The 136,898-nt window shown below is 41.3% G+C and overlaps 2 protein-coding genes and 1 pseudogene across 5 annotated transcripts; 1 reads left to right on the forward strand and 2 right to left on the reverse strand.

The window, feature by feature from the left end:
- Positions 1–26,891: 26,891 nt before the first annotated feature.
- Positions 26,892–81,141, forward strand: LOC105006671 (integrin alpha-4). 4 transcript variants are annotated; one of them, XM_010865310.3, is made up of 29 exons: positions 26,892–27,135; positions 27,270–27,385; positions 30,257–30,360; positions 38,846–38,966; positions 39,161–39,216; positions 39,334–39,463; positions 47,552–47,637; positions 47,798–47,860; positions 48,221–48,358; positions 48,668–48,815; positions 49,029–49,123; positions 50,215–50,305; positions 51,040–51,085; positions 51,187–51,341; positions 53,231–53,391; positions 54,313–54,465; positions 63,255–63,331; positions 66,514–66,664; positions 66,832–66,924; positions 67,253–67,329; positions 68,087–68,176; positions 68,409–68,490; positions 68,666–68,773; positions 72,640–73,020; positions 73,273–73,398; positions 73,939–74,034; positions 74,178–74,297; positions 80,794–80,859; positions 81,029–81,141. In XM_010865310.3, the coding sequence occupies exons 1-29, from the start codon at positions 26,969–26,971 to the stop codon at positions 81,032–81,034; spliced, it is 3,303 nt and encodes a 1,100-aa protein (XP_010863612.2). In that variant the 5' UTR covers positions 26,892–26,968; the 3' UTR covers positions 81,035–81,141. The 4 variants fall into 4 exon arrangements, with proteins under 4 accessions (XP_010863612.2, XP_019899947.1, XP_019899948.1 ...); XM_020044388.2 differs by having other exon boundaries at positions 80,794–81,141; XM_020044389.1 differs by lacking the exons at positions 72,640–73,020; positions 73,273–73,398; positions 73,939–74,034; ... (1 more) ...; positions 80,794–80,859; positions 81,029–81,141 and adding an exon at positions 70,601–70,970.
- Positions 81,142–110,890: 29,749 nt separating this feature from the next.
- Positions 110,891–112,655, reverse strand: LOC109615325 (annotated as a pseudogene).
- An 8,247-nt stretch (positions 112,656–120,902) lies between these two features.
- Positions 120,903–122,779, reverse strand: LOC105006670 (neurogenic differentiation factor 1). Its single transcript, XM_010865309.2, has 2 exons — positions 122,649–122,779; positions 120,903–122,169 (listed from the first exon to the last, which is right to left on the reverse strand). Exon 2 carries the CDS (start codon positions 122,146–122,148, stop codon positions 121,126–121,128), a length of 1,023 nt encoding a protein of 340 aa, XP_010863611.1. The 5' UTR covers positions 122,149–122,169; positions 122,649–122,779; the 3' UTR covers positions 120,903–121,125.
- Positions 122,780–136,898: the final 14,119 nt, after the last annotated feature.

The following is a 136,898-nucleotide window of genomic DNA, read 5'->3' on the forward strand; positions in this document are numbered from 1 at the left end:
GTTGAATGCATAGCAGCGAACATTGACATTTTGTTTCCAGATTACATCATCAAGATGCAGCATATATAATGAAAATAGTGGTGCCAAAACCGAGCCTTGAGGACCACCAAAATGTACCTTTGATTAGTCAGAGGAAAGGCCATCCTCACATATGAACTGATATCTTTCTGATAAATACAAACCCGATTCCAAAAAAGTTGGGACACTGTACAATTGTGAATAAAAACAGAATGCAATAATGTGGAAGTTTCAAATTTCTATATTTTATTCAGAATACAACATAGATGACATATCAAATGTTTAAACTGAGAAAATGTATCACTTTAAGGGAAAAATAAATGGATTTAAAATTTCATGGCATCAACACATCTCAAAAAAGTTCGGACAAGACCATGTTTACCACTGTGTGGCATCATCTCTTCTTTTTATAACAGACTGCAAACGTCCGGGGACTGAGGAGACAAGTTGCTCAAGTTTATGAACAGGAATGTTGTCCCATTCTTGTCTAATACAGGCTTCTAGTTGCTCAAATGTCTTAGGTCTTCTTTGTCGCACCTTCCTCTTTATGATGCGCCAAATGTTTTCTATGGGTGAAAGATCTGGACTGCAGGCTGGCCATTTCAGTACCCGGATCCTTCTTCTATGCAGCCATGACATTGTAATTGATGCAGTATGTGGTCTGGCATTGTCATGTTGGAAAATGCAAGGTTGTCTGGATGGGAGCATATGTTGTTCTAGAACTTGTATATAACTGTCAGCATTGATGGTGCCTTTCCAGATGCGTACTCATGCGTACACGCACTCATGCAACCCCATACCATCAGAGATGCAGGCTTCTGAACTGAGCGCTGATAAAACTTGGGTTGTCCTTGTCCTCTTTAGTCCGGATGACATGGCATCCCAGTTTTCCAAAATGAACTTCAAATTTTGATTTGTCTGACCACAGAACACTTTTCCACTTTGCCACAGTCCATTTTAAATGATCCTTGGCCCAGAGAAAATGTACACTGGCTTGAAGGATGAAAACTTAGACTAGTCATGCAGAGCCATTTAATGTTTGAACAATCAACCTAAAAGGCAAGAAGAAACATCTGTGTGTTTTATCTTATTACATTGCTTTGTTGCAGCATTTTCAGAGTTGCAGTGTTTCTTTAATCATTAACATAATTTTTGTCCTGCACCTGATGAGTTGCACGTTTACACATTTCTACTTTCAGAGGTGAGGGCCCACTGGAAGCTGTGGTCTGCATGGTGGCAGAGGACCAGTTAGTTATTAAGCATATGTCAATCTTCCCAGAAGCTCAACATCTGGGGCTGTATTCATAAAACATTTTATCTTACCAATAGGAAATGGGCATGAGAAACTTAACACAACACAGATGTGCTGACTAACTCTGAACAAAGGAACATAGATAGGACATGTTGCCTGTTACTGATGGGCCCCACACATCCTGTCCATACCTCCTGCTAGGAGTTGCCCATGTGACTGACATAGACTATATGGATAGGTCCATTGACCATAGGTTGGAACATACCATACAAGGGTCTGTTGTAGGATAAACCATCATAGACTCATGCTGAATAAAGATGGCTCTCCCCTGACTTCCAGTTGCATTAAACCACTAAGAGGCCTCCTAAACAGCAGTAAAAGTTGTTTTAGATTCCGTCACTCACAGTTGAAGAGTACCTATGATAAAAATTACAGAATTCTACATGCTTTGTAAGTGGGAAAACCTGCAAAATCGGCAGTGTATCAAATACTTGTTCTCCCCACTGTGTGTGTTGATCAAACCAAGAATGTTTACAAAATATGCTCATTAAAGACATATACGTTACATACATATATTGCCATATATTAATTTTCCGTATGGGTAGCTCTACTGTGATCATAATACCCCTGCGATTAAGGCGATACCTAAAAGCTCAGTCTCTTTAAATGTTCCTAAAATGTTAAGCTGATTACGAGGCGGATTCCCGGCAGCAGCCATTTTATGATTGTTTGCAATTTGGTCTTAGTGACTTAGGAGTCCCTTTGACTATCCTTAACTTTTCACAGATTTAGGAGGTGGTTTTAGTGCTAAAACACTTTTTGAAGTACGCAGACCAACAATATAGGAGTCCTAAAATGGACTGAAGCAATTTTTGGCCTTCAGATGTTTTGTTAATACGGGTGTAGAGCCGTGGTAAGCAGCAAAGGATGCTACAGAGAAAAATACTATACTGACAATTTTACAAATTTTCACTTAATATTTTGCCACGCATTGCGTACAAAAAAGTAAAATTCAGGTTGGCCGCACTTGGCCATCACATTTCCATCATTGATTTATACAATTCTTTGGAGGAAAATCAAGTGAAAACAACCCAAATACATTTTACAAAGAAGTCCATGTGGAAAGTGGCGAAAGGCCTAGTCCTGGTGATCTATTGGATGCCGCCTTGGCCAATAAATTAAAGGGTATATAAACAATCTTAGGTGAGATAAGTGCCATAATACAACATTGGAGAAAAGATCTGCAGCTTCCGCATTCACTCCTGTCATCATGGCCAATAAGTCACATCTGGCATGTGAGGCTCCTGCGCAACGGATTGTGTTGGAAATCTTACTTCGCTGACCCTGGGAAACTAGGTGGTAAATGAACTTTTAATGGCATCAAATACAGCTTTTGCATCCGTCTTACTGCTTTTTGACATTAATGCGGCCTTTGACACCATTGATCACTCCCTTCTTAGAAAAGATTGGAAACCTGTGTCGGGATAGGCAAACCTGTTCTTGCCTGGAGTAGATCCTACAAACCCGATTCCAAAAAAGTTGGGACACTATACAAATTGTGAGTAAAAAAGGAATGGAATAATCTCATAAACTTATATTTAATTCACAATAGCATATACACTCACCTAAAGGATTATTAAGAACACCATACTAATACTGTGTTTGACCCCCTTTCGCCTTCAGAACTGCCTTAATTCTACATGGCATTGATTCAACAAAGTGCTGAAAGCACTCTTTAGAAATGTTGGCCCATATTGATTGATGGAGATTTGTGGGATGCACACCCAGGGCACGAAGCTCCCGTTCCACCACATCCCAAAGATGCTCTATTGGGTTGAGATCTGGTGACTGTGGGGGCCATTTCAGTACAGTGAACTCATTGTCATGTTCAAGAAACCAATTTGAAATGATTCAAGCTTTGTGACATGGTGCATTATCCTGCTGGAAGTAGCCATCAGAGGATGGGTACATGGTGGTCATAAAGGGATGGACATGGTCAGAAACAATGCTCAGGTAGGCCGTGGCATTTAAACAATGCCCAATTGGCACTAGGGGGCCTAAAGGGTGCCAAGAAAACATCCCCCACACCATTACACCACCACCACCAGCCTGCACAGTGGTAACAAGGCATGATGGATCCATGTTCACATTCTGTTTACGCCAAATTCTGATTCTACCATCTGAATGTCTCAACAGAAATCGAGACTCATCAGACCAGGCAACATTCTTCAACTGTCCAATTTTGGTGAGCTCGTGCAAATTGTAGCCACTTTTTCCTATTTGTAGTGGAGATCCCAGTAACTGAGCAGATTGTGAAATATTCAGACTGGCCCGTCTGGCACCAACAACCAAGCCACGCTCAAAATTGCTTAAATCACCTTTCTTTCCCATTCTGACATTCAGTTTGGAGTTCAGGATATTGTCTTGACCAGGACCACACACCTAAATGCATTGAAGCAACTGCCATGTGATTGGTTGATTAGATAATTGCATTAATGAGAAATTGAACAGGTGTTCCTAATAATTAGGTGAGTGTATATAGTAGGCATTAGTGAGCAAATGCTTGCACAGAATATAGACGTATAGCCACAGTGACAAGAGTCCTGGCTGGTTGCGCATAGCCTGAAATAATCTTCAACACTCCATTTTAAAATCTTCCATTAAGTAATTTATCACATTGAGAAAAGCTTTCAGTACTTACATAGCCAGTTCTTGAGTATGGATCCTTCAGTGATGGGAATAGTGTTACAATTCCCAAAGCACAACAAATTTTAGTTTCTTTGGAAGGGACACAGCTTTGAAAAGAACATGTGGGAGGAGTTACAACATATTAACTTCTTCAATTAAATTACAGAAATGTAACTTCAATTTAAAGGAGCAGTTCACGCAAACATGAACATTTGCTGATAATTTACTCACCCTCAGGCCTAAAATTTTTTTAGGAGTATATTTACTTGCATTGTTTAAAGGAGGCATGAAATAAAATCCTAAAAATCTTAAATTCTGTTTTAATGAAGAATGAAGAAAGGGTGAGTAATTGATCTTGATTGATTTAGGGTGAACCATTCCTTTAACTGTGGCTTACCCTTCTTTGTCAGTTATGTATGGAGCCATAAGCGATTGCTAATCAATGTCACATGTAGCAGGCTACTGGCGTGCCTGTTTCTAACAAAACTGTAAGAAACAGTCTCCATGATGGAATGAGTCTCCATGATGGTGCCAATGGCAGACCTGACAATCCTTGTGTTCTTTGGCAAAAGCCAATCGAGCTGCACAGAGCTGGGCTGTGAGCACAGGTCCCACTAGAGGACATCCGGCCCTCTTGCCACCCTCATGGAGTCCATTTCTGACAGTTCTGTCTGAAATAGGCACACCAGTAAGCCATTGGAGGTCATTTTAGGGCTCTGGCAGTTTAGCTCCTATTTCTCCTCATACAAATGAGCAGATACTGGTCCTGCTGCTGGGTTGATGCCCTTCAACAGCCCTTTCCAGCCTTCCTCATGTAACGGCTCGTCTTCTGGTATCTCCTCCATTCTCTTGAGACTGTACTGGGAAACACAAAACCTTTTTGCAACGACATGTATGGATGTTCCATCCTAGAGCAGCTGGACTATCTGTGCAACCTGAATTGCTTATGCTTCCTAACTGGACAGATTGATATCCCTGAAGTTTACTTGACTCTATGTTATACTGTGATGAATACATGTTCCCTTAATTTTGTTAAGCAGTGTATTTAATATAATCAAATTATACTATTTATAAAATTCTAAAATATTAACAAAACTTACTTTGTAAATTTTGCACTATAGTGATGCACACTCCACTTATCAATTATTTTGAATTTGGCTATATTGCTTAAGGACATTTTCCCAAAACTTAAAATTCTTAAATGGAAAAAACCTTCAATAACTTACTATCGTATTGTTTCATACCCAAGAGCTATGGCAGAGAGAAATATTTTCAGCATATAGCGACTTAAAATGCAGCATTTACCTCACATAATGCTATCCTGCAGCTTTGAAATACTCTGAACTGGAAATGTGGACTACTTCATGGAAGACATTGTATGTAAATGAGCAACATTCCAATCTGTGTTCCACAAACAAATAACAGATTTGGACTGACATGAAAGTCCAAATATGTGTGTAAAGTATTCCTTTAATGAATTTAATCAAGTGTGCTAGGTTAGTATTTGTATATCCCAGATACAACACTTGCCTGAATCTTGGTCAACAACTCTCCAAAGTATATCATGTGATCTCTCCTCCAACAGGTCAGTGAATACATCCTCATCTACTTCCACACCAGTGTCATCTTGTAAAATTAGATTTTTCTCATGGATTGAAAATTTCTTCTTGACTTTTTGGTGGAAAAGAGAGTTTTTACTCCACATCCAGCCAATACAGTCCATTACAGCAACAATAACTACTTTAGCTAAAAGTGTTAAAGATTCAATTGAAGAACATACTCAATTGAAGAACATGCTCTGTCAATTTTAACCAATTTCTTCTTTCCTCCATATACTGCTTTGAAGAGAAACCCTCAAATTTCAACTAAACTTTTGAAAAGTTTTAAGGTTTAAGTAATATGTTTCACGTGGTACCCTCAGGACTTTTTCCACGAGAAAATATCATTTTGTTTGATTCTCGTTTGCTGTGAAAACAGCAGTCCATTTAGTACACTTCAGTTTAAAAAAAATAAGCGACACGTGTCACTACAAAATAGAAAATGCAGCTGGTTCGAGATGTGTTTGAACGTTGAACTTTAAATTTTCAGGACGCTTTCTGTGAAAATGAATACCTGTTCTCACGTTGCGCTTTCAGTGGGAAAAGGTTGAGTCTTCGGCTAAAAGACAGTGAAAGACTGCGGTGCCATGCTAGCTACGTAGTGTTTAAATACATTAACAAAATTGAGATGACTAAACTATTGTAGCGACCTTGGTAGGGCCGCTACTCGCCCCTCCAAACGGGATATATCTATTTGGAGCAGTGGGTAGTGTGCCCACCTTGGGAGCCGAAGGTCGCAGGTTTGAGACACTGCCCTGCCAGACGCTACACTATATCATTCGGAAATACTGGTTAATTAAATGAATACACCGTAAATGTTATTATTTATTAACCTTAATTAGGTTAAACTAACAAATCTAAGGATATTTTGCATACTCTACGTTTGCAGTCCACGTGCAACATATTTTGAGCCAGAAATCTCTATAATACTGTTCATACATTTACATTATATAATTAATGAAAAATACCATACCATACCATCTTCTTCCGCTTATCCGGGGCCGGGTCGCAGGGGCAGCAGTCTAAGCAGGGATGCCCAGACTTCCCTCTCCCCAGACACTTCCTCTAGCTCTTCCGGGGGGACACCGAGGCGTTCCCAGGCCAGCCGGGAGACATAGTCCCTCCAGCGTGTCCTAGGTCTTCCCCGGGGTCTCCTCCCGGTGGGACGGGACCGGAACACCTTCCCAGGAAGGCGTTCCGGAGGCATCCGAAAAAGATGCCCAAGCCACCTCAGCTGACCCCTCTCGATGTGGAGGAGCAGCGGCTCTACTCTGAGCTCCTCCCGGGTGACCGAGCTTCTCACCCTATCTCTAAGGGATCGCCCGGCCACCCTGCGGAGAAAGCTCATTTCGGCCGCCTGTATCCGGGATCTTGTCCTTTCGGTCATGACCCAAAGCTCATGACCATAGGTGAGAGTAGGAACGTAGATTGACCGGTAAATCGAGAGCTTCGCCTTGCGGCTCAGCTCTTTCTTTCACCACGACAGACCGATACATCGACTGCATTACTGCAGAAGCTGCACCGATCCGTCTGTCAATCTCCCGTTCCATCCTTCCCTCACTTGTGAACAAGACCCCTAGATACTTAAACTCCTCCACTTGAGGCAGGCACTCTCCACCAACCTGAAGTGGGCAAGCCACCCTTTTCCGACTGAGGACCATGGCCTTGGATTTGGAGGTACTGATTTTCATCCCCACCGCTTCACACTCGGCTGCAAACCGTCCCAGCGCATGCTGAAGGTCCTGGTTAGAAGGGGCCAACACGACAACATCATCTGCAAAGAGCAGAGACGAAATTGTGTGGTCCCCAAACCTGACACCCTCCGGCCCCTGGCTGCGCCTAGACATTCTGTCCATAAAAATTACGAACAGAACCGGTGACAAAGCCAGTGATAATGAAAAATATAATTGTATATATACGTATTATGTGATGTTTGAAGCAAATCCATGTGTCAATTCACATACGATTACCTGAGATACACATGGTGCTCAAATGAATTGGCTCACAATCTGGGCTGCCACTTTGCAATATTAAAACTATTTTCAAAATATCATTATAAATCAAATATTTTCTTACCTATCACACAATTCTTTAAAAGACCATACAAACGTACCATTGAAATGGACACTAATCTCTTCAGTCGATTTTCGACAGGATTGTGGGAAATACACTTAAACGCTTAACACTGAAAAATAACTATCTTAATTGACGCAATTTTACATGTCCTGAAAAAGAAAGAAACTACTGGTGTACTGAACAACAGACGTGGGACAGGTCGGCCAAGGAAAACAACAGTGCTTGATGACAGAAATATTATGAGAGCTGTGAAGAAAACCCCTAAAACATCAGTAAGTGACATCACAAACGACCTCCGCAGTGCAGGGGTGAAGGTACTGTTTGAAGAAAACTCAGAGAGCACAAATATAGAGGCCACACCACAAGATGCAAACCACTCATCGGCAGTAAGAATCGGAAGGCCAGATTTAAATTTGCAAAGAAGTACAGCGATGAGCCGCAAAAGTTATGGACAGATGAGACCAAGATTAATCTCTACCAAAGTGATGGAAAGGCCAAAATGTGGAGAAAGAAAGGAACTGCTTATGGTCCGAAGCATACAACTCATCTGTGAAGCATGGTGGAGGTAATGTCATGTCTTGGGCATGCATGGCTGCTTCTGGAACAGGCTCATACATTTTTATTGATGATGTAACTGATGAGGGTAGCAGCAGAATGAATTCAGAAGTGTACAGAAACATTTTGTCTGCCAATTTATGAGGAAATACATTGAAACTAATCGGGAGGAAGTTTATCATGCAGCAGGACAATGACCCAAAGCACACTGCCAACACAACAAAGGACTTCATAAAAGTGGAAGTTTTTAGACTGGCCAAGCCAATCACCTGACCTTTACCCAATAGAGCATGCATGTCACCTCCTTAAAAGGAGACTGAAGGGAGGCACACCTCGAAACAAACAAGAACTGAAAGAAGCTGCGGTAAAAGCCTGGAATAGCATCACAAATGAAGAATGCAACAGTTTGGTGATGTCAATGGGACGCAGGCTTGAGGCAGTTATTGCAAGCAAGGGTTATGTCACCAAATATTAAATGTTATTTACTTTAAGATTATTTGTTCCAATACTTTTGCTCACCTAAAAATGCTGTGGTCTAATACCAACAGTGATAAGTCCTAAGTTGCTTAACACATCTAGATGTGAATACCAGGAAATAAAAGCTGAAATTCTGAGCTCTTGTCTCATACTTATCTTTTGATCTTAAACCCAAATGTCTTCAGTGAACAACAAAAACAAAGGAATTTACCTTGCTGTTCCAATATTTTTGTAGGGGACTGTAAAAAAGAAACAGGCAATACAATGATACAACACAAAGGAGAAGGCCTAATTGACTAAAGGCCTTTATAAAAGGGCTGGTTGAGGATTCACATCAATAAGTTTGACATTATATTGCAAAGTTCCATAAAAAACAGATATGTCATCTCTATCACAACCTCCCACAAACAAATGTCTTGTATGATCAAAGTCAGTTGCCCAAATCTTGCTCTAAACCTGTTGTTCAAGGTTTGCATAACTGAAACTTGTTTAACTGAAAAACTTGTGTGACCTCACCCGTTCTGGTGCAAATTACGTAGGCGTGAAAATTTTTTTTGCTGTGATGAATATGACTGAAAACTGGATTCTCATATTTTTGAGGTCTCTGCACAGACAGGAGAGGGCCAGTAGAGTGACGGAGTGGCCTGGACAGGAGAGGGCGGCGGAGCGGCAGGGACAGGAGAGGGCACCACTGCAGTCGGGACAGGAGGGAGCGGTGCGGGACGAGGCGGCGGCTCCATGGCAGAGAGGGAGCCGCGGCAGAAGAGGGCGCCGCGGGACTAGGCGGCAGCTTCAGGGCAGCGCTGGCTGCGGCTCCAGGGCAGCATGGGGCGCAGGCTGCGGCTGGCACCGGACGAAGAGGAGGCGCTGGCTGCTTTGCCTCTGGGATGGCCGCCACTGGTGCCTCAGGGACCTGGGAAGATGGTAGTCCCCGGCGAGAACTGGTACGGTGTGTCGTGAAAACCGGGTCAGTTCTCACTGCTTCCTGTGTCCTGGAGAAGCTCTAAGAGCTCCACCAGTGGCGGGGCGTACTCCCCTTCCTGAAGGTCCGTCCGAAGGATGGTCTCAGCTAGCAGGGACTCCCCTTCGGACTCTGTCCAGGTCCCCCTCAGGCACCTCCTTAGCCACCCCTAAAAAATTCCTGGGGAGACCTCTGGATGTCTGGAGGGCGAGGTGAAGAGGTGGGCCGTGGACCCTGGTTTGGGGATCAGGCCAGCGCATTGGTACCCCCCTCGACCATGGGGAAGGCCGGGGCCAGCTGGCACAGGATAGGGTCCCACATGAGCAGCCCCTCCGTATCGTCCTCATCGAACTCGTTGTACTCCGCCTCCGAGTCATCCGACAAGAGGGAGTCCGATCCCCAGTCCCCCTCCCAGGTATACTCCCCTCTTGTCAGTGACATCGGAGGGGAGTTGCTGAAATAAGCACGGAGATGCCGAGCTTCCTCATCCGGCGTCTCCGGCTTCTCCCACTGCCACAGGCACGTATCCCTGTGACCATGGCGGAGTGTGTTTACACACCTGCGGGTTCCCTGAATTTCTGGGTGAGTCATTCTGTCACGATTAGCGTAGTGGTGGAGAGTAAGGAAAGAGTCGTCTAATGGTTAGGAGTCATCATTCAGGTCATGGAGTCATGGTTCAGGTAATCATCCAATCAGTTCCTCATTGAGTAATTTTTGTCCTGAATTTAACAGACACTGGAATGGAATGGCTTCCTTACATGTAGAGATGCTGATTAAAGAAAAAATAGGTGTGGTCTCTTAATTATTTCCAGAGCTGTATATATATTTTTGTGCTATTGGTCTCAGTCTACATATCTTCCTTGAACTGACCAAAATATTGAGGGGACATTGTCTTTATGATGACAAAGTTGGTCTCACATATTGGTACCCCAATAACTAGAGAAAGTGAAATAGTACTTGATATTAATGAACACACAAGCCAATTATATCATGAAGCTATCAATGCATTTTGCTTACACTAAAGCTGCATAAATAAAACACTAACAAGCCTAACAAACATATTGCACAGGCCTCTAGTTACAGCATTATTCTATTGATCATCAGTGTTTACAGTCACTTACTTCAGTTGCTTGGCCTGTGGTTCTTCTTACAGTCAGGGAAAGCTGCAACGATAAATGAGAATGCATATTAAGGATTTCAAAGTTTGTTAAAATATGACTACAAAATTGTGTACTTCTTCGAATCTGCTTAGCAGATTTTCCATGTCAAATTGGCCTTGCGCTGTAAATTAATATTTTAATGTTCCACTCGGTAGCCTAGTACACATTACAGCAATAAAGTACACAACGGAAATACTTTGAAAACATGATGATTACTGCATGCTTGGTCACACCTTGAATAGACAAACTCGACTTGAGAATTCATTTCTGTCCCAGCAAGTGAAGCACTTCTTCCACTGAGCTCAGCCTGGCTGGGGAAAAAACAGCCAATCAATCAAGCTAGCTACAGTAGTAGTTGACTTATAGTACTGTAGCTTGTTATCGGTAGTTGGCTTGCTCTACAGAGTTAATGTTTTTCGATGATAACTACCAAAGTGATTTTAGCTAATTTGTCAGATAGAAAAGATAGCTATCTGCTTTGTGAAGAAGTTAAATAAGCTTAACTGAGCACTCCAGAAATTATGTCAGCTTAACGAGCTAGGCAAATGTTTGTTAAGTAGTCATACAGTAGTGTTAACTAGCTGCAGTAGCTAGTTAGACAGGTACGTTACGGTATATTGTGTAGGCTACACGACTAAATAAGAAAATTAGTAGATACATTTTGGAGGGAGTAACCAACAATTATAAAAACAATGTTTAATTTTAATTTGGCTAAATCTAAATCTGAATATATAAAATTAACACATATGCAATATTATTTAAGGAATATTCAATTATCAAGATACATTTTAGAATAAGATGGGAACATTATTTAATAAAGGATTAACACTAGGACTGCCAAATGGCTACAGGAATTGGTGTTTGAGTTTGTAATTAAAATAAAACTGCCATTTTGAAAGCTACACCCTCTTCATTCCATGACTTTTCCTAAATAGGCGCATATTACACTGTTCCAATGTCAGAATTCTAAATACACAAAAGGAAAACTATTTAGACTATTTACCTGTTTTTTTTTACCCTGTTTTCCAACTTAATTGCCAATAGCCAACTGCACTTAGCCTTGCTACCCAAATGGTACCATGGCGCTAATCACCCCTCACTGAATGCATGGCGTCAATCAGATGAATGATAGAGTCTTGGTTGAATTTGAATGAACTTACAAATGAAATGAAAGATTTCCATGACCATTCAACAACTAGGCTACTATTGAAACATAATACAAATGATATAGGCTACTTGACAATTTAACACACTTAATGTATCACACTTAACAATTTTTCAGTAGGAGATTCAACATTCTTGTGTAGGCTAATTCATCAAATGTAAATCTAAGGATGCCTTCTGCTCTTCCTTAAGGGAATTCCTGACCGGTGTGTCTGTAAGAATTTCAGTGTTTCTCCTTTTTCTGGTCTTAGTTGTCTTTCGGGGCCCTGGTTTTGGGAATGGCCTCACCAAAATAGGCGAAAAGGTCTCAATGATCAAGGAAGATGTTCCAGCAGCAGGCTTGGCGGAAGCAATGGAAGGTGGCCCAGTGACAGATGCAGTGGAAGTGGTGGAAAAAGGCCCAGTCGTAGGTACGTTTAAGGCGATGTAGGGTTTCCCATAGATGATGCAGTGGCAGAGACAGTGAAGCTGGACCTGTGACTAATTTCTCAGGATTGTGTGGACGGTCAGTGACGCAGGATGGTGCAAAATCAACATAGCTGAAAATATCCCTGTTGAAGGGCCAAATGCCTGTGCACCTGAAGCCATCCTGGACATTTGATGGCGTGGCAGCCATCCCTTACACCATTACAATTGCTGGTATAGGTGTATGCTGCACTGAGATCTAATAGAACCAGTTATTGTTATTTTATCGGAACCAGTATTCAGCCATATATCATGTAATACTTTTATCAGAGCCGTTTCAGTACTGTGGTGAGGTCGGAAGCCTGACTAAAATTTTTCTATGAGACTACTTGAGATTTGATACAGATCTATAGTTGTTCAAAATACAGTAGATGCATCCAGTGTTCTCTTTTTTAATAGGGGCTTAATGGCAGCTGTTTTTCGAGACATTGGGAAAATTCCTGATTGCAAATCGCTATTAACTATTTGCTGTAGGTCCATTGTTATAGAGTTAAAAAAAAAAAATTCTGATGCCTGTGTGTCGAGACACCATGTGGAATCTTTAAAAAGTCTAACAGTTTTTTTGATGAATTGTATTAAATTGAGACATAACCAAGTTATGTCTTGGTGGTCGTACAGTGTCATTGTTAGACTTAAGTAATTACAACCATTGTTATTATCAAAATGAACTTTTTAGTATAAAACGGGAAACTACAATAGTTTATTTAACGTTATTCACACGTCATCATATTTATTTTCTACTGAAATTGAACGTTTGTAGGAATGCATGATTATTGAAAATATACTATAACTTTTGGTTTGGTAACTTCCAGTGTCAAGAACGGATGCAGCAGGCAGAGGACCGAAAGTTTGACATTTTTTAAGCGAAGTATGTTTTGTAAGAGACTTTTGCCGCTAGGGGGCCTTCCAATTCCTTGATTGAAATGAAAGACATCTGGAACAACATAACAGAAGGCGAGTTTAATATGAACAAGCCTTTATTTTGCTGGTTGTATACATCCAGACTGGCCCCTTCTCTCAGTCACAGGGGGAAGGATTTTGTTAGCAGAAATTAACAGTGAGGTAAATAGTCAGAAGGTGATGATGGAGATACTCACCTGAGATGTGAATCAGAGACCATAAAACTGAATGTATGAGACTGATCACTGAAGATACAATTGCAAAGAACAGTGTGAAAGCCTCTATGATTACTGTCTTCTGGATAACTAGAAATGGAGAAGACGCAGTAAATAAGATAGTAACTGTTTTCTAAAGCTTATCTTAGTGTTGCCATTCAGTAAGAAGAAAACAATGTGTCATATGTCGGTAGAGCATCAGAGTAATTAACTGCGTGTGGATCTTGAGTTAAATAAATTCTACCTGCTCTGCAACTGAGAAAATACCTCTGCTTCTCCTGAGTCGTATTGTGGGAGAATAAGTGGATCAACTTCGCCAACAAGACATTTTTGCGAGAATCATTTTAATACAGAGGATCGTGACCCACGTTAGAAGAGGACCAGAGGCAAATGCAATTCCATCAAGTTACCCAGTTCAACCCATGGAGACAAGACAGATTGTATGTAATACTTCTGATTGGTATGTTATAACACACAAAGTACACATTGCCTCTGGGCAACTTGTTCACTGTCCCGGGTGAATATCAAAGATGAAATAGGTAACTTGCTTTCTAGCTAGCAAATACTAACTTTCATATACTGTGTATAAACGTACTCTTTCCGAATGAACAATCGATACAATCATGAACAAAACTGACCGGTAAACACAGGAAGTACTTGAAATGAGAATTATATCACGAAAACGTTAACTTTATTTCAAGGAATACAACATCGTCATGTTCTTTGAGGTAAACAACACCACTTGTCTAAGTTTGCTGAGTTTTTTTATAGTTTGCTATGCAGCTTGCAATGCCGCTTTGCGATACGTACGGTTTCCATTCATGAATTTGTATGATGCTAATAACACCAATTACTGACTGAAACAATAATGGATTGTTTTAAAAAATGTATATCTGCCTGAAGAACCAACCATAATATGATTTCTTGGTGAACTATCCCTTTAATGGGTGTGTTTTCCCCTCTGAAAATGAAAACAAAAACAAGTGAAAATGTAATGCGTAATTGAGGGAACCATAAAAAAAAAAGACGTGTAATACAGTGAATGTGTCTTATAGTTAATTTAATATTAATAAATTTGAAACTTACCTTCCACTTCCAACAGCCAGTCTCTCCAGAAACAGGAGGTTCTCCATTGCTCTGCTGTTACTTCTGAGTAGGGAGAGCTTTGGAGTGAACAGAGATGGCCACAAGAGGTTTCTCCACAAACATGTCTTTGAAGAGACTTGGGTGCATTTTTAGGTGTGACAGAAGTCCCAGACACTTCAGACCCTCTCTGAATCTAGAGAAAGTATCACTTACATACAATGGATTAACTAATCTTGATTTACCTGAGGTGATGAGAGCCTTTTTTTATCCTTACTGCTCAAGAGGCTCCCGCAGCCTACTGTTACAGAACCAGGGACAGTGTGGCGGACTCCACCAGGGCATCCCTGTCCTCAAAAGTCTGAATGTATCTCATGGAACTCAAAATAAGAAGTTAGTCATCCAAGTGCGGCCTCCATGACTGTTTCCTGTGCCTCGTCTGCAGTTTGGGCTGTCTGGATCTTAGATTATTCAAAAACAGTTTAAGACAGAACTCGTGAAACACTGTTATACAGTGTAGTATCAGTAGCACATATAATATGCAAATGCACAATTATATGTATAAATAAACATTTAAAGAACATCTGTAGCCCTAACATTACCATCTGCAGACTTTCTCTGAAGTCATAAGTCATCTTTAACTGTGTTTAATGTGCTTTTTTGGCAAATGAATTACACCCAAAATATGCGTGTATGGAAGTGGAGAGAGTATTTGATAGTCTAACGATTTTGCAGGTTTTCCTACTTACAAAGCATGTAGAGGGCTGTAATTTTTATCATAGGTTCACTTCAACTGTGAGAGACAGAAAATCCAGAAAATCACATTGGTATGATTTTTAAATAATTAATTTGCATTTATTAGCATGACATACGTATTTGATCACCTACCAACCAGTAAGAATTATGGCTCTCACAGACCTGCTAGTTTTTCTTTAAGAAGCACACCTGTTCTCCACTCATTACCTGTATTAACTGCACCTGTTTGAAACTCTTTACCTGTATAAAAGACACCTGTCCACACACTCAATCAAACAGACTCCAACCTCTCCACAATGGCCAAGGCCAGAGAGCGGTGAAAGGACATCAGGGATACAATTGTAGCCCTGCACAAGGCTGGGATGGGCCCCGTCTGAAGTTTGCCAATGACCATCTGGATGATCCAGAGGACGAATGGGAGAAGGTCATGTAGTCTGATGAGACAAAAATAGAGCTTTTTGGACTAAACTCCACTCGCCGTGTTTGGAGGAAGAAGAAGGATGAGTACAAACCCAAGAACACCATCCCAACCGTGAAGCATGGAGGTGGAAAAATCATTCTTTGGGGATGCTTTTCTGCAAAGGGGACAGGACGACTGCACCGTATTGAGGGGAGGATGGATGGGGCCATGTATCGCAAGATCTTGGCCAACAACCTCCTTCCCTCAGTAAGAGCATTGAAGATGGGTCGTGGCTGGGTCTTCCAGCATGACAACGACCCGATACACACAGCCAGGGTAACTAAGGAGTGGCTCCATAAGAAGCATCTCAAGGTCCTGGAGTGGCCTAGCCAGTCTCCAGACCTGAACCCAATAGAAAATCTTTGGGGGGAGCTGAAAGTCTGTATTGCCCAGCGACAGCCCCGAAACCTGAAGGATCTGGAGAAGGTCTGTATGGAGGAGTGGACCAAAATCCCTGCTGCAGTGTGTGCAAACCTGGTCAAGAACTACAGGAAACATATGATCTCTGTAATTGCAAACAAAGGTTTCTGTACCAAATATTAAGTTCTGCTTTTCTGATGTATCAAATACTTATGTCATGCAATAAAATGCTAATGAATTACTTAAAATCATACAATGTGATTTTCGGGATTTTTGTTTTAGACCCCGTCACTCACAGTTGAAGAGTACCTATGATAAAAATGAGACTTCTACATGCTTTGTAAGTGGGAAAACCTGCAAAATTATTCCATACATTCCAAGGGGCTTCAAAGTTTCTTTTTGTCATTACCCTTAATCGCTGCTTGCAGCTATATTTTTTATACACATTTCTAAAGCATGTGCCACCAATGTTCAACAAGGAACGGATCTTGGAAGGTTGTGAAACAATTATCCTCCACTGCCACCAAATTCCTGTATTGTAACCTACCTGGAGTGTCCAGAAGTACAAGGTCATGTGCTCAGAGAAGGCTGAAAGAAGACCACCACTGAATAAGATTCCCACATTGAAGCATATAGATTGGGCAAAGAACTAACTGAAGACAGTTTTTTTCAAAGGTTTTATGGATAGTTGAAATGAGAGTGAATCTTGACGGACCAGATGGATGGGCCTGTGGCCATCACTAATGGACACAGGGCACTGGTATGGGCTGCTATCATTAAGGAGGGGTATTGGTATGGGCTGCTATCATTTAGGATGAAGTGTGCCCTTTTTGGGTTGAAGATGGACTGAAACTCAACTCCCATACCTACTGCCAGTTTCTGGAACATACTTTCTTCAAGCAGTGGTACAGGAAGAAGTACTCAGCATTCAAGAAAGCCATGTTCTTAATGCAGGACAATGCTCCATCACATGCATCCAAGTACTCCACTGCTTGGCTAGCAAGCAAGGGCCTCAAAGATGCCCGAATAATGACCTGACTTAAATCCTATTGAGAACTTGTGGACCCTTCTCAAATGTGAGATTTACAGTCAGGGAAGACAACACACCTCTTTGAACAGCATTTGGGAGGCTGTGGTTGCTTGTGGTTGCTGCTTCAACAAATGCTGATCATGAACAGATCAAGAAACTGACAGACTACATGGATGGAAGGCTCATGGCAGTTATTGAAAAGAAGGGTGGCTATATTTCGGGCACTGAATATATTTGAAAGGCCAGACAATTTATTTAATTTTCATTTTGTGTTACTTATTTGTTGCACTCAAATTGAGAATAAACAAGTGAGTTGGAGAATTTATATTTGTAATTTAGTTGCCTAAAAATTGTGCACACTAATTGTTGCTCATATAATTGTCACACTTATGTATTCCCCTGAGAAAGATCAAAATGAATTTTTCCTTTGTTAAACAGGTTTGAGGTTCAATTATATTTTGGATTGACTGAGAGCATTGTGTATGTTCAACAATAAAATAAATCTTGAAGAATATGTTTTGCCTAATAATTGTGCATGTAGTGTACTATGTCCTTGGTACAGGAAAGTCTAGAGAAGCAGGAAAGTCTAGAGCCAACATTAGCATTAATGACCGGTGTGGCCCTGGTACTGTGGTAAAGCACCAGTGGAAATGCGGTCTGTTGGAAAAAGGGACCTCTTCATCGAACACACTTCCACTCTTCCTCAACAGAAGTTTCTTATTACAGTACACATTCTCATGTAGGTGTTGGTTTTGACCTGGTGGGTCAGTGCAGATTGTAAAGCTGTGGAGATGGTGTACTCTGTAGATCTGTTTGATCAGTAGGGGCAAACTGGTAGGGATCTAGTTTTGGGGAAAGGATTTACACTAGTCTAGAACCGCTAGGCCTTTTAGACCCCCAGTATCCAAAGATAGCTTTGTTAGTATTCAATAGTCTAAAAAATAATGAATTACAGGATTTGTATGTTTTAAATGTCCAATTAATTTGAAGAATACAATAATTAGTTTTTATTTCAGGTCTTAATGATAGGTACATGAAAAAAACAATAACTTCTACAATAACACACACAAGCATTTTAATTTATTAGGCTCTAAAGACAAATTACATTAACATACACCACAAACATTCTTCAGAGTAAATCCAATATTGTTGTTTCGTTTTTTATTTTAATGATGTTCACAGGAGGTGCTAAGGGGTTGCTATTTTGATGCATGGATCGTGTTGACATTAATGACTTTGATGAGCGCTGACATGAGCTGTCCAGCTTTCTTAAAACTCAATGCCACAACTGTTGCTACTTCTATTGGAGAAAACAAAAGGAGATTTCACAAAAATATCTAGGCCTAATACTCAAGGAGTCATAGACAAATCAGCACCACTGACAGAAAATGCAGTTAAACAGCTTAAGTGGTTTTAAGAGCCTGCATTCAAATTGATCCCTGTATAATCTATTCCATTAAGAAAATTGTGAATGAATGTTATATATCTCAGGAATTATGCAATAACCCATGTGGAGTTTATTTTGGCTTTATGTCAAAATTTTAAATACATTTCGTTGAATAAAAGTCTGATAGTCATAATTGACTTCCTTTAGTTTTTGCTACTCTGTATAATGCTCGAATGATTGAACAACATAATAGCATAGGGAGTACAGACTTTACATAAAGTATACATTTTCAACAACAGATAACTAAATACACACCATTTATCGGCGGCCAAGAAATATAAGTGCTCAGGATTTTACCTATAGCTTGTATGAAATAAAATAGTAAATGTATTTAATTATTAAGTTAAACAAACAAAAAAACTTAAGCCACAAATAGACAAAATATATATAATTTCAGTGTGCTACATTGCAAATAAAGTGCTTTGAAATATTAAGCGCTCTGCATTTAACCAACTAATACAATGCACAAACAAAGAAAGGGTAATTTATTATATAAGCCAGTTCTTTTCCAAGTTGTTTTATTCATAGGACAATGCGCCTGTTTGTGGTTCACAGCGAATGCATTTATTATTTTCTGGGTATGCAAGGCTTTTGTTCTTTTGGAGTTGATGGCCAGCAAGGAAGTTGCGGTTCCGCGCAACTCCTGTACGTTTTCAAGTGCTCGATGTGATCAATAACAGAGTTCAATGAATCATGAGAGACAATTGTTTTTATTCAGAATTGTGAGAAACCCGACTTTTGTTGACCTGAGAATTTAAATACTGTGGAAACTGTGCTTAGGTGGGTGCAACCATTCAGATGAGTAAACCTACATTTGTTAAATAATGCAACATTAAAAAAAATTATTGCGAGATGCTGCTGTCATATTTTTCATCATTACACCTCTTCATCCTATTTTTTTTAGCCAAGGCTCTTATCTTTTATCTGGGAGTTGTAACAATATTGGACAGAGGCCGGTGATGGTTCCAACTGCAGAGTGTAAAGTGTAGTTTTATTTAAACAGCAGAAGGAGCGGGCATGAAATCGTGGTCGTTGGACAGGCTTGGGTCATAAATTCCGGACATCCAAAATGTCTATCAAAATTTAAACCCAGTTTGCTTAAAGTGAAAAGGGCCGAGGCTCGCTTCAGAGAAAAAAATACCATGTGATGGCGGACGTCACAGATTGCGGAACATGTTTGTTTTAAAAGACAAGACGCTTTCCAACTAATAGGGCGTTTCAAGCCTTTTCAGCAAGCATGGTCATTGTAGGTGAACGGAGCCAAACTAAACCGCTTTTCCGAAAAGGAAGAAAAGCATTTGCCTCGTCTTAAGCAATATGGGGTAGATTGTGGGTATTGCGTTTAAGTGTGATTAACCTTCAAATTACAAGGACTGTAATTGAACAAAAACATTCCATGCTTCATTTACAATATTGAAAGTATAGTAGGCCTATGCAATATAGACTTTTGTAAGACATTGAATTATTAAAGAAATCACACAGAATTGAAACTAATGAAATTCACAAGCAGGTGAATGTCAAAACATTTCTGCTTCACATCATTCATTAAAAGCTGTTTGGTTAAATAATAGTTTTTCTTTGTCTTTACTAATGATAACTGAGATGATACTTGTTTTTAAACCAACACCTGATACTTGTTGATGGAGTTTAAATTCTAAAATGGTAAATTGACTAATGAACGAATAGGGTATAGATATGTGTTTAAGGTCTACATTGAGTGTCCTTTGGATTACTTATTGTACCTTGATTTTAGTGACATCAAAATCTGTTTTGTGTTGACATCACCATTCTTAGGTGTTTTCTTAATTTCCATCCTAATGTTGAGTTGCTGTGTAGATATGCCAAGCTCATTTTTACAAACTGTAACAATATTAGATGGGTAGGACACTAAATCTAAAATCTTCAGTTAACGGAGGATATCAGCTAAGTTGAAAGAATAACATATCTTGCTACAGACAGTCTGAGGACAATGTCATAAACAATCATAAACAATCAATTTGGCCTTTATTTATGGCCTACCATAAGTGGGTAAAGCCATGGGCTCCAGGAAGGGGGGCAAACCTCCTGGGATGGCCCCTACCATTGTTCCCATCAAATCAGGGCAGCCATTACTAAGAGTTAAATTTGTGTTCAGACTGGTCTCACCTTTGGTCATTTCTTTAACATGAGCTTTTTCAGTTTTGGCATAATCAAACATAAAATTAAAGCTCAATATATTTTCTTCTCAGTAGCTTTAATGTTGAAATGAATGGTATAGAAACCAAATGAAGTGTGGGTAGAGACCAAAAGTAATCCCCCATTGTTTATCATAGAACAATCTTAATGTCAGTAGAACCACAGAAGTGGTGAAAATATGCATAAAGGTAATGATTTAGGGTTTGGGTGACAGCCACTATTGAAGTAAGAAATGTATCAAAGTTTGTACATTTCCCAAAACTTTAGGTCGTTAATTAAGACAATGTTTGTGTTTGTCATGAGGTAGGTTGACCACTGACCTGTGAAAATGCTACATGCTCTGGATATGCTAATACAATCCCCAAGGTGGTTGCAGCAGGTAAACCACAGTAACATTGGCTGGAGATTTTTCTCCTACAATTTAGCTGAGCAGTTTATCCCTTAGTGGGGAAACAAGGCATGTGTGAAGAAACTACAGGAGTTTATGAACACATGGTAGCCAATTTGGCAGACTTGTGTGAAGGTACTCAGGTAAAGTCAAATGTGGGAGCTGTTTAGATATGAAAGACAAATGTTAACAGGTTAGATGGTTTATAAATCTTTTGCACAATGACCTGACTGGCACATTGATGTCTTCTATGGTGTTTTTGAATGTTTGTTTTTAACATTTTCACTTTGTTTTGATTAATATACAGCTCTGGAAGAAATTAAGAGACTACTGCAACTTATTATTTCCTTTCCAAAAATGTCTGAATGGAAGGTTTTGAGTGAGGAACGGAAGGGTTAAGATTAAGAGAGCACTGCAAATTGAACGCTTCTGTTCCTCACTCAAAACTTTTTGAAAGGATAGAAAAAGGTGCAGTGGCCTCTTAATTTCTTTCCGGAGCTGTACAGTATGCAACTCCTTATCGCATGAATTCTACATCCATCCCTATTACCAATTCTTTATTTTTCATGTCCATCTTGAGATGATGGCCAGTGCGGGTTCAGGATGGCATCTCCTGTGGCCATATTTGTCATTGTTCTCCTTTCACTCATGGTGTCATTTTCCATTGACTTAATTAAGTGAAAGCAGGGGGGATGTATGATAATTGATTATGATTGGAAGTTGAGCTTAGGGGTCAAAGCTAATCAAATTTGTACTTATAAGGAGTGACATGAAAAATTATTGTTTTCCTATTTACATAGTTATAACGGAGCATTGACATCTGTTATGTTTCACATCTCTCATTCACAGGATGTTTTTGATTGGTTTATTTGGAAATTATTTTGTTTGATGTAAGGTTCCACTGCTAGTTGCTATTGGGCATTAATATAGGACAAGGAATCAAACATCAACCAAGCCTGTTCTGGATGGAAAAGGAAATTTGACAGAGACTATATGGAAACTTGTCTGAATAGGGTGTATGTTTCACTCTGACGTTGGAACTTCAGAGATCCACAAGTTTTCAGGACGGATCTATTGTCTTCATTGTTGGAAGTTGATGATACATCATGTTACCGCCTGGATACAGACAACTGAGTGTGTGAGTACAAATCCAAGAAGGATTTCTACAATCACCCTGGTCGAATCTGTTTCAAATCATCCTGACCACTCACATGGCAAAACGATGCCAGTGTCAGATCACTTGGCTTCACACTCCATTTGTAGATGAATCATTGACAGCGAGATGAGAATCCACATGAGTACTGAAGGACTCCACATACTACAGGTCAGAGTACCACGGGCCAGTTGACTGGACAAGTCGCATGGTGCCAACACAGTGGAAGACACTGTTGTGGTGTTTTGAATTAGTGAAGTGTTGGAAACTCACTATTCCACTGCACACCTACACTGACTTGTAAGGACAACCAGGCAATTTGCTGGGTCCACATCACACTGACTGCAATAACTGATGTTGGAACTTTACATCACTGATACAAGACAAAGACTGGAGACAAGAACTACAGGACACTTGATTGGAAACTAACTTCATTCTTTACAATCTAAGATTTTCCTAAATTAACTGATGTGGTGATTTCATATGTATGAAGGTTTGTTTCTCGCAAGACAGGTGGGAAACTCAGTACGATGACAATCCCAGTATTGGACTTTGACGTATTTTGTGATGATGCTTAATGACTGACATAATGACGGCTATCATGGTATGTTTCGATAATGAATCCTTCCCTATTAAAGTTAGAATTGTTCCCTATTAAAGGTAGAATTTTTCCCTATTTAAAAGTAGAATCTTTCACAGGTTAAGGATATGCAACAGGATATGCATGATATTGTCGCATGAATCTGTTTTATTTTTTATTGTTCAATGGACTTTGGGGGAATGTTTATTCATGATGTTATGTTGAGTCAGATTTTCTGCTGAACACTAATAGTAGCCTGTTGATGTCAATGTTTCTTGACCCTTTGAGGTGGGGGGGTCGATGACTGTCATAAATTGAGTTGTGTGTCAGAGTGGGGTGTGTCAATTGTCTTGTTTACATTCATTTTCATTTGAGGAACAATAAGACCTCATTGGTCAGATACTGTCTGGAAGGCAAAGCTCTCGATATACAATTTTCGTTCCTACCCTCACCTATGGTCATGACCGAAAGAACTAGATCGCAAGTACAAGTGGCTGAAATGGGTTTTCTCAGAACGGTGGCTGGCTTCTCCCTTAGAGATAATGAGAGAAGCTCAGTCATCCGTGAGGAACTCTGAGCAGAGATATTAAGAAAATGCAATAGAAAATAAGTAGGTCTTCAGTTTATTTTTAAAAACCTCTAAAGACTGTGGTGACCTCAGGTGGTTGGGGAGGGAATTCCACAGTCGAGGCGCAGCCGCCTGGAAGGCCCTATCTCCCATAGTGCGGCGTTTGGACTTGGGGACCTGGAGTGTGTGGCTGTCAGAGGAACAGAGATGTTGGGTTGGATTATGCCTATTGATAAGTTCTTTGAGGTATAATGGTGCACTGCCGTAGACACACTGATAGGCAAGGAGACAGATCTTATACTCAATCCTGAGCCTAAAAGGAAGCCAGTGGAGTTTATAGAGGATGGGTGTGATGTGCTCAGCTTTACGCACCCTCATCAGGACCCTGGCAGCGCAATTCTGGATGTACTGCAGTCTCTGAAGGCTCTTTCCAGGGATCCCGATGAGGAGTGCGTTGCAGTAGTCAAGTCTGGAGGAGACAAGGGCATGGACCAACTTCTCTGCATCAGAAAGAGAGAGAAAGGGGTGAAGTTTGGAGATGTCTGTAAGAATGAACTCTTACAGATAATTTGGAGGTGGGTGTTAAATGATAGGTGGGGGTCGAATCGAACCCCCAAGTTTGTTATAGAGGATGTAAGAGGAATATCATGGCCAGAAAATGAGTAAACGGTCAGGGGGGAGGATCGAAGTTGGGGCTATTTAACTGAAGGAAGTTATCAGTCATCCATGCCCTCGTCTCCTCCAGGCAAGCAGTTAGAGTGTGAAATGATGATGCAGAGGGTGTGGGGTCCAACCTGACATAGAGCTGAGTATCATCAGCATAGCAGTGGAAGGCAACAGCTGATGATGTGGCCCAGGGGGAGCATATAGATGGAGAAAAGGGAAGGGCCGAGGACCGAACCCTGAGGCACTCCACATAAGCGGATGAAGATGAGATGAGATGGATGAGATGGTCAGATACTCCTTTTTGTTTTGTCTTAGTCATTTGTAACATGTGTATGGGCCTTTTCTTTTCATCAGGAATTGAATTGTACTTTAGATTTTTTGTCAAACGTAAAGTTTTTGTTTAAATGTTTGATTGGGGAGGAGTGTTGAAGTGTATGAATGTAAGCTTGTTTATGTTTAGATAACAAAAGAACATCTGTTTATCTGTACACAAGAAGTCACATTCATTCAAAGCACAACAGTAATTAGCCAATGAGCTTACAGTGATCCTGTCCTGCAATGTCTATAAAGTAGAGGACAACCGGAAGTTATTTGAGATGAGATTGAATGAGATGAGCTTGAGTTTGTAAGACCGAGTATCAAGTCTGTAACATCATGAACAGTGGACTATCAAATGCTGCAATAAATAATTGAATTACTCTCTCCCTTGACGACCACCATTATTTCAACCATTATACGAAATGCCTGATTTCTAAAAACTGCATGGAATTGTGACTGTAGAGAATTGCTAACGTGTTCTTTAGTGTTGCCATTGGTTATTTTTGGCAAAAATGGACGAATCTGGTCAAATATGTCTGAGATTTCCCTTCATTTGCATCTTTTCTGATTTGTTGTGTGCCTATGGCTTGGCATTTCTGCCCAGGAGAGTCAACCCAAACCTCTGTGGTCAATATTTTATGGTAAGACTGATTTGATAGAATCTTTTTCATTAGGCTAATTTGAAGACTGAAACATTAGCCTAGCTACTTACAGGCGTAGACCACCCAAAGATCTGCCAAATTTGTCAGCTGTTTTCTTACCTTGAAAGTAATCTAATAGTCTAAGGAAACAGCTGACAAATTTAGATTAGTTGCTGTATGGTAGTGACACATCTGCCTACCACTTGTTGGCATGTTTATAGTGTTTTTGGTTCTGGTATTGTCTGGATCTGTTTGAGCAGAAATGATGGTCTGCTGATGTAGTGTGTGTGTTGGTCTGACTTGTTGCCAGTTTTGCACTAGGTTACTTTGTTGGTAACACCTGACTATGAAGGATGTTGTGCGGTTCATACCCCATGGGCTGATGTAATTGTTTGGATTTATCATCATTTACAGACTGCAGACGTTGCATTAAACAAGCAAGACACTGTAAGCATTGTACGACGCATGCATCTGCGCTGTACTGGGTTACCTTTACGACCTGGAGAAAAAGTTGACCCCCCATTGTATAATTCACACTTTACTGACAAGTGGGGATTGAATAGCATGGCTCACACTCATTAAGCCATTGTCCTTTTATATCAACAAAGCTGTTCGATCGCAAGTCTTTACATATAAAGTTTAAAATCGCTTTAATGGTCTTCCGAGACCATTTGGATATTAAGACAAATTTGGAGTTGCATGCCTAATTCAGGGTTGGTTGAGACGACACATTGGCCCTGTGTAGTGCCTGCTGCTAGCTACTGATCAGCATGGTGTCTTATCATGTGAGGACAGGTGTCGTGTTGCTGCTGTATTTAACTTTGTTTTTGCATAGCTTGCATATTGCATGACTCATGTCCAACTCACGACATCCTGGTGTTTACAAATATCCAAAATACTCCCATATCTTTGCCGGCGGTGGATAGTTTTTCATTCATGCCTTAATGTTTGTTTTAAAGACATCCGCTGTTAGTGTCATGTGGATTGGCCTTTGCTTTATTGTGCACTGCACCAAAGGTGATGTCTTTTTCAAAACTGCCATCACAGCATTTGCTGCCGTATCGATACAGTAGCATCTGCATCGATGCGCTCATCGGCAAGGAGTATGTCAATATATACAGTATATTGCCATATACATTTTTGGAGCACAGCCCTACTCCAGATACTTTCTTTTCCCACAAAGGGCCAGGATGAAAAATGTTATAATGTATAAACTGATTACTGTACATAACTCTAAATAAGAGAATCTGCAAAAAAACTACTAAACTAAGCAGGAAACACTGTTCAACTGTTGAATAATTTAAGCTGTCATTTCTTTGAGATATTTTCCAGGTGTTTTTTCTTACTATTCTTACTTTTCTTACTATACGTTGACATGTTGCTTTGTTTATAAAACAATTTGAAACAACTGTTTCTCAGCTCTCAAAATAAATTTTCCTATATAGTTTCACATCAATAAAATTGAATCAGTATTGCATGAACAATTTTGGCATTTCAGTATGTTTTGTGATCCTGCCATTTTGGAAATTCCTGACATTGATGCAACAATGCCAGTATGAAGATTTGCACATAACTTGTGGTGTTCCAAAATCTTGCATTGCCCTCTCCTTGTTGCTGTGTGTGAAGCTCAGAAATGAGTGTGGCGCTCAGTGTTCTAGTGACCCCGCCTTACTTCCTGTGAAACTGTCTGCCTACTGCATTGTCATAACATTCCTTATCACTATAGATACTGGAAGATGGGTTAGTGAGCTAGAAGTCAGCAAAGCCATTTCGTTAATCTGTTGTCTAATCTAACTCTGCTACTTCTACAAAAAATGACTGCTTACCATTTAGGGAAATATAGCATATTCTGTTTGTACTGTCTTTTACATCATGCCATTTTGTACAATTTGGACATACAGCATGCTATTCCACTCCATGGTCAGAATGGTTCTTTCTTTGGATATTCGGTGTTGCTCCACAAGCATCAGCAGCATACGTGGTGAGTTCAATAAAGAATACATGAAAATATAAATGTTTGAATGTGCAATGGAGAGGAATGATTCATATTTATAGAACTGTAAAATCTTCCATTTGACTGAAATAATTACACATTTCTGATTCTCTCTGTTTTAGGGTATTAGTTGGAGCACCATTTGCAAATTCAAAGTTCAATCAGTCTGTCCAGAAACCTGGAGTAATATACAAGTGCAACATTTCAGGCAAGAAGGAATGTGAAGAGATTCAACTTGGTTAGTATGACAAAAATGTATCTGCCACTGATATCAAACCCATTATCACCCTTAAAAGAAAAGATCACGACATATTTTTCTCAGAAAACTGCAGTATATGAGAATGAAAGGAAAAGTGTTATGACATTGCTGTCAATAAAAGACAAGATTTTTTTTAAATGTTTTTGACAGTTCATTGCAGACAGAGCAAAACAAAAATCTAGTTTTTGTCATTTTATTACATTGCTGACAATAACAGAGAATAACAGGGAAACATACAGTTGTGCTCAAAAGTTTGCTTACCCTTGGATAATTGGTAATACATATACTATTTGTAAAGAAAACATGAGTGAGCAGGCAAAATTATGGTTGTGACCAGGTACGCTGACAGGAATGACAGGGCCTGGGACATATTTTAACTAGGCCACATTCAAATCCCTTTATTTTCAAACACAGATAATACATTTTGTCACATCTTTTCAATTCATAACGTACTCAGTCCCAATCAGCCATTACTTAACTGCTTCACATACTTACATGTTCTCTTTTAGATTTGTCCTACCATTTCTTAGCTCCTAGTTAATTTTTTTTGCATTGTGGCAATGTTTAGCCAGAGAGTTAGAGTACTGAAGTTAGACAGAGTTATTGGTTAAATGTGGGAAAAAAATAATTACAGGATTTTCCAATTCCTCACCCATCAGAAAGCAGTTCCGCACCAATGCCCAATAGAGAATCACATTCCAAAAAATGTGTTTTGGTTCAAATGAAAGTGACAACAGGCACTGGAGAGGCAACAGCAAGACAACCCCCAAAAAGGGAATGCTTTTGGAGGTGGTGGCCACACAATTGCTCTCTGCTTATCCTTCCAGACTGATTCTTCTCTAGTTTTTCATGTTGCGAGTGTCCTTGTCACCACTGGTAGCATGAAGTGGTACCTGCAGCCCATTCAGGTTGCACAGGTAGTTCAGGATGACACAACAGACTCCATGAGGGCCCAACGTCCTCTAGTGAGACCTGTGCTCACAGCCCATCATCATGCAGCTCGATTGGCATTTTCCAGAGAACACCAGAATTGGCAGGTCTGCCATTGGCGCACTGTTCTCTTAAGTTTTTCTCAATAATATGTAAGCAGTGAGAAAGTATTGTCGTTCCTAAGTTTTTCTCAAAACATTGTATTAATGGAGCACTTCACCTTCGGGGGGACCTTAAGTGTTTTTATGTCCAAGCTATTTCTATGGCAGTCAAATATGTTTTATACATAATTGGCCAGAAAGAGCTAGGTTTATGTTTTACACACTAAAAAGCACACCGTATTATGTTACTGTGTGGATTGGGGGTGAGAAATCTGGAAAATGTATGTCGTAAAGTTTGGTTTTAAGGTGCACCATGCACATTTTTATACCGCCTATCAGCAGTGAGTTGAAATTCAGTTCTAGATCTCCAGTAGGATCTGACACTATCAGTGCTAACTACGAGCATACTGACCAGTTTAGAAGCAGTGTCACCTCCAACCATCGATGCTGGAGCAATCAACACAGAATATACAAAGTTAACAGCTAAACCAATCAAAATGTAATCTGGGCTATCTATTGCATTAGATGCAGTGCCATATTTCAGAGACTCATTGATGGCTAGCTAGCTAACATGAAACCATAATCATGCAAGGTAGCGCTTGCGGGAACTATATTATGCATGTTTTGACCACTTTGCACGAGACTAAATATAGCTAAAAAGTTATATAATTTCTTCTTCCGAGCTATAGTCACTCATTTTATTAAACATCGTCAAACAACCCACAGTGCAACACTGTAACACTATTTTACATAAGCAAATGGAATTAAGGAGTCTCTGTTTGGATACAACTTAGCTAGCTAACATTACCTTATCGTCTCAAACAAAGACTTCGTAGAAACCTCCCTATACATATCAGTGCTCATACAAATAAAATAAACAAGAACATTGAATGATTTTCTACGTCAAATAATTGTTTCTCTGTCATTGTTTCAGCTCTTGCCATCTAATAAATGCCAAATTCTCCCGTTTTACTCCATGCTTTGTCTGATGCTCGTGTTGCTTCTGTATATTTTCATTTCTGCAGTGCTCAGTGTTGGCCTACATGAACCCAAACAAACCTTGTCATTGGCCTTCACCTCACACAGCTTCAAAGAAGGACATTCCTATTAATGTCCCAGCCATCTACAGTTTACTTGCAACCATGGCAGTAGGGATAGTGTCTGTTCTGGCACTCGGCTATAAACTATTTATTAACGTTAACTAATGAACATAACATGTTATTATCACATTTTTGGAATGGAAAATGCTGCATAGGGCATCTTTAATTTCATTAAGACTATATTGTACCGACCGTGCTACAAGTACAGGTTATATGTCCCTGATCATTGGATGTCTTTCAGAGATGTTCCTATCAGTAGATACAGTGCTCCTTGACAGTATATGAATCCATTGTGCAATTATAGATTGTTTTAGTATTCACCATGAAATCTTGATGTAATAGGAAACAGCCTTTTTTAATAACAAAACAAGTCTCTAATTACCAATTCCATATGTTGGTTGAGAGGAAATCATGCAGTTTTACATTTAAAAAAAAGGAATTAATACGAAAATAAGTTAATTGTATTAGTTAAATCAAGTTGGTCAGTGCAATCTACTGGATAAACAATTGGGTAGCAAATGGTGTTACCCATACAGGTGAATAAAAAGCACCATGCAGAGAGGATAAAAAGAATAGGGTAGTGAGAGCACTTCTGTTTGGGTAAGATTTGAGCCACTGTCAAGTAATTTATTTACATATGAAGAGCATTTTACATAACAGCAACTTGGCCGAGCAGGAGAGTATTGACAGTTGTGTTGTTTTTACATTTCTCCATACAGGTGTAATGAGTGACATGAACTGTGGTACAAACTGCTTTGCTGATGCGAATCACCAGTGGCTCGGTGTGAGTCTTTCCAGGCGTGAGCAGGATGGACTTGTGTTGGTATGTGTGTGTGTTTGAACCTTATTTAACTATTCACGTGGGAGTCAGAAGCCCTTACAAATGTAGTAAAACCTGACAATTTGGTTCCCACAAGTTATGGTCCCTACAACAGAAAATGCTATTTACGATAGGGCTAGGTTTAGGTATTAGCGTTTAAGTTAAATTTGGGCATAAAGTGTAGGTTATTTATGTTAAGTTTAGGGTTCAGGGTTAGAGAAAATAAGAAATTTAAAGCTGCCAGTGTTTTTTTGTCACTTATTATTTTGTTGACCTTACGCTGAAATAATAGAAATATAGTTTGTACAACTAAAGTCTAGGCTATATAGAAACAAGTTGATACTAAGTTAAACTGTATACATTTGCATTCTACCTCATTTTGCTAGTTGATAAATAGAAATACTAGAACAATATCATTGTATATTGTTTTGTATGGAAACCCAGAAACACCTTTATTTAACCATTTTAGAATTATCGACAGTGCTTCAGAAGTTTGTTGACCCTTTCACATTCTCCACATTTTCTATGCCCAGATGTACAAATGGCTGTGTCCAGATGCAATGTGCAAAGCTGGTAGAGACTTTTTCAAATAGATTAATGACTGTAATTGCTGCCAAAGATGCCTCTACCAAATACTGACTATAGGGGATGAATACGAATGGGATCAATTATCAGTTATACAGTTAGGTCCAGAAATAATTGGACACTGACACAAGTTAGTTTTTTTGACTGTTTACCAAAATATATGTAAGTTACAGTTAAATAATTAATATGGGCTAAAAGTACAGTCTCTCAGCTTTAATGTGAGGATATTCACATCCAAATTGGAGAAAGGGTTTAAGAATTATAGCTCTTTAATATACAGCTCTGGAAAAAATAGAGACCACTGCACCTTTTTCTTTCCAGTGGTCTATTAATTTGTTCTGGAGCTGTATAGCCCCCTCTTTCTCTAGGACCAAATGTAATTGGACAGTTGACTCAAAAGCTCTTTCATGGACAGGTGCGGGTTATTCCCTCATTTCTTCATCAATAAAGCAGGTAAAATGTCTGGAGTTGATTCCAGCTGTGGCATTCACATTTCGAAGCTGTTGTTCTGAACTCACAACATACGGTGACAGGAGCTCTTAATGCAAGTGAAACAGGCCATACTTAGGCTTGCAAAAAAAATCCATTAGAGAGATAGCAGGAACATTAGGAGTGGCCAAATCAGCAGTTTTTTACATTCTGAGAAAAACAACGCACTGGTGAACACACTTCAGCACAAAAAGGCTTGGACGCCTGTGGAAGACAACAGTGGTGGATGATCGTAGGATCCTGTCTATGGTAAAGAAAAACCCATTCACAACATCCAGCCAAGTGAAGAACACACTCCAGGAGGTAGGCATATCATTATTCAATTCTACCATAAAGAGAATACTTCACAAGAGCAAATACAGGGGGTCCACCACAAGGTGCAAACCATTCATAAGCCTCAAGAATAGAAAGGCGAGATTAGACAGATTAAACATCTAAAAAAGGCAGCCCAATTCTGGAATAGCATTCTTTGGACAGATTAAACGAAGATTAACCTGTACCAGAATGATGGGAAGAAAAAAGTATGGAGATGGCTTGGAACGGCATCCTCTGTAAAACAGCATCATCTGTTAAACATGGTTGTGGCAGTGATGGCATGGGCATGCATGGCTTTCTATGGCACTGGGTCATTGGAAGCCATGCTACTAGTGTATTAATCATGTGACAGAAGACTGCAGCAGCCAGATAATTTTTGAAGTGTATATGGATATATTGTCTGCTCAGATTCGGCCAAATTCAGCGAAGTTGATTGGATGGCGCTTCACTTTAGAGATGGACGATGACCCAAAACCTACTGCAAAACCAATCCAGGAGTTTTGAAGGCAAAGAAGTGACATTCTGCAATGGCCGAGTCAATCACCTTATCTCAACCAGATTGAGCATGCATTTTCTGAAGACAAAACTTAAGGCAGAAAGACCCATGAACAAACAACAACTGAAGACAGCTGCAGTAAAGGCCTGGCAAAACATCACAAAGGAGGAAACCCAGGGTTTGGTAATTTCCATGCATTCCAGACTTAAAGCAGTCGTTGCCTGCCAAGGTTTCTCGACAAAGTGTTAAAGAACATTTTATTTATGATTGTGTTAATTTGTTCAAGTACATTTGAGCCCCTGAAATAAGGGGATTGTGAATGAAAATGGTTGCAATTCCTAAATGTTTCATACATTTCAACATTTAGAAAATGTTGTTCTACAATTTAATTAAAGCTGAAAGTCTGCACTTCAATTGCATCTCGGTTGTTTCATTTCAAATTTATTGTGGTGGCGTGCAGAGCCAAAATTATGAAAATTGTGTCAGTGTCCAAATATTTCCGTACCTAACTGTATATCAATTCTATTTTAAATTTATTTAGAACAATTTGCTGACCTTATTTTTCACTTTGGCGTATGGACCTTTATGTTAAAAACTACTAATACAATCCATGTATAGTTCATGTAGGACTCTTTCACTTCTGCATCATATTAATTCAGTCTCTGGCCCCATCACTGATAGAAATGAGAGAATGTATGCTTTTAATCACTATTTTCTTGCAGCAAGGTATATTTGATTTATCTCAATTTAGTTGAGATTTAATTAAATTAATCTCTGATCTGGATACTGGAGAAGGGAATTAGCTGGGTGATACTGACAATGTGGGTTCCTAATTCTGCAAACAATATTCAAACCCTGGTCTGACTATGACAGAGCTAAGACAGTGACCTTTCCTCTGCACCATCGATATGCCACTGTATGTTATTGAAAGAGTTTGTCATAGAATATAATTAAAAGTTGTCTGTAATATTTTGAATTTTGTGAATGGAAACGCCTTAGCTCTGTCATAACCACTTAATTTTTCAACTTTTTGTCATGTTATTAAATGTATTGTATTTATCTTTCTCCTCATCAATCTATACACAACACCCCATAATGGCCAAGTAAAAAGATAACATTAGATTCAACTTTATTGTCATTGAACAAGTACTAGTACAGTACAACGAAATGCAGTTAGAATCTAACCAGAAGTGCAAATAAAAGAGTGCAGGAAAATTACCAGTATTTAAAAGTGTGAAGTATTTGTATATTACAAGTGGAATGTATAGATATGCAATGAAGGCAAATGCAGTAGAAATGGCAATACTTAATATGGAATTAAGGCAAATAGAAATAAATTGTTCCTGAGCCTGCTGGTAAGGGAATAAAGAAACCTGGGTAACACTTTATTTGAAGGGGTTTGCATAAGAGTGACGTTACATTGTCATGATACTGTCATAGCCATGACATGACAAATGAAGGAATCATTATGAACGTTTATGAATGTTGTCATTAGGTGTCCTTCGGTTGATTATGTCATTTTTTTATGCAAGGTTGACATTGTTTGGGATGTCTTTGTTATGACGACTTGACATTAACTGAGTCAACACAACCTGTTAATGTCTTTCTCATGACAACTTGATATTAACTAACAAAAAATAACCTGTCAATGTCTTTGTTATGACAACTTGACATCAACCACGACAACATTAGATTAGATTCAACTTTATTGTAATTGAACGAGTACACTACAATGAAATTGAAGGAGTAGGGGAGCATGTGCAATTGAAATGCAGCAATGAGGTTTCCGAGGTAGCCACGTACCTGTAACAACTGAAAACTTCAGACTTTGCAAGGAAGTGTCAGAGTCCATTAGTACAAAGGGTGGATATGGTTAGTGATGGGTCACCTAGTTCAGGAGGGTTACAGCAGGTGGAAAGAACCTGTTCCTGAGCCTGCTGGTGCTGGAATGAAGAGACCTGTACCACCTGCCTGATGGAAGGAGGGCAAACAGTTTGTGGCATGGATGTGAAGGGTCTCTGATGATGCCACACACCCTGTGCAGACACTGCTTGTGCTGGAGGTCTACGATAACGGGGAGCTGGGTACCAGTGATATGCTGGGCGGTTTCCACCACCAGTTGCAGGGACTTCCAGTCGGCTACGGAGCAAATGCCAAACCATGCTGTGGCACACTTAGTCATAAACGTCATAGCAGGCCTGATTATCAAACTTGAAGAAACTATTTAGCTTATGTGTTAACATTAAATACAACTGTCATATGTGGTTGGTTTTGACATTGGTTGTCATGAGACCATTATAATTGTTTCATTAATATTTTGCTTGACCTCAACTACAGTGGTACTACAGTGGTACAACTATGTCATAAAGATGTCAATAAGTTTGTCAAATACTGTCATAAATATGTAATTGAATCTGTCAAATGCTTTTAAATACCTTAACAAAAGCAATACATTTTCTTTATTGTTTTTGCACAACAAATCTTTCCTAAAAAAATAAGTACTTTCAACAATCCTACTTTGATAACACTTTCCAATAAGTGACATGAACAACCATTAACAAATGCAGTAGTTGCCTTGAATGAACATTGATGAACAATGTTGAACTAGACATGAACAAACGGTTAACAATGATAACCCTTACTTTATTAATGGTTTACACATGCATTAAGTAACAGAGTTTAGTTTCATTTGTTCATGTTGACACAGTACATAACCTTATGTCGTTTTTTGCAAGAACATAGTTTGTACTGTAACATTTTAGGTTGATACAGGACATCCATTCATGTACAGTACCTAGTTCTTTGCATGAACAATAGCCTAAGTAATTTAAACTATTTGTAATATAATCACATTTAAAACATTATTCATAAAGTAGGCTAGATAGTGATAGTTTAACTAATTACATTCATGTTAACACAAATAGAACATGGTTGAGCAAATTAGCAAAGTGCTACCCGGAACTGGCAAACAATCGACTGGAGCTAACATACAGCTAACTGGAGCCAGCTAATAACCTCAAACTCCCTGGACAGGACCACCCCCACCTTCACCTGGAACACGTCAATGCTATGGACCTATAACTCGCCTCCTTCATAGGGTTCTTACCTGGTTTCAAAAACGGTAACACCACTGCTCTTATCCACCCAGCCGGAACAGTCCCAGACCTCCACACCTTAGTATACAGCTCCAACACTGCTCGTCTCACACAATCCAACGCTTTTTCAACCATCACATAACATATCAGATCTTCTCCCCCGGGGCCGTCGTCCTACACCCCTCCAAGGCTTTCTCCATTTCATACATAGAGAACATCCATCCACTCACCGGTCTCCTCTTTCCTCACCATTACATCCCCATGTTCTCTGAGTACATCCGCTTGCCTTCTCATACCTTCCTCTGTGATATGATCACACCGATGCACACCCTCAAACACCCCATCTATAACATTGGCTTTATCCAGATTTGTGAATGCAGGAAAAGCCAATTTCCACCAACACTGAAATGCCCCCTGTGCCCTTCCCCAACATCTTCTTAAACATCCTCCACGCCCTACTCAGATCCGTCCCTCTCCCAATTGCCGAACAGTGCTCTAGCCACGCCTCCCTTTTAGCTGTTGTAATTGTCCTCCTTGCCATCGCTCGTTTTCTTTGATAATCCCTCAACTTAACTTCAGTCAGACCCTTCTTCAGGACTCTCAATGCAACATCCCTCTCCACCACTCCTTTTGTGCATTCATCCGTCCACCACGGCACCACCCTCCAATTGCAAAGGGAGGTGCCAGGGTCCTGAGCTTAAGAACAAGCTTAGAAGTCACAGTAGTGTTGAATGCTCAGCAGTAGTCCACGAGCAGCATCCTCACATATGTGTTGCCTTTTTCCAAGTGAGAGATAGAGTGGGAAGAACAAGTATTTGATACACTGCCGATTTTGCAGGTTTTCCCACTTACAAAGCATGTAGAAGTCTGTAATTTTTATCATAGGTACTCTTCAACTGTGAGTGACGGAATCTAGAATCAAAAATTCAGAACATCACATTTTATGATTTTTAAGTAATTAATTTGCATTTTATTGCATGACATAAGTATTTGATACATCAGAAAAGCAGAACTTAATATTTGGTACAGAAACCTTTGTTTGCAATTACAGAGAGTTTCCTGTAGTTCTTGACCAGGTTTGCACACACTGCAGCAGGGATTTTGGCCCACTCCTCCATACCGACCTTCTCCAGATCCTTCAGGTTTCGGGGCTGTCGCTGGGCAATACGGACTTTCAGCTCCCTCCAAAGATTTTCTATTGCGTTCAGGTCTGGAGACTGGCTAGGCCATTCCAGGAGCTTGAGATGTTTCTTGCGGAGCCACTCCTTAGTTGCCCTGGCTGTGTGTTTTGGGTCATTGATATGCTGGAAGACCCAGCCACGACCCATCTTCAATGCTCTTACTGAGGGAAGGAGGTTGATGGCCAAGATCTCGCAATACATGGCCCCATCCATCCTCCCCTCAATACGGTGCTGTCGTCCTGTCCCCTTTGCAGAAAAGAATCCTCAATGAATGATGTTTCCACCTCCATGCTTCACAGTTGGGATGGTGTTCTTGGGGTTGTACTCATCCTTCTTCTTCCTCCAAATACGGCGAGTGGAGTTTAGACCCCAAAAAGCTCTATTTTTGTCTCATCAAACCACATGACCTTCTCCCATTCCTCCTCTGGATTATCCAGATGGTCATTGGCAAACTTCAGATGGGCCCGGACATCCGCTGGCTTGAGCAGGGGGACCTTGCGTGCGCTGCAGGATTTTAATCCATGACGGCGTAGTGTGTTACTAATGGTTTTCTTTGAGACTCTGGTCCCAGCTCTCTACAGGTCATTGACCAGGTCCTGCTGTGTAGTTCTGGGCTAATGCCTCACCTTCCTCATGATCATTGATGCCGCACGAGGTGAGATCTTGCATGGAGCCCCAGACCAAGGGAGATTGACGTCATCTTGAATTTCTTCCATTTTCTAATAATTGCGCCAACAGTTGTTGCCTTCTCACCAAGCTGCTTGCCTATTTTCCTGTAGCCCATCCCCACCTTGTGCAGGTCTACAATTATATCCCTGATGTCCTTACACAGCTCTCTGGTCTTTGCCATTGTGGAGAGGTTGGAGTCTGTTTGACTGAGTTTGTGGACAGGTGTCTTTTATACAGGTAATGAGTGGAGAACAGGAGGGGTTCTTAAAGAAAATCTAACAGGTCTGTGAGAGCCGCAATTCTTACTGGTTGGTCGGTGAATCAAATACTTATGTCATGCAATAAAATGCAAATTAATTATAAAACAATCATACAATGTGATTTTCTGGATTTTTTTCTCTCACAGTTGAAGTGTACCTATGATAACAATTACAGACCTCTACATGCTTTGTAAGTAGGAAAACCTAAAAAATCGGCAGTGTATCAAATACTGGTTCTCCCCACTGAATATTTTGTCAGGGCGATGGCATTGTCCATAGATCTTTTGGGGCGGTATGCAAATTGAAAGAGGTTCAAGGTGTCAGGAAGGGTGGAACAGATGTGGCTTCTGCTCTAAGCACTTCCTGCTCGAAGCACTTCACAATGAAGGTCAGTGGTTTCTTTTTGCATCCCTGATGGCCTACTGTAGGTAGGCTGTACCTTTATAGTTAGGAGCTCCTAGTCTGGTGAACATTGTGTTGAAATTACTGCAACATCCGAATCCCAGCAAGAGTTAATGCTGACTCCTCCGCCTTTACGTTTACCTGACTCCGAAGTTCTGTCCTGCTGGTAAAAGGAAAAACCGGCTGGGGTAATGGACGAGTCAGGTACAATAGGGTCTAGCCAGGTTTCAACAAATACCAGCACACAACAGTTTGCAATGTCCCACTGGAAGTTAATCCAAGCATCCATTTTATTGTCCAGGGATTGAACATTTATGAGTAAAATGCTTGGTAATGGGGGATTGCAGTATTTTGTCAGAGATCTACATAGTATACCGCCACGTTTGTCTCTCTTTTTTGTCCTCCATTGGCGTATTGGTAAACAAACGGGCAACAGGACAAAGAAATCACAGCAAGTGCTCCGGTAAGTAGAGAAAAGATCTGTGTTCAGTGAGGAACAAAGTGCTAGTCGATCATACTGTATGAGGGACAGTGCTGCATAAACTAGAGTATAAACAATATGGACGGGATAAAGCAAGAAACTATGCTGTGAATGCAGAGCCATTGTCAGTGCAACCTTTTTCTATGGCACACAACGCACGTGTGTGAATGTCTTTAAGTGACCCAACATCTGTGGAGAGACCTAGAAAATATTATGTAGTAACATTCCCAAAACTGCAGAAATTGTGTGTAGAATGATGAGGGAAGAAATATTTCATCCATTCTAAAAAACGTCTGTTTGGTAACAAAATGTGAAAAAAGTGAAGGGGCCTGACTACTTTCCAAAAGCACCATATAGTCTACAACATTGTTTTTATTACATTTAGTTTGTTTTACCACCTTATTTTTTTCAAAGTTGTCCCTGTCTTTTGAGGTTCACTGTAGACCATACTTGTTACATGTATTAATTAAAGACACAACTCAGAATGAAATTTAAACCATAATTGTGCATTTCAGGCCTGTGGACATCGTTGGAATGTATTCTACAATAAGAGTAAAGAAAAGTTCCCCCATGGCATATGCTTCAAATTAGCGGCAAACTTGATTCAGTCAAGTACTTTGATTCCATGCTATGGAGGTATGATTGTATAAAAATATTGTATTGCACTGAAAATATTGCATCACTGTACATTACTCTTTTATTGTTGTATGACTTATACTGCTAAATTAAGAAATAATTTTGCAGTTTTCCTTTTCTTAAAATATTGAGTTTTTCATTTCCACTATTAATATTCCTGAATATCATTTTTTCCCTTACACTTCTGTTTTTAGATGATCCGAATGACTACGCATCATGTCAAGCAGGGATTGCAAATGTCCTTTTTGGGGTATGCTTGAAAATTGTCTGCTCTCTTAACAATTCTGTCTTGTGGCAAAGGCTTACTGTGCTATTGTTATTTAGATTCTGATTAGTTTTGTTGTTGTTTATCTATTATGCTGAACAGGACCTAATCGTAATGGGAGCCCCTGGATCTATGGAATGGACTGGGTCTGTTTTTGTCCACAACACATCCAGCCAGGTCACAATTACCAAATTGGAAAATTCTGATGACGTTCTCTTTGGAAGTTATTTAGGTATGTTCCTTAGGAATGTTTACTGAAAGCTGCCTTTATTGCCCTCACATTGGCTATTCTAATAATAATATTTCTAATAATTATAATGTTTTGTTTTAAATGTGACTTAGAATTACTTAATCAGAGTGCAGTAATTTTCCCTCTGAACAATTGTAAATGTAAATTTAGTAGCTCTATAGGGCCACTCTAGACATTTAAATCACTTCCTTGCTATTGACATCTATTTAAGGCAAGTGTTTCCATCCTACATTCCGAACCACTGTACGTAGACCAGGATTTGTTATGGGCCTTAAATGTATCCCCACACCACAATAACTGGCAGCATCTATTTGTAGCCCTGGTATATCTAAATAGAACGTTTGTGGTCTCTGACATTGTGCTCTATCAAGGCATCAAGTACAATAACTGATTTTTGCTCTCTTACTGAGTGAGTGAGTGACTGACTGACTACCCCTTGTTAAATAGCGTAGTGGTTAGAGAAGCAAACTTGTGAACAATAGATCCTGAGTTCATAACTCCTCGCAGGCGAAGCAAAGTATGCATTATGAATTATTCCTTATAGACGAAAACTTTGCTGGCTAAAACCCTTAGTATCTACATTATAGTAAGCATGAAATAAAACAAACAGTCAATCTACGTTCCTACTCTCACCTATGGTCATGAGCTTTGGGTTCCCATGGTTTCTCTGTATTTCTGGCTTATATCTCATTACTGGGGATCCCTGTTGTGCAGAGAAAGGAATTCCTATTAGCTCACAAGTTTTGTCCTTGAGTGAATCTTGTTTACTTATCTTGTTAACCTTGGAAGTTAAACCTTTTAAACGAACATGCTGGTCGTGGTCTCCATTCATGAACGCACTTGCAGCATCACGTCATTATTAATGGATGTATACTAACACACTATAAGGCAGATTCGCAGACATTTGAAGCGCTCTGGATAGCTCAATCAATCAATCAAATGTATTTATAAAGCCCTTTTTACAACAGCAGTTGTCACAAAGTGCTTTACAGAGACACCCGGCCTTAACCCCAAGGAGAAAACAACAGTAGTGTTGAATTTCAGTGGCTAGGAAGAACTCCCTAAGAAGGTCGAATTTTAGGAAGAAACCTAGAGAGGACCCAGGCTCAGAGGGGTGACCAGTCCTCTTCTGGCTGTGCCGGGTGAGATATTAAGAATCCAATTGGAATAATAAATACATTTCTCTGGGCTAAATCCAGAGTCTATTTGATTTTAGACTAGGTCAGAAGTATGACCAGGTGGACAAGGACAGGGACAGCAACGGGCCCCCCAAACCAGGTAATCCGCAGGTGTGGACCAGGACCTCATCTCCTTCTAAAATTTAAAACTGGAGGAAACTGAGAAAAGTTAGTAGTACATCCCTCATATCCCCCAGCACAATAATATAGCAGCGTAACACCTTGGAACTGAGATGGGGGGGTCCTGCACAAGTCAAGCACCCGAATATAATATAAGACAATTGTGCAGATAAGAGTGCAAATGCAGCATGGGGCATGACAGAGATAATAAGGGCAACTATCTGCAAGAACAATGTGCGAATGATGGAGGAGAGTTAACATGAATTAACATACAGCTCAGACAGGCATTTTTTAAAGGCAGTGAGGGGAATGAGAGTCTCCAGTTTCAGGGTTTTTTGTAATACTTTCCAGTCGTTGACAGCTGAGAATTGGAAGGAGTGGCAGCCGAAGGGTGTGTAGGCTTTTGGGGTGACCAGAGAGATGTACCTGCTTGAGCATAGGCTGCGGGTTGGTAAAGCTAAGGTGACCCTTGAGCTTAGGTAACGTGCCTAGCAAACACTTGTGAATGAATTGGTAACAGTGAGATAGGGGCCGTGTGTGTAATGAGGGCCAGCCAACTAATGCAGAGAGGTTGCAGTGGTGGGAATTATATGGGGCTCCGGTAGCAAAATTAATGGCCGCTGTGGTAGACCACATCCTGTTTCTTCAGGATAAAGTTTGAAGCTGTTCTATATATGATATCACTAAAGTTTAAGATTGGTACAATGGTCATTTTCACCAGGGCAAGCTTGGCAGCACGAATGAAGGAGGCCCTGTTACAGAAATGGAAGCCAACCCTGGACTTAATTTTAGATGGGCAGGTGTGGGCAGCGATCAGTTGAAAAGCATGCACTTAGTTTAACCAGAGTTCAGTAGTAGTTGGACCTCACGGAAGGAATGCTATATATGGCATTTAAGCTCTCCTGGAGGTTTGTAAGCAGTATCCATTGAAGGGGCGGCTGTATACAGAATGGTGTTGTCTGCATAGAAGTGGATATGAGATTCACCAGCCACAAGAGCAACATAATTTATATACAGAGAATAGGGTTGGCCCAAGAATCGAACCCTGTGGTAACCCCATAGAGACAACCATTGGTCCAGAGAGCAGGCCCTCCGATTTAACACACTGGACCCTATCTGAGAAGTAGTTGTTAAACCAGGCGAGGCAGTCATTTCAGAAACCAAGGCTACTGAGTCTGCCAATAGATAGACAAAGGCTTTGGACAGGTCAATGAAGACGGTTGCAAATACATCATTAATCTTAACCAGAGCTATGTTGCAATTAGATCCCAATATGATTTAAGTTGAACCTCAGTCTGAAAAGTGTCAACATTGCTTAGGAGCCAAAACTTAAGAAATACATAAGAATGTAAGTAGTTATAAATGAGACATTAATCTGATATAGTTTTAAAATAATAATTTATGTTTTGGCAAGTAGCCCTTAAATAAGACAAATGTCTAAGAAAATGTTATATTTTTCTAAATAAAATAGGCTGTTGATGACCAAATATAGACAAACATGACTGAACTGTAAAGCAGCATGTCTCCAATGAATTCCTTAAAACACTACAGTAAATGTTTCACCCATTGATCAACTCGCATCAAGACTCAAGTCCAATACTTCAACTGCTATTCAAAAATGTCACAGCCAACTGCTAACATTTGCAAGGTAGTAGGTCAAATAGGTTTTAATGCCATGTAATTTATAACTAAAGCAATTAAATCAAAATAAGCTATAATTCTGTACTAAGAAATGTGTAGTAGGAAACATTATCTCAAAAAATGAAAACATTGCGAATCTTTCACAAGAGCATCTTGCTGCCCTGATGTTTTTAAATAATTCACTCCAACATACTATTCAGTAACACATGTGGTACAAAAATATGGCATTTTCAGCTGTTATTTAAATAAGCAAACCAGGTAATTTCCCAAAATAAATAGAAGGAAATTAAGAAAAAAAAATGCAAGAGTGCAGATGTCCCAAGCTGATTGCGAGATCATGGGTGAAGCTAATTTAAAAATAGTACTATAAAGAATTGACTAATCATTGTTCTTCTGACTGAAATATGATGTACAAGCGTTGCCCAATCCAGTTTCCGGAGATCTGCCGTCCTGTAGATTCTCTCTCAAACCACATTTGTGAGTAACCAAATTTTGTTTTCTAATAATTTGAATCATGTGTGATCAATTAGGATTAAAGAGAAAACCTACAGTATGGTAGATCTCTGGGCACAGGTTTGGGTAGGCGTGCTGTGCACTAACATGTTTTCCACAAGCAAAACTGAACTAACTGAATTGTCTTCAATTAATTTGTGAGGCATAGAGTTTTTACACATCATGACCTTGATCCCTCTTTTCTCAAATCCTCAGGTCAAACCACTCAAGTGTTATCAGTATCAGCTGTATAATCGTCTAAGAGCCTGTTCTTTTTTTACATAAACAAAAAAAAATCTGAAAGGTGCAGATTTGTCATTTTAAGTTACATTTAATGGCTAAATGATTTGGCTCGGTACCTACACTTGTTAATTAAGGCTTTCTTCAGCTTTGCCACTTACACTGCCTTCCAGCCCTCCATGTCTTGCAAACCGCATCACGTTAGCTGCAAAACAGAAAATAATGGTATCGATGAGAGATCATTTTTGACAGTATGCAATAGTTATTGGGAATTTGGTTTTATGGACTAAGAGCTTTGGCTCTATGAGATGGGACATGTTTGTGATGCACACCCTGTGTTGCCCCGTTGAGGAGATTTTATCTTTTTTACAGTATCTCTTTGATATGGAAAGATTGCCCTCTACTATTAGGGGTTACGCATCAGTGATTTCTGCTTGTCACAAGGGTTTTGCTGGTAACACTCTTTTCAGTCACCCTCTGATTCGACATTTCCTTATGGGTATGCAACGGCTGCAACCTGTGGCCAGATTGGGCGCTCCCCAGTGGGATTTATCCAGGGTGCTCAGCGCACATTGTGAGTCTCCCTTTGAACCCTTGGTTCAGAGCTCACTTAAACTGCTCTCTATGAAGGTGGCCTTGCTCTTCACTTTGTGCTCCGCTAAACGAGTGAGTGATCTGCGTGAGCTATTAGAGAGAACCTCGGCAGTGCTATGTTGCGACCGAATCCATCGTTCGTGCCCAAGATCATTACAAGCTCGTATCAATCTCTGGGTCAGCTGAGGTGGCTTGGGCATCTGTTTCGGATGCCTCTGGAGCGCCTTCCTGGGAAGGTGTTCCGGTCCCGTCCCACCGAGAGGAGACCCCGGGGATGAACTAGGACACGCTGGAGGGACTATGTCTTCCGGGTAGCCTGGGAGCGCCTCGGTGTCCCTCCGGAAGAGCTGGAGGAAGTGTCTGGGGAGAGGGAAGTCTGGGCATCTCTGCTTAGACTGCTGCCCCCGCAACCCGGCCACGGATGAAGCGGAAGAAGATGTATGTATGTATGTATGATTTCTTTCCTCCTCCCCACGCGTGTGAGGAAGAGGAGAGGTTACATCGTTTGTGCCCCGTTTGCACTTTAGCTGACTACATGGAGCGCACAAGGAGTATCAGGTTGACTCCTCAGCTGTTTGTGTGTTAAGCAGATTCCCGTGTGGGCTATCCGCTTTCCAAACAGCATCTGTCTCATTGGCTTTGTGATTTTATTACTTTAGCCTATGAGTTTTCGGGGTCTGTGGCTACTGAGGGTCTCCGAGCCCACTCTACTCGTGGGATCGCTGCCTCATCTGCCCTTTTCAAGGTGTCAGAGTTGATGATATTTGCAGAATGGCACAATCATAAAACAAAACATAGAAACAAAGAAAAAAAATGACTGATCCCCGTTCAAAAGTCTGCATTCCCTTTGTTCTTAATACTGTGTATGGCCCCTTTAGCATCAATGACAGCGTGCAGTCTTTTGTAATAGTTGTCTATGAGGCCCCGGATTCTTGCAGGCAGTATAGTTGCCCATTCGTCTTGACAAAATCCCTCCAGGTCTTTGGTTGTCTTGCATGAACCGCACGTTTGAGATCTTCTTAGAGTGGCTCGATGTTATTAGAGTCAGGAGACTGTGATGGCCAGAATCTTCACCTTTTTTTGCTGTAGTCACTGGAGGGTCAACTTAGCCTTGTGCTTAGGGTCATTGTCATGCTGGAAAGTCCAAGAGCGTCCCATGCGCAGCTTTTGTGGAATCGGGCAGAGGTGTCAGATTTGTCAGAAGAATGCTAATTGTCTGCCAGTATTTTCTGGTAACATGCTGCATTCATTTTGCAATTTTCACAAGATTCCCTGTGTCTTTTGGGCTCACCCACCCCCAAAAAATCAGTGAGCCACCACCATGCATCAAAGTGGAGATGGTATTCTTTTCACTATAAGGCTTGTTGACCCCTCTCCAAACATAGCGCTTCTAGTTCTATTTTGGTCTCGTCATTACAAATTACAGTGTGCCAGAAGCTGTGAGGCGTTTCAAGGTGTTGTTGGGCATATTGTAACCAGGCTTTTTTGTGGCATTGGTGCAGTAAAGGCTTCTTTCTTGCAGCTCATTTTTGTTTGTTGTATTTGGTGCATTGTGCTCCTAGAAACAACCACACCAGATTTTTCCAGAGCAGCCTGTATTTCCAGTGTTTTTTTCTTTGTATCCCAAACAATTCTTCTGGCAGTTTTGGCTGAAATCCTTCTTGGTCTACCTGACCTTGGCTTGGTATCAAAAGATCCCAGAATGTTCCACTTCTTAATAAGTGATTGAACAATACTGACTGGCATTTGCAAGGCTTTGGATATCTTTTTATATCCTTTTCCAATCTTTATAAAGTTCCAAGACCTTGTTACGCAGGTCTTTTGACAGTTCTTTTCTGCTCCCCATGGCTCAATATCTAGCCAGCTCAGTGTATCCATGTGTGAGCTAACAAACTTATTGACAACACCAATTGCAATTTAAAAAGTCACAGGCGTGCCATTTAACCTGTGTGTTGTCACCTTGTGTGTCTGTAACAAGGCCAAACATTCAAGGGTATGTAAACTTTTGATCTGGGCCATTTGGGAGATTTCTGTTATCATTATGATTTAAAAAGGAGCCAAACAACTATGTGATAATAAATGGCTTCTTGTGATTGCTATCCCTAAATAAAAGTAATTTCCTTTGCATGATCAGTCATCTTTTTGCAAATTTATGCATAACTGTATTTATGATCTGTTTGGTTGGGACGGTCTATATGTCTATATATTATACTTGTTCACCACTATGTTGCGTCACCTCTTCTTTTAACAATACTCTGTAAGCGTTTCGGAGACCAATTGCTGTAGTTATGAAAGCGAAATTCCCATTCTTCCTTGATATAGGATTGCAGCTGCTCAACATTTTAGGGTCAAATGTTTTCAATCGAGGACAGATCTAGAATGCAAGCAGGCCAGTTTACCACCCACAGTCTTTTACTACGGAGCCATGCTGTTTGGATACATGCAGAATGTTGTTTGGCATTGTTGTGCAAAAAAAATCAAAGCTTTCCCAGGAAAAGAAGGTGCCTCGATGGCAGCATGTTTTGCTCCAAAACCTGTATATATTGTTTAGCATTAATGGTGCATAGATGGTCAACTCACCTATGCCATGTGCACTTATGCACCCCCATACCATCACGGATGCTGGCTTTTGAACTGTGCACTGATAAGATGCTGGATGGCACTCTCCTCTTTAGTCCGGAGGACGGTGTGCCCATGATTCCCACAAATAATGTCACATTTTTATTTGTCAGACCCCTGGACAGTTTTCCACTTCACCTCAGTCCATCTTAAGATAGTTTGGGCCCAGAGAAGGCGGCAGCGTTTCTGGATCTTGTTTATATATGGTTTCTTCTTTGTGTGTCATTTGTGGATGCAGCGACGTACTGTGTTCACAGACAGTCATTTTCGGAAGAATTCCTAAGCCTATGCAGTGATTTCTACTACAGAATCGTGTCTGTTTTTAATGCCGCCTGAGGGCCCAAAGATCATGGCCATCCAGTATTGGTTTTCAGCCTTGTCCCTTGCATGCAGAGATTTCTCCAAATTCTCAGAATATTTTAATGATATTATGTACCGTACATTATGAAATCTCCAAAGCCTTTGCAATTTTACATTGAGAAACGTTGTTCTTAAATTGTTACACTATTTGCCTGCACAGTCTTTCAGAGAGTGGTGAACCCCTCCCCATCCTCTCTGGAATGATCTTTTAATACCCAATCATGTAACTGACCTAATTTGTTGTTTGATATTTCACAAGGTTAAATTGTTTAGCATTACACAACTTTTTCAGTCTTTTATTGCCTCTGTTCCAACTTTTTTGTAATGTGTTACTGGCATCATATTCAAAGTGGGTATATATTTTTCAAGAAACAATAAAATGTCTCTGTATTCGCTATTGAATATAGGGTTTATATAATTTGAACATCATTGCATTTTGTTTTTATTTAAATTTTCCACAAAGGGTCCCAACTTTTTTGGAAACAGGATTGTAGATTGTTTTGTAGATTTTTCCTGAATGTATTTTTGCTACATCATTATAGGATATTGGGTGTAGATTGATTGTAAAAAAAAATGACTGTAAAAATCACACAACACAATGTACAAAGGCAGTGCTTCACTTTTTCATGTGCATATATATTGTCAACACGTGGTAGACCGCTGGGGGGGGTAACTGGTAGTCAGTGGTAGTGGTAGTCTCATGGTGGTGTTTTTTTTTTTTTACTTAGGCTTAAAGTTTTTTTTTTTTTTATTAGGCTGCATTGTGTATTTCAACAGATCTGCTGTCAGCTGACTAGTGAAATTAATGCAGTGACTCTTCTTTTAGGGTACTCAGTCAGCGCTGGACACTTTCTGTACGCTGATTCCACGGAGGTCGTGGGAGGAGCCCCCCAGAATGGGCAAACTGGTAGTGTAAGAGTTAACACTGCATCCCTTTACAATTTACTATCATTTACTGATAACGGTCTTATCTACATAATCATGAGATTTATTTCACACATTACTTTATACCTTAGTATCAAACATGAAGTTTAGAAATACAAGTGGCCTACACTCTCTATTTCATCCCCAGGCATACATCTTTAGCACCAAATCCAGCACACTGAGCATCATCTTTGAGGTCAGAGGTGAAAAGGTGAGGGAGGGTCATTACCATGTTATGTCTTCATGGGCCGGTTGTTTTGCCGTGTGATGTTTTCACTGAGGTATGTTTTGTGTTAAGTCGGTGTTGAACAATACATCTCAAAACATTTGAAAGGATTTTGATAAAGGAAAAACATTCCATCCCACACAAAGCTGCTATTTTCCAATGGATGTACATATTGTGTTGAACTACAATTGGGTTAAAATATTCAATTAATCATAATGCTTTAACTTCTCTATACAGACTTCATTGTAACACAAGGGGACAAGATTCTCAGACAGTCATTTAACAGGGTCTAAAATGGGCTTTAATGGCAAGAGATCTATTATGAAAAAGAGTATCTTGTTACAGATTGGTTCTTATTTTGGGGCGACTGTGTGTGCGGTGGATCTGAATGCTGATGGTCTGTCTGATCTGCTTGTTGGAGCACCTATGTTCAGCACTGTGAGGGAGGAAGGACGTGTGTATGTTTACATGAACCAGGGACAGGTGAGATACAGTCATCCCCTAGAGGTTACTGGATAGGACTTGTTAATCCAGAGGTTTAATTGTCTTCTTGGTAGTTTAATATTGTAATAGATATATTGTAAATCCTGTTTAGAAGTTTACAGAATTCCTCATCATTCCTAGGACGCTTTTCTTAACTTAAATTTTTGTTGGTCATTTTTACATTTAGTATATGCTCTCATCCTGAGTGACTTACCATTATAATTGTAGTACTAGTTCATTTTTTAGGATTAGTGTGTGCGTGGGATGTGAGATAATGCTAAGATTATTTATGTTAATAACCTTTTTCAGATGTTTTCCCCCCCAAAAAAATCCAAGACATTTCCTCAGGCTAATATGAAGGCTCTGGAGTTCACATTAGCAGGGAAAGATTCATATGCGGCACGGTTTGGAGAAAGTATCACAAGTGTTGGAGATATTGATGATGATGGCTATCCAGGTAAATTGCTCTATTTTGGTCTAAAATGGTTTTAAAATGTAAAAAAACATTATATATATTTTTTTTTATATCTAAGTAGAAGTCTGCTGAGCTGAGCAAAACTGAAAAGCTACCATCTTTACCTACAGTAGTAGCCATTAAAATAATGTTTTTACCAGTAATAACCTTAACACCACAGCTTTTATTACTCAAACCTTGCCAACTGCTTTGTAGATGTTGTAGTTGGGGCACCACAAGAAGATGACCTGAATGGTGCAATTTATCTCTACAATGGGAGGAAGACAGGACTTGAACAAGAATATTCTCAAGTATGTCACCCGGTGTGTGTGTGCATGGTAGTTAAAGGAAAGGTTTGCTATCTTTGATCCTGGGGCCTTTTTTCTGATTATCAAGCATAATCCTGGACTGTGGAGAAATTCTTTTTTGGAATGAATACAGTTTTGAGAGTTTTTTCCTAGGCTAAAATTGAACTAAAAGCGCTCGAAAATATATGATACATTTGGTTTTCCAAAATGGGAAGGCCACGGTATATTGATATAAGTATATTGATATAGGTATATTGATAAACCTGTTCTCCTGAATTTTTTTTACCAATACAAGCTTTGTATCAATGGTTATGTTCTACATGAAGCTGATCAAAAATAGCAAACCTGTCCTTTAATGTGTGTGTTTTACATTTGAAATTTAAGTAATTTATTGTATGCTTTTATCCAGAGCGATTTATTAAAAATGTTTGTACTGGCCCCAGTTAAAATATTAGTTTGGGCTGAATTCTGTAAAATAGTTGCTATCACTTTTACTCAGTTTGTATCTTCTAGTACTACTGTAAAACATGTTGGTTTATTCAACAAAAAATTACTACATCCTTTGGGGTTAAGAGAAACTGAGTTATTTAGGAAACAATGATAATGATGCTTAACAGCATAGCATCTTGCATCCCAGTGACTTCACTCTGAAGCTAAGTGGTGTAGGTCCTGGTCAGATGCTCCTGAAAGTGATGTTTTTAGGACACTCTTAGGAGGCACTCTTTCCTCTTAAGGTTCATGGAGAACCACATGATCAGGGAAATTACTATGTAGTATGATGTTTTTGGGATGGGAATTTACTAAAGATCCAAACGGGTATACTGTTACTTAAGATTCCATGGTACTTATTGGACGGTATGACGTTAAACACTTTGCGTGACTACATTTCCCCTCTGCTTCCATGCATAATTAATCACCTCTATTGCACCCTGTAACTAAAATAATGTCTAGTACTGTACTACAGGTTCTGGATTTGAGCGTCTGCTAAATTACTAAAATTAAAAATATTTGGAACTTTTTCCACTCATAATGCATATCATTAAACACGATCAGTCCAAACCACAAGATGGAATTTGTTTTATCATTGTAACCAGAGGATTCCTGCATCTGCTTTCGGTAATGGTTTGAAGATGTTTGGCCAGTCTGTGTCTGGGGGCATTGATGTTGATGAAAATGGTTACCCAGGTAAGACACATCCCCCAAAAACCCCAGCCCCTCTTCTTCTCTCTTGATATTTCTCACTACCCATCTTTTCCATTTCTTAGTTAACCTATTATTCTTAGAAATATAGGATTTTAGTTGGTAAATCACTTAATGAATTATCATATTCTTGTTCTAATAATCAGTTCTAATAACCCTTTTTGCTTTAATTTGTTGTTGTTGTATTTTTTTTTTGTACCTGTCCTTTACCACCTACCCATTTGGTGAAAATAAAGAAACAACAAATTATTTATTTATTTCCATCCATTGATATCATCCATTGGTATGATGCCAGTAATTTTCCCAGTTAATGTCAACTCAAACCCCTGACTGTCCACAGATCATATTTGCTTTTAAACTAATATTCCACATTCCTGTACTTTTATTACAGTTAAACCTTTTAAACAATTTATTTTATTAAGGTATAATCAGAAGGCGGAAATGTGATGACATTTCTTAGATTCCAGGTCGAGCAGGCAGAGTGAATGGTGCAGTCCAACTTGCATCCCTCAAAATAAATAATCCATGTTCACGAAGCTCTCACCACATACAAGCATTCTCAACACCCTGCATGACTCCAACATTCCTAATGACTGCATTCAGCTCATGCGGGCAGCCATCTAGAATAGCGATAAAAACTGAAACGTATTGATGAATCAGGCATTCAGCCACACCTGAGGCTCTAATAGTTACATGAACTCTCCCAATTATGTCCACAGATGTGGCCGTGGGAGCCTTTCTATCTGACTCTGCTGTTGTTCTGAGGTACAGAATGACTGCTGCATTTACAAAACATAATCTGAAAATGGTAGAGTTATGATGTTTGTAGGGTTGCTTATTTGTGGTTTTCACCCACTCTGTGTTAGGACCCGTGTGGTTGTTGTGGTGGAAGCGACAGTGCTTCTCCCTTCTAGTGTGAACCTCACCCAGGCTCTATGTACAGAAAAAGGCCGACCTGCTGTCTGCTTTAACACCACTGTCTGCTTCCAACTTCAGGCACAACGTTTTTCTGGCCTCATTGGTGAGATACCACACCCTACCCCAACTTAACACGGCAACAGAAAGTTGCATTCACTTTCCCAGAGAATGCTTTGTGCCCCATTGCTCAAACAATGGTGCATGCCAGTCTTTTCTGCTGATTTAAAAAATATTGTTTTACTTACAGTGGGGAGAACAAGTATTTAATACACTGCCGATTTTGCAGGTTTTCCTACTTACAAAGCATGTAGAGGTCAGTAATTTTTATCATAGGTACACTTCAACTGTGAGAGACAGAAAATCACATGATTTTTTAATAATTAATTAGCATTTTAAATACTTATTTATTAATAAGTATTTGATCACCTACCAAGAATTCCGGCTCTCACATTCCTGTTCTCCACGCATTACCTGTATTAACTGCACTTGTTTGAACTTGTTACCTGTATTAAAGACACCTGTCCACACACTCAATCAGACAGACTCCAACCTCTCCACAATGGCCAAGACCAGAGAGCGGTGTAAGGACATGGTTGGGATGGGCTACAGGACAATAGGCAAGCAGCTTGGTGAGAAGGCAACAACTGTTGGCGCAATTATTAGAAAATGGAAAAAGTTCAAGATGACGGTCAATCTCCCTCGGTCTGGGGCTCCATGCAAGATCTCACCTCGTGGGGCATCAATGATTATGTGGAAGGTGAGGGATCAGCCCAGAACTACATGGCAGGACCTGGTCAATGACCTGAAGAGAGCTGGGATCGCAGTCTCAAAGAAAACCATTAGTAACACACTACACCGTCATGGATTAAAATCCTGCAGCGAACGCAAGTTCCCCTGCTCAAGCCAGCACATGTCCAGGCCTGTCTGAAATTTGCCAATGACCATCTAGATGATCCAGAGGAGGAATGGGTGAAGGTCATGTGGTCTGATGAGACAAAAATAGAGCTTTTTGGGCTAAACTCCATTCGCTCTGTTTGGAGAAGAAGAAGGATGAATACAACCCCAAGAACACCATCCCAACTGTGAAGCATTCTTTGGGGATGCTTTTCTGCAAAGTGGACAGGACAACTGCACAGTATTGAGGGGAGGATGGATGGGGCCATGTATCGCAAGATCTTGGCCAACAACCTCCTTCCCTCAGTAAGAGCTTTGAAGATGGGTCGTGGCTGGGTCTTTCAGCATGACAACGTCCCGAAACACACAGCCAGGGCAACTAAGGAGTGGCTCTGTAAGAAGCATCTCAAGGTCCTGGAGTAGCCTAGCCAGTCTCCAGACCTGAACCCAATAGAAAATCTTTGGAGGGAGCTGAAAGTCTGTGTACCCCAGCGACAGCCCTGAAACCTGAAGGATCTGGAGAAGGTCTGTATGGAGGATTGGGCCAAAATCCCTGCTGCAGTGTGTGCAAACCTGGTCAAGAACTACAGGAAACATATGATCTCTGTAATTGCAAACAAAGGTTTCTGTACCAAATATTAAGTTCTGATTTTCTGATGTATCAAATACTTTTGTCATGCAATAAAATGCAAAATAATTACTTAAAAATCATACAATGTGATTTTCTAGATTTTTGTTTTAGATTCCGTCACTCACAGAAGAGTACCTATGAAAAAAATACAGACTTCTACATGCTTTGTAAGTGGGAAAACCTGGAAAATCGGCAGTGTATCAAATACTTGTTCTCCCCACTGTATGTTGTTCATTGGTTCAGTTTTTTAAATGCTTTCAAAAAATGTTATTGAGCTCTATAATATGAACAGTGATTACAAATACATTTCATATGTATTTAATAGTCTACATCTTTATAAACAAACCAGTATTTTCTTTCACTTAAAAAAGACATGTAAATCTGAATTTAACTTCCCTTGTGAAATTCATAGTATTAAAAACTGTGTTGCTCTACACTGTTTTTCCCATGTTTTGTCCCGTATGCAGAAATGCTGTACAATTTGACTGCTGACGTGAAGCACAAAGAGGGGCTCCAGTCCAGATTCTACTTCATCACCAACGGCACTGCACAGTTAAATTCTACAGCAGGCAGGATTAAGACCAAACATGGCCAAATGAACTGTGTTAACCACCAGGCCTTTTTGAAGGTGAGGGGACTGTGCTGGCGGAGCGTTTAGTTATGTGGTTCAGTAGGTGTATTTGTACTGAATGCATAATCAATTAGTCATTCATAATTAGAACCCCATATAAAGGTTTTTGCCCAGAATTATGTAGGAAAGGTTCAACCAAGAACAGTTTTAACATCTATCTAAGTTTTTTTTAAAGATCCTTATAGACAGTGGGGGGAAAAAGTTTATATTTTTCCTAAGAGTGTCAACTATCTGTCTCCAATACAAGTATGTGGATATGTACTCTATATGGAAACTTTCTTTTTTGAAGGTAAAGATCTGCCAGTCAATGTGTGTGTGATCAGAGAATTGAAGGTACTGTTGACAAGATGCAATAAGTTACATTATAATAATTGAGTGTTTCTGTTAAATGGCAGATGAAAAACAAAACCAAAATAGGGCTCTGAAAATAGTGTTATGTGCATCCATTTACAGGAAGTCCCATGTAAATCTATGAAATAGAATAGGTTACGATACCCAGGGCATCAGTTTCTGATCCTTACCACAACTTCCTTTTTGACAACCATTTCTTGAAAACCAGTAGAGTGAAACCATGTGCACTGAACTTGCACTCAGCATGTGTAAAAAAAGCTGAGGTAACAAACTTGTAACTACCTTTAAAATAACATATTGTTCAGTCCAAGTTTAAAATATTGGTTGCATTTGTGTATGTGTATTATTAAATCATTAGGCTAATGAATGCTTCAACTATGTTTTAAGGATTTTAGTCTGTGCTTTTCTGTATGGCTAACTTGTTCTGCCCACACAGCTAACATGTTCTGCCCACACGTTTTCTAGGGTTGTTGGTTTGAGGTAAAGCCAAAAAAGGTGCTGAATAGATGCTGGACTGAAGCTTTAACTAAGTCTAGTTTTTTTCCTTCACCTTCAACCCGTTTCCAGAGAGATATTAGGGACATCTTCACCCCGATCCACTTTGAGCTGCAGTATGAGCTGGGAGAACACACAGTGTCAAGTGACAACTCAAGGAGCTTTCCTTTCCTGAGGCCTGTGCTTCAGAGGTCAGAGAAGCACAACAACTTGCTGATTAACAAGGTAGGTTGAGATGGTGATCACAGAACAAGACCCTGTTACTTCACTCCAAGACCCAAATACTTAATGAATCCAACCTTTTTACTTGTTTACTTTGAGATCAAATATCATAAATTACTGGACAGGGGTATGAAGGATTTGTCACCCAATCATACAATTGTCAAAGAATGTTTGGCCTTGACCATCGGTTTGGCTGGGGATTTGGTTTCGGATTTGAAGAGCGATTAGGATGGGTCTGGACAGTGGGTCAATTTCCGACATCTGAGTACCTAACTATTCACTCCAAAGTTTCTGATATTACATCATATAATCTTACATCATGAAATCTGATTCCAATTTGATTTCTTGTTTTCTTACTGTGTTATAATAATTCTAACATTGGTTTTGCTTTAGGATAGAACTTACATGACTACTTTATATGGATTTTATTACAATTTTCATTACAAATTCATTGATCTGGTCAAATTACCATAATTCCCCATTTATAAACAGGACCATGTGTAAAACGCACCATTCTTTTTATAGCTTTGTGTGTATACAAACCTGAGTTTAACCGCACCCATTAACCGCACCCATAAATAAACCGCATCTGCCTGGAGAACTGACCTTTCGTAAAACCCCTCCCCAAAAGGGTCCTTGTCCAATCAATCAATCAATCAAATGTATTTATAAAGCCCTTTTTACAACGGCATTTGTCACAAAGTGCTTAACAGAGACACCCGGCCTTAAACCCCAAGGAGCAAACAACAGTAGAGTTGGATTTCAGTGGCTAGGAAAAACTCCCTTTTAGGAAGAAACCTAGAGAGGACCCAGGCTCAGAGGGGTGACCAGTCCTCTTCAGGCTGTGCCGGGTGAGATATTAAGAGTCCAATTAGAATAATAAATACATTTCTCTGGGCAAAATCCAGAGTCTATTTGATTCTAGACTAGGTCAAAAGTATGACCAGGTGGACAAGGACAGGGACAGCAATGGGCCCCCCAAACCAGGTACTCCGCAGGTGTGGACCAGGACCTCATCTCCTCCTAAAAATATTAACTGGAGGAGACTGAGAAAAGTTAGAAAGTGCATTCCTCATATCCCCCAGCACAATAATATAGCAGCGTAACACCTTGGAACTGAGACGGGGGGGTCCGGCGACACTGTGGCCCTACCCGGGGGAGGCCCCGGACAGGGCCCAACAGGCAGGAAATCAATCCACCCACATTGCCAGGCATCAACCAAAGGGACACCCACCAACCGCAACCCCCCTGAAAGAGGGCCGAGTATTGCCAGCAACGTACAGCCCAATTGCACAAGGCATTGGAGGGAGGGAATCCCAGTGGCGACGAGAGCCCACCTGGCAAGACAGCAAGGGTGGACAGTATCAAGCCTACTGGTCACCTTCATGCCCCCGGGCCAGGCTACACCTAATTATAAACCGTGCTTTAGAGATGAGTTTTTAGTAGACACTTGAAAGTTTGCACTGAGTTTGCATTTCTAACCTTAATTGGCAGATCATTTCACAGTAGTGGAGCTCTATGAGAAAAGGCCCTGCCGCCAGCTGTTTGTTTAGAAATTCTAGGTCCAATAAAAGGCCTGCATCTTGCAATTGTAGGTTACGTGTAGGTATGTATGGCTGGATCATTTCAGCAAGGTAAGTAGGAGCAAGTCCATGTATAGGTTAAGAGTAAAACCTTAAAATCAGCCCTAACCCTAACAGGCAGCCAGTGTAAGGACGCTAGTACAGGAGTAATGTGTTCAAAATGTTTTGTTCTAGTTAGGAATTTAGCAGCCGGGTGCAGCACTAATTGAAGTTTATTTATTAATTTGTCTGGATAACCAGAGAGAGGACCATTGCAGTAATCTAGTCTAGAAGTAACAAAAGCATGGATACATTTTTCTGCATCAGTTTTTGATAGAAAGTTTATAATTTTTGCAATGTTTCGAAGATGAAAATAAGCAACTCTTGAGACATATTTTATATGTCCTTCAAAAGGGGAGGTCAGGGTCAAGGGTAACGCCAAGGTTTTTTACAGTTTTTTGGGATATGACCATGTAGCCATCAAGGTTCACAGTGAGATCTGCTAACAACGCTATTTGTTTCTTGGGTCCTAAAACAAGCATTTCTGTTTTCCTTGTGTTTAAGAGCAAGAAATTCTCTGTCATCCACTTCCTAATATCTGAAACACATGCTTCCAAAGTAGCTAATTTAGGGGCTTCTCCATGCTTCATTGAAATACATAACTGTGTGTCATCAGCGTAAAAGAGAAAGTTTACATTGTGATTTCGGATTACATCGCGCAGAGGGAGCATATATAATGAGAACAATAATGGGCCCAGAACCCAGCCTTGAGGAACACCAAAGCATACCTTAGACTTGTTTTTATTGAGTTTGGTACACATCCGGAGGAAAGGGAGCAATTTATTATGTTCAGCATTGGCTGACCTAGCACAGGAAATAGCTCCTTAAGTAATTCTGTTGGAATCGGGTCTAGCTGAGAGTTTGTGGGTTTAGAACTCATTACAAATTTATTAAATGTGTCGAGCGATACGGTATCAAAAAATTCAAGTGCCCCCATTGACACCTGGTCAGGGAGGTTCAGGACATTTTTAGGACAACTGAGATTTTGCGGACCATAACTATTTAAGGAGCAGTCAGTTATTTGTTTTCTAATGGTGATGATCTTTTCATTTAAGTAGTTCATGTATTTATTACAACTAAAGTGAACACCCACTTCACTTGCTAAGCTCAGCTTTTTTGTTAACTTTGCAACTGTATCAAAGATACATTTTGGATTGTTTTTGTTCTCCTCAATCAGGTTGGAGAAATAAGCTGATCGAGCAGACGTGAGTGATTTTCGGTATTGTAGTGTACTGTCTACCCAGGCTAGTCTAAATACTTCCAACTTGGTGGAGCGCCACTTTCGCTCCAATTTTCTGGAGGCTTGCTTAAGTGCTCTAGTATTGTCTGTGTACCAGAGAGCAAGTTTCTTGTTGCGTGTTCCTTTAGTTTTTAGTGGTGCAACTGTGTCTAATATATTTCGCAGTGTTGAGTTTAGATCCTCGATTTGATCGTTTACAGATTTATTTACTCTGTCGTTAATGAGCGAACTTGTAAGAATATCAAGGAATTTATTTGTAGTCCGAGAATTTATAGTACGGCTTTTGAAACTCATTGTTTGCGGAGCAAGTGGATTTCTTGATTTAATGGTAAATGTAATAATCCAGGATTTTGGGGGGAAATTATTAGATCTACAATATCAATTTCTCGTGTCAGGACTAAATCTAAGGTGTGATTGTGGCAATGTGTTGGACCTGAGACATGTTGGATAAAACCCATTGAGTCAATTAAGGCTTCAAAGGATCATTGGACTTTTCCATATGAATATTGAAATCACCAAAAATTAGAATACTATCTGCCATGACTACAAGGTTAGACAAGAATTCTGGAAACTCAGTGAAGAACATTGTGTATGGCCCGGGGGGCCTATAAATAGTAGCTATGTAAAACTATTTATCGGCCTGGTTAACTTTCATTAGTAAAACTTCAAAAGAATGAAACTTGAGAGTTTGAGAGTAAATTTATATTTACTGTCATAAATATTAGCGACACCCCCTCCTTTTCGGAATGCACGAGGGATATTCCCAGGAAGGCGTTAGGGAGGCTTCCGAAACAGATGCCCAAGCCACCTCAGCTGACCCCTCTTGATGTGGAGGAGCAGCAGCTCTACTCTGAGCTCCTCGCGGGTGACCAAGCTTCTCACCCTATCTCTAAGGGATCGCCCAGCCACCCTGCGGAGAAAGCTCATTTCGGCCGCCTGTATCCGGGATCTTGTCCTTTCGGTCATGACCCAAAGCTCATGACCATAGGTGAGAGTAGTAACGTAGATTGACCGGTAAATCGAGAGCGTCGCCTTACGGCTCAGCTCATTCTTCACCACAACAGACTGATACATCAACCGCATTACGATCCGTCTGTCAATCTCCCGTTCCATCCTTCCCTCACTCGTGAACAATACCCCTAGATACTTAAACTCCTCCACTTGAGGCAGGCACTCTCCACCAACCTGAAGCCACCGTTTTCCGACTGAGGACCATGGCCTTGGATTTGGAGGTATTGATTTTCATCCCCACCGCTTCACACTCGGCTGCAAACCGTCCCAGTGCATGCTGAAGGTCCTGGTTTGAAGGGGCCAACACGACAACATCATCCGCAAAGAGCAGAGACGAAATCGTGTGGTCCCCAAATCAGACACCCAAATCTGACACCCACCCTAGAAATTCTGTCCATAAAAATTACGAACAGAACCGGCGAAAAAGGGCAGCCCTGCCGGAGTCCAACATGCACTGGGAACAAGTCTGACTTACTGCCGGCAATGCGAACCAAGCTCCTGCTTTGGTCATACAGGGACCTGACAGCCCTTAGCAAAGGACCCAGGACCCCATATTCCCGAAGCACTCTCCACAGGATGCTGCGAGGAACACAGTCGAATGCCTTCTCCAAATCCACAAAACACATGTGAATTGGTTGGGCAAACTCCCATGAACCCTCCAACACCCCGTAGAGGGTATAGAGCTGGTCCAGTGTTCCACGGCCCGGACGAAAACCACACTGTTCCTCCTGAATCCGAGGTTATTCTATTGGCTGTATTCTCCCCTCCAGAATCCTGGCATAGACTTTCCTGGGGAGGCTGAGAAGTGTGATCCCCCTATAGTTGGAACACACCCTCCGGTCCCCCTTCTTAAAAAGAGGGACCACCACCCCGGTCTGCCATCCCAGAGGCACTGTCTCCGACTGCCACGCGATGTTGCACAGGCGTGTCAACCAAGACAGCCCCACAACAGACTTGAGGTACTCAGAGCGGATCTCATCCACCCCCGGTGCCTTGCCACCGAGGAGTTTCTTGACCACCTCTGTGACTTCAGCCCGGGTGATGGACGAGTCCACCTCTGAGCCCTCATCCTCTGCTTCCTCAATGGAAGACGTGACAGCGGGATTGAGGAGATCCTTGAAGTACTCCTTCCACCGCCCGACAACATCCCCAGTTGAGGTCAACAGCTGCCCACCTCTACTGTAAACAGCGTTGGTAGGGCACTGTTTCCCTCTCCTGAGGTGCCGGACGGTTTGCCAGAATCTCTTCGAGGCCAGCCGATAGTCCTTCTCCATGGCCTCACCGAACTCCTCCCAGGCCTGAGTTTTTGCCTCCACAACCACCCGGGCTGCAGTCCGCTTGGCCTGCTGGTACCTGTCAGCTGCCTCAGGAGTCCCACAAGCCAACCAGGCCTGATAGGACTCCTTCTTCAGCTTGACGGCATTCCTTACTTCCGGTGTCCAACACCGGGTTCGGGGGTTGCCGCCTCGACAGGCACCGGAGACCTTACGGCCACAGCTCCGAGCGGCCGCTTCGACAATGGTGGTGGAGAACATGGTCCACTCGGACTCAATATTTCCAGCCTCCCTCGGGATCCAGTCGAAGCTCTGCCATAGGTGGGAGTTAAAGATCTCTCTGACAGGAGACTCGGCCAGATGTTCCCAGCAGACCCTTACAGTACTCTTGGGCCTGCCGAGTCTGTCCAGCTTCCTCCCCCGCCATCGGATCCAACTCACCACCAGGTGGTGATTAGTTGACAGCTCCGCCCCTCTCTTCACCCGAGTGTCCAAGACATACGGCCGCAGGTCAGATGAGATGACAACAAAGTCGATCATCGACCTGCGGCCTAGGGTGTCCTGGTGCCACTTGCACTGATGGACACCCTTATGCTTGAACATGGTGTTTGTTATGTACAAACTGTGACTAGCACAGAAGTCCAATAACTGAACACCACTCGGGTTCAGATCAGGGGGGCCGTTCCTCCCAATCACACCCCTCCAGGTGTAACTGTCATTGCCCAAGTGGGCGTTGATGTCCCCCAGTAGAACAATAGAGTCCCCAGTCGGAGCACTTTCCAGCACCCCTCCCAGAGACTCCAAGAAGGTTGGATACTCTGCACTGCCGTTCGGCCCGTAGCCACAAACAACAGTGAGAGACCTATCCCTGACCCGCAGGCGCAGGGTAACGACCCTCTCGTTCACCGGGGTAAACTCCAACACATGGCGGCAGAGCTGGGGAGCTATAAGCAAACCCACACCAGCCCGCCGCCTCTCACCATGGGCAACTCCAGAGTGGTTAAGAGTCCATCCTCTCTCAAGGAGTGTGGTTCCAGAGCCTAAGCCGTGCGTAGAGGTGATCCCGACTACCTCTAGTCGGAACCTCTTAACCTCACGCACAATCTCAGGCTCCTTCCCCGCCAGCGAGGTGACGTTCCACGTCCCTAGAGCTAGTTTCCCCCGCCTTCCACTGCCGCCCGATCCTCTCCACACCGGCCCCTTATGGTCCCTCCTGTGGGTGGTGAGCCCACGGGAAGGCGGCCCCACGTCGCTCCTTCGGGCTGAGCCCGGCCGGGCCCCATGGGGAAAGGCGCTCGCGTACGAGCCCCAACCCCGGGCCTGGCTCAAGGGTGGGGCCCCGGCTGCGCCATTCCGGGCGACGTCACGGAACTCAAAATTGTACTCATCATTAAGGGGGTTTTGATATCACAAAATGGAACACTGATATAAAATGGGGAATCAAGTCTATACACAACAAAGAAGCATTCTGAAAATGTATTTTTTAAATAAAAGCTGCAATCCCGTTTCAAAGAAAATTCGGGCAGTGCATGAAATGCAAATAAAACTAGAATGCAATGATGAGAAAATCAGTTATCCCTATATTCAATTGAAAATAGTACAAAGACAGCAAATCAAATGTTGAAACTGAGAAATGTTATTGTTTTGGGGAAAATACATGGCAATTTTTTTTGTTGATGCCAGCAACACCATTTTTAATAGTTGGGACAGAGGCATATTTACCACTGTCTTGCATCACTTCTTCTTTTAACAATACTATGTAAGCATTTGGGAACTGAGGATAACAATTGCTGTTTTGAAAGTGAAATGTATTCCCATTCTTGTTTGATATAGGATTTCAGCTGCTCAACAGTTCACGGTCTCCTTTGTTGTATTTTGTGTTTCATAATGAGCCAAATGGGTGACAGGTCTGGACATTTGGAGATGATGGCAGCAGCTCACCCCAACTAACACACCTGCAACTTATCAGTTATTATTTGGCTATTTAAGCTCCCTGCTTAGCACCTGCACCTCACAGATTATTTCTCCTGTCAGTGTTTGTGGTGCTGGTTTTTGCCAATAGAATATAAAGTTGAGAAATGTCATTTGTGTCGTTGTTGTTTTCTTATTATCTCTTTTGCCTCTCCTTTATGCACACGGTACCCTCGCACCTCACACCCTCACTATGCATTTGCATACAAAGGAGAGGCATGAACACTCCCCCAGTAAAGAACCAAGACAGGAACTGACTTTAGGTGACTGGAAGCAGTGTCTCTCTGAAAACATCATACATGGGACATGTGTCAGGGAATATCTTATATAGCTTAGTCTTGGAGTATTGTCTTCTTGTATAGAGCTTAGTCTTATGGAGCTTAGTGTTGGAATATTGTAATCTAAGATCTTAAAATGTATGAGACCTTGTCTAGTGTTGATTGAGCCTGTATTTTTCAGTTCAGTTCCTCCTCACAGTTCAGTTCCTCCTCACTTGTGCTTAGGGTCATTCTCATCCTGGAAAGTCCAAGAGCATCCCATGTGCAGCTTTCGTGCAGAAGAATGCAAATTGTCTGTCAGTATTTTCTGGTAACATGTGGCATTCATCTTGCCATCAATTTTCAGAAGATTCCCTGTGCCTTTAGAGTTCACACACCCCCAAAACAGCAGTGAGCAACCACCATGCTTCACAGTGGGGATGATATTCTATTCACTATAGGCCTTGTTGACCCCCTTGCAAACATAGTGCTTATGGTTGTGACCATAAAGCTCTATTTTGGTCTCGTCACTCCAAATTAGTGTGCCAGAAGCTGTGAGGCGTGTTAAGGTGTTGTCGGGCATATTGTAACCAGGCTTTTTTGTGGCATTGGCACAGCAAAGGCTTCTTCCTGGCAACTCAACCAACTCAACCAAATTTGATCCCTGAATTTTACACATCTTATAAAGTGATTGAACAGTACTGATAGGAATTTGCAAGGCTTTGGATATCCTTTTCCATCTTTATAAAGTTCCATGACGCAGGTCTTTTGACAGTTATTTTCTGCTCCCCATGGCTCAGGATCTAACCTGCTCACGGCATCCACGTGAGAGCTAACAAATTCATTGACTATTTATTTACAGACACTAACTGCAATTTAAAAAGACACAGGTGTGGGAAATTCACCTTTGATTGACATTTTCACCTGTGTGTGTCACCTTGTGTGTCTATAATGAGGCTATGTAAACTTTTGATCAGGGCCATTTGGGTGATTTCTGTTATTATTATGATTTAAAAAGGAGCCAAACAACTATGTGATAATAAATGGCTTTATATGATCACTATCCTTAAATAGAAGACAGTTGTTTTGCATGATCAGTCATATTTTCAAAATCAGAGCCATAATTTCACAATTTATGCCAGGATATGCAAACTTATGAGCACAACTGTATATGGATCCCCATCTATCAAAAGCAACATATAGGTCAGAAATGTTGAAGGACTTACAGTGTTATTTATTGATTTATAGTCCCAGATAAATAAATAACAATAGTTCCGTTGCTCATAAAAGGATTTCTGTATGAATATGTAAATATTCTGCAATTGGTTAACTGTTCCCAGTAAACAGACTGGGACCCTGTAATGCATCTTTTAATGAAGGAAATAATAAACTCACTAAAAGTAACTCATTCCAACAGACTGTATTTGCCAGGTATTGTGCCTGGCCCAACTGTTCCACCAATCTGCAGTTGTCTGCACAACTGCTGTTACCAAGGTAATGTTTCCCTCCCTTCTACTCTAATCTAGCATTGATTTCACAATTTTTTTCATGTTTACAGGGATGATATTTATATCCTGAATGTTTGGTTACCAATTTAATACACTGAGTCCTTTCCAACTAAAGTAAGAATAGTTTTATATTACAATTGTCCCAAATGTTACTATCATGACAGGACAACAATTATTCCACAGTCCTCAGCATTTATATGTCCAAGTTACATCACACACATGTCATTTCAGTACCATCTATTCATTAGCACAATATAGCATACCGATTAAATGGATGCTGCCTCTCGCTTCTCTGCCAGGCACCACACATCTAGCTCCATAATCTCTTTGCAGTGCATATTCTATTCAGATCCACAATATCTATGTTCACTTTACTGCTACTGAATGTCAGTCTGACTAAACAGCTGGAACCAATATATGAGGGGCCGTATAAGACATTATTCATTCTGGTACTCTCAGATACATACATTCTCCTTTCACATACATATATTTTCACTCTCACATACATACATTCTCCTTTCACATACATATATTTTCACTCTCACATACACACATTTTCCTTTCACATACATATATTTTCACTCTCACACATACATACATTCTGCTTTCACATACATATATTTTCACTCTCACATACATACATTCTCCTTTCACATACATATATTTTCACTCTCACATACATACATTCTCCTTTCACATACATATATTTTCACTCTCACATACATACATTCTCCTTTCACATACATATATTTTCACTCTCACACATACATACATTCTCCTTTCACATACATATATTTTCACTCTCACATACATACATTCTCCTTTCACATGCATATATTTTCACTCACACAAACATATATACATTTTCCTTTCACATACATACATTTTCACCCTCACATATATACATTCTCCTTTCACATACATATATTTTCACTCAAACATACATGCAGTTTTTATCTCTCATAAGAACATATTTTTATATGCAGTCACAATTTTAAATAATTTATGTATATAAGCAGAAAATGTATGCATGTGTAAAGAAAATATATGTATGTGAGAGAAGAATGTATGTGTGTGTGAGAGAAAGTTTAGTGGATACGGAAGGAGTATAGTAGAAACGGATGGCAGAACATTTCTCGCGCTGTCATTGTCTGTCAACCTCACCCTGTGATTGGCTGAGAAACTCGAGCAGAGTCCTGTTCAGGTCGCGATCAGCATGGACGGAGATGAGATGAACGCTTTGCAGCAAGCCATTGGAGTTTTAAGAACTATTTTAACATGCTCTGATACTATTTCTTCCATTGAGCAGCAAAGGACATGCTCATCTGCACCTAACGTTGTTCACAGCACGGCATAAAGTGAAATGAGACAATTTTTCAGACCAGGGGGCAACTCACCCCATATGGAAAATAAATATATTTTTTCAATGCAAAATGTATGTAGAATGTATGTTAATTCAACTTAATGTATTTAAAAATGTATACATACATTTATCTTTATTCAAAATACATTTCAGTTTTGTCCAAATGTATTTCATTGTCAACAATGCTCTCATTACAATTGTAATGTATTATAGAAAATAGATTACAAAATGTATTTTGAAGCCCATATTAAAATGCATTTTTCAGGTCCTGTGAAAGTAAAAAGATGAAATGTAATTACTGACTTATTGATTATATTAAATTTAGGTGTTGAAACACATTTTATTGATGTGTATAAATATATTTAATCTTAGTCATAAATATAGTCTAATGTACTAAGGTAAACTTGGTAATACCACTACCTGCCTCTCCGGTCAACATACTCCTGTTATACATTTTGACACGCTTTTTAAAAATGCATTTAAAAAAAAAAAATTAAATATATTTAAGCGACCAATTTCAAACGTTTTGACATATTTACCAAATGTATTCATGGTTTATATTTTCCATATTATATATTAAAAATACATGTATTTTCTGTATGGGACAAGTTAGTGCTACAGGCCGAGCAGCTCACGCTACACAAGACCAAACCGGAGAATCACGGCAGTCTTTGCGATATCAAACGCATCAGCACTTTGGCAATTGGCTCTCATCCGAGGAAAAGGTAAGCTCTATTTTTGTGGTGCTGATTTGTATAACTGATTTGATTGTATATTGGTAAGTGACCGCGCTTTTTTCCCCACCTGTCTAGCTTCAGTCATGCTCTTTGTCATGCCTTCACTGTAACCTTAAACTAACTTCAATGACTGTTGTTCCTTCTCTTCATTACAGTAACGTAATTGATATATTTACATCTGAGGAAGCCAGGACATAAACTTTGCGTGACAAAGAGCATGATTGAAGCCTTACAATATGTCAGTGCAGTGAAGGCATGAGATCAGACACAATTGCAGGAGGTTAAGGTTAGACAGGTGGGGGAAAAAGCGCGGTCACTTACCAATATAAAATCAAATCATTTCACTTTCTGCCGTGCTGTGAACAACGTTAAGTGCAGGTGAGCATGCCCTTTGCTGCTCAATGGAAGAAATAGTATCAGAGCATGTTAAAATAGTTCTTAAAACTTGCTGCAAAGCGTTCATCTCATCTCCGTCCATGCTGATCGCGACCTGAACAAGACTCTGCTTGAGTTTCTCAGCCAATCACAGGGTGAGGTTGACAGCCAATGACAGCGCGAGAAATGTTCTGCCATCCGTTTCTACTATACTCCTTCCGTTTCCACTAAACTTTCTCTCTCACACACATTCATTCTTCTCTCACATACATATATTTTCTTTACACATGCATACATTTTCTGCTTATATACATAAATTATTTAAAATTGTGACTGCTTATAAAAATATGTTCTTATGAGAACATGTTCTTGTATGTATGTTAGAGTGAAAATATATGTATGTGAAAGGAGAATGTATATATGTGAGGGGGAAAATGTATGTATGTGAAAGGAAAATGTATGTATGTTCATGAGAGTGAAAATATATGCATGTGAAAGGAGAATGTATGTATGTGAGAGTGAAAATATATGTATGTGAAAGGAGAATGTATGTATGTGTGAGAGTGAAAATATTTGTATGTGAAAGGAGAATGTATGTATGTGAAAGTACCAGAATGAATAATGTCTTATACGGCCCCTCATACCAATCCCCAGCCTTCTTTCTCTATATTTCTCGCTTTTCACTTTTTTCAGGAGACATAGAGATGTGCCATATGTTGCTGTTGGGGAGGGGAAGACATTTCTGTTGAACGTTACACTGTCCAATGCTGGCGATGCTGCCTTCCTCCCTATGCTTCACCTGAGATACCCAAGCAATCTCTACTTTGTCAAAGTTTTGAATGCGGTAGTAACACTGCTAATTTTGTTTTTATGTCTGTCAAACTTACAGTTTGGTCCACTGTTAATACATTCCCAAAATTGCTGTTGGCTACTTTATTTCAGAAGTAACATTTTAGTACAGAGCCAACACAGAAAGGGTGGTGATGATTTTATTCCATCTGGATGCTGCAGGAGAAATATGTGAGCTGTAAAATCTTAGAGGAGCCAACCACTCCCGGGCTGGACTGCAGCGTGGGAAATGTGATTCTCAATCCCTTGGACAAGGTATATACTTAAATACTTGCACAAAGTGTGATAATGTAGTTCTGTTCTGCTAGGTCATTCACTGTAAATTACTTTTTGCTTGCCCTGTAGATGTACTCCCTGGGTAACCAAAGGTTTTAATTAATTCCTGTTTCACTCTCACTCCTACACATACTTAATACAAACCTGTGTTGAATTTCTCACTATTCATTGGATCAACTTAATAAATTATGATATTGCAAGTTTTGTTTCAATGTTTTAGGTTTTCATACAATACCGAAGACAAATCAGTTTGTTAATGCTAGTTTGATTAAATTGTGCTCTTATGTTTCTATCCTTTGCCCTTAAGGTTAATATCAGCTTTCTGCTTGATGTCAGTCTGGACAGTAAACCTGGTGACCTAAACATCACAATCAATGCAAGCCGGTAAACAAATATATATGTATGTATGTATGTATGTACTGTATGTATATATTACACCTTCTGTCTTGTTTGCACTTGCTTTCAATCTTCATATTTAGCAAATCTGCGCAGATAGTTTATGTGATGACACATTATATTGTATAGAATAGAATAGAACATTATTGTACACCCAGGATGGACATTTTTCTTTGGCACCACCACAGATTGACATCACAAGCACATACCATACATTCTCACACAGGAAAACTATTATTTCTTCAGAAAACATAATCATATCATTCAATTAAAACCAATATTCATTAGACAAAACAACCATAACATTCAGTTAAAACATGAAGAACATAAAAAAATGAATTAATGTCACAGAGAGGGCAAAAAACATTAAAGGGTCCCCCCATATTATCTAGAATGTTATATTGTTAGGGGTACAAACTTCAAAAGTAGGTGGTAACATAAATTAATGTTTGAATGGTAATCTGTCATAATCTGTCACCCAGATTATCGAGCCAATGTACAAAGTCAGATAGTAAATAAAAATCACATCAATCATGCAAGATCAGGTAGGTAGCAGTCTACAACACATATACAGGCTACAAACACATCCACATGAATATGACATTGCTTTCTGTATTCAAGCATGACAACAAACTGAATCCTGTGTATCGGTCATTTGTTACAATGGAATACACAAAACAAAACCTTTTTGTTTCAATAAAAACGTTACATGAATAATGAAACTACTAATCTATTTTCTTTCAAGGAATAATTTTGAAAATGAAGATATTCTCCATGATAATGTTGTTAACCTGACTCTGGTATTGCGATATGGAGTAAATCTAATCACCCAGGGGTAAGCCATGGTATTTGGTATTTTATTAGGAACCCAATTAGTAGCAGCCAAAACAATGATTGCTACTCCTGGGGTCCAAACATAAATTTATAGAGCACAATATTCAGAATAAAATATACAATAGAAATACAATGCATTATACCAAATATTGTCTTTGTGTCTTTTGATAGTTGAACTTTGTAAAGATTGCTAAAACATAATTGCTAAAAAGTGTCTATTCCTGTGGCTATAGGTTTGTAGCTCCAACAGCATTTATGTTTGGTGACTTTGAGGATCCACACTGCACCACTAAAAGGTTTAACTTCACCTTTAAGGTATTGTTGGTATATATTGTATGTTGCTATAATGATAGCACTGTCAGACAAGATGAATGTATTTGCTAACAGGATCATCAGGAATTCTCTCTAGGGCTTTAATGTAAAGTTACTGTACTTTAAGCTGGTTTGTACATACCTACTGAATGCAATGTATTTTTATTATTGCTCTCAGGTTGTCAATGTTGGTCCAAGCATATCTCATGGCACAAGAGTAGAAATTGTGGTTCCTAAAGCATTGGCACCGTATCCATATAGACTGCTCAACATTTTGAACATACAGGTATGTGCTTGATGCTCATTGTTATGTTAACACTAAATAACAACATAATTGCACAAACAAAGATAACCAAATGGTATGTCATTGATAAGAATCAAAATAATAATGTTTACTTAATGTATTTTTTTTTTTTAATGAACACAGCAAACCATGAAATATGTCAAATTTTAATAACTTAAATGTTAGTTTAGGGAAAAAAAAAAGAATTGGCCAATATCTACATTTTCTTGTGTGTATTTACCATGGTTTAAAAAAATAATAATAATTCCAAACTTTCTTAAACTATCATATTGTGACCTGCAGATCTGACATAGCCCATGAGGCAGTACAACAATATTTTAAACAACAATGTTTCTCTCACAGTAAAGGGTGGGCATCTCTAACATTAATTCAAAAGGCATCTTTCCACCCTATGCTGTTAAACATTACACACTGCCAGTGTTTAGTGTTTGAACATATAAACGTAATCATGTTAATGCATATATAAAGTGTTACATAGAATTAACCTGTTCTGGTATTTACAGTCTAAACAATGATGTTTTTGTGGAAATTGCAAGATTACAAATGGCGCTTTTCCACTGCATGGTACCGGCTCGACTCTACTTGCCCCACCTCGAATCTACCGGCTTTAACACTGAATGTTACCAGCTCAAATCGTCTCTACACAGCTCGCCTCGGGTTGATTTTCCACTGCAGATAGTACCCTTTACCCACCCCTAGAGACACTACAGGAAAACTGCCATCTCCATCTCTAATCCACCTCCAACGCAACACACGTACAACAATGGAGATATCGTTTAAATTGTTTAAACAAAACTGCAATTCTGTTAGATTTCAGTGTATACACCTAACAACTCAACACCAACTGTTACGCATGTAGGTACCCACCGGCAATATCGTTGCCCATTACAAAGTACTCCAACTCTGAACATTCCACTGATTAGCTCAGAGTGTACGTTCACAATGGCACTGGGACAATTCCCATTTCTATTCCCTGGACTAACACACTGGATACCACCAGTATCTCTAAGGATCCTAACCGGACGCTGAGACGCAGCCACACCAGTATCTCTAAGGATCCTAACCGGACGCTGAGATGCAGCCACACCAGTATCTCTAAGGATCCTAACCGGACGCTGAGATGCATCATTATCTGATAGGGAAACAAATCCCTCAAATATGAAAGGTTCATAACTGCAATCTGGGACTGGGACTTTCAAGCCACATTTACCGTGAGGCACCTGTCGTTTCTCTGATCTAACAACAGTATGAATTAGCCCAACACCTTTTGGCGGCTTGGCGTGCAGAGGCGTCCCTTGTTTGCGTTTCAGCAGGAAGCATTCATTAACCATATGTCCTGGCTGATGACAATAATAGCATTGACGTACGTCTTTCGCACAAGTTTGATGTACTGTTGGTCAACTAGGGCTAGGAGCCAGTGGCTCCGCAGCCCTACTCTCCGTACAAGCCGAGAATACGCTCTTGTGCGTCAACACAAATGTGTCTGTCAATACAGAAGCTTCCGACAGGGAGTCAGGCCATAACCCCTTAGTTTTTCTCCAGCATATGTACAACCGGAACCAACACCTTATGCATTGGGCATTTGTGCACATCTGATAATGTACTGGCAGATGTGTTGTCTCGTGTTTAGAGATGTATGATTGCTTTTCTATCCTGTGTGGATGCCTTTGCATGTTGATTAGGGTTCTGTATACTTTTTAGGTTTTTTGTCGCAAACCACAGTAGTTTGCTCTTTTAAGGGTGGGAGTGTTACGCATGCAGGTACCCTGTATGAAAGTTTGTGTTTTTCCCCTCCTACCATTTCCCCAGGTGTCCTTTATGTTCCTGATTGTGCTTGTTGGTGTTTCCCACCTGGCATTCATTAGTGCATCGCTTGACTGATGAGGTGGACCAATCAGTGGACACCCCTCCTAACTGAACCACCTGTTCCTTTTTCCATTACCCAATCACATCACACATCCCTGGTTTAAAAACCCAGTCAGTTCGTTCCCCCCACATGGACTTAGACACTCTTGAGATACACACCTTTTTTTTGATAGACAGACACTTTGTTCATTCATACAGCACTTAGTTTAGCACATCTCACTTTGTCCTATTTCATGTATGCATTGCAGTGGTGTTTTGTTTGGTGTTGTCTAGTCAATTGTTTGCTGTTTGCTGTTTGCTGTTTAGTCTTTGTTCAACCTGAGTGTTTTGTTTGTCCCTGTGCCCCTTTTTTTTTGTTTGTTTTAGCAAGTCGCCCTTGGGCAAACACAACCTGTAGAAAAACTTTGTTTAAAATCACTAGTTAGACCTGAGTGGACCACCCACTGTATTTTTGTATTGGTTAGTAGTTGGCTAAGTTATTCTTGAAGCAGGCAAGTTAAGTTTAGGGGTGTTTGACCCTATTATTTAATTTCTTGGGTTTAGCTCAGCCCCCTATCTTACTCCCTTTACCATGTGTTTATAATAAATGTTTCATGTTTGATGATAGCTTTGGTTGTATGTGTTTGTTCCCACTGTTCATGTACACTACACCACTTTGCGTGAGTTTTGCTGGCTATAACACCATGCCGACTTACTCAAGAGTAGCCTACTTTACACAAGGCAGCGTTTATACTGGTAGTAGCCTACTTTACACAAGGCAGCGTTTATACTGGTAGTAGCCTACTTTACACAAGGCAGCGTTTATACTGGTAGTAGCCTACTTTACACAAGGCAGCGTTTATACTGGTAGTAGCCTACTTTACACAAGGCAGCGTTTATACTGGTAGTAGCGAGGAAGCACACTTGAGCAGTAACTTTGGTCTTAATACATTGCAGACTGCCAAAATGGTTAGATGGCTTGGTAGGCTACTTCTGTTTGGCTTGACTTTATAACTTTGACCAGTGCAATGTATTCCAGTTAGCCTAAAGAAAAACCCAGAGGAGGAAAAAGACGAGGTCCTTTAGTAGGTTACAAAAACAGTGTCTTTGTTGGTCTCTCACAGGGATAACGAGTTAATTTCAATGCCAGTGCGTAGATCCAAACCTAGAGGAGTTTTGGGACAATACGATTGCTTAAATTACAAGTCTGGTCCTATGCACTGGCACTGAAATTAACTAATTTCTATGCAAGGACTCCTGGGACCGACCTGCAAAGAGGCGCTGTTTTTGTCTCATTAAATGCACACGTTTTAAATAATCAATCAAATCAATCTAATGTATTTATAAAGCCCTTTTTACAACAGCAGTTGTAAAAAGGGCTTTATATAACCCCTTTATGTTATTTTTAATAATTTCACATGTTTTGTAAATCAATTTTGTTGTTGTGACTGTTTCTGTGATTCTGTGTAATTTGTGTAATTGTTGCCCCAGGGCTCCCTTGTAAAAGAGATTTGACTTTCTCAATGGGACATCCCCTGGTAAAATAAAAAAAATAAAAAAAACATTCTCTGACACTGGATGGCTAACAGCAGACCAGCTTGTTTTGCTTTGCTGCCACTTTGAGTCACTCTTGTCCAATGTCTGTGTTTTTACCTCACTTTTTGGTATCGCCTCAGCTTACTTGGAACCTTGATGAAGCAGGTACAAAACAAATACCAGGCACCTAACTTTTTGGCCAGTGGAAAAGCAAAAAAGGCGAGTCGAGTAGAGCTGGTATCATGCAGTGGAAAAGCTCCCAAAGCAGGTAGAGGCGAGGCTAGTAGAGTCAAGCCTGTACTATGCAGTTGAAAAGCGCCAAAAGTGTGTGACAGAAATGTTTGTGTTCTGATAAGAAAAAGTAATTCTAGCTCTAAGTTGTAAAACATTTTTAAATGTTTTACAACTTATGTTGTTGATAAACCATGTCTTTTTTTGTTACTGACTTTTGGTGTTCACATATACAGTCCTCATCTGGATGGTGTTATATTCAAAACTCTGCTAATGGGACCAGTGATACACCTGGGAAAATGTTTGGAAGCAAGAGAAACAGTACTACAGACATCTTTTGGTCAAATATGACAACTACGATTGACACCTACTGGACAAACAGAACCAGCACCACTCCACCCAATTTGGTTAATACAACCAGTAGGATTGACACCTATTGGACAAAGAAATCCCGCACCACTCAGCTTGATAGGAAAATTATGTCAGGTACAACTGAAACCAACTGGAATATTACACCCTATTCAGTTGATCTGGGAAAGGACACGTGTGATCTGCCAGATTCCAATCTCTTGGATGACCTTTTCTTCCACTTTGCAAAAAAAACTAAAAGACATATAGTAAGTATGTATTCTTTACAATTGATTAAATTGAAAGATCCTTTATTATAATAACACAATACACCACTGACCAAATCCTGACTTAAATTTAAATTTGAGTTATTTTTCTTCTTGAGTCACATTTATTAAACTCAAAATAATATTTAAATGTAGAAATGTGGATATTACTTGTACAGGTAATTATAAATTGACAATATAAATTAAAATATTGTCAATTAATATAATCATATAATTGGAGGTGTTTTTGTCTAGTACTGTATGAAGGAGGATGCTCTGTGTATACAAGCAGTTTGTGAACTTGGAGACCTGGATTTTGGGACTGATGCCACCATTGAAATGGAGGTTGAGATTAACTTAGGGGTTTTAGACATCTCACCGGTAAGGAATGTGCTATTAATTATTTTCACTATTGAGGCACTATTGAAAGACTATTGAGTTTTATTTTGTTGTATGTTCAAGCCACCAGTGGGAGATTTGTAAATGTGAGTAAGATTTGATAATAGTCGAGAACGACAATGGTCGAGCAAGAGTGGCCATATTCAGGTAGATTGGCATATGAATACGAATGGGCAAAATACGCATGCAGATTGGTCGCTGTGAAACTCTAAACATCAATTTCAGAATCTTGTCAAGGCGTGCTGAGACTATGACAACAGCACCCCCAACACCCCTACTTCCCATGGCTATGGATTTGTATAAAGGGACTAGGTAGAAAACGTGCTATATGGAGAACAATACCCTCAAATTAAAACTGACTGTCTGCGCCTTAACAATGTCAATGCACTATTTAAAATACTAAGTGCTGGAATACAGAGCCCCAAATGTTTTCACTGTCCTAAAACCTTTTGAGATGACCGTAGGTTTTCATGTGGACCATAAGCACTGAGCTGAAATGTTCCCCTGCTCTCTCTCTCAAAGGGAAGAACTAGAGTCATGTTGTTAGAGTCAACAGCTGTTGCATTGCCCAAGAAGGACCCGTTTATTTGGTTCTTACAAGAAGAACCCATTACAGTGGTAAGGAAAGCTTACTGTACCTCGACAAGTCACAAAAAAATTTATATTGTTTTCACAGTATTTACAGTAGATAACATTCTTAATAACCTCCACAGCATTGTCGTTTATAATCACTTATGCTTAACTGGATCTGTCTTTGCCAGGTTGTCCAGGAGGGCCTTCACATCCACAGAATTAAACCTGTCCTTAAGCTGTTCATCATCGTGGCGAGTAGCATATTTGCCCTCACCATCCTCATTTTGCTGTTTATCTCCTTGTCAAAGGTACATTTCTTGGATTATAGTACATTGAATTCAATTTCCTGGTATTAATCTCCACATAATTCTGGAAGTGGAGTACCTTTACATTTGCGGGTACACTGCACTAAAGCCCAATAAGCCATGCAACATTTTAGATCAGGCTTAAACCTTCTCTTGACCTTAACTTAACTCTCAATAATATACCCAAATACACTCAAAATGTTAATTCAACTAACCATTAGTGTTCCAAGCTTGCTATGAATGACCTATGGTGCACCAGTCTTTTACAGGCTAACAAATAACACAGTGCTTTTCCTAGTTCTTAGTTCCTAGTTCCTAGTTCTTAGTTCCTAGTTGGTTCTGAATGTTATTGTTAATATACATGTTATTGTTAATGTGAATCTGTATTATGCCAGAATACTTTTCATTTACAACCTCTAAAATTATAAAGTGCCTTTAGAAAGTATTCAGATTTTTGTGATAGACTTAATATATTATTGCTTATATCAATATAGACACATTACCACATATTGACAAAGCAAAAAAAAATATGGAAATGTTTTCATCCATTGACAGAGACAAAAGAAAAATATCACATTTACATACAATACCGTTCAAAAGTTCGGGGTCACTTAGAAATGTCCTTGTTTTCCATTAAATTAGTTTGAATGACAGCTATTGCTAAATGAATAAAAAATAAATTTATTGAGAAGGTTAGAAATAATTATTTTTCATTGAAATACTAATTGTGTCCTTTCAACTTTACTTTCGTCAAAAAATCCTTCATTTTGCAGCAAGTGCAGCCTTGCAGACCTTTGGCATTTCAGTTGTCGATTTTTTTTGGTAATCTGAAGAGATTTCACTCCATGCTTCCTGAAGCACCTCCCACAAGTTGGATTGGCTTGATGGGCACTTCTTATGTGCCATATGATCTAGCTGCTCCTAAAACAGCCAATAGGGTTGAGATTCGGTGACTCTCCTGACCACTCTATTAGAGACAGAATACCAGCTGACTGCTTTTTCCCTAAACAGTTCTTAAATAGTTTGGAGCAGTGCTTCGGGGCATTGTCCGGTTGTAGGATGGCTTGGCATAAAAAAATGATAGCCTTCCTTCTTCAAGATCTCTTTTACCCTGTACAAATCTCCCCCTTTACCACAACCAAAGCACACCCTGTCACCCCCTAACAGGCTTCAACCCTTTGATTGCACTTACCTGTGTTGTCTTGTCTCACCCCCACCAGGTGTCTCCCATCCCCTTGTTATCACTCCCTACTTAACCTGACTTCTCTGTTCCAGTTGTCAGTTCCAGTTGCCAGTTCGGCTTGTGGTTTCCCTGAGTCGTCCCTGCATACCTTTGTTTCTCGTGACTTGTCCCTAGCCTTGCTTTTCCTTACACCTCCTGTGTTCGACCTCCTCCTGCTCAATTCTTGCCTGCTTTGACGTTTATGCCAACTGTGTACCGAACCCTGCCTTCCCACGACTTGTCTCTGCTCATTTATGGTTACTCATAACAGAACAGAGACTCATTAATGCTACCTAACACCTGCATCAGTCACCCTGAGTCTACTTGACACCCCCAGACCATCACATTGCCTCCATTATGCTTGACAGATGGCGACAAGCACTCCTCCAGCATCTTTTCATTTGGTTTGCGTCAAACGTTCTTTGGGATTTGAACACCTCAAACAAAGAGAGTATTACACAATGCTGTACGAGACCTCTCCGGGAGCCATCACCTTATCGTGGTGGAGAGGTTTGTGTGTTCCTATGAACCTGACGGCTGTGTTGTCCGGGCCTTAGTGCTCCTGGTAGGGTTTCCCATGGCAAAGTGGTCTCAGGGGAGGAGCCAGACTAAGAATGGTTAAAAAAAAACCTATGCACAAACGAGGAGAAGTTACCCTGCCCGGAGGAAGCCCGGGCCCCCAGTCTGGAGCCAGGCCCAGAGGGAGGGCTCACCGGCGAGCGCCTAGTGGCCGGGTTTGCCACGGAGCCCGGTCTGGCATAGCCCAAAAAGCAACGTGGCACCCACCTCTCCATCCTATGGGCCCACCACTCATGGGAGGAACTGCTGGGGTCGGGTGCGCTGCCATATGGGTGGCAGTGAAGGCCAGGGGCCTAGACAGACCAGACCAGGAACGGCCTCCCTCATCTGAACTCGAGTGGTCGTTTGTTGTTAGAGTTCTGTGCTAGTCATGGATTATCTATAACGAACACCATGTTCGAACATAAGGATGCTCATAAGTGGATATTGTACCAGAGCACCCTAGGCCGAAGGTCGATGATTGATTTTGTGATCGTGTCATCGGACCTGAGACCGCATGTTTTGGACACTCGGGTAAAGAGAGGGGTGGAGCTGTCAACCGATCAACATCTGGTGGTGAGTTGGGTCAGGGAATGGGGGAAGATTCTGGACAGACCGGGAGAACCCAAACGGGTAGTGCGGGTAAACTGGGAACGTCTGGAGGAGGCCCCCGTCCGAAAGATCTTCAACTCACACCTCCGGCGGAGCTTTTCTGGCATCCTTGTGGAGGTTGGGGGCATTGAACCTGAGTGGTCGATGGTCAAAGCCTCCATTGCCGAAGCTGTGGCGGGGAGCTGTGGTCTAAAGGTCTTTGGTGCATCAAGGGGCGGTAACCCTCGAACACCCTGGTGGACACCGGTGGTCAGGGAAGCCGTCCGACTGAAGAAGGAGGCCTTCTGGGATATGTTATCCCGGAGGACTCCAGAGACGGTTGCAGTGTACCGACAGACCCGAAGGGCTGTGACCTCTGCTGTGAAAGAGGCAAAACTGCGGGTGTGGGAGGAGTTTGGGGAAGCCATGGAGAAGGACTTTCGGTCAGCACCAAGGTGTTTCTGGAAAACCGTCCGCCACCTCAGGAGTGGAAAAAGGGAACTATCCAAGCTGTGTACAGTGAGGATGGAACACTGTTAACCTCAACTGAGGAGGTAATTGGGCGATGGAAGGAACACTTTGAGGAACTCCTAAATCCCACTAACACGCCCTCTATAGTGGAGGCAGAGCAGGAGGCTGATGAGGAAGCATCGTCAATCTCCATGGCAGAAGTCACTGAGGTAGTCAAACAACTCCAGAGTGGCAAATCTCCGGGGATTGACGAGATCCGTCCAGAAATGTTGAGAGCTTTGGGTGTGGAGGGGATGTCTTGGATGACACGCCTCTTCAACATTGCGTGGGAGTCGGGGAAGGTGCCTAAGGAGTGGCAGACCGGAGTGGTGGTTCCCCTGTTCAAAAAGGGGGTCCAGAGGGTGTGTGCCAATTACAGGGTTATCACACTTCTCAGCCTCCCTGGGAAAGTCTACTCAAAGGTACTGGAAAGGAGGGTTCGGCAGATAGTCGAACCTCAGATTGAAGAGGAACAATGCGGATTCCGTCCTGGTCGCGGAACAACCAACCAGCTCTTTACTCTTGCAAGGATCCTGGAGGGGGCCTGGGAATATGCCCACCCAGTCTACATGTGTTTTGTGGATTTGGAGAAGGCATATGACCGGGTCCCCCAGGAGATACTGTGGGAGGTGCTGCGGGAGTATGGGGTGAGGTGGTCCCTTTTGAGGGCTATCCAATCCCTGTACGTCCAAAGTGAGAGCTGTGTTCAGGTTCTCGTGGTCAGTCGGACTCGTTCCAGGTGGGGGTTGGCCTCCGCCAGGGCTGCGCTTTGTCACCTGTTTGTAATTTTTATGGACAGGATATCGAGGCATAGTTGGGGAGGGGTTGCAGTTCGGTGGGCTGGGGATCTCATCGCTTTTTTCGGATGATGTGGTCCTGATGGCATCATCGATCTGTGACCTTCAGCACTCACTGGACCGGTTCGCAGCCGAGTGCAAAGCGGTTGGGATGAGGATTAGCACCTCTAAATCTGAGGCCATGGTTCTCAGCAGGAAACCGATGGAGTGCCTCCTCCAGGTAGGGAATGAGGCATTACCCCAAGTAATGGAGTTCAAGTATCTCGGGGTCTTGTTCGCGTGTGAGGGGACAATGGAGCGGGAGATTGGCCGGAGAATCAGAGCAGCAGGGGCGGTATTGCATTCGTTTTACAGCATCGTTGTGACGAAAAGAGAGCTGAGCCGGAAGGCAAAGAAAGGTTTTAGAAGAAAATTCTTACACAATTGCTAATGCTCCAGATACTCAACTAGTCTACACAGCGTGCACAGTTTTTACGCAAGTCAGTATTCTGATCGTATCATTATTTCTAAGCACATTTTCCAACTCCAAACCATATAAACTTGAATGCTCATTTTCAGGTGATATATATTTATGTAATGAGGGAGAGTATGGCAACAGTGAATAACACCTAATTAGGCAGCTTCATGACCTCAGGTAAAATGGGCCAAAAAAGAGATTTAACTGATGCTGAAAAGTCAAAAGTTGTAAAATGCTTTTCAGACAGATGCAACACTCTTGAAATAGTTAAAATATTGAGACGTGACCACCGGACAATCAAAGGTTTTGTTGTGAATAGTCAACTGGGGTGCAAAAAATGCATGGAGAAGAAAAGACGCAAATTAGCTGCAAAAGACTTATGAAGAATTAAACGTGCAGCTTTCAGGAACCCATTATCCTCCAGTGCCATCTTATTCCAGAATTGCAAACTACTTGGAGTGTCCAGAAATACAAGGTGTCAAGTGCTAGGACATGGCCAAGGTCAAGAAAGGTTGAAACCCGACCACCACTGAATAAGATTTGAAACGTACTGTATAGATTGGGCAAAGAAATACCTGAAGACAGATTTACTTATGACCCAATGCAATGAGAGTGACTCCTGATGGACCAGATGAATGGGCCTGCGGCTGGATCACTAATGGACACAGGGCACCACTACCAGTCAAGCGCCAGCCTGGTGGAGGAGGAGTACTGGTATGGTCTGCTATCATAAAGTATGAAGTAGTTGGCCCTTTTTGGGTTGAAGATGGACTGAAACTCAACTCCCAAAATTACTGCCAGTTTCTTGAAGAAACTTTGTGGGCCCTTCTCAAATGTGAGATTTACCCTCTGGGAAGACAATACACCTCTTTGAACAGTATTTGGGAGGCTGTGGTTGCTGCATCAGCGAAGTTGGTCATGAACCGATCAAGAAACTGACAGACTCCATGGATGGAAGGCTCATGGCAGTTATTAAAAAGAAGGGTGGTAAAACTGGTCACTGCATAATTTTGAAAGGGAACATTTTAATTGTATGTTACTTATTTGTTACACTTAATGGGCCTATACACCTATGTAGATATTGCATAGAAATCTGCCGTTTTCAGCTACAATATTAATTTACAACATTAACAATGTCTTTAATGTATTTCTGATCAATTTGATATTATTTAAATGGACCAAAAATGTGGAGGGGTTTTCCACAAAAAAGGAAATGTCTGCGTCCCCAAAATTTTGAAATGACACTTGAATTTGAGCTCAGGTGCCCTGAATGGGGTAAATACAGAGGTCAATAAAGAAAACCTGTTCCAGAGCACTCAGGTACCTCAGCCTGGTGATAAGATCTTTCAGCATGACAACAACACAAAGCACATACCCAAGACAATGCTGGAGTGGCTTTGTGACTAGTCTGTGATATTCATTCAGTGGACCAGCCTGAGCCTGGACATTGAACATCTGTGGAGAGACCTGAAGATTACAGTTCACATATGCATCCCATCAAATCTGACCGAGCTTGAGAGGATTAGGAGTAGAAGCAACTGCCAAAATCAAGTTGTCCAAAGCTGGTAGAGGCATACCCAGATTCAAAACTGTGATTGATGCCCTAGGCCCTTCTGCAAAATACTGATTAAAGGGTGTGAATAGTAATGTACATGAGATGTTTAAAAAAAACAAATTTCAAAAGCAAACTTCATGTCAGTTGTGATGGTAATTCCATCGATCGACACTCTTAAATAAGGAAGTACAGAGACGAAATTCTCTAGGCACAATTAAACAGTTTATTAATTATTATTTGCAAATAAGAGAGACGCGTCAACCGCTTACAAACATAATCGTCAGAGGAGTCTCTAACTCAATATAGCTCATTCAACAGTATATTTCACAGACAAAAAGGGGTGTGGTAAGTTGTTGCCCATCTGTCTTGGGTAACATTTACCCAAAGGGCAGGCTGTCCCCCCACCTTATCCTTCTCAACTCCTGAGGAGACACAATGTCTGGATAATCAACAGAGACACTAAAGGGTTATACAGATTTACTGATTTACGAGTAACCATCTAATCCACTGGTGCCAGTCAAGGATGCTGGTCAAGGATGCCTCCCCAGGCAAACACCAGACCCCTCTCGGCATCTTTAACTAGTAACTCATTCATACGTATAGGACGACCAAGAATACATCAGTTCAAGAATGTTCAACACAGTAATAATTTATTAAGTCAGTGTATTACACAACAAAATGTGCTGTGAAATGTACTAATAGCATCAACATTTATATAATTGAGCATAGAAACTGTTTATTGTAAATATTGAAATTAAAATGTGTATAACATCTCAAAAGTTTTAACATCTCAAGAATTGTGTTCACAGTGTGGATTCTTCAAGAGGAAATATAAGAAGGAATTGGAGGATATCCAATGGCAAGACTGGGACTCAGTAAGGACAGAGTAATTGATTTACAATTACAATAAATCATTGTTGACAATTGTTTTCTTTGAACTAATCTTTTGGATTTAATAATAGTATTAATTCAAAGGATAATTAAATGCATTTCTTGATCTAATAGAATAATGTTTTTTTTAACCTTTCTGCAATTGTGTTACAGAAATGAACCTGCATGAACAATGCAAATAATTGATATTCAGTTGTGCTCATACATTTGCATACCCTGGCAGATTTTGAAAATATGGCTGATCATGCAAAATAAACTCTCTTTCATTTAAGGATAGTGATAATAAGAAACCATTTATTATCACATAGTTGTTTTTCTCCTTTTTAAATCATAATGATAACAGAAATCACCCAAATGGTCCTGATCAAAAGTGTATAGCCTTGAATGTCTGACCTTGTTACAGACACACACCTGTGGCTTTTTTAATTGCAATTAGTGTATGTTTATAAATAGTCAATGAGTTTGTTAGCTCTCATGTGGATGCACTGAGCAGGCTAGACACTGAGACATGGGGAGCAGAAAAGAACTGTCAAAAGACCTGCGTAACAAGGTAATGGAACATTACAAAGATGGAAACATATAAAAATTGCAAATGCCAGTCAGTACTGTTCAATCACTTTTTAAGAAGTAGAAAATTCGGGGATCTCTTGATACCAAGCCAAGGTCAGGTAGACCAAGAAAGATTTCAGCCAAAACTGCCAGAAGAATTGTTCGGGATACAAAGAAAAACCCACTGGTAACATCATGAGAAATACAGGCTGCTCTGGACTGTGGATGTTAAAAGAGCATAATGCAATGATACTTGGATAAAAATGTGCTGCAAGGTTGAAATGCCAGAAAGAAGCCTTTACTGCACCAATGTTTTCTTTACAAATGGTACATACACTCACCTAAAGGACTATTAGGAACACCTGTTCAATTTCTCATTAATGCAATTATCTAATCAACAAATCACATGGCAGTTGCTTCAATGCATTTAGGGGTGTGGTCCTGGTCAAGACAATCTCCTGAACTCCAAACTGAATGTCAGAATGGGAAAGAAAAGGTGATTTAAGCAATTTTGAGTGTGGCATGGTTGTTGGTGCCAGACGGGCCGGTCTGAGTATTTGACAATCTGCTCAGTTACTGGGATTTTCACGCACAACCATTTCTAGGGTTTACAAAGAATGGTGTGAAAAGAGAAAACATCCAGTATGCGGCAGTCCTGTGGGCGAAAATGCCTTGTTGATGCTAGAGGTCAGAGGAGAATGGGCCGACTGATTCAAGCTAGAAGAGCAACTTTGACTGAAATAACCACTCGTTACAACCGAGGTATGCAGCAAAGCATTTGTGAAGCCACAACACGCACAACCTTGAGGCGGATGGGCTACAACAGCAGAAGACCTCACCATGTACCACTCATCTCCACTACAAATAGGAAAAAGAGGCTACAATTTGCAGGAGCTCACCGAAATTGGACAGTTGAAGACTGGAAGAATGTAGCCTGGTCTGATGAGTATCGATTTCTGTTGAGACATTCAGATGGTAGAGTCAGAATTTGGCGTAAACAGAATGAGAACATGGATCCATCATGCCTTGTTACCACTGTGCAGGCTGCTGGTGATGGTGTAATGGTGTGGGGGATGTTTTCTTGGCACACTTTAGGCCCCTTAGTGCCAATTGGGCATCGTTTAAATGCCACGGCCTACCTGAGCATTGTTTCTGACCATGTCCATCCCTTTATGACCACCATGTACCCATCCTCTGATGGCTACTTCCAGCAGGATAATGCACCATGTCACAAAGCTCGAATCATTTCAAATTGGTTTTTTTAACATGACAATGAGTTCACTGTACTTAAATGGCCCCCACAGTCACCAGATCTCAACCCAATAGAGCATCTTTGGGATGTGGTGGAACGGGAGCTTTGTGCAGCCCACAAATCTCCATCAACTGTAAGATGCTATCCTATCAATATGGGCCAAAATTTCTAAAGAATGCTTTCAGCACTTTGTTGAATCAATGCCACGTAGAATTAAGGCAGTTCTGAAGGCGAAAGGGGGTCAAACACAGTATTAGTATGGTGTTCCTAATAATCCTTTAGGTGAGTGTTTATTACCAATTCTCCAAGGGTATGCAAACGTTTGAGTATATATGAACTGTATATTGGTTATTATACACATTTTTGATCTTATTATTATTATTCTCACTAGCAGCTTTCTCCCAAAATGTTTCACTATTGCCTGGGTTCAACTTTCTCTCCAGTCCAAGCATAATATGAGAAAATAATGTAGAGTCAGCTGTATCTTACTTAGCCAAAATAGTTTTTTTTCTACTTCACATCCAATATAGGTTTTCGGCCTAATCCCTTGCGTGCAGAGATTTCTCCAGAATATTTTTATTAAATTATGTACTGTAAATGATGAGATCCCCAAACTCTTTGCAATTTTACATTGAGAAACTTTATTCTTAAAATGTTTGACTATTTGCCCACATATTTCACAGAGTGGTGAACCCCTCTCCATCCTCACTTCTGACACCCCTTCTCATCCTCTCTGGAATTATCTTTTAAAACCCAATCATGTTAACCATGTTGCCAATTAACCTAGGCACTAAGATGATAATAAGATATCCGTAGGTGCCTCGTTATCTTATCGGTGCGTTTCACGAAAGCATCGTTACTGAAGTGGCACGTAACATCGCTCATTAATTAACTTGTGTGCTGGACCACTCATTAGTCCATCGTAGCATTCCCTTTACTGTTTTTGTGAAATTCGACAAATTATATTAGTCCGTGAGTGGATGTAATTGTAATTGAATGCAGTTGGTCAACTGAAGATGGAGAAAAACACACTTAAAACAAGAAATAATTAAGAAAAAGTGTTCAAAATTCACCATTCACTAGTCTGAAACACCGCATCTTACTGGTCCTGTTTTTGATGGATAGGTGCTGCTGTACCTCATCAAGAAGAACATGCATTCTGAATGCGTGTTTTCTCTTAGATTCTATTTTTATTCCAAAACAATGCTATATTCCCATTTAACCAATAATGTGTTGATTGTTATGTGACTTAACATATATTATATATAGTTACCGGAGGAACTGATAATTGGATGCCATGTGATTGATTTCCAGAGATATGGCTTTGATTGGCTGAAGTCCATCCAATTGGTTAGAAATAACAGCATCATCCACTCTACATTTCACTACTTCTTTGAGTTCTTTGATTCGTAGTAGGTCGTAAGTCCGTCGTAACAAAGACCATCTTAAAGCTACGTGCGTCATTAAACCGCCATAAGGGCGATGTTACCGGGAAACTGGGCGCTAGTGATACAATGTGTGATATTCAACCAGGTTTAGTTTTTTATCATGACAGAACCTTTCCAGTATTTTGTTGCCTCTGTCCCAACTTTATTGAAATCTGTTGCTGGCATTAAATTCAATGTGGGCATATATTTTTCAAGAAATAATAAAATGTCTTAGTTTCTTTGTACTATTTTCTGTAAAATATATGATTTAAATGATTTGTACATCATTACATTTTGTTTTCATTTACATTGTATGCAGCATCCCAATTTTTTTGGAATTGGGGTTGTATTAACAGTATGAGTGAAGGAACTTAAGAATCGCACTGATAAGCACTCTGAGGTATATGGTTTACCAGCATTCATGACACCTTTAAAGTGCACTTCTGGGTTTTATATATATAGATCAAAGTAGATACAATTACGTATACAGGTATGATGAATTTAACACTCCCCTAATGCCAACCCAGAATAAATCCAAATACTTATCTGTACTGCAAGTCACATGTAGAGTAGTTAAATGTGCTGGCCAAAGGCTTATCATAAATATTTTTAGACTGCTCTACAGCACTAAAGATTAAATCTATCAACAAAAAACCAACTTTTAGATGTCCAGACATTCAGAACTCAGGTTCCATTAAGATGTTTTTGATACCATTCAACGTTTAAACATGTATTATCTATTTTAAGTAATTTGCATTACTAGCACTGTTTAAGTTGGCTTGGCTATGAAACTTTTTTAATGTGCACTAAGCTTGCAACCACATCACATTTGTACATGTCTTTTCTAGTTCTTTTTTCATTTTAGACAATTTCTTTATGCCATTTGTTGTGAATGTACATGTAGCTCATTAAATATTTTTAACAGACCTTTCGAAGCAAGGTGTATCTGTATGTATTTCTGAATTTGGACCTTACTTTTTATTACAGGATGCATACATTTGTGATGTTCCAGATACATTTGAATAGATGTGATTGTTTTATTTTACTATTTATTCATGATTAAAAATATTGTTTTAGTTTTACTAAGAAACATTATTTTGAAATAAGGATAAATTTTTCGTTTTTCACTACTTTTACATTTGGGCTTATATACAGTATGTAATGTATATGGATCATCATGTATTTGGCATCAAGTTATTCTAAAAAATCTCAGCTGATATAAGCATGCATGTTAATGTAGTTATAACATAGTATTTGAGTGAAAAATGCCCGAAACATTTTAAAAGGGAAATCAGATTTTTTTCTATATATCATTGAATTCTGACCACAACACAACCATACGGAACATTTCCCCCACTACAAATGTTCTTTGCAAACCCTTTTTCTTACACAAATATGCATTGTTTCACAATAAATGTGAACAGAACAATGAAATAATTCACCTTTTGTGCAAGCAGTCCAATACGTTTTTGACACCAATTATTTTTCTATTTATCATTGAATTCAGACCACACAACCATGTGGAACAGTTCTCCCAATCTAAATGTATATTTTTTTAATTCAGAATAGAGCTCTGTTCTTTCATTACTACCTGGCCTGACTTCCAGTTGATCAGTTTGAATATGCACGGCTATCAGCTCTTATACAAGTATAAAATGTACACAAAGGTGACCCACATTGTGCCTTAGGTCAGTGAAGGGTATTTGTCTTCCTAGATTAGCATGGTCCTGTTACATGCTGTACAATGAACAAGCATGTCCTGAATACTTGATGAAGATGTACAGTGATTGGCTAAGATAGGGTAATCTGTATTAGTGTGGCAATGTTTACTGTAAATCACAGGCTAAAATAGGATTTGAAAGTAAATCCCCAATAGGTAAGTGGCACACAACTCCAGTGAAAATCAGTGGAAAAGCAAAGATGCACTGGGATGTACTAAAGTGGATGAGCAGGGTGTCATCCATACAGTATCAGAATCAGATTTTTTTTTTATTGCCATGTAAGTTTCACAACAAACATGAAATTTGTTCTGGCCCGTCGGTGCAACAAATTATACCAAAGGATATTACTATTCAGATGATTGATAGAGTCTTGGTTGAATTTGAATGAATTTACAAATAAAAATACAAGAATCAAATACAAGATTTCCATGACCATTCAACTATCTAATTAAGCTATTATTGAAACATAATACAAACAATATAGGCGACTTGACAATTCAACATATGTATCACTCCTTATCGTCTCCAACAGGAGATTCTGCATTATTGTGTAAGCTAATTCATCAAATGTAAATCTAAAAAATTATTCAAGAAACAAAATACTAGACATTATTTAGCAATCACCAATTCAAGAAGAGAAAAATAACATTGTATACACACCCTATCATCTCTCTTTGCTTATTTTACTGGAGTAAGCTTTTACAAATGTATTAGGCTAAATAATTATTCACAAAACAAAATACTAAAGATCATTAATTATCAATTCAGCAAACGTATTACATACACGTTACTGTTTTTCATCAATACAATCAACAAATTACTTTTCTATATTTTCATGTAGGCTGCTGTATTTCATTCTTTAAAAACATGTAATGTTGTTTACATTTGTTCAAGATCTTAGACCTGTTAAATAAGTAATACATGCTCGTTCCCTTGTCATCTTCAACCCTGTCACTCTGATGTTCCACCCACTGCAAATTGGTTTTCCGTTATTGATTTGGCTAATGCATTTTTCAGTATTCTTGTGGCAAAGAATCTACATTTTGGTTTGCTTTTACATTTCGTGGGAAGCAATGCACCCGGTCCGTCCTTCCCCACTGAGTCACCGGCTGTCTTCGCTGCAGTGCTTGCTCAAAATTTGGAAGGGTATGTAACTCCGGCTTGTGCTCTGAGACTCAGAAGGATTATGAAACTGATACCAGAGCATTGTTGGAATGACCCAAACTCTCAGACACACCCATTGATAATGTGGATCTTTAGTTTTTTTGAAAGGCTCAGGCCAGCGTTCCCCCAAAGGGGAGCGCTTGGTAGCATATGCCGTCACTTCAGCATTAGAGTTTGTTGAAAGTGCAAGATTACCCTCACACCTATGTGCTCAAGCAGCTGAACTGTTTGCGCTCACTAGAGCCTGTATTCTAGCCCAACATCAGTCTGTTATTATCTACACAGACAGCAAATATTCCTTTGGGGTCGTTCATGACTTGGGTATTTTGTGGCGCCAGTGCAGGTTTCTAACAGCATCTGGTAAGACGATCTGTCACTCTAGGTTAGTTGCTAATCTACTGGACTCTATCCTACTAACAGACTCTGATTCCGTCTATAAAGGTAATGCTGTGACTGACATGGCTGCTAAAGCTGCTGCCACTTCTCCTGTCTCCCCCATTTTGCAGATGGTTTCTCTGCCTCCAACTGATGTTTTCTCTCTTAATGATGTTCCTAACTTACAATCAGGCACTGACACTGTGGAGGTCTCTTGTTAGAAGCGGTTGAAATGCTCCTTTGACCAGAAGCTGAGGCGTTGTGTTGGTTCTAATGACCTCCCTGTCCTTCCTTGCTCCTGTTACCCCTACGTTGCTAAGTTGGCATATGGCCAATACCATGTTTCCAAGGGTGGGGTTGTGATTGTTGTATTTAACCTTTTGTTTGCCGAAAATATCTGTGCAATATGTGGGATTTGTATGACAAACAATGTGGGATTTGAATGACATACAATGTGGGTAGGGGCCCACCCAAGGTCTGAGGGGCCGTTTGAGCACTTAATGATGTATTTAATTGCTTTGAATCCATGCCAGGGATACACATACTGTCTGCTATTGGTGGATGCATTCTCCAAGTGGGTATAAGTATTTCCATGCAAACATACCACAGCCATCGCTGTCGCAAAGAATTTGATGCGGGAAATTATTCCCAGATGGGGCCTACCATCAAAATTGATATTAGACAATGGCTCCCATTTTGTAAATAGTGTAATTGAATTCATCTCCACTAGTCTGAAGATTGATCTGTACACACATTGTAGGTATCATCCAGCCAGTGTTGGCTTGAATGAGAGCTAATCAGATTCTAAAAACCAAATTGACCAGATTGATGGCTGAGACAGTGTTTTCATTGGTAACAGTGATGCCACTTGCCTTACTGTACAGCCATTACAGGAGGAACGCCGAACTGCATGACTGGGCAACAGCCCACGGTAAATGCCACCATGAGAATGGCTGGTGGATGTTGATGAACCACAAGGTGAGACGTGTCATGAAGCACACCAGCCCGTTATGCCTGTGCACTCATGCCCCATTCGGCTGCGGGTTCACTACCCTTCTACCCTGAACCAACTGTCACCACCAGTATGTTGTTGGCCCTATATCCACAACGTACAACAGACAAATTGTATAGAAGAAATGTTGCTCTTGTCTTACGACTACACAGCCTGGTACGACAGAATAATTAGCACGCCCCTTGAATCTAAACCTGACCCAATACCCTTGGTGCCACCAATTACCCCTTTCTCTACAACCTGTTATTGCAGAGAAGATAAAAATGGAACATTTATGTGTGAGGTCTTCCCGTCACTCCCGGTCCGATTCCTCCCTGCCACACTCTGCACCTGCCACCAGTCCACTTCCCAGCACGCATGAACGCACCCAACACTCCAGATCCCAATCACCTGAATATTGAACACCTGTGCCCTGTTTACCCCTCTATTTAACCTGTGCTCTTCCTCCCCTCCAGCGTGAGGTATTGTTCCCTGTGGACCTGCCAAGCAATCGATCGCGCGCTCTCATTTCGTTGTTGATTCCCAGCCTGTTGTGTTCTCTATCCTCTTGTCCCGTCCTCTCTCCTCGTTTTCAGTATCCTGCGTCCTGACCTGTTCGTCTGCCCGTCGTGTCTCTCCCTGCCTACCCTCTCGGTGTAGTTACTTGTACGGACTGCCTTCCCGGATCACCGACCTCTGCCTGCCCCTGGATATCCTTACCGTCTCTCCCAGCTGTACTGTAGTCTCCGCTGTATGATCTCCCGGCTTCCTGACCTGCTGGCCTGCATTTCGGTTTCACGTCTCTGCTCATCCCTGCCTGTGCCTTCGCCCTCTAGGACTGATCTTCTGGTTCCCGACTCTCTGCCTGGCTTTATCGTTTGTGTGTTAGCCTACTCCCTTGTGCGACGAAAAATAAATCTACCATTGCACTCCTGCAATTGGACCCACACCACTCTGGTCCTGGTGTTTGTTACATTATGGGACTATCGAAATGCACTGATTATGCTTACTACTAGGTGTGTCGCAATATACTGGAATGACGATAACCGTGAAATTTAAACCAGAAAAGGAACCAGGCAAGACTTCAGCCGGCCCGCAATTAAAAGTGTTAAATACTGCTGGCCTCACTGTATAGACACAATAAATAACAATATGGGTGACGATAACTGACTTTTTCGTCAAGTGAAAAGATGAGAAACTCATGGAAAACCCTACTCTTTTACTGCCCAAGGGGTCATGATCTAGTCTACAGGTGCTGGTCATGAAATTAGAATATCATCAAAAAGTTGATTTATTTCAGTAATTCCATTCACAAAGTGAAACTTGTATATTATATTCATTCATTACACACAGACTGATATATTTCAAATGTTTATTTCTTTTAATTGTGATGATTATAACTGACAACTAATGAAAATCCCAAATTCAGTATCTCTGAAAATGTTAATATTACTTAAGACCAATACAAAAAAAGGATTTTTAGAAATGTTGGCCAACTGAAAAGTATGAACCTGAAAAGTATGAACATGTACAGCACTCAGTACTTAGGTGGGGCTCCTTTTGCGTGGCATGGAGTCGATCAGTCTGTGGCACTGCTGTTATGAGAGCCCAGGTTGCTCTGATAGTGGACTTCTGCTCTTCTGCATTGTTGGGTCTGGTGATTCGCATCTTCCTCTTCACAATACCCCATAGATTTTCTATAGGGTTAAGTTCAGGCGAGTTTGCTGGCCAATTAAGAACAGGTATACCATGGTCCTTAAACCAGGTACTGGTAGCTTTGGCACTGTGTGCAGGTGCCAAGTCCTGTTGGAAAATGAAATCTGCATCTCCATAAAGTTGGTCAGCAGCAGGAAGCATGAAGTGCTCTAAAACTTCCTGGTAGACGGCTGTGTTGACCTTGGACCTCAGAAAACACAGTGGACCAACACCAGCAGATGACATGGCACCCCAAACCATCAGTGACTGTGGAAACTTTACACTGGACTTCAAGCAAGGTGGAGTCTGTGCCTCTCCTCTCTTCCTCCAGACTCTGGGACCTTGATTTCCAAAGGAAATGCAAAATGTACTTTCATCAGAGAACATAACTTTGGACCACTCAGCAGCAGTGGCTGTCTTTAGCCCAGATGAGACGCTTCTGACACTGTGTCTTGTTCAAGAGTGGCTTGACACAAGGAATGCAACAGCTGAAACCCATGTCTTGCATACATCTGTGCGTGATGTTTCTTGAAGCTCTGACTCCTGCTGCAGTCCACTCTTTGTGAATCTCCCCCACATTTTTAATGGGTTTTCACAATCCTCTCCACTTTTTTCTACCACATCTTTTCCTTCCCTTCACCTCTCTATTAATGTGCTTGGACACAGAGCTCTGTGAACAGCCAGCCTCTTTAGCAATGATCTCTTGTGTCTTGCCCTCCTTGTGCAAGGTGTCAGTGGTCGTCTTTTGGACAGCTGTCAAGTCAGCAGTCTTCCCCATGATTGTGTAGCCTACCAAGGGTGAGGCTAGCACCTTTTTAGGGGTGCTTCAGCACCCCTATAAAGGAGCTCAGCACCCCTAAAACTTAGTAAGAAATGTTGTTATTCTAACATTTTTGTTCGTCTTTGGCAAGGTTAAATAATGTCCAAAACATACTCCGTAGTTTGTGGTTTAAAATGTATGTTTTAAGGATGAAAATGAAAACATCCCCACTTAACAAATGGTGTCATCCTCTTCTTCTACTTCTCCTCTGTACCTGCACCGCTCAGGTACAGTTATAAAATTTCCTTTCCCACAATATTGATAAGTCACCTTGTTTAGTCTATTTTTATAATTATCAAAATGGCAAGGTGGTGTTAGCTTACACAAAACCCAGACCCTATTTGAAGTGGGTCTAAAAATCCCCTGTGGACAAAATGTATGGTGTAATAGCCGAAAGAGAAGCTTTTCTAGTTGTGCCGCAAGGTTTTATGAAATACTATTTCAGTCTTTAGATTAAACTGTAATTAGCAAATTTGGTGTGTCTGGACGCAAGATTACTGATTTATGTAACATTATGGTCTCCTGTGGTTCAAAAACAGGATTGAATGTTTAATTCCTACAGAGATCAGCACTGACAATTTATACAGGACACTTACTACAGTAACTTTATTTGGATAACAGCATTAATACATTTGAAGTAGTTATCCTTGAAACTTTATTGAATTAACTTTTATGTGTTTCAAAATTCACTTGAAAATATGTTAATTTAATTCAGCTGTTAAAATACTTTCAAAGCATTTTGAAAGGTGCTTTGCAAACATAGTCCTAATATAGCCCTAGGATTACCAACCCCCCAACCCAACAATCTGAGTTAGGTGAGCAGTCAGGTCTCCTCTCATCCAAACATAGGCTGATTCTCAGAAGGAGTTAACCTTATAGTAACCTGCAAGAGGCTTTTCTTCAGGCTTTTGCCAATCCACAGCCAATGACCTACAGTAGTCTACAAATACAAACGCACACACCATATAGATATTAGGTTGTAAATAAACAATATGAGGTCTCCAGCTAATAGCAATTATGCAATATTTCTGTTTAAATTGTTTAACACTGTCTATAAAGGAGAATTGCTTTACTGTCTAGCTCCTTTATACTGTCCTCCTGTCACGGCCGCATACACGTGGGGACCCAAATGCGGATACAGAGGCAGAGAAGGATGGTCCGAAGTATTTATTAAACCAATAGGGACAAGGCAGTCTCGTAGTGGTGGTCCAGGCAGGGGTTGGTTACCGAATGTAAGATGTTTGGCAGTATAGAGAAGGAGAGGGGCTCATAGTGGAAGACAGGCAGGGTTCATTGTCGGGTGATCAGACGGTCAAAGGTACAGGGGGGTCAGGCAGGCTCATAATCCGAATATCATGCAGGGGTCGCAACCTGGGAAAAGAACGACAGGCAGAGTAGGTAACACAAATATGGAACGCTGGAAACGACTGTACAAGATAAGACGATCTGGCAACTGCCAGAACAGAGAACAGGGGTTAAATACACAGGACTAATGGGGAACCGGGAACACCTGGTGAGTGGTGGATACAGGACGATAGGTGAAACACACCAGGGCGTGACACCTCCAAAGTATCTCTTTTGTCCATCAAATGTACCTGAAAGAAATGGGCACTGCGGTCAGACAAGCAAGTTAGTATTGTCTTATTTTTTTTGTAGTGGAATGTAATGGCCGGATGAACATTTTGAGAGGGTTTATACACTTTCTTCATTCATCTTCTTCCGCTTCATCCGGGGCCGGGTCGCGGGGGCAGCAGTGTAAGCAGAGATGCCCAGACTTCCCTCTCCCCAGACACTTCCTCCAGCTCTTCCGGGGGGACACAGAGGCGTTCCTAGGCCAGCCGGGAGACATAGTCCCTCCAGCGTGTCCTAGGTCTTCCCTGGGATCTCCTCCCGGTCGGACGGGACCGGAACACCTTCCCAGGAAGGCGTTCCGGAGGCATCTGAAATAGATTCCCAAGCCACCTCAGCTGACCCCTCTCGATGTGGAGGAGCAGCGGCTCTACTCTGAGCTCCTCTCGGGTGACCGAGCTTCTCACCCTATCTCTAAGGGATCGCCCAGCCACCCTGCGGAGAAAGCTCATTTCGGCCGCCTGTATCCGGGATCTTGTCCTTTCGGTCATGACCCAAAGCTCATGTTTCTTATTAAGTTTACCTCCACCAAAGCGTCTGAACTGTATTGCTTTTGCCACGGGCCGTTTTAACAGATTATTAGACAGTAATAGGCTTACTAGTATCTACTAACTTCTCAGGAATAATCATAAGAATTGAGCAATTGCTAGCGAGACTGAAGATTACGTTTTCCATGCCAGAAACAGTCGCAATATTACCGTATACAGTTTCAGTTAAGGCTTACTATAACGTAACTACTGTTGAATCTGAGCATTAACAATTACAATATGAATATACGTTTCATTGGAAGTGAATGTGCCTAGATAATCAGAACAACAGAAACCTTTCTGTTTTTATTCTCTCTCTGTAGGTTGCGCACTGATAACCGCAGGAATGTTTACATTAACCATTTGGGATGAGGGTAACTGTCTATGAAACCTGATAGGGAACGCTTCACCAAGATGTCTAGATATAAAAAAAAAACGTTAAGCTTCTAGCGATTATCGTTTTTAATGAATAAGCAAATTAGTTACCTCTGCGTCGACGCTGACCTCGACTCGGGAAGGGTTTTTAATTACATTCAACATTTGCTGACCTAGCACAAGAAGTAATTTTGTTGAAATCTGGTCTAGGTGACAATTTGTGGGTTTAGAACTCATTCCGAAATTTGTAAACATGTCGTGCGATACAGGTTAAAAAAATTCAAGTGTCCCCATTGACACCAGGTCAGAGAGGTTCTGGGCATTCTCATAACAACTGAGAATTAGAATGCAGATACTTTCATACAGGTGTACTGCATGATAGATTTAAGCAAGTAACATCTTATCATACTCTGTGGCATGTATAAAACTGCTGCCCAGGCCCAGTTGACCTCGATTTTCGATCATGGTGCCAAGAGAAAAGGATCTTTGTTACTTTGAAAGAGCATTCATTGATGGCTCTTCCAGAATGTCAACACCCCCACCAGAGGAAATGATAGATCACCGAATGGTTTATTGAGAATGATAATGATGTGAATCATATGCTATGGCCTTCACAGTAATTTGATCTCAACCCAGTTGAACACCTATGGGAGATTTTGGACCAGCATGTTAGACAGTGCTCTCCACCACCATCATCAGAACACCTGATATTGAAAATGAAGATGACATTGATTCAGAATTGCTTATGCTTTGTAACTGGACAGATTGATATCCCTGAAGTTGAATTTACTTTCTCTTTTTCTGTGATGATTATGTTTTCCCTTTTTTTCTTTTTGCAGTGTATTTACCAGGCAAACAAAACATGAAAGACCACTATTTTGAGTTATCTTGTAATTAGTACAGCCAGTCACACAATATAATATGGGCATGATCTGGTCATGAATGAAAAAAATATATATATTTCAATCTTATATTTCAAGCATATTCTCTTGCCATCACACTTTGGGAGCCCGTCCTTGGTTACTTATCCTTGTGTCTCATAATCGTTTTCTAGCTGGTTATCCGTGCCCGGCCAGTGACTGGGTCCCGGAGCCCAAATCCTCCCCAGCTTGTGGATTGGCTGCGAAAAGGGTGAGAGTCAGGGCGCCCTGCTTAATTGCGTCCCCGCAAGAATAGAGACAGTTTGGCCTTGCCGCGAGCAATCCAACGGGAACACGCAGGAACGCTAACCCGCCTGAGGGAGGGGTGCTGACGGTCAGATGAGACGGACCAGAGAGCATCAACCGGTGAGATCATTCCTTAATACAATCCTGGTTTTTCTCTAACATATTTGGAGGATACAGGAGTGGGTGAACTAAGTCGTTGGGTTTAGTATGTCAGGTTTGATGGTTTTGTGGATGTTGATAGATGGTTTTGAGAAAGTTTGGTTTGTAGGAGTACTTTTTTTAACAATGGTATTCCAGTTACAGTAACTGTAGTGAATAAAAGGCTGTTGTTGTTCCGTGTCCTGATAGTATGGGTATCACTCCCATGCTCTTAACCTATTGTGGGGCGATTCGTGCAGGATTTTAAGCAGCTCTCTGTTGGTGGAATTGATTTCTGTGCAACTGTCTGTGCAAAATGCGATGTCTTGTTTGTTTTTCGACAGTAGGGGAATTGGGCCCCTATGTCTCCTTGTACGGCCTGTATTGTAGGTAGGGGAGATTCAGTCCCTGTGTTAGCAGTGCAACGTCCTCGGATTGAATTCCGACGACACGGGGGGAGTGAACCTGTTGCCGACGGCTACCCGGTGCTGTGAGGTTAACCTTTACGTATCCGTGTTGTGGGGCACGACCACTTGTTCCACTCAGGGGCCCTCACAGATTTGATCAGGCTCTATGAGAGTGTAGGATGGAGTGGGGATTGCTCCTGTCAAAAGTTGTTGGTCAGCTTGTGGTTTGAATTAGCAGTTGAAATACTCAAGTTGTGCCAATTGTGCTTGTTCTGTATGAGATTGTGGTCCGAGTCCCGGGCATTTGTCAATATCTGGTTGTGGTTGGCAACTTGTTTACCGAGGTTGTTGTTAACTTGGAAGTTTTGAAATTGTTTTGTTTGGTGTACACTTGGGTGAACGCATTCATTGCGTCGTTAATGTGATTCTTTGTGAAGGCCCACTCTTTCGGCTTTTGCCTTATTGCAGAATCCGCGAAATTGAAATTTGACATCTAGTGTTGTGCTGGTGGCTGGCACCCGTGGAGGTGTTTGCCTGATAATTTAGGATTGTATATGAGAATGATGTCCTAAATTTAATTAGGGGGATATATTGGAAATTGGTACAATGATGCTTCTCTAATTTGATAAAATATGATCTTGTGGTTTCATTATAATGGGTTAAAATATTGTTTCTCAATCTTGATGTTGTTGTATGACATATACATGAAAGTAGCGATTTTGGCTGACCGCCACTATTTGGTGTAACATAGACATGCATTAAAGTTGGACTAATTCCCTAGACTTTAGGAGGTTAATTGAGTAATGCTGTTTGTTTTGTCAACTTAGTTTGACCATTGCCTGTGCAAATTTTGATATGCTCATTTGGGAGTTTCACTGGGTGAGACAACTTTGTTTATGGATGTTGGGTTTTTGTCATTTTCTATTTTGTTTTTGATGGGTATTCAGTTTGCAACTTTTTACAGAATGAATGTTAAATTCATCCCAACTATCGATTTTCTTTTCATGTCTGTCATGTAATGGTTCTGCTTTCACGCATGGAGTCGTTTTTCCATTGACTCTGTCGTGAAAGCAGGGGGGGACAGTAGGGGACTGTATGAAATTATTATCTATAATGAAAAAGAGTTGAACTTAGAGTTCAAAGATAATTAAATAGGTATTTAAAGAGTAACATGTAGAATTGAGTTTTTCTGTTTGCATAGTTAGAACAGAAAATTGGCATCTGTTAAAATCAGGATCCCTTAGTGTCCGTTCACAGTGTTTGTCTAATTTGGGTTTTTGGAAACATTTTTGTTTTATACAAAATCTAACATGATTATGGTTGAGTAGAATACATCTTACCATTTTGATTTGGTTTAGCTAAGAAATAACTAATTTGATGGGATGAAAAGTGACTATGAGAATGTTACTGTTCAGTTTGTGTGATATTTGATTAGAAGTAATCATATTATGCATTATTGAATAAGTTTTGTTATTCCTTACATGTCTACTAAGTTTGGCTACGTTTTAACTAATACTGAGAAAGTGATTCTGCATCAAGTTCTATTCTAGAAAACCAAGTTGCGAAGTTTTACAAAGTCTAATTTGTAAAGAGAGGTACAGACCCCCTGGAGTGCTCAACTCACTCACACAAACATCAGTGTGTGGGGTGGGGGGCTGTTTGAAACAGGTTTTTGACTTGTTTGAACTCTTTAGAAGAGAAACAGACTTGGGTATTCTAATTCGGCTACTTGGTGTTCATTATTCTGGTTTTGACTTGAAGGAACCGGTAGTGTCAATTCCATGTTTATTTGCATATTCAATGACTCTTCATTATTTTTATAGACATGTATACACCTATGTACTTAATTTCTGTCGTAGTAAGCAATCATTGGAATGTTAATGGTTAACAGATGTTTTTTTGAGGTGTATGTTGAGACAAAAAGGTTTGCTTGCTATTGTCTGGCCTGATTTGTTTCTCAAGATAACACCACTACGTCTTATGAGATTGGAATGTGTCCCTAATTGATAAGGGGACCATTCTTCAAGACTAGGGTCCGTTATCCTTAGGTTTGTAAACCATCCCGACTCCAGGGTGAACTCTGGTTAGATAGGGCATGAAGGGGGGGGATCATGATTTATGACAGGATTACAGAGTGTCTTTGATGTGCTAGGATAATAAGAAGAGACTTGGAGAAATTCACACTGAGTTTCATCTTGTAGAGAAATTATGCTAAATATCAGTTATGTTAGCTGACCTTCGAGATGGTGTTACATGTTTTGATTTGCAATAAGGTATTTGATCATTTATGTGAAACAATGGTGAATTTGATTGTAGTTCCGATACAATACAATCAGATGTAATTATATACCAACTGAGATCTGGTTAAGTGAACTGAGAATTGTTCATGAACTACTCTTTGAGAGTGATGCTTCAGTGTAAGCAAACTATCTTTAGTTGCAGCTGCAACTAATCTTCTGAAGGAGAAATCACTGACAGGTAAAGGACACTTGAAAGCGATTCAGCGAGGACTGGTTGGAGCCCAGAGAGACTGAATTTGGCTTAAAGGACAACTGTGAGGTGGGCTGAGATAAGATGGATCTCACACACACACACACACACACAGACTGTCCTACAGCTACGAGCGGACTCTACCCTGATGGGCTGCACGTCTACAGCGATGCCTGGTTCCTGACAGCTGGACTAATTCTAGTCCTGATGATTCTGCCATGAGATGGCAACCTCCAACTGAGAAGGCAACCTCCAACTGAGAGGATGGAGGCTAAGGAAAGCTCCGGTTCTGGACAACGTTTACTGGGGCGCGGAAAGACCAACTGCACGACATCATGCCATGCTGATTGGGTCCATACCAGGTACATCTCATCTGCGATCTCATCTGCGGTCCTGCGAGAGGAACCTGGGGTCAACGACACACGCTACAGGAGGGCTTCTGTGTTTAAAGATAAGGCACTGTGAATTGAAGTCACTGAAGGAAAAGTGCATTTTCTGGTGCTAGTAACCATCACTTCTGACCCGGCCTGCAGCTATAGAGCCCTTAGATAAAACTGGTCATCTTGGCATTTACAAAGGAGAGCACACAGATTCTCCTGACCTGGCTGATAAAGCAGCTAGGTTGGAGACCACTAGAGCTGTGTCATGGTAACCTGCATTTGAGCTATGAAGGACAACACCTTGGAATATACATCTGACTTTTACGTTCTGTTACACAGGCCTGCCAAGAAATGATTCATAACTGACTGTCTGACATTTGGAGGAGCAGAACAGGTGTGATGACTTTGGAAGTACATGGTGATGTTTTACATATGCATGCTTCGTCTCAAAGTTTACATGCACTGGACACTGTATACCATGGAGCTCTGAGGTTCATCACTGGTCTTAAAGTTCTCACTCACCACTGTGAACTATATGAACGTGTTGGATGGTCTTCTCTATCAACACAGAGACTTCAACACTGGTATGTTTTTATATATAAGGCTATTTTAGGTCTTCTTCCATCCTACCTTCTGACCTACATCAGTGCAAATAATATTGGGACTTACAATCTTCGTTCCCAGGATCTTTTACTTCTGTCTGTACCAAATGTTAGAACTGAGTTGGGAAAAAGGGCGTTTTTTGCTCCCTCTGCATGGAACAAGTTACAGAAACATTTGAAACTTAATAAGCTTGTACCATTGGTTGCTTTTAAGAGGATATTAATTGACTTGGAAGAAGCCACATCTGGCTGTAGCGGTTCTGCATGATATTTTAAGATTTGTGGGTGATGGATTTGCTAATTTAGTTGTTTTATGTTCTTGTGTATTCTGTGTTGTATGTATGGTTGTACTGCTGCCTGTCTTGGCCAGGACACTCTTGAAAAAGAGATTTTTTCTGTTTTTTTTCCTGGTTAAATAAAGGTTAATTGTAACCATGAGAGGACTTTTCAGTGAATCTAGTAATTGGCATGAGAGGACTTTGTACCAGTAATAGATTATAGTATGTATTCAGTGATAGGTGTTTACACACCCACGAGTCGATGCTACACATCCCATACTGTCAATATATGTCACTTGAATTACTTCCTGTGACCACTGATTTTAACATAAAAAGTTTTGCTGTACTATGTTATAGTTCTGTAAATTGAAAATGTGTGGTCTTGGAGTTACAACGAAGGTAATGGTCTAGAAGCATGTAAATGACAATCCAGACATTTTAGATATGTCCTGTTCTCTAAGTATAAGGGTAATGATATCGACAGGGTCATGTTGTTTAAGAGTACTTTTTACATCTTAATGAGTAAACTGTTTAAGGATTGATACCAAAGGTTGATTTGGTATCAAGATGGTGGATTGATGTGGAAATGTCTCTAACCAATGTATTCTCACTGATTAAAGGACTGAGTCCCCTTGTTCAAATTAGAAAAGGAATGTGGGGGATCTGGTATTTGCCTAGGGGGCATCATTGACTGGTATCAGCAGATGAAATGGTTACTCTTTAATCTGCACATCTGTATAACTCATCAGGGCTATTGTCTATTGTCTGTCCAGATGCTGTAAGAGCTCTTTAGAGTTCAATAGGTTACCCATGTGGGGGAGGACAGCTTGCCCCTTGTGTGAAGACTAGATAGTATGTGTAAGTAAATCATAGAAAATATTGGCTGTTGGCTATAAGACAACCTCCTTGGTATAATATCGCATGCCATCAGTTGGTAAATGTGCTTTACTCTTAACACCACCCCACTATATTTTTTTATACCCCTCTGTATTGCAATGTGCTCAACATGACCGCTGACGTGTTCTTTAAATTCCTTTTTTTCTAGAAACACAGTACAATAAAACGTTCCTTCGATAGCCTATACAAAATGTTTTCAGTTAAGGCTGTATGTTTTAAGATGCATCCACTGCTACTAAGTTACTTCTGTAGTAACTTACTGTAGAGAGACCACAGGCAGCAGAACACCAAGCACCACCACACTCCCATGGCTACGAGCTCAGTCCACTGCTGTTCACCTACAACTGCTGTGCCACGACCGAATCCAACCACATCATCAATGATTACTAGCGACACTACTGTGGTGGGCCTCATTATAGATGTCCCTCATCTAATTCCAGTGCCAAGGGGGCTGTCCGCGACAGGGCATGCTTCATTGTGCCAGATGTCTGTAATGAATGTATGGTGTTGCGGGAGCAAGGAACCAGGTGCAGGCAGGGGCAGTTGGTGTTGACTCTTTAATTATAGAAACAAACAAAAGTAACACCGAGCACAAAAACAATGAAAGAAAAGGGCTGACTAAAGCAGCAAAATGAAAGTAAGCAACAGGTATAATAAACTCACACGTAACAGCAGCACACACTACAACATCCAATAACAGCAACAATGATCCACACTGTGGGGAGTAGAGGGGAAACATTTAAACACATACAAATTACCAAACAGGGACCTGGTGTGAACGATGATTGACGACATATGACACAACAAGCCCGGGATGCGTTTGTGTGGTGATAGAAACCCACTGGTACAAACCCACCAAGGGGGCGGAACAGCCGAGACTAATCAGGGCGGGAGAGCCGTCGGGACAGGCCGGGGAGGCGGAGCCGGCGGAGGACCGGTAGCCGGGAGAGCCGGCGGAGGGTCGGTAGCCGGGAGAGCCGACGGAGCGGCCGGACAGGAGAGAGCGCCGGGGCGGCCAGGACAGGAGAGAGCGGCGGCGGCCAGACCCCGGCAAGCTCTGGCGGTGCAGCTCCCGGGCAGCAGGGGGCACTGGCTGCAGGATGGCTGCAGCTCCCGGGCTCGCCGTGGCGCAGGCACCGGACGTAGAGGGGGCGCCGTTGGGACTTCCCTCAGGCACCCACTCAGCCCCCCCCTAAAAATGTCCTGAGGGGACCTCGGTTCAGGAGGGAACCGTGGACCAGGCGTTGGGCACCACCGTACCATGACAATGTCATTCAATGTCAATGGAGCAAAAAGGTTTCCAATACGATGCCATTATGTTTCCAATGTGATTTCGAATAACAAAGGCTATAACATTTTTGTTTGTTTTATGAGGCTCTAAACATATGTAAAATGAAAATCCAACAAATGTAAAATCTTTATAGAAAAATCCATTAAAATGTTTGTATGTGGAGCCGGTAAAAAAGAGCGAATGTTACTTACTTACGTTATTTACTTAATTTACTTACTTACGTACTTACATACTCGCTTACTTACTTGCTTACTTACTTACATTTATTAATTTTAAAATAAAACTGTTCATGGTTATATTGCGACTATTTGTTGTGGATTTTCGAAGTATGCATCTTGGCATTCTTTCTGGGTCAGGATAGACCAAAACTTACGGTTGTTTACGGTTATACAGTAGGTTATTGCGACTATTTCTGGTGGATTCCATGATTCTCTCGTCTTTTCACTTGGTGACAAAATTTGTTATCGTCACCTTTGTTGATAGTTATTGTATCAATGTCATTGAAAAATGAAAGAAAAAAACCAACGTTATTGTGCCATGAAATGAAACTGCTTTGGCAGTGTAAAATTCCTTGAACTGCCACCTTAACGTGGTGGAGGGGTTTGAGTACCCGAGTGACCCTAGGAGCTATGTTGTCTGGGGCTATATGCCCCTGGTAGGGTCTCCCAAGGCAAACAGGTCCTAGGCAACGGGTCAGACTAAGAGCGGTACAAAAACCCCTTCAGATGAAAAACATTTTGTGTTCTGTGACGTCGCCTGGCATGGCGCAGCCGGGGCCCCACCTTGGAGCCAGGCCCGGGGTTGGGGCTCGTACGCGAGCGCCTGGTGGCCGGGCCATTCCCCATGGGGCCCGGCCGGGTCCAGCCCGAACGAGCGACATGGGGCCGCCCTCCCGTGGGCTCACCACCCACAGGAGGGACCATAAGGGGCCGGTGCGGAGAGGATCGGGCGGCAGTCGAAGGCGGGGGCCTAGACATACTCGATCCCTGGACACGGAAACTAGCTCTAGGGACGTGGAACGTCAACTCGCTGGCGGGGAAGGAGCCTGAGATCGTGCGTGAGGTTGAGAGGTTCCGAATAGAGGTAGTTGGGATCACCTCTACGCACGGCTTGGGCTCTGGAACCACACTCCTTGAGAGAGGATGGACTCTTCCCCACTCTGGAGTTGCCCATGGTGAGAGGCGGCGGGCTGGTGTGGGTTTGCTTAAAGCTCCCCAGCTCTGCCGCCATGTGTTGGAGTTTATCCCGGTGAACGAGAGGGTCGTTTCCCTGTGCCAGCGGGTCGGGGATAGGTCTCTCACTGTTGTTTGTGCCTACGGGCCGAACGGCAGTGCAGAGTACCCAACCCTCTTGGAGTCTCTGGGAGGGGTACTGGAAAGTGCTCCGACTGGGGACTCAATCGTTCTACTGGGGGACTTCAATGCCCACGTGGGCAACGACAGTGACACCTGGAGGGCCGTGATTGGGAAGAACGGCCCCCCTGATCTGAACCCGAGCGGTGTTCAGTTATTGGACTTCTGTGCTAGTCACAGTTTGTCCATAACGAACACCATGTTCAAGCATAAGGGTGTCCATCAGTGCACGTGGCACCAGGACACCCTAGGCCGCAGGTCGATGATCGACTTTGTTGTCGTTTCATCTGACCTGCGGCCGTATGTCTTGGACACTCGGGTGATCAACTGATCACCACCTGGTGGTGAGTTGGATCCGATGGCGGGGGAGGAAGCTGGACCAACTCGGCAGGCCCAAGCGTACTGTAAGGGTCTGCTGGGAACGTCTGGCCGAGTCTCCTGTCAAAGAGATCTTTAACTCCCACCTCCGGCAGAGCTTCGACTGGATCCCGAGGGAGGCTGGAGATATTGAGTCCGAGTGGACCATGTTCTCCACCGCCATTGTCGAAGCGGCCGCTCGGAGCTGTGGCCGTAAGGTCTCCGGTGCCTGTCGAGGCGGCAATCCCCGAACCCGGTGGTGGACACCGGAAGTAAGGGATGCTGTCAAGCTGAAGAAGGAGTCCTATCAGGCCTGGTTGGCTTGTGGGACTCCTGAGGCAGCTGACGGGTACCGACAGGCCAAGCGGACTGCAGCACGGGTGGTTGTGGAGGCAAAAACTCGGGCCTGGGAGGAGTTCGGTGAGGCCATGGAGAAGGACTATCGGCTGGCCTCGAAGAGATTGTGGCAAACCATCCGTCGCCTCAGGAGAAGGAAACAGTGCCCTACCAACGCTGTTTACAGTAGAGGTGGGCAGCTGTTGACCTCAACTGGGGATGTCGTTGGGCGGTGGAAGGAGAACTTCGAGGATCTCCTCAATGGGGTCCTGGGTCCTTTGCTAAGGGCTGTCAGGTCCCTATACGACCGAAGCAGGAGCTTGGTCCGCATTGCCGGCAGTAAGTCAGACTTGTTCCCTGTGCATGTTGGACTCCGGCAGGGCTGCCCTTTGTCGCCGGTTCTGTTTTAATTTTTATGGACAGAATTTTTAGGCGCAGCCAGGGGCCGGAGGGTGTCAGGTTTGGGGACCACACGATTTCATCTCTGCTCTTTGCGGATGATGTTGTTGTGTTAGCCCCTTCAAGCCAGGACCTTCAGCATGCACTTGGACGGTTTGCAGCCGAGTGTGAAGCGTTGGGGATGAAAATCAGTACCTCCAAATCCGAGGCCATGGTCCTCAGTTGGAAAAGGGTGGCTTGCCCACTTAAGGTTGGTGGAGAGTACCTGCCTCAAGTGGAGGAGTTTAAGTATCTAAGGGTCTTGTTCACGAGTGAGGGAAGGATGGAACGGGAGATTGACAGACGGATCGGTGCAGCTTCTGCAGTAATGTATTGGTCTGTCGTGGTGAAGAAAGAGCTGAGCCGCAAGGCGAAGCTCTCGATTTACCGGTCAATCTACGTTCCTACTCTCACCTATGGTCATGAGCTCTGGGTCATGACCGAAAGGATAAGATCCCGGATACAGGCGGCCGAAATGGGCTTTCTCCGCAGGGTGGCTGGGCGATCCCTTAGAGATAGGGTGAGAAGCTCGGTCACCCGGGAGGAGCTCAGAGTAGAGCCGCTGCTCCTCCACATCGAGAGGGGTCAGCTGAGGTGGCTTGGGCATCTGTTTCGCCTTCCTGGGAAGGTGTTCCGGTCCCGTCCCACCGTGAGGAGACCCCGGGGAAGACCTAGGACACGCTGGAGGGACTATGTCTCCCGGCTGGCCTGGGAACGCCTCTGTGTCCCCCCGGAAGAGCTGGAGGAAGTGTCTGAGGAGAGGGAAGTCTGGGCATCCCTGCTTAGACTGCTGCCCCCGCGACCTGGCCCCAGATAAGTGGAAGATGATGGATGGATGGATGGATGGATGGATGGATGGATGGATGGATGGATGGAAATGAAATGGCTTTGGCAGTGTAAAATTCAGTCTTGTTAGCAATTGCTCAATTCTTATGACAATTCCAAGCAGTAAGTTAGTAGATACTGGTAAAGCCTATTACTGGCTAATAAACTGTTAATACTGACAGTGGCAAAAGCCATACAGTTCATAGATGCTATTTTTGGTGGAGGTAAACTAAGAAACGTTAGTTTAACACAATGCTTCATGGTGTCTAGCAAGTAGCCTAATGGGTAACACTTCATTTAAAGGCCATATGCGCAACGCATTATACAGCATTATACATGTACTCATAATGCAATATAATACAGTAATAGTGCAGTATAAACATAGTTATAAACACTCGTAAAGACTCCTGAAGGCTTGTGATGTTGTATACCAGTACTCATATGTTTTATTATAATGATCTATTATGTACAGAAACAAGTGCTTCACAATTACTGGGAAATCTTTCAAGGATTATGCAGCATTATAATTATCAACTCTGTGGTTCATCTAAAATATGGGGTCAATGAGCAGCAAATCACTGTGTGCATCATAATCTTTTTCATGGTGTATTATACTCATTCGCCACTATAAAGTAATCTTTGATTGCTTCAAGTAAAGTGATGAAATGTCGAATCACACAAACATAATACACCATAAGGCATTACTATAACATTATAAAATGGTTATTGTCTGCATTCAGTAAAGTGAAACATTCTGCACATATCACAATGACACAACACAAACTCTTTATTCCACAATTTGAGAATCATAAAATACATGGCCACAAAATCTAGTTGGCAATTTGGCTTTTAGAATATTTGACCATAAATAGTCCAAAAAGGAAAGGCAAGAAAAGTCAAAGACATGCGTGACAAAAACAAGGCCAGAGTTATATGGCCAATATACAGTGTATTTGGATAGTACTCAGGCCCCTTCACTTTTCAAATTTCTTTAAAGTTACAACCTTACCATTTTGTTTTTTCACTCATTCAAAATTAAATAAAACCAAATATGAACTGGCTACCAAGACCTGTGTGACAAAAACAATAACACAACAACAACCACACAACAAATGCGTAACCAGAGACCAGGTCCCAGTGTGAATCAAAACCCCAACCTGAGCATTTCTAGCGCCATGCTTGAACAAATGAACAACAGAAGACCAAAAGGTGGAGCAGCGACATTGAGTAACTTTACTTATGACCAGCAATGGGCAACAGCTCTCCGTCTATTTTCATTTGTGATATCTTATTGTCAGTATCTGTGGTCATGGCAGAACGGCACCTCTCAACAAAAGAGGACAGCATCTCCACCCTCTCGTTCCAGGGACCTAAACCCTTAAGCACATCTGGCGCTGCCAGGTGCAACTCTGCGATTGGAGAAGTACGGGCAATTGTTGAGCAGTCCAGTCCAGCAGCGTCAAAGGCAGCCCTCATATAATTTCCCTGCTTGAAGGCTTGAAGAGCCAACTTATATCTGGCAATGCTGCTTCTGGTGTTTCTCACTGAGGGGAGAGGCACATTAATGTGGTTAAATACACATTAAAAAACAAACAGTAAGCTAACCCTAGTTTTAATGATTATGTTCATGATTTTCTATCAGTGTTGTTGCTGTATTAATTTAAATGTCAGTCATTCAACTATTCATAAAAATGTGTCACTTCTAATTTGTTAAAGTATTTAACTTCAATTTGACTAATATAATAATAATAAAAGTGCTGCAGTGTCCTCTACTTTTTTATACCTGAACTTAATGTAAAATTACCTCTTACACGACCGAGCATGTCACTGGCTGTGGCTGCTTTCCCCATCTCTGTGTGAAGGTGAGTGTTTTGAAGCAGATGTCTTCTGTTTCTCTGGGCCTCTTTTGGGAACAAAATCCACTGGGCCTCTCTTAGGAGCTGAATCAATTGAAGAGTCGGAAAGGGCAGAGGTCTCATCTGAATCATCAGCTGACTGATCAGAAATATCCATTTTGGAAGGCATTAAAGGGGTCATCTGCTTCACATATACAGATTAAAAAGATATATTATAATTACATGTGGCCAATCCAGACAAATAGGCTAGCCCCATTTTAGTAAATATATCCAAAACTCAACTATTTATTTTGTCATAGCATACACTGTGTTTGCCCTTTTTCGTCACTACTATTAATAATATTCGTAACTTGAGGGGCTTAAACCAGGTGATTTTTCTTTTTTGACAATGATGACATTGCGAATGAATTCATCCTTCTTGGACAGTTCTGCCTGGAGGAAGGCTTGGTCATCTTTCAGAATTGTAATGGTTTTATCTCGTAGGGCCCCTTTTTCCCTCTCTAAGTCGAGAAGCTGCTGTAACTGTCTCACCTCGTGAATGCCAGTTGGTGCAGCAGGGATTGTGGTAAAGACCAGACATAAATGAGTACATCAAATGATGATTAGTAAAACTGGTTAAAAACTAGCTACAGTGCCTCTGAAAGATTTTCATCCCCTTGGGCTTATCAACATTTTATTGTGTGAATAAAATGTTACAATCCATTGTGTGAATAACATTTTACAAAACAAACAATCCATTTTCTTTTACACCTATCAACACATCTACAAATTGTTCCTAATTAATTACTAATATGAAATATATAAAAATCACTCATCAATAATGCTTTCCCAAAAAGCACTGTCCGATCAGAAAGAAATTGACCTTTTTGGCCAGAAGGCAAAACGATATGTCTTGCAAAAACCCAACAGAATTTTGCACCCAAAGAACACCATCTGTACATTAAAGCACTACAGTGTCAGCATCCTGTTGTGAGGGTGTTTCTCTTCAGCACAGATTGGAGCATTTTTTAGGATCGAAGGGAAAATGGACAGTGCAAAACACTGACAGATTCTTGATGAGAACCTGCAGCCCCCTGCCAGCAAATTGAAAATGGGAATATGGTTCCCATTTCAACATGACAATGACCCATAGCACACTGCAAAAGCAACCGTACAGTGGCTGAAGTATATGAAGGTAAATACCCTTGAGTGGCCTAGTCAGAGCCCTGACCTATATCAAATTGAGAATCTGTAGAATTATCTGAATGCAGTGCATAAGCGGTCACCATGCAATTTGACTGAGCTTGAACAACTCTGCAAGTAAGAATTAGCAAATATTGCAGTCTAGGACTGAAAAGTTAGTTGAGACATATTCAAAGACACTCAGGACTTTAATTGAAGAAAATTGTGGTTCCACTAAGTAACTCATGGGAGTGTTCACTTCTCCAAATAGGGTATTTTACTGTTTTATTTAACACATTTTCTGAATTTCTTTTAATTTTATTTTCACTTTTATAATTGAGGGTAATTGTGTAAAAATAAAGCCAGGAAAAGTTTAATTATATATGTTTTTCATTTCATACTATAAGGCAATAAGGAGAACATTTTCAAAGGGTGTGTCAACTTTTCTGTACCACCAGTATGAATAGAACATTGCTGTTCACCAAAAGTCTTCACCAAACTTGACGGTGCTTGAGCAATATGGCTGCGTCAAGATGTGCAAACTTGTTGAAACCTATCCAATTAGACTCATGGCTATAATTGCGGCCAAAGGAGCCTCTACCAAATATTGATAAAATGGGGTGAATAGTTACTGAATCGACTACTTTCAACGTTATGTTTTTAACTAATTTAGAAAAATACACTGAATTTTTCGTTTTGACGTTATAGTTTCCTTGTGTTCCGTTTCAGAAAATCAGTGGGAATAGTCCAAGGAGGGTGAATAATTTTGAGAGCAAAAGTACATTATCATTCTACAGTGTTTTTTTTTTGCTGACATTTAGTAAGAAAATAGATATCCTTCTAGTGAATGATTTCACTGAATTGCTGTGTCCATAAAAACATCTAGACTTAACAACACCAAATGTTAAAAAACACCTTTCCCCCAATTGTCTAATTAAAATGAAGTGCTTGATGTATTTCCATTATACATTTAAGCAGACTGTGCAGTTATAAACTAGTGACAGCCTTTATGTCCTGACCAATTACCAATATTTTGAGATACATCCTTGTTGATGTTAGTGGTGGCTGAAGCTGCCTTTCTTCGGCTCATCATCCCTGAAGAGAAATTAAAAATAAATAAAAAATAGTATAATTTGCAGTCTGACTATTAAGCTACTCTATAGCTAGCCAAAGCTTTCAACTTTAGGACAGGCAGCCATCTATTTGTGGCAAATAAAGTGGACTGGCATATAGGATAGATACATTTAGTTATTAGCCAAATAATGACTAAAGGAGTGGAACTGCATGGTGGGACCATGTCTAGTCAGATCCCTAGCAAGCTTAACTAGCTAGCTATAGAGACTTCTAACTAGCTAGCTATAGCTATCACTAACCAAACCACAATTTGATTCCCTAGACAGGGAGTACTGTGGCTTACCTAGCTACTGTATATACCATATTCCTCGATTTCACTAAATGACAAGATAGTAAGCTGGCTTTGGAAGTTAACAATAAAAGTGTGATACACATGCTGTAGCTAGCTACAGTAGTTAGCGATAGCGAGCAAGAAAGCTCAACATTACATCAACATAATGAAATGCTGGAGCAAGCAATCTCTATCGCATTGCAAGCTTGCAGGTAACATGAGTTAAATATGTTAGCTTCCATGCCAGAAATGAACTAAGTCTCTGTCACTTAATTTAAAACTAGTGCATGAGTTAACAATTACTGAACTTTTTCTTCATGATTACGCTACACACCCACCTTTGCTGGACTTTAGCTAACTGTGTATTGATTATGGTTTATAAAAGTAAAACTTGCTATCTGACCACAGAGCAGCTGTTGAGCGTAGCGTAATCGTTAGTTACCTATTGTAACTCCAGTTATATGAGTGGAGCGAAGCCCCCTAGAGGGGCTTTAGCTCCTAGTGGTTTACCCATGCCGGGTTAGCGGCCGTACTGAAACTCATTATGCAAGATGCATCAGCCAATCAGGGCACGCCTGCCCCTATATATGACCCGTGAGCCCAGAGAACGTCCTCCCGAGATTATTCAGCATAACTCATGGGACGGCAGGGCAACAGGTCTAGGGGGCTTCGCTCCACTCATATAACTGGAGTTACAATAGGTAACTAATGTTATATTTCGTGGAGCTCCGCCCCCTAGAGGGGCTTTAGCTCCTAGTGGTTCACGGCGGAGCTAGCGATGAGCCGGCTCCCTGCCGGAACACCAGTAAGCTAAAAGGATCAGTAAAAAATCCTGATCCCAATTACCCCAAGACGAACATCCCCGACAGCTGACAAAGTCAGAAGGAGATGCTCGAATGCGTATGAAGGAATCCCCACAGCATAGCGTAAGAACATAAGCTATGCAGGGAGAAGGGATGTTGAACTCAAACGAGAGGGAAACGTATCCATCCCGCATAAGCACAACAAAATATGTCCATGCAAGACACATCACGAGGTTTGAGGGGCATGAAGATATAAACAAAAATGAAAAAAGGAGTAAGTTCAGAGGTCTCGGGCAGCTGCCCCAAGGACAGAATGAACGAGGGAAGATGGAGACACGTCCAGCAAATAAAAACGGACAAACGCCGAAGGCGACGACCACGACGCCGCGGCACAAATGTGATCCACTCTGACCCCATGGAAAAGGGCAGAAGAGGCAGCAACACCCCGCGTCGAGTGTGCACGGAGACCCTCCGGAACAACAGAACCCGAAGCTCCATAGGCCAAAGTGATACAGTCACAAAGCCAATGGGACAGACGATGTTTGGAAAGCGGACGACCCAACGAGGAGTCCACATAGCAAACAAACAACTGGGGAGTCAATCTGATAGACCTGGTGCGTTCCACATACAGGGCAAGAGCACGCACCGGGCACAAACAGTGAAGTCTCTCGTCCTCCTCCCGGGCATGTGGGGGAGGGAAGAAGGCCTGTAATTCAATGGTCCTTGACCGAAAAGAACTTGTGATACTTTTCGGCACGAAAGATGGGTTAGGTCTCAACGTAGCACAACCCAAGTCCTCTCTGATGGCCAAGCACCCGGGGCGCACAGAGAGAGCGCGGAGATCACTCAACCGTTTGGCAGAGCACAGAGCGACAAGCAGGGCCGTCTTAAGAGAAAGCAACTTGAGAGAGCACTGTTGTAAGGGCTCGAATGGGGGTGCGCAGAGAGCGCCCAGCACCTTAGCCAGGTCCCATTGAGGAGCGCCCAGTCTAACCGTCGGGCGCAGACGGCTCGTCCCCGAAAGGAAACGGCGAAGAAGAGGATGGCTGAAAACAGTATTTCCAGCAAAACCTTCATGGCACGCAGAGATGGCAGATGCGTAGCCGCGGATGGTCGAAGGAGACCTATCCATATCGAAGAGATACTGCAGAAACAACAGAATCTCCTCCACAGGACAACACGAAGGGTCCGAGGACCTCTGCGTGCACCATGATACAAACATATTCCAGCGAAAGGAATATAATTTGGATGTAGACAAGGCCCTAGCGCCCTGGATGGTGCGCACCACGGCATCGGACAAACCCCTGTTCAAGAGCCTGACCCGCTCAGGTGCCAGACCTTGAGGGCTCCTGAGAGCACTGGAGGGTGTAGAATCGAGCCCTCCGCTTGGGACAGCGCGTCCTGTCTGGGCGGAATTGACCACGGATGGTCCACCAGCAGCTGGATCCTCTCCGGATACCAGATGGCTGCGGTGCGGTCGGGTGCCACCAGGATGACCCGAAGCCCCTCCGTCCTGATCCGAGCCAGCAGGTGTTGCGGAGGGAACGCGTACAAGAGGCCCCGGGGCTAGGGGTGGTGCGCGAACGCGTCCACCCACAGAGGGGGGCGATCCGCCTGAGACAGGGAGAACCACAGGCGACAGTGTGCTTTCCACCTGGATGCAAACAGGTCCACCTGAGCTTCCCCAAATCTCAACCAGATGAGGGAGACGATGTCTGGGTGGAGACGCCATTCGTCGTGATGGAGGCCGCTCCGAGACATCATGTCCGCGCCCACATTCAGATGACCCGGAATGTGGGCCGCAGCTAAGGAACGGAGATGGGCACAAGCCCATAGCCAGAGCTGCGTCGCTGCCCGGTGGAGAGCAAGAGACCTAACCCCCCCTTGGCGATTGATGTAAGCGACCGTGGCCCAATTGTCTGAGCGAATCAGGACATCGCGGCCCTCGACTAGGTCTGAGAAATGCATCAGCACCAATAAGACCGTGTCTAGCTCCAGCAGGTTGATGTGGCGAGTGCCGGGAGGCCACACGCCTCCGACTGCCTGGCCCAGGCACACCCCGCCCCATCCGTGGAGAGATGCGTCCGTGAAGACCTGGATGCATTCCGACACTCTGCCCAACGGGATGCCCTGAGAAAGAACCAGGGGGTCCCTCCAATAGCTCAAATCCCCTAGTAGGCGAGCCGGCAGGAACAAAGCCTGGTTCCGATGGCGCACCGGGTCTACCCGTTGGCGAGCAAACCAGGCCTGTAGGCTGCGCATGTGTAGTAGGCCCAGGGGAACCACCTTGTGAGCTGCGGCCATCATGCCCAGCAGGGACAGGTTGAGAGCAGAAAGCAGATCGAGAGCCCTCGAGTCCGAAATGCGCTCTCATTGTGCGTCTGTCCATGACCAGACACAGGTAAGAAACCTGCTGGGCTGGTCTCGGCGCACTCTTCTTCCAATTCACTGCGAGACCCAGTCGCGTGAGGAAGGACACCACACGGACAGTGTGTGACCTGGCCAATCCCAGGGACGACGCTAGAATTAGGAGGTCGTCTAGATAGGCCAGGATCCTGATGCCCTCCCTGCGTAGAGGCTCCAGAGCCGCCTCCAGACATTTGGAGAAGGTGCGTGGGGCTAGAGCGTAGCCAAATGGGATCCTTGTATACTCGTAAGCCTTGCCCAGAAAGGCAAAGCGGAAGAACTTCCTGTGCCTGCGAACGATCGGGACATGGAAGTAAGCATCCTTGAGGTCTATGCTCGAGCAGAAGTCCCCGGGTAAAAAGGCCTCGAGCAGACGGCTGGTGGTGAGCATGCGGAGCGGGCGCTTGGCCACGTGCGCATTCAGATTGCGCAAGTCCAAGATCGGTCTCACTCCCCCTGTCCTCTTGGGAACCAGGAAGTAACGGGAGTAAAAAACGTTCTGCTTGAGATCCTCCGGGACCTCGGAGATCGCTCCTTTGCTCAACAGTTCCGTCACCTCCGACAGTGGTGACATCACCGTCTCCACTATCCCAGAGAAGGGGGGTGGAACAGATCTGAACTGGATCAGATAACCCCGCTTGATCGTTCGATCGAGCCACAGTGACATGGTACAATGCTGACGCCACTCCCAATAATGCTCTGAGAGAGGAAGAGCAAGTAGTTGGGGGGCGTTGGAGAGGAAAGACTCAAATTCCTTCTCTGCCCTTACCGCCGCCGAGCTCGACCCGAGAGGGAGAGACACGGCCCAAGGAGGGCAGGAGGAGAAAGGGATGAGAAAAAACAGGAGAAACATTAGTTGCCGCCTCAGGAGGTGAACCCAGGTCCACCAATTGAGTGGCAATTGCAGTAACCACGGAGCCATTCCGCTGTACATGAAACCTCACTCATAGGAACCTGAGTGGAGCCCGGCATTTGCATACGCGGACGTTGCACCCTGAGTGGGGACGCGTTGACAAGGAGACGCCGGGTAGGGTAGGCAAGACTGGAACGGTCAGGGAGGGCAGGAAGCGACACAGAGGCGAAAGCCGGCAGCGATCCCTGACGTGTGATCTTGTCTCTGCGAGAATGAGACGTATCAGGGAGCTCGGCAACCCGCGAGTGGCGGGAGAGAGAGGAACCCGGCATTTGCATATGCGGACGTTGCACCCTGAGCGGGGACGCGTAGCTAAGGAGATGCCGGGAGAGCAGGCAAGATTGTTTTGTTCGATATCGCCGTCGAGAGCGGGATGAGACACCCCCGCAATTACATCTGTAACAACAGGCGAAGTCTCAGGGCGCTCGACAACACGCAAGTGGCGGGAGAGAGAGGAAACCGGCGATTGCATACGCAAGCGTTTCCTTGACGGCGAGTGAAAACAAACGCAATCTTGCCGGGCAAGACTCTGAGAGCAAACTGACTGGCGGGTAGCGGGATAGGAGACGACTCCGAAACCGCTAGCCGGCGCTTAAATCTATCAGAGCTGGCAGGTAGAGAGGAGCGAGAAGTTATACTTATAACCCCCTGAACACACTCGCTATCCTGACAGTGACCAACCGAACTCTTATCCTTACAAAGAGCAGGGAAAGGAATAGAACGTGCACAAGTAAACACATTAGAGAACCTACCAGCTGCAGGGCGAGAATGAGGGAAAAGCCGCTCATTTGCGCCACTGCTCATATCCAACGGGGCCGGCGTAGAGACAGAGCGTTCACCGAGTCTCTATTAGCCACCGAAGGAGGCAAACTAGGGCATGTGGAATTCTCAAGTGATTTAACAGTCTCAGACACCGCCTGAGCCTGCACAAAAGCACAACTTACGCCGACGACGCCGACGCCGTCAGACTCAGCCCATGCTCTGTTGGTGAAGGAAGAGGCGGGGGCCGTGAGGGCAACGTTGCTACTCACAGCCCGCTCCATGCCTAGTCAGGATGGTCTGGGCTTCTTAGACAGCCAGGGGGCGCTGAGTCTGGGAGCGGGTAGTCTGCGACGCACCGGAGAAGGAGCAGGAGCTGAAGCCGTGGCAGGATTGATTGGCTGATGCATCTTGCATAATGAGTTTCAGTACGGCCGCTAACGCGGCATGGGTAAACCACTAGGAGCTAAAGCCCCTCCTAGTACCCCTGGTTGGGAACCACTGTCATACATAACATACATCATCCTCTCTGAGGAAAAGCATTTTTTTTAATTCTGTTTGAGATACATTTGAGCTTGGACTTAAGTGTTTTTACCCTCCAGTTTATCCTTTTGCCGTTTATAGGATGAGTCTAGAAAAGTTAACAGAATGTTAACATTACTATTTTTCCTGAATGCTTCTGCTGACCCTGTGCCCTAGGACCTGCAGGAAGCACCGCTCCAAAGGACAAGTTGTGTCAGACCGTAAAGGGACCATGTTTTACAAGTCACACAGAAGTCTGCTGAACCACTTGGAATTCATATACAGGTTTGTATACTATAAACAAATTGGAGGAAATCATGATATGAACATACTACTTGACTAAACTATTTTAGATAAATTGTATGTTCAAAGTTAACACTACACATCTTCCATTGGCGAATGTTCTGTGATGCATTTATTCCTTTTTCATGATGATAACAACTTTAGAAAGTACACTAATATTACTAATATTGCTAATTGGGCCCAATTTGGACATTTTCACTTAGGAGCGTACTCACTTTTGTTGCCAGCGGTTTAGACATTAATGGCTGTGTGTTGAGTTATATTGAGGGGACAGCAAATTTACACTGTTACACAAGCTGTACACTCACAACTTTACGTTGTAGCAAAGTGTCATTTCTTCAGTGTTTCTTCAGTCACATGAAAAGATATAATCAAGTATTTACAAAAATGTGAGGGGGGTACTCACTTCTGTGAGATACTGTGCATGTAACCTCATTGAACCAGCTGGTTTGAGATGTTGCGGATGGAGATGCCTGATAGTATAGCTTTTGTAAACTGGTTTGCATGTTGTCAGGCAGGCAGTACCTGTATGTACGTAGGCTACATTTATATGACATTGTCTGTTCAGAGGCGAGGTCAAGGTGGCTGCGCTGTATACAAAGCTAGCACACTGATACCATTTATATGTCATTTTATCATTTTTTATTTTATAGGGTTTCACAAGGGTTGCGAATGAGGCAGTTTGATCTCATGGAGGATGGCATTGCATCAAGCAGCAGAACCCTGTCTAGAAAGGCTTCAACACTCAGAAAAGTATGAACAACATTACTCTGAACAACCATGAGTCAATTTATTTTCAAATTACATATAATACATTTAATTGAAAATGTAACCCCAATGCCCCCAACCCCCCCACCCCCCTGAAAAAAAATGCTGGTCCAATTGCTTGGGAATTAATTTGTCAAAGCTATTAGTTAGCTATCTTGTGAACGTTTCTAAGCCCAATAATAATAATAATAATAAAGATATATCAAATTACACTTCTCTGTGTGCCTTTTGATAATATCCTTAGAATCTGTAAATGGTCTCCATAACATTTTTGTGACATGACAAACTAACCTCAACTCTCCTGCTTACAATATATTTGTGTATGATTGTCAGTGCCAAGGGAAAGAGAGGGAGATGGAGAAGGAGAAAGGGAAAGCATGCAGGAAGAACCAGGTGAGGAAACAACAACAATAAATTGACATATAGAGAATAGTGGCAAGCAAAACAGTAACTACTCATACTCCTATACTAACTTATTGGCATTAAGAAGCCTATATTACATTTACTTTTTGTAACATTATTTTACACCACATCAATCAATCAATCAAAATTTATTTATAAAGCGTTTTTTACAACAGCAGTTGTCACAAAGTGCTTTACAGAGACACCCGGCCTTAAACCCCAAGGAGCAAACAACAGCAGTGTTGAATTTCAGTGGCTAGGAAAAACTCCCTAAGAAGGTCGAATTTTAGGAAGAAACCTAGAGAGGACCCAGGCTCAGAGGGTTGACCAGTCCTCTTCTGGCTGTGCCGCATTTTTTCATAATAAAGGAGGAGGAAAACAACAGGGAGAGTCCATAAGGGATGAGAGAGAATTGACAAGTGAAAGAAATGAAGAGACAGAGGGAGTGCAACATAGAGACCACCAAGCCAAAGCAGCAGAGACAGAAGAGAGCTGTTCAGACTTAGGGGATAAGGACACTGGTCCTAAACAGTTAAAGCTGTCTCAATACCCTCATACTCAGTTTGGCACACACAAAAGAGCCTTTCAAGAGTTTCAGATGGGTGGTTCAAAAGTTTCAGATGGGTGGAATACTCAGCTAGACAAAATGCTGCTTTCTGCTTTCCTTGTAGGGTTTTTGGCAAAAATGTCAGAAAGGATGCACTTGTTAATGATGGAGTTAATTTAGCAAGTTTCAAAAACATGAAACAACACAGTCACATAAGGACAGTGTGGTTTGTTGGAACAGCTACAAAGCAAGCCTGTCAAAAGGGAATATTGTAGAGCAGATAGAGGCAGCAAGTACCACTGAAATTAGTGAAAGAAGGCAGTACCTAGAGCGTATTATGGCAGTAACCTGCTTCTTGGGGAAGCAAGGCATAGCATTCAGAGGTCATGATGAAACAGATGAGAGTCACAACAAAGGCAATTTCCTAGAGTGCATGTCACTTTTGTACTTGACTGATGAGGAGCACTGACAATAATGTAGGCCGCAAAACACATTATCTTTTAAATGTTTGGTTTGTGACGAAAGATTAGCAACCTTTTCTAAAAACTTCCAGCATATCATGGTCCTTTATGATTGTGTATGTTTACAAACAATATAGAGTCAGATTATATACAGTAAGAGCAAAAGAAATTTGCTCACAGTTTTTTTTTATCAACCATGTTACCTCTCCAAGTTGCCCAGTATCCCCTCTTCTATTTGTACTGGAATCATTGGCTCAAAAATATGTCAATGGAGCAGATGTCAATATCAAAGACATGACCCACTAAATGTTATATACAGATGATTTACTATTGCATTTTAATAACGTATCACAGTCTCTGCATAATGTTTTACTATATTAACATCATCATCATCATCTTCCGCTTATCCGGGGCCGGGTCGCGGGGGCAGCAGTCTAAGCAGGGATGCCCAGACTTCCATCTCCCCAGACTCTTCCTCTAGCTCTTCCGGGGGGACAACAAGGCGTTCCCAGGCCAGCCGGGAGACATAGTCCCTCCAGAGTGTCCTAGGTCAATGTTGAATACATGTGAGAGGCTCCATGAACTTGGACTACATGGGAGGTCAGGAAGGAAGAATCCTATGCTAAAAAACAACATTAAGACACAGCTGATGTTTACAGGACAACAAAAGATTAAAACTACTGGAACAACGTGCTCTGAAAATATGAGAGAAAGTGGAGCTGTTTAGCCGCAATGCTGGATGCCATGTTTCACGAAAAAGAAAAAGTGATATTGAACAAAAGAAAACATACCAACCGAAAAGCCCTGAGGCGGTGGATTTATGGTTTGGGGCTGCTTTGCTTCTTTGACTCAATGAGGAACAAACCCTCATTGGGTCAACCATGAATTCCATATTTTACCAAAGATTTATTGAGGAGAGTCTGAGACCACCTGTAGCTTAACTGAACATGGATGTTGCTACAGGACAATGATCCAAAACACGCAAGCAAAGCTACAACAGAATGGTAAAAAAAAGATTAATGGAGAGTTATGGAAAAATTATAAATGTCATAGAATCATTCCCTTAAATATTTTGGGTGTATTTTGACAGTTACGTACAGAAGCCCAGAAGCCCAAGTAGTAAAAAAATATCTTGTTTGAACAACTTAGCAGCCAGCAACTGATACCATGTCCTGGATGGTGTCAGGTAGTCGAAGGACAAAGGAGTTGGGCTGCATTATTAAAATCATGCAACCACCCGCAAACGCCACTCCCATTCACTTTAGTTGAATTCATCATATTTTTGCTGTCCACATTGTGTTTTGACATAAATCAAATGGTGAGAGTAGAAGTGGCATTTGGGTTGTCCACAGAATATCAACTGACACCAAAGAGCTTGTGGTCTAGTGGTAACACTCCCAACTTTGACATGCAAAATCAACATTCAGACCCCTCTTCAATTACCCCCTTCATTTTTTACATTTGTATAGCTGAACTACTGAAGCCCATGTAGTAAAAAACAGTTTGGGCACAGAGACTAAGTTAATCTCATTTGTAAGACTTAGTACCTCATTTGAACAACTGAGTTCAAACTACAGGGCAGTTTGAAATATAATGGTGTAAGGATCACTGGAAAACATTCTTGCAACACCCGACAATGTTCACTATCTTACGGATACTTTTAACAAGGGTATTCATTGTAACATACTTCCAACATCAATTAAAATGTACACACTAAACAGAATAAATAAACTGAACACTAAAAACAAGACGGCGGTGTGTGTATATATATATTAGGGGTGGAGCCGAACCCGAATAAGGTATTCGGAAAGGCAGAAATAACGTGGTTTTTATAAATACTTATTTCAAACAAATACTTAAAAAAATATTTGTATTCGGGAAACAAGAAAACCGTTATATCAAAAAGCTGCGTTTTCTCATGAGACCGCAGTACATGCCCGGATGAGTGAGTGAGTGACGTTCAGTCGGGGGAGGGGAAAAGAATAAAAGCGGTAACTGACACAGGCTGCTCCACACATCTCCATTCTCCACACAGCAACAGAGAGCGCTCGGCTGAGCGAAAAAACTTAACTGCGTCACAATTTTGTTTAATAGATTTTTGTACCTTTTGATATTGTTTGATATTTGATATTGTATATATTTGATATTTGATATTGTAGCGACCCTGTGTTCAGTTAAAGTTCTAAGTTGGTCAGTTATGCTTCATTAGGGGGCGAGGCCTGACAGTTAGGTGGGGCTGTTTTACCTGGTGGGATGTCCCGCAGTGAGGAGGGCATCTCTGGTGGGCTTGGGGACAGCAGGGGCGGGTCCAGGGGTCTCAGGCCATAGCTTATATAAGGTGGGGTTTTGGGAAGCTCTCGCTCTCTTGTGGCTCCACTCCGGTGTGTGATAGAGAACCGTGACATGTGTACTTGTCTTAGCTAGCTACAGATCTAGGAGAGTTTGTAAAGAGCCTGTGTGTTAATGGGTATTGTTGGGCGTAGACAGTGGCCACACATCTGTCTTGTTAGGGTTAATAAATTGTACCTGGCAATCTTTACCTCTGACTCTGACTCCTGATTTAGCATCCCGGCCAGGGGTGTTACAATATTATTTAATTACGCTGCAATCGGGTGAACCAGCCCTAACACAAAAAAACCCGGAATTTTTACGCCTATTTAGAACTTTACTCGAATACAAATACAAATACTTGCTGCTTTGCACATCCCTAATATATATATATATATATATGTAGGCCTATATATGCATTCATTCCTGATTAGTGTGAACAAGCCTACAAAACAATCAAAAGCCATTACAAACCTATTTCTATAGGGATTTGTGTTAGGTTAATACAGTGGTTATTAATCTCCGTAGACCAGCCTATTATCTCTTGATGAACTGGTGATGATGGATGGGCTACTTTGACTACAAACATACGAAATAATACATGCATAGACTCCACGCACTGCAGCTCCAATTGTTATACATAATGGCTTCAGGTAAAATAACCGTCCTATTTGATTTAGTAATGTTTGCCGGGTTTTTCCTTATTAGCCCCGTATCTTTGATCAATGTCCAAAAAATATTTGTGTTATAGAGAGGTGAAATTATGCAATAGGCATATTCTATAGATGACAGCAGACTACAGCTCAGTTTATTTAAGCGCGGTGGTACAATGGGCTGCAGCAACCATTACATTGCCTTTTAATGCTGCTGCATAATGAATTTGGCTTAATTAGATATACTAATGATTATCTAATTTGAAAGAATTAGTATCTCGTTTGAATAACTTAGGAAAACAAATTACAAATTTATTTTACTACTTATTTTTTTGCTAAGTCGTAAGTTGTAAAAATAATAAAAACGTAACATTTGTTTTTCAAAATGTATGTTATATTAAAGAAATTACATAATTTGTCTTACTAAGTCAATCAAATGTATTTATAAAGCCCTTTTTACAACAGCAGTGGTCACAAAGTGCTTTTACAAAAACACCCGGCCTTAAACCCCAAGGAGCAAACAACACCAGTATTGAATTTCAGTGGCTAGGAAAAACTCCCTATGAAGGCAGAAATTTAGGAAGAAACCTAGAGAGGACCCAGGCTAAGAACAGTGACCAGTCCTCTTCTGGCTGTGCCGGGTGAGATATTACGAGTCCAATTGGAATAATTAATAAATGCCTTTGGGCTAAATCCAGAGTCTATTTAAATGTAGACTAGGTCAGAAGCAAGGACAGGGACAACACGGGGGAGGTAGGAGATGTCAGCACAGTGGCAGCTGAAATCGTCAGGTATTGTCTTGATCTGCAACACAATCAGGAGGATTTTGGACAGGGACAACAATGGGCCCCCCAAAACAGGTACTCCGCAGGTGTAGTCCAGGACCTCATGTCCTCGTTTGAACAACTTAGCAAAAAAACAATAAGTAGTAAAGTGTGTATAAATGAGTATGAGGAGATTATATGTCAATGTAAACTGATAGATGGACTGGCGATAACATTTAAATCGGGAATATCTCAGGCACATACATTTTGTAGAAAACAATTATTTGAAACAGTAACTTAAAACATTAGCTGCAGATCTGCAGAACTCGTAATTTTTGCTTGTATTTATGCTAGCAGTACAGTATAAATTGTACATATTTCCCTTTTAATGTCAGCAGTCTGAGATCTGAACCCCTCATAAAAAGCAAAAAACAAAGAAAATGTTGTCACAAAAAACAATTATATTTACTTTAAAGTAAATTCGTACACAGATATGAATTCGTCTAGACAAATCTTTATTTCTAGTATTGTTTGTGGTAACAATTGTTAACTAATGCTCTGGGTTAATGATTGATTTGGGCAATAAGCATTCATTTTGTTTGCACAAAATATGAAAAACTGTTTTTTTTTTCCATAGAAAAGGGTCATTCCTACCTCTAATCCAGTAACAGATAAATCATTTGCAATGCATTCACTGTCTTTCCATATGACAGTGTCTCATGTTTCCTGGAATATAGCACTAAGCTGAGCATTAAGCATCCTCTCGTGATGGGACTCGTAGGACATCACGTTGTCTATGGGTCGCGGAAAAAGCTGGGATGTGCTTACATAAAGAGGATGAGGGCATTGTACTCCCACCAGTGCTTGAGTTGCATATTGCATTGAAAAGGCATAGCTTTTGTCGAAAGCCTCGGTCGACTCGTTCTTGTAGGAAAGATTCCCATTCACACTCAAAGGTGGACTTAGGGGTCCCTCGAATGGGGGGCTAGTGCTGGTACAGTCTGTGAAGGGGGTTTCAAAAAATGGCTCAAGTGCACAGCCAACGGCAAGGTGCTTTCCGTGGTGGATATGGGAGTCCATGGAACAATAGGGGGGGCTAGGGTAAGGGTAGGAGGGTTGCACAGATAAGGGCGCAGTCGATATTTGGTGCATCTGAGATGAGATTTCCTGGGCCTGCTCGGGTAGAAATGTCTGTGGGTTGAGCTGGAGACATCCTGCTACTAGATTGGTGGTGGGCTGGGAAAGTCCTTGGCATAAAGCCTGTACGAACGACACCAAATCTGGACTTTCATCTGATTGCAAGATCTCAGAAAGAGCCCATATGTAATTTTTTGCCAACCTTAATGTTTCTATTTTGGAGAGTTTCTGAGTATTTGAGTAGCAAGGTACAACTTTACGTAAACTCTCAAGCGCATCATTAAGCCCATGCATACGGTTTCTCTCCCGTGCGTTGGCCTTCATACGCCGCACCTTAAACCTTTGTTGTCTGGCTTTTGTAATTTGCTTTCTCTTGGGCCCACGTCTCTTTGGACTCTCATCGAGGCTCTCTTCTTCTCCTGACCCTGCTTCTTCCCCATGCTCCTCATCGTCATTACTCTCATCCATTCTGTTGAATCCATTATCGCCCTCATTGTCTCCGTCCTTACTCATGGTTTTGTGCAAACCATTTACTGCTTCTTTGCTCTGAGTGGTGCAACAGTCCCCTGTCCCTTTAAAAATGTCTTCCGGCGACACTGGCATGATGCTGTCCTCTATGTGAGACTGTCAGAGCAGAGGAGAATGTTACTTATACTGCTCAAAACTGCTGATACAAAGACATCTGAAGGAACTGTAAGTGGCTGTATGAAATCATAATGACCATGAATGATTATGTAACTGCATGATCTGAGCTTAGACAGATTAAACTATTAATACTCGCCAAATAGCTATGCAGGAAATGAATCACGTTATGACGCATAGGATAATTGAGGTACTAATACATTAATTACTACCATCCTTATGCATCATCCCTTTCCTTAAGAAAGTGCCTTGGCATTTCCATAATTAGGACAATATTATATGACAAGTTGACCTAAGCTCATGTATGTTGAACTTCCCACTTCTCTTATTTATGCAAATTATATAGGACAAACAAATTTAAATATATGGGAAACTACAGTGAAAATAAAATTCCCCAGCACAGTATTGTGTAAAACCAACACGCATAATACAGACTACAAAAATAAACTTTCAATAATTACCTTTTATTGCAAAGTAGGTTGTTATAACAGTTGCATATCCTTTGACAGTTTCTGAGTAAATCTGTCCTCACCTCAGATACTACAGTTTTATAATCCTGATTCTGAGTATGACTGATGGTGTAGTGCACCTATGGATGCGGTTTATAAAATCCCTGCGGGAAAAGCTGATGGGACCAAACTCCGCCCCCTTCTCCTGCAGGCACCATATGGTGAGACCAAGACTCTGGCATGGCCTCATGCCTCACGTGACCTTTGCAATTTAGATTCACTGGGTGCACTGGGTGCCTTCCCTATTGTAGCTGAAACGAAAACGACCATCAGTTGCTAGTCAGAGTCTATTCCAATTAGGAGGCATGCACCAAAAAGCATTCTTATATGCAGTTTAAAAAGAATAATTATACCCAGCAATGAAGATTAGCATAGATTTGCACTGAGGTTTAGAAACGTTAAACAAGAGACATGAAGCTCCGGAAAATTTTTCCTTTCCAAAAAAGTCGAAAAGCAAGGTTTTCACAAGAAAGTTACAGACCTAAGTGTACAATCAAAGAGGTAGGCCAGTGGGTCAGACAACTCTAAACATGGATTTTAATCGGGTTTGAAAATGTTCCCCTTTTAGAGTCTAATCTGTCTAATTGTGCGTGCCTTGGCTGGTGACTCATGAGACAGTTAATGCAAAGTCTGAGCCAATAGTAATGAGTCTTCTTACTGAAAGGGTTGGGCACGCGAGCCACACGCACAGTAACAATAACCATGTTTTCCGCTTCACTGACATTGTCGGATATAGCTGCTCTTTTGTATTCAATTTTCACTGTTAAGCCACTGATAGTATATTTTTTGCCATTATGTGTAATGTGTTATTCTGTTGACTGGTATTTACCGAAAGGTAGAAAGAATATGTATGCCAATGTGAAAACAACATAGAAAATATGTTATTCTGTTCATACAGGGTGGTCTTATTTACAAGGTCACCTTGTCAAACAAAACACAATAATAAATAATCTCTAAAAATAAGTTAAGAAAAACATTTCCAGCTCTGCAGATTATTCTACAAATTAGGGACCAAGAGGGTGGGACGGAGATGGGGGATGGTATTCTGGGTGGAGGAGAGGGAAGCAGTGAAGTATGTAGGGAACTATTATATTTTATTAGGGAAACCAGTTTAGGGCGGAGAATGTGAGTGTGGGATATCATGATTGACCCTATCCTCCAGAACAATAGGTGGCAGTTAATGTACTTTAAAGTGGACTGCGATCCACCAACAAAAATCTAAAGAGGAAGTTCCCAATCACGGTTTGTACAATTGCCTGCCAAAACTATGCACATTCAAAGAAAATCCTGTTTGTTTTTTTTCAAAAGCACCAATCAGGGGTATAATATACAAACATTTCCAAGAAATTGAATATCCCCATAGCACAGTACAATCCATTACTACAAAACTGAGGGGATATGGCACAACTGTGAATTTGTTTCAAGCTGAATACATGGGCAAGAAAGGCAATTGTCAGGCAGGAAATCCAATTGAGAGTATTTGGAAAAAGTGGACAATTGCTATTCTCAAAAGGTGCCGGAAATTGCTGCCAAATGTGTCTTTACCAAATATTGACTAAAAAGCGTAGAATAATTCTACAATCAATAATGTTTGAAGGGTTCAAATTAAGAGACCACAGCAAATTGAACCCTACTGTTCCTCACTCAAAACCTTCCTTTTCAACTTTTTTGGAAAGGAAAAAAAAAAGTGCAGTGGTCTCTTAATTTTTTCTGGGGCTATATTTCCTTCATCAAGACCCATTTCCTTCATCAAGATTTCCTTTAAATCAAGTGTGATTTAAGTGTTCAACACATTTTTTATGAGAAGTGTACATCCTGGAATTAACTTATGTTTTACTTATTCAACTGCTTTGTGGACTACAATACATTTTACAACCAGTGTAATTGCTTTAATAGTACTGAGCCCAGGTCTAAAACCATATGAAAAATGCTAAATGTATGATAAAAAGGAATTTAACAGTTTGTTTTCCAATGCCTCCAGGATTTTGTCAAGGACTGAATATTTTGAGATAGGGCGATAGTTATCAAGGAAACTATTGTCCCCACCCTTATGCAGTGGCAGCACGTTTTCCAAACCTTAGATTCACTTCATTTAAAAATGAGACACAGAGTAAAACAAGCAGTTATTTTAGGATCTGTTGTGGTAACAGTTAAACGAAGATCATTTAATACAGTGGTTCTCAACTGGTTTTGCTTCGGTTTCTTACTAAGTGTACCTCCACCACAAATAGCGTCTATGAACTGTTAGCTTTTTTTAGCCACTTGTCGATACCAATTTGGGACCTATAATTCACAAGTCTGCTTAACAAGGGTCAGTCAAGTCAGTCAAGTCAGTCAGTCCATCAATCAATCAGAGACATTCGCTCTTCTTGGTCGGCTCCGCTTACGCGGTCTGGCAAACACATAAGTAGTTAGTGTAGGGTATATTGTGTCAGAATGGTGATTTATGGCCCCAGGGGGGCGGGACTTCCATATTGATGTGACAGGTGGGCGGGACATCCGGTTTGTAGGGTGGGACTTCCGGTATGACGTATATTAGGGTGGGACTTCCTGTATGACGTATGTTAGGGTGGGACTTCCGGTATGATATATGTTAGGGTGGGACTTCCTGTATGACGTATGTTAGGGTGGGACTTCAGGAGTGACATATGCATGTCCGGTGACTTTGTTATTTATGATTACATTGATGTGTCAGTGTTTGATGTTTTACAACGCTTGATGAGCAAACCAGACTAGTGTTATAACAGGTGGGTTATGTTTGATGATTAACAAATGGGGCTTAGGGTTCCGGAATGTTAAATTCCATTTGGTGTTAAACAAAAGGGGGCCAGGGTTCCAATGCCTTGTGGTACAGATGTAAACTTCCATGTTTTGCAATGTGGTTGTAACATGGTGTTTTTCCACAAACACTGAGTTACACATGAGAGACGTGTTTTTCTGTAAGATATAAAGAAGGGGATGGGACGGGACTTACGAGTTTGGATAGCTTTCAGCCCAACATTCATTTTAACAAGAGATGGGCTTCAAGGTTATATCTGCCCAGTAGTAATGGTCCCTAAATAACCACTAATACAAACTGTAGTATATGCAGGTTAGAAACCATCCTGTGTCTCACGGTTTGTAGTCCAACACAGCATTACAGCAACCTAACATCGCATGCGCAATGCTATTATTTTGAAGGGAGCTTCCATGGCCCAGGGCCAACCACACATTTCGCAAAAGTGGATTGTGTCGCGGTTGGGGGTTTTAAAATATTGTTATAAATAAAAACAAGTGTATGTATGAGCAATGTTGAGTTTTGTAATAAAAATGGTTGTTTAAGTCAGCATTAACTTCTAAGTTGCATTATAAGGCAAAACGTTACAAAGTTACCAGCAAGGTCGCGTATAAATTTGCATGAACAACGGGGAATCGTTGACAGGTAAGGATAGGTTATTTCAGGTAATTAAAACAATCGTAAAGGCGTCTATTGAAATTGTACAACAGAGATCAACGCAAGATTGTTTTCTACACATTGGTAGAAATGTTTAATAATAGGCAACGTTGGTTAAAAAAAAAAAATATAGTATTTGTGTTAGTATGGGGTTATGCTGTCACTTCCGGGTGAAGATGTGCTGCATTCTCTTAATGAACAACTCGTGAAATCTGATTTTGTATTGCTGTATTATGGTCCTGTGTTTGTTAAATGTTGAACTGATTAATGGCGATATGGTGACAATAGCAAGCGTTTATATGTAAGCAGATGAGTTTATCGTTAATATATACAATTCTATGACGTGATGTCACGGCTGAGCCGCGAAAATTAACGAGAACGGCTGTTCTACCAGACAGGATATAGCAATATATTTGGTTGCCAAATGACTACAAAAATCAGAACTAAATAGTTAAGTTTTATCCTGAATTTGTATCATTGCAGCATGTATAGTTCTAACACAATTTGAATCTAACGTGAAGAACGATGACATGTAACCAATGACAAAGTTAAGAGGAGTGACTTGGAGGAGCCCCGGCTGCGATGTGAAGACAGTAATTATACCCTGCAGCATCCACAAAAGACAGCTGGTGTTTCAAGCGTGGAGTATATCGTTTCTGTTGTAAGTACAAGTTATTTTATTTGAAGTAATTTATTTGAATTGTGATGCAACTTTTTAAGAATTTGTAAATCAATTTTACGATTGCGCAATCCATTCATTTTTAGCTGTCTTTCATATCGCCTGTTTAAATCTCCGGTTTAGGTTGAGCGGATTTGAACACCGACCGTGTTTGGTAAACACATTTCTGGACCTCCAAATCTTGGTAAGTAGACTTTTGACATTATTGTTAATCAGCTTTAATTACCTGTATACGCTTGTTAATCCTATTTGTATTTAGTTCAAGTGACCGGTATCTGCATCAGTTGGACTGGGTGGTCAGACTGTGATCTTACACAACCTGAGCAGATACTTTGTGTAAGTTTAATTATTTACAGAAATTTTCTTGTTCTAAAGTGTTATTAACAATTATGACTATGCATACTGACCCTTGGTACAACATTCTATATTCCAACAGATTGAGGACAGCCGGGTGATGATACAAAGTACATTACCACAATGGGGTCAGTTACGGACACCCTTCCTTGTGGCTGCACAGCGTGAGGGGATTTTTGTTTTCTTTCAGGCTTGAAAGCTGAAGGTAATACAGCCAACTCTTCAAAACTGTGCTGTATGTAAATGTATGTCTGAGTTAGAATATTAAAATCTGAAAAGTGGATTGTTATTTACACGTTAAACCAGAGAAATGGCGAAAGATAATGCCAACGACAGTCCAGACACGGAACAGCCAACAACCTCTACAACTAATCAATCGACCATACCCCAAAATACAAATGAACCAACCGCTACTTTGTTACACAGCGATGCGCACAATAATCCTCAGATACAAGGCTTATTAACCGAGCTTAGTAGCCCCCATTTTTCACACAATCTAGTTGACACTCCTTCAAGCTCTCTGATGCAAACTCAGTGCAGTGATGGCGATGTTTGAGTTATACAGCGTAATGCGTTTGACAATGTTGAATTACGACAGTTGATAAATTTACAAAATACTGGTGAAGTTGGTGATTTTGGCACATTCTACGCAAGTATTATGGCAGGCTTGGATACTTTGATTGTTAGAGGTGAATGGTGTACACACTGCAAATTTTGTGTGTGCAATAAGCTTTCATAACAAGACGTGGTGTTCAGCCGGAGATGGTTGTGTCACTGCTTTTTTTCAAAAGTTTAGGCAACCGAAATATAATGACTACACATTTATAGCACACAACTCTAAAGGTTTCGATGGTTACATCTTGATGCAGTACCTTGCTAACAATGGTATTGGCACGACACTTATTGCTAATGGTAGCAAGCTCATGATTTTTACAGACAGCACATTCAATCAGAGATACATTGATAGTCATTGCTTCCTACCTATGAAGCTGTCAGCCTTGCCACGTGCTATGGGTTTTAAGGATTCGAAAAAAGGCTACTTTCCTTACATATTTAATATCAAGGAGAATGAGAACTATGTTGGCCCCCATCCGGAACTGCATTACTATGGTGTGAATACCATGATGGCTAAAGAAAAAGATGAGTTTTTGCAATGGTATGCAACTGTTTCCACAGAATGAAATAAAGGCTTACTGCGTGAATGATGTGGTCATCTTGAGAGAGGGTTGTATGCGCTACAGACCCGAGTTCCTGGAGTGTGGTGGTGTTGACCCATTCTGGTCAATTACGATTGCTTCGGCTTGAATGAAAGTCTTTTGCAACAGATTCCTCACCAAGGACACCATTGCATTGGTCCCCTCAGACAACTACAACCGTTGTCAGAAGACATTCTCAAACAGCTCAATCCAGTGGCTTGAATATGTGGCCTCCGATGAGAATATATCAATACAGCACGCCCTGAACAGGGGTGCCTACTACGTTGATGGATATGCTGAACGCGATGGTTTTAGCACGGTCTATGAATTTCTATGTTGTTTCTGGCACGGTCACCCAAAGTGTCATTGTTCAACAAGCATCAATCCAATGACAAAGATTCATTATGGGTTGATGCACCTGCAATGGTTGACAAAGCTAGAGACTTTGAAAGAACAACACAACGTACATGTTCAATACATATGGGAGTGTGAGTGGAACCGGCTTAAAAACACATCCGCAGATATCAAAGCTTTCTTGAAGACCTTTGGTGCTCCAAGGCGCCTTGACCCTCAGGATGCTCTTTTTGGTGGTTGTACTAATGCGATTCATCTGAAGTTTACGGCTCGAGAAGGGGAGACTATTCAGTATAACGATGTCTGTAGTCTTTACCCATTCTGCAACAAGACAAAGACTTATCCGATTGGGCATCCAGACATAATCTTTCGAGATTTCAAACCACTAGACAACTACTTTGGTATTGTTAAGGCTACAGTGTGTCCACTTTGATAGAGGTCCAATACCCGCATACGTGGAAAACTTTTACACGGGGCGAAAACGCATCACCCCGTTTTACCACACAGGGTTGGCGGTAAGCTGTTCTTTCCATTGTGTAGATTATGTGCAGAGTCTGAAAACCAGGTAAAAGTAAAGAGACAAAAAGCCAAAATTATATACATGTCTAGAAAGAACACTTCAGTTGCAAGGAAAAGAAAAACCATCAACCAATCTGGAGGTTTTCTACTGCCGTTACTAAGCGTTGCAGTTCCATTCTTAACCAGTGTAATTGCATCGAGACAGGGTTAAACAACATGGAGCATGCTCAGAAAATGTTTCTGGTGCCACAACATCAGTTAGAAAAACTGCGAGAATCCAAAACGACTAGCACCGATGTAAGACAATCTGTTGAGAATGATTTGGACTAATCGATTGATGTGGTTTTTATTTTTGAATAATAAATTTGACATACACATGATTGGCTTTTCTATTTCTTCAACAACCATGGCACAAATTAAACGTTTCACAAGATTGAGCATGTTGTATGCAATTAAACATTTGCTTATCACGCTTACTCTGGTACATCTTAGCTACAAACTTTGAGACTAGGGCATCATTTTCTCGTAAATCATCAGCATAAAAAGACATAAAATCTTTATAACTCAGACCTTTTGTCATTAGAAAGAGAAAGAACAAACAATGCTGTCCACACGTGGTTGAAACCAGGTCCTGTACTTGTTTTGAACTGTATTCCACATTCTCACAGGTTTTCAGAAAGGCCTTGATTGAAATATGTAAAATCTTCCAAAACTGTCATAAAACCTTCCAATGCCATCATCCGTTATGTAAATAGCAAGCCAGTGCTCTCCAGGTTGATTGCTTGGGTGTGTATTAACAATCATCATTGATGCAACATCTCGGACAGGCACCCTAGGTAGTTGGTCACTTGCCAGCACACCATAGAAATGGGTCCTAGATGAAAATTGGTTCACCACACTGGTCAACTCTGCGGTATTCATTTCCACACAGTTCTCCTAATAGTAGTCAACCAGTTTGACACTTCGATAATGGAGTCAAAGATTGAATGAACAACTAAATTAATTGTGTGGGGTAGTGGTTGTCTGAACCTCATCTCAAGTCGTACATTCCCTGACTTGATCAAGGATATGTGCTGACCACATTCCTCGTCTGGCGCGCAGTTGAATGCATAAAGGGCATAGCCGTGTAAGAAGTCCGACCTGTCAATAGCCAAGGCTTGGTCCTTTAGGTGTTTTCCTGAAGCTAAGGCCAATTGGTAAAATTCATGCACTGCTGACCCTGTTGTGTAATTTGGTTGGAATGGTTTGCTAGGAAATTGCTGACCATCTACATACATAGCCATAAACTCCAAATTATAATGTTTGAAATTAAATGGATTCTTTGTGTAACTTCCGGTAAAACTGTCATTGTCCACCAATCCGATTACAATACATTTTGGCAGAGGTCCTAAAAATAGGTTTTCCTGGTTACAAACACGACCCCCAGCCGGTAAACTAAATGTCTTCATACACACTCTTTCAATTGGGTACTTGGCATTGGTTGAGAGTAGCGCTTGAGCGTGTCCAAGTTTCACGGCTGGCGAAACAGACACTTTCTTGACAAATAGTGATGCTGATAGTATATGCAAACGATAACGCACATCCCCGACCCCCATAAGGCAGAACTCATCTTTACCGCGCACCATCCTAACCTTTATGTCAACGCCGTTTAACATAAGTTTCTCTTGAAAGAAGATATCGCTATGAATAGGGCCGATCATTTAAAATGTTGTGCTATCCGCCGAATAGGCTGCCCTTTTCGTAAGTCCATCGTTCTCGCCTGCAGGGTCCGTAACATCCATGTGACCTGCGGCATCCTTGTAAAACAACCCAGCTGAAAACTGTGTCTTTAATGTATCACATCCATAATTCAGAATGCTCTCTATAACGGCTCTGTAGGGGTATGTGTTGCTACTCTGGCTAATTAAACGATCACCCAAGGAGACATCCACTTGTGAAAATAGGGTGGCTATCGGATAGTTGATAACCCCAACACGGGCTCCGGCATCAATATTAGTTCAGTCCGGTTTAGTGACTTTTACACGTAGGTACAGCAAAGTATTGTTTAGATCAACGTAGTCTTCGCCATTCCCGGCAATAAAGAACTCCAGAGGGGCTGCGTCTGATATTGCTGATAGGGTCGGTATTTCAATGTATGTATTTTTCTCAATAGATGTCTGTGTGAATGGAACTGTGAATAAATCCAACTCTGTCTTCATACATTCGCCAGACATACGGTGTAGGAGTGCCATCTCTCTAAAATATATTCTTAATCAGATTTGTCGTTTTCCCTTTGAGTGTCCTCCGGGGTGTATGTCCTCTTTAACCTTGGCTCTTGTTTTTGTCTCATTCTTGCGTTTTTTACTCTTGGGTAGGCTCCGCCTACCAGGTGGTCTCTTTCTAACACCTCGAGACATAACCATTAATCCAGAACCATCCTGCTGTTTTGTTTGTCGTTACATAACACTGTTGACAACATCGCCGACTATATTCCTAGCCGTACTCTTCAGATGTGGTTTTGCTATGGAGAACCCACGCTTCAACAAAGGTATTGCCATCCGGAAAAGCCCTCGGAAAAGGCCCCCTAGACCGGCCCCATACATTGCTGAGCTACCATGATACCCTGGTAAACCGTTACCGGCCTGTGTTGTGTAGTATTCAACATACCTTTGAGGATCATCATAGAGCTTCTGCAGGTGCATCTTAAACTCTAAAAGATTGTTTGACGGGTCTGAAGTGTAATTTTGCAATCACCTTCCCCACTACAAATGAAACCAGCTGGTTTTGATCAGATTTTACTTCAATACAGATCTCATCAAATTGTCTCTTACTAAGAGGTACGTAGTGTGGCTTGTCGTACGTCACTGTGACAACTTCATTCTTTCTCCCTGTAACATGTACAGTTCGCAGCAGTGGGACATGACTGTCACCAACACATTGATAATCAATTATATCTGTGTAGATGTATAGGGTGTTAAACCCTGCCAGAATATCTGTGGGGTATGTTCCGTACCATGTGGCGGACCACCACTCGCCTGGTTTTAACCCCAATATCTGTTCCAGTTTTGCGCTAAATTTCAAACTAAACTGGGGCTCACCTTTTAGAAACACTCTATTTTTAAATTAATCGTACCCCACCGATAAACCATGTGTTTTTATATGACTGTTGAGCTCTATCACTAGTTTTAATATGCTGCTGTAATAACCGGTGTCGAGTTCATATTTCCAAGTTTTGTCGTTTTTCAAGTCAAGTAGTTCAAATGCGTTTTCGCCCCGTGTAAAAGTTTTCCACGTATGCGGGTATTGGACCTCTATCAAAGATACTTCCCAATCGCCTTTCAAATCTATACCTTTGGCAAATTTAGTGGTATAAGCACGAACTTGTGTTACTTGGATAGACATGTCTCGATGAGTTACTGGGCAGCGTTATGTAGAAGCCACCGTCACCCATGCTGATCGCAGTCAATGTAAATGACGTGATCCTGTAAATCCTGGAGTTTTATACAGTTTCTAGGTCAACCACTTGTTCTGATGGTATCCAGCTGTTGAATTTCTCAGGCCACCAAGCCACTTCACAAGACACATTTTCCTCCCTTTCTGTACTTTCTCATTCAAAACTGCTTCCACTTTAAAAGTTTTATCCTTAGCCACGATTATTTTCAGCAATTCCTGTTCATAAAAGGTCCCAACTATCACATCACCATCGTAATCTTTTATTCTATATACAGGAGGTACCCGAGGAATACATTCTGTTATTGTAAAATATTCATCTGTGTACCCTTTTTCATAGCCTTTTGTAAACGCACCTCTCAGCTTTGAGAGTCTCACAGTATCCCCAACCTGGAACTTGTAGCTTTGATTACCATTTCTCGTTAATGTTGTGCCATACAGGTTCTTGAGAACTAATCTAACATTTTCTTCACAAACGTCAGCAGGCTTCATCTTATTAGACCAATGGTAGCTATGGTTGTACCCACAAACTAAATCTTGAATAACCTCAACATAGCGGTGGGTGTTGGCTGCTGTCAGATACCTCCACATTCGTGATTTAATTGTTTTATTAAACCTCTCAACGATACTCGCTTTGACATCATTTCCTGTAGCAAAATATTTTATGTTGTACTTCTTCATCAACATTTCAAAATGTGAATTAAAAAACTCCTTCCCCTTGTCTGTTTGGACTTTTTGTGGTGTTCTTCCTTCTTTTAATATGTCTTCAAATGCTCGCTTTACCTCTATAGCGCTTTTATTTCTCAGCACGCGAATCCATGCATATTTGCTTAATACATCTATGCATGTTAACATAAATTTCATGTTATCGTTTTCCACACTGTAAGCACTCATGTCAACCAAATCCAGCTGAAATTGTGAATTTATATCATGAACAATAACTCTATTTCTTTTAAAATGTCTAGCTACAGGCCTGTGTAGCGTGTATGTATCCTGGGCGAGCAGCCAGTCATTGGCCTCACCATTTTTGAGGATCTCCCCGGTTTTTTCCAAGTATGCTCTTTTCAAACCCTCTCTACCCACATAAGCACCTGGGTTTGCCGGGTCATAGTAAATACTTTTCATAACCTGTTCAGACATTGTAGTGTTCGAGCATTAATGAGAATTAATACATGTTTAACAATGTTTTATTTGAGTTTTCGAAATTACACAACCAATATATTCAGAAAAGTTACACAAACATTCAGATTTCTCATAGTCTTTGTTTATATACATGTTAACATGAGAACTGAAGCTACCCTGGCCTTAGACAACAGACTCTTTGCTTTCATCACACCATGACCCCGCTGCGTCGCATACAACATCCTCATTAAATTTATCCATGTACTCATCCCTGTTCTCACTCAGTCTCTGTGTGATGTTCGGCTCCAACTTGGGCTCGTGCAGAAAGTTCTCAGCGGCCTCGTGAACATCAGTCATCAGTGTGTGAAAACCAGATGCGTGCAAAAGCCTTGACCAACACATGTTTCAGTCGCGGTGTTAAAACTGTCGCCACAATGTCATCATAATGGGCCTCAAAAAAATACTCAGGCGGTTTGAGACATGAATGTCTTGTCTGGCTCGGGTGGTCCACTTCGCATCCGATGCATGCTTTGTGTAGAATAGCCCCAACAACGTTTTCCAGAATCATACCCATTGTTGCTTTGATGATCTTTAAAATTTTTGGTGCAAGTTGTTTATCCATTTTGTGATAACTCTTGTTAGCATTTGAAAGGTATGACAGGTTAAGAGGACCTAGTTGATCACCAACCCTGTCAATCCAATGGTAGTTTCTTGTTGGGTATGCCGGTGGAATCGAGCTGTCTGGGTCGGGGGTTCCGTAGAAGGCTTCAGCGTTGTCATCCCAGGCGTCACACAGCCAGTCCTCAGCCTTGGGTTCTTCAATCACCGCTTGGTTGTAATCTTGAGACATGTTTCATAAATTCTTCCGACTGCTTGAATGTCACCGGCGGTCTGTCGGTTTTTATGCTGTGCTGATGAAGGTGTTGGCTTAAGGCGGGGCTTCGGGGTCTTAGGTCAGTCGATCAGTCCGCAGTCACAAACTAACGCAGAGTCATACTCTTTCAGCCCCTCGACAACTTTAAACAGTACATCTACTGTATTATGTGGGCCTTGTTTTGGCCCCAAATAAAACACTTTTCGAAAGGTGCCCCATAAACTGGCATTAAAAACCATTTGATCAGTCACACCAGCCTTAAACACTTGGCCTTCTGGTAATTCATAAAATGCAACCTCCGGTTGTTCTGGGTTGAAGATGTATCCCCCGATCCGACCATCATCCAATTTCCACTCCTGTGCCACCATATCCGGGTGTAATTGATGGATTCGGGTTAAACTCTGCATCGGTTTCTTCGGGGCTGGCATGTTGATTGCATCTCTGCGGTCCATTTGCAATTTCTTACCAAATCGCTGAGCTGTGTTTAAGCTGTTAGCTTTCACCGGTGTTTCACCCAAAACATTGATAGCTGCACAATCCTCCATATTTTGTAATGTGTAGGTAAGTTCGCTCAGGCAAGACTGAATGACCAACCCCGATGTCGGCGTGGTTTAAATACACATACCACGCCAGTCAACCCATAAAACATGAAAGGTTAACAACCACCGTTTGTATGCCAGCTGTTGCACCACTTGTCAGAAGATAAAACACCAGGGTTTTATATTCGTCGAACACCATTTGCTGTACACCAAAGACCTTACCGCTGACACAACACTTATTTACTGCCTGGGAATTCAACATTCCGGAACCCTAAGCCCCATTTGTTAATCATCAAACATAACCCACCTGTTATAACACTAGTCTGGTTTGCTCATCAGGCGTTGTAAAACATCAAACACTGACACATCAAAGTAATCATAAATCACAAAGTCACCGGACATGCATATGTCACTCCTGAAGTCCCACCCTAACATACGTCATACCGGAAGTCCCACCCTAACATACGTCATACAGGAAGTCCCACCCTAACATACGTCATACCGGAAGTCCCACCCTAACATACGTCATGCCGGAAGTCCCACCCTACAAACCGGATGTCCCGCCCACCTGTCACATCAATATGGAAGTCCCGCCCCCCAGGGCCATAAATCACCATTCTGACACAATATACCCTACACTAACTACTCACATAAACCTGAACCTAATTAGGTAGTAGACTAATTACAGTATATGTATATGTACAGTATGGATAAAGACAGTGCACAGAAATGGGCATCAAAATCAGTTTATTTTTTTTACCGTTCAGGGGGAAAAAATTTATGCATGGTCACTTGAAAATCTTACTGCTGCAGATAAAAAAATAAATATTGACATAATTGTAATACTTGATTGTGAACCATGTTGTTCCTAACAAGCATTTCACACCACATGAATCAGTTAATAATCCCTCCCTGTCTAGCTAGTTACTGAGATTGACATGATAGCTAAATCCACATGAACAGGATGCTCAAATTGTTTGTTGTAGACATTCTTCCCCTAATTAGGGTTGGAAATCAGTCTATTTGCAATGGGCTGTGCACAGCAGCAGCTGAAACTGAATTCTATAGTGTTATGTTACGGCTGGCATCATGGAAACAACACACGGCTTGCTTTATAAAATAGCAACATATTAATAGTAGTTGGCTAGCTTTTGTTTGATGAACTTTGTATTTGTTGCACTGGTTAGCACAATCCCGTTCGTTTTTATGTAGCTAGGCATGGTTGTGTTGCCGACTTAGTTAACAGTACTATAACTGAGCAAATCATGCTAGTTTTCATGACAATGTCAAACCTAAATAATGTTGAACAAAACACCTTAACTAGTAGTAGATTGTCACTGCTGAGATGTACATATTAAAAAATAGTTTGGTTATTCCATCCTATGTCAGAAAAGTGTCTGCTCTTTCCTGTCACTCAAGAATCATGCAAATCTCCAGCCTGTGTGTATGTACAGTATAAGTAACCCTTCAAAGAAAAAATTACAACAAAAAGCAATCCTCTGTTTTCCTGTATATAGCCTTTCAGATATGTCCATGACCCTTTGAAAACCTCTGACAACCCAAATGTGGGTCGCAATTCACCAGTTGAGAAACACTGCTTTTCTTGAAGAATCAATGGATAAGTGTCATTAACATATAGGTAAAATTGTCTTTATCATCTTTTGGTGCCTTTAATGTAGCAACTCATAGTACATTTAAAAAAA

The sequence above is a fragment of the Esox lucius genome, chromosome 22 (genome assembly GCF_011004845.1).
Source record: "Esox lucius isolate fEsoLuc1 chromosome 22, fEsoLuc1.pri, whole genome shotgun sequence".
Classification (NCBI taxonomy): domain Eukaryota; kingdom Metazoa; phylum Chordata; class Actinopteri; order Esociformes; family Esocidae; genus Esox; species Esox lucius.

Coding starts and splice junctions, on each gene's coding strand:
- LOC105006670 (XM_010865309.2), bottom strand. CDS start 122,148: ATGCCAGTGTCGCCGGAAGACATTTTTAAAGGGACAGGGGACTGTTGC.
- LOC105006671 (XM_020044388.2), top strand. CDS start 26,969: ATGACTGCTTACCATTTAGGGAAATATAGCATATTCTGTTTGTACTGT. Junction 68,774..72,639: donor TCAACATTTTGAACATACAG/GTATGTGCTTGA, acceptor TCACATATACAG/TCCTCATCTGGATGGTGTTA. Junction 74,035..74,177: donor AAGAAGAACCCATTACAGTG/GTAAGGAAAGCT, acceptor TGTCTTTGCCAG/GTTGTCCAGGAGGGCCTTCA.